Below are 139,946 nucleotides of genomic sequence, written 5' to 3' on the forward strand. Positions count from 1 at the left end.
ACGTAGCCGGCGTAACAGAAACCGTTCTAGAAGAATCCAACTGGGAGACGAGGCTGAAGGACAGAATCCCGGCAGCAGGTGGCAGCCAACGTGCAAAGCAGCCAGGGCACATCACGGACCAGGCCGCCGCAGGTTGTCCCCTCCTTCCTCGAGAATCTACTGATTATTATTTTGTGCCGGGGACTGGGGTGAGCCCCCGACCCCCGTGACCTTGCCCGTGAAGAGCTCAAGGGCTCATGCAGGATGTAAGTGCAAAAACACACGATGAAAATACTGTGTGACCAGCTGGATTTCAACGATCTCTGAACGAGAGAGGCGGAGAATGGGGCCCAGGACCCGGGCTTCTGCAGGGAGCCGTCCACACCTAGACGCACGCATCGCTCCCGGGTTAGTGGGACCGGGTGACTGGACATTCCTAGTCATGCGCGCTGGCGGCTCCCCTCTCCAGTTTACCTTCTCGGTAAGTCACACCTGGGTCTAGGCAGGGCAGCATTGCGGATGGACGCTGGAGCTCTGCCACAGCCCTAACGGCCATTCGCCTCCGCCTGGACCATCCCCTCACCCACGGCCGGATCACGCCGGCTCATTCCCTGGGCTCAAGTTCTTGTGCTCAGCCTCTGCTTATGCCCCAATGGGCATTACCCGTGACGCGGGGGTTTCCCCCTTCCCGATACGCTCTGCATGAGGACTACCACCCAGTCCTGGCCACCAGGGTCACCGCTTCTGGGCAGGAGACCCACAGCCCTCTGGCCTTCCAGAATCTCGTGAATCTCACAATTTTAAAACATTTTTTTAGTTCCACGCATAAATCACCAAATCGAATGCTATTATCCAAAGAACACGGACCCGTGGTTTAAATGCATTCCCTCGTTCCCACGCTCTCCAACACCAACTGCACGCGCAGGCGTCCACCACAGATGGGAAACGGCCAGCACCATCCCTCCTCTTCGGAGCTCACGGTCTGGGGAAGAGGCAGACGTGGCAGCCAACAGTCGATGTGCAGGACAGTGTGACAAGGAGGACATGACCGGGGCTGTCTACACGGGTGGAGGGACACTAACTCTGCCCGGGACCACGGAGGAAGACGCCACACAAGACGAGACGCCCGAGCTGAGTCGTGAAGCGTAGATGGGAGCGTCCAGGTGAGCGAAAGGAGACAGGGCATCGCGGCCCACGGGGCAAGCGTGCGACCGGGTGCGAATGGCAAGTGACACCTGTGCCGCTCGGGGAGGGGCACAGACACGCGCATCCGCGGAGGGGGCCTCCTGCAGGAGAAGGCAGCCGGCCGCTCCCCATTACCTGTAGGCCCTGAACGGCCAGACTCCCAGATTCATGCTTTGTAAGGTCACTTGGACTGGAGTTTGGGAAACAGAGGACAGTGCCAGACTGTGGGCAAAAGAGGCCAGAAGTGGGTCAGGATCCTGCAAAGGCTGCGAGCCTGGACCCCGGGAGTGAGCGGACAGGGACAGGAGAGGGGAGGGGACGGGCGACAGCGGCACTCCAGAGGTGAACGCCACAGGCCCCGGCACAGGCGGGGCACGGGGGTGAGAGCAGCGTCTAGAAGATGCCCGGTTTCCGGGCACGAGCAAACCTCCCGCACAGAATCCCGGCTCCCACGCTGGGAGGCCATCTGCCAGCCCGCAGCCCATGGCGCGGTTCATTTCCAAAGCAGACACCACAAGCAAACAAGGAATTTCTAACCCATAGGACATTAGACCTTAAATCTTAAGTGATTGACACACAGAGACACGGAGATGGAAGTAAAGCATTTAAATCCTAAAAGGTCTTGGTCTAGACTGTCAAGAGCTACACAGACACGGACTCACAGGGGTTGCAAATGAAGTCATGATGAAGTGCTAGAACATTCCGGGGGGAACTGCGCACACACGGACAGGTCGGTGAACAGTCGCCGAGCCTGCCCAGCCTGTCCAAGACTGAGCAGGCCCAGGACAGGACGCGCTGAGACCGTGTCCCCATGGGGCGAGATCCCCGGCCCTCACCCTCGGTTGGGACCACAGCGCCACCCCAAATGCTGCAGAGACTTCCTGACACGTCGCCAACCAGCAAGACAGGCTGCAGATCACACCGTCATCGCCTGCGTTTTTATTCACGTCCTGCCCGGTTTGGGAAGGTGGTTTAGCATCAGCGACACTGGAAAGCAGGTGGTCTGGGACACAGCCCGGGCCGCGGGCGTCAGGGTTTAGGGGGACGGCTCTCGTACAGGACTTCGTCCACCTTCATGTCATTCTCATCCACGGGGACCTGCAGGCAGATCTGCTCCCGGAAGGCCAAGGCCATGGTGTAGGGCTCCACGTCCTGCTCCCGCAGACAGCGCTTCAGGTACGCGTCATAGTAGCCCCTGCCTCTCCCCAGGCGGTTCCCGTGCTCGTCGAAGCCGAGACCCGGCACGAAGATGAGATCGAGGCCCCCTGCGGGAGAGAGGAGCACAGGTGAGAGGGTGAACGGTTTCTGGAAGAGACGGACCCCTCAGGGTCTGCGTTCCGCTGTGGGATGACATCTACCCTCTCCTCAACTGATGAAGAAACACTCGACCGCTCTAGAAAATCCGGTGAGCACAGGTCAGAGAATCCGGGACGGACACTCAGTGGCTCTGGGAGCCCATCCCCATCTCTCCAGGCGTTCTCCTGTGTACACCTCGGACAACGTGGGTTTGCACCGTGGAAGCCCACGGCGACGTGGATGTGTTTTACAATAGGGGATAGTGCTGTAAATGCACTTCCTCGTTCTTACAATTTTCTTGACAATGTTTGCCTTCCTCTGGCTTAGTGCACTGCGGGATACAGCACACCACAGAGAGCGCACGAAAGACGTGATCGCCAACTGTGTGTGTCAACGGCAAGTCCTCCAGGCGACAGGCCGCTACTAGCAGGTACGCTCTGGAGGAGAAGAGACCCATGTGGATCTGCGGCCACATGGGGAGGGTGGCACCCCCAACCCCTGAGTAGTTCAAAGGTCAACCATATGTAAAAAAACGCCAGATTCTCAGACCCCATCCACACCTACAGAGAGTTTCCTTGGATAGCGACTAAGAACATTTTTTCTTTCTTTTTTAAAGCATCTCTGCGATCCCACACACCGACCAGGTTGGGGAGCCAGTGTCCCAGCACCGTGACAACTGGAGGGGCGAGAGAGGGTCCGAGAGAAGCTGCAACGGACGGAGCTGTCCTCCACGTCAGCGATCAGGCAGATGAGGACAGCGGTGGCGGGCGCCAAGGCCTGCCTGGCTGTCAGCTTCCCCGGACTCACAGGGGAGCAGGCTTCAGCCCAGACAGGGACACTTTAAAGGTACAAAAGGGGGCCTCAACTGTCCTCTGGCTGGGATCCTGCCAGGGAACACGGGGACCAGGAGTGGACACACATGATCGAGACAAAGCAGGTGGCCGGGACTCGGGGTGCAAGGCAGGGTCTTGGAGGCAACAAAACGCTGGCGACTGTGAGGGGTGTGGGGAGGTCCGTGAAGGAGGCAGGACTGACCGCGACGTGAGAGCTGCTCGGATTTGGTCAGTCCCACTGGGGGCCCTGCTAGCGTCCGGCAGCAGGTACGTGGGACCAGCACAAATCAAGAGCCACCGCACAAGCCCGACTCGGGGCTGGGCCCAGCGGCCTCCCCTGCTGGCTGCCTGACGGCTGTGTGGGAGCCTCTGGGCGACCTCGAGCTTGGCACGGACACACTCCCCAGGCAGCCCGCTGCCAAGAATGTCCCAGCTTGGAAGCCGTGACTCCTCGGGAACAGGGTGTTCAGGGAGAGGTGCTCAGACTGCCGGCCAGGCTGGCCCCCCGTGGGCCGCAGCTGCTCTGACTATGCGCAGACGTGCGGGGTGAGCCCAGCGCACACCTGCCAAGCGGTGCCTGCCAGAAGCCCGCAGAGCCCGCCTCCGACCGCTGTCGTGACCTTCCGTGTAAACCGGCTTGTCTTTCCTGGCCAAACCTGCTCGCGGGCCCTGGTCCCCGACTTTCACTTTCTTCCCTGACCCCGGCCTGCTCCTCCTCCTCCCATGGGATGAACGGGGGGGTGCATGCACGGGGACCGGGCTCACTCCGGGTCCTCCCGTGTTGCCAGAGCACGCTGGGGCTGAAAGCTCGGCTCCGTCATCTACACACGCACACACGCGCGCAAACACACGTGCACACACGCACGCACACACACACGTGCGCACACACGCGCACACACATCGTTTCCCAGGCTCCTGCCGGAGATGGAGCTCAGCCAGGATAAAACGAGCGAGTGTGTGACCCCCATCCCCGCAGAAGCTCTGCCAACTGCCTGAAAGCAACAGGGACAGGGACAGGGCGCCCCCGAGGCCTCGCCAGTGGGACAGGCCGTGTGCCGGCTGGTCGGGGAAGGACATGTGGGAACCTTGGTGGGACCTGGGTGTTTAAGGATGTGCCAGAACTGGGTTCAGGTATGTTTCAGAAAGTAAGGGAAGGTCGCAGGAGCAGAGTAACGGGGGCGGGGGGTGGGGGACACAGATAGGGCAGAAGGACCCCGTTGAGGAGCAGGGGTCACGAGAGAGGAGTCTGCCAGGTTGGGGTATGAAGGTTCGGGAGGTAGAGGCAAAGCGACCCCCTCAGGTTGGCAGAAAAACAACAAACAACCCAACCCCACCACAGACAGAGGACCTGAGCGGACAGTTCTCCAGAGAAGACCAGAAAGGGCCGAAAGACACGTGATCTCCGTACATTAATTTTGTATCTGGGACCTTACTGTAACCGTTTATCAATCCCAGCAATTTTCAGCTGGAGTCTCTCGGATTTTTATATATGGTACCATGTCGTCTGCAGACAGTGGAGGCTTTACTTCTTCCACCCCCGTGTGGATTTCTTTCTTTTTCTTGTCGGACTGCTGTGGTTAAAACACTCAGTACTACGTTGAATAACGCTGGTGAGAAGGGACATCCTCATCTTGTCCCTGATCGTGGGGGACAAGCTCTCCGTTCTTTCCCAGGGACGGATGCTGGCCGCAGGATTCTCCTCCACGGCCTTCACTGTGTGGAGGTTTGTGCACGCAGATCCACTTTGTTTAGAGCGGCCATCAGGAATAGGTGTTGGATTTTGTCAGAGGCTTTTTCTGCAGCTATCAGGGTGGCCACGATTTGTATTCTTCATTTTGCTCACGTGAGGACCGTGTGCGCTGACTGGGGAGTATGGAGCCGTCCACCATACGCCCCGGGATAAATCCCACTTGATCTCTGGGAGTGATGCTGTTACTGTGTCACTGAATGTGGTTCACCAGTGTTTTGTTGAGGACTTTGGTTCCTGTTCATCAGGGATCTCTTCTGTGTCTATAGTGTCTTTATCTGGGTTTGGTAGGAAGGTAATGCTGGCCTCTCAGAACGAATCTGGAAGCATTCCTTCCTCTTTTTTTGGAACATTCAAGGACAGTAAGTAGTAACTCGTCCTTAAACGTTTCATAGACTTTCTTGTAACTCATCTGTCCCTGGACTCTTGTTTATTGGGAGTTTTTTGTTTTTTCTGTTTTGTTTTTTTGTTTGTTTGTTTCGTTTTTGTTTCTGAAGTAGGTTCCATGCCTAGAGTGGAGCCCAACACCGGGCCTGAACTCACAACCTGACCATGACTGAGCTGAAATCATGAGTTGGACGCTCAACCAACAGGGCCACCCAGGGGCCCCAGGGGGCAGCTTCTTGTTTACCAACTCAATTTCGTTACTAGTAACTGCGCTGTTGAGACTTCCTGTGTCTCTCTGATTCAGTTTTGGAGCTAAGAGGCACAGAAGGAGATGTTCAATGTCACTCGTTACCGGGGAAATGCAGATCAATACCTCAACGACATGTCACCTCACGCCTGCTGGGATGGCCGTTTAAAATGCCGCATATAATGAATGTTGCTGAGGCCCTGGGGAGACGGGAACTCTGTGCATCGTTGCCGGGAGCATAAGAAGGTGCAGCACCTATGGACGACGGTGCAAACCTTCCCTACAAAATCAGAAGTGGAACAACTAGGTGTACTAGCCACAGAGCGCCCGTGGAACGCGGGTCTTGAAGAGGGCTTTGGGACCCCTGCTCAGAGCAGCCTCCCTCACAACAGTCCAGAGGCAGAAACACCCAAACGTCCGCTGACAGCTGCAGGGACAAGCACAGGGAGACTCACGCACGGGGTGCTACCCAGCCATGGAAGAAAGGAGCCCGCACCTGCTATGGATGCGGAAGGCACCAGGTTAATGAAATAAACCAGGTGCAGAAGGACAAGTACCGCAGGAGTCCCGCGCAGGCAGCGTCTGGGGTGGCCGAACTCGGACGTGCTGTGGGGTCACGGGAGCCGGGGAGGAGAAGACACGGGGGGCTTCCCTGGGTGCCGGCCTTACCAGGCAGGACGAGAAGACATGGCGGATGCCTGCCGTCCCGCACTGTGCCCAGAGCCAACGTGGACGCCACTCTGAAAATTCTGTTGAGAGAGTGGCTCTCGGGGCACCTGGGTGGCTCAGAGGGTTAAAGCCTCTGCCTTCGGCTCAGGGTCCTGGGATCGAGCCCCACATCGGGCTCTCTGCCTACTTGTGATCTCTGTCAAATAAAAAAAAGAGAGAGAGAGAGAATGGCTCTCACGTTATGTGTTACTTACCACATTTTTTTAATGCAAAGATACCAAAAGGAAAGCCAGGAGGAAATCAAGATTGCCACCCGTCAATACGTGAGGAAGGGAAGCCAGAATTTCAGAGCACCCACCTCCAGGCCACTAGAAGAAGAGAAGGAAGACAGGAGGCAGCGAGACAAGAAACTACCTTTCTTAAGTCCCTTGCAGTCCAGGTGGTCTCGCTCCCCCTAGTGTCACAGCCCCCACGTGCACTATAGCTCTCACGGCGCTCCCCTGGGTCTGGACGGAGGAGGCAAAGGGCCGGGAAGACGGTGAGTGTTACCTCGCAAGGTCGCTAGAAGCGAGCTCTACAATGAGTAAGCACGGAGAACGGCTCCGGGACTCTCAGGTGACAAGAGGCCGCGAGGAGGCCCTTCTCGGGCAGGAGTCCGACAATCTGTGTGGGGTGTTGCTGCTGGATCCGTGGCCAACAGGATGGGTAGCACGACTCCCTTCAACCGTGGGGTCACCTGTGGTCCCGGCTCCACGTCCTCAGAAGCCCGCTCTGGCCTGCGTCTACGTGACGAACCCAAGTGTCTTCCTGAAACACGGAGACTCCTTGCTTGACTTCATCTGTCTGCTGTCGCTACAAGTTCTTCCTGGGTCCTCCCCATCATCCCATGCGTGCCCCCACCTCCCCCACGCACACCCTGGGCTGCGTCACGCTGTCACAGCACGGTCCTGGATGCTTTCCCTCCCCAGAGGCGAGGCCCTGACAAGGCCTGAAGGTCACGCACAGGTTTAACAAGCTCCCCTTGCACCCACCGGTCCGACCCTGGGCCGTCCCCACTAGTGTGGGACCCCAGACCCTCCCGAACGCCCTGCAAGGTCAAAACCCGGCAGGGACAGCAGGAAAAATGCTTGGTCTGTGCACAAGTCCTCCAAGCGCCTCTGGTGGCTCTGTTTTCACCGCAGGCTCCATGCGAGAGGGCAGTGACGTAGGGCTCCACGCGCACGGAGACCCCACCTGATCCTGCTCAGTCGTGCGTGCCTCACAGACAGCCCCGCCGCACCGAACTGCACCTGCCGCTCAGAACGTGCGCCCCATATGGCCCGAGACTGCCCCACACAGTCATGAAGGTGGTTCTGCGCTCCAGGGCCAAGGCTGAGCTTCAGACCCACAACCTGCGTCTGCTCAGACCTCAGACCGGGACTCTCCTCCGTCTGGGCGGGCTCTAGACCGCCAGTGCCCCCTGGAGGCAGTCCATGGCAGCGACTCTGAGGTTCCTTCTCCATAGCTCTGCCTCTGTGAGGCTTTCCTGCTTCAGTCCCGAGCGGGGAGAAGCAGCTGGAAACAGTGCCCGCCGCAGAAGGCTGGCCATGACCGTGAGACTAGGTGATGCCTGTAAATGCCTCCGCCCAGGGCCAGGCCAGGCTGCGTCTGATGAGAGGCTGTTGCCAAGAGCGCTCCTTTTCTCATTAAGAAATGTCAGACATTGTTGCTCGAGCCCGGTAGCTGGGGAAGGGGTGGGGGTCTGCAGTCTTCCGGGGGATGCTCCAGCCGGAGCCTTCCCACCTCCCCTTGGAAGGGGCTCGCACCCGCGCTCTCAGCTCCGGGCATGGAAGGAGACCGGGGAGGGCTCTGTGCAGAACATTCCCCGTACAGTCAGAGAATAAACAATCCAGGCTCATGGCCACAGGGTCCTTACAATGACTTAACTCTGCCCCGTGGTCCAAAAGCAACCACGGACAGTCCGTGCACTAACGCATGTGGCTGTGCTCCAGGAAGGCTTAACCGGGGCCAGTGGCAGGTCCGCTGTGGCCCGTGGGCTGCTGGCTGCTGACCCCGCCCTAGAACATAAGGGAGGAGTTTCAGGGAGAAGGGACCGGAACGCTGGCAGTCAGGACGAGTACGGTCAGGACAGGAAAATACGCATTAGATTTGGCCACGATGAAAGCACAGGGGCAAGGGTGCACCCAGCGGGGACACGAGGACAGACACAGGGACACACGGACAGACACGGAGCTGCAGACCTTCATGCACCGAAACAGAAAGAACAGGAACTAGGCCCAGAAAGAAAACAAAGACAGAGGGTTTCCTCGGTGCCTAGACGGGCCCGGAAGCACCGCGCTCGGCGCTGAGGACAGTCCAGCAGCGCACGGCGTCCTCGTTCTCCCTGGCCGTGGAGGCGGCAGCTGGCCGCGGACCCTCTTCGGGCACCCTGACCTCTGACTCCTGCCCTGGGTGGCCTGTCCTTGCCCAATCCTGCAGAGAAGGCTGGAAATGAGGAGCCTCAGAGCCTGGGAGCCACGCAGCGCTGCTTCTTGCCCCTCTTCTCACTAGCGCAGGGCCGGGCCCGAATCTGCGGGCCGCCCCCTCCAGGTGCCACTGCACCACCGGCAGGGTGCCCGCCTGCACCAGTCTGCCCCAGCGCACGGTCCTCCTGCAAGCCCAGCGGGCGCCCGCCTCCAGGCCCTGCCTGTCTCGATCCCCCCCCAAACTCAGCCTTCATCCTGACTCCCCTTACTCAAAGCCTTGAGTTAATCAGAGTCTCTCAAAGACAACATCCAAGTTCTCTGACTGGGTCAGGGGCGGGACCCACACACCTCAGCCCCATCACGGCTCCAGCACGGTCTGTCCTGAAACACAGGCATTCCTGTTACAACGAAGGGCCCACCGCCCCACAGCCCGGCCCCATGAGCTCCTGCGGGCCAGTCTCGACTCCTGCTATGCTGTTCTCCACGCTGGCAAGGTCCTCTAATCGCTGTGTTGACCTGTCTGGTCGCGACAGTCCCAATGTGCACAAACCTCAGTTAAACGTCCACACACGCCCCCTGCCCATGAACTGCAGTGTGGCCTGCCCTTATCCGACACGGCGAGGAGGGGGAGGAGTCCCTTCCTCGCCTTCTGGGGACAGTTGTCTCCTTTTCCCAGAACGATGCCAGGTCCGGTTCTATTTCCTAGGAGAGAAGCCAGAGTGAGGACAGAGCGACATCTGACTAGATCCAAGTGGTCTCTGTTCGCGCCTCCCATGCACGGACTCTTCCCCACAGTCCGGCTTCTAGAAGGGAAGAGAAGGAGCAGGGGCTCCGTGTCTTCCACGCCCATGACGGGGCAAGTGCCATGCCACACGCCAGGGGGAGGGGGTGACTAGATCAGCTGCTCAGTACATCCACAGGGTGAGGGAGGAGGCCAGGGCTCACGCGCCCAGTTCACGAACAGAGACCCGAGCTCCATGCTCAGAGAACCCAAACACCGCCTTAGCTCCAAAGAGAAACAACTGAGGGCTGCCACCCGGGGGGCACCGCTCCTGCTGCCAAGGGCACCAGCGGGGCCAGGCACAGGGATGGAGGAAGCACCAGGAGGGCCTGAGTCCCAGCGCCAGCTCGTAGTAGCCGGGAGACGTCCGTCAAACTGCATCGACCAGAAACCCGAGGTGGACAGCACGTGAGGACGTAAAGAGTTTCTCAGCTATTCAAGCCACATGTCAACTTAACCGGTGGCTGTGAGCAGAGTCCCTGGCCTGTAGCTCATGACAGACAAGGAGCCAAAATCCTGAAATAAAATCCAGAACCAGAAGTTCAGGAAGGCTCTTGCCGCAGAACTCTCAGAAATCGATACCAGATACCAGATGCTTTGAGCTCATCGGGGTGCCTCTGAAAAAACAGAGGGACACAGGAGCCCTCCCCCGGGTCCCCTGTCCTGGTGCACAGGGTCCCGCAGTCACGGGATCACAGTACAAACACGCACATCGGTTCCAAGCGTTTACCTCCCTGTAGGCGCGGGCTGCCCTAGAGGGACGCCGAGGAGACCACCTCGGTCGGGCAGAGAGCTGGCTGTACACTGTAAACGCAGCGCCGTTCACCCGCCCTGCTACGTCACAGGCCATTCTGGCCCTTTGGGACCCTCCATGCAGAATCAAATATACTGTAGTAAAAGCCATCTTTTTTATTATTGGAGCATCTGGGTGGCTCAGGAGGTTAAGTGTCTGCCTTTGGCTCGGGTCATGATCTCAGGGTCATGGGATTGAGTCCCGTGTGGGGCTCTCTGCTCTGTGGGGAGCCTGCTTCTCCCTCTACCGCTCCCCCTGCTTATGCTCTCTCTCCTCCTTTCTGTTGAATAAATAAATAAAATCTTTAAAAAAAAAAAAAAAGATTTTATTTATTCAGAGAGAGTCACAAGCAGAGGAAGGGGCAGAGAGAGAAACCCGAAGCTGACTTCCCGCTGAGTGCAGAGCCCAACACGGGACTCACTCTCATGCTTCTGAGATCGTGACCTGAGCCAAAATCAGGACTCAGATGCTCAACCGACTGAGCCCTCCCCAAGCACCCCAAAAATCATCTTTGAAAGACAATCATCTGTGATTGATCATTTCTGTGTTGTTACTCTAAAATCCACTCTTTGAACACAGGGCCTAACGCTTATGTCTAAATACAGGGACTGTCCTTGTCACGGGAGCATGGGAACCCACACCGGCCACAGGAGCCATTCCCTCCGTGCCCCCAGGCAGGCCACCGCTCATCTGCTAACGAGGTCTTTAGGATGTGAGACGGTCTCTGCATGCCTTTGAGTTAAACCTAAGTGTTGATGAGTTCGAGGCTTTCATTCAGCCCTGTGAACACGGACTACGTGTCCAAATGAACAAAGAGGAGATGACGGGAATCAGACTCTTCTAGAAGGGCCGAAAGCCAAGACAGAAGCAGCGTGGGTGGTATTTGGTGACGGAGCTGCTGAGAGTGTCACCAAAGGCACCCCCTCCCAGCCGACCCAGGGAGCCTAGAAAACCTCAGGGACAACAGCACGGAAGCTGAGCTAAGGTGAACTATGAAGGCCGATCAGCCCCTAGAATACGGCTGAGCCTCTTCAGGACAGCTCGGGAAGGGTCCAAAGAAAACCGGCGATAGGGACCGGCTCTGGAGAAGCAAATTGGGGGGGAGGAGGACCTCCCTCGTCTCAGTCCGTCCTTCTGCTGTTTGGATTTTTTACCACATTCGTAGGTAACCAAAAATTTTTAAAAGACTTATTTATTTGAGAGAGCGAGCGACAGAGAGCATGAGTGAGGAAAGGGACAACGGGAAAGGGAGAGAGAGAATCTCACACAGGCTCCCCACTGAGTGCAGAGCCCGGCCTGGGGCTCGATCCCAAGACTCCAAGATCACAACCTGAGCTGAAATCAAGAGTGAGATGCTTAACCAACTGAGCCACCCAAAAACCCTCCCCCCAGATATTTTTTTAAAAATCCTTTGGAAGTATCGACCCTCAAACATTTCCAGGACGAGGGCCTTGGAGGCCATCTGACGTGGCAGGCGAGCGTCCTTCCAGAGAGAACACCGCATGGGGACACTGACCTACCAGTGAATTGCCAAGGAAGATATTGCTCAAGTTGCCTGTCTCCCCCTAAAACTCGGTGTCCTCTCCCTAAGATAGAAACCATACCACCACCTGAGGCGGGGGTGTCCAAACGAGCAGAGGCGGCACGGGAAGGAGCTAGCAGGTACTCAGCAAACACATGGTTGGTAAACTCTGGGCACGAGTGTAACCCGTTCTCTTCACAGTGACTCCGAAAGTCACTTTTTCTCCAGGAATGCAAACATGTGTAACAGGAATGCTGGGCCAGGGGAGGAGGGGTGACTCTCTAGAGCCACCTGCTGTCACAGTGAGAACCGTGCAGGCCAGAGATGCCCCAGGTCAGCCAGCACAGAGCAGGGAGCCAGGGGGACTCACAAACATGCCATCCCCGAAACAGGTGTCCCAGAAAATATGTTCCCCATTCCACCGGGGCTCTCTCTTTGCCCAGGCCCCTAGAGGAGAATCTGCTTACAAATCCAGGAAATTAGAGTCACTCTTTGACAACCCCATTTAAAAACCACGTAAGTGCCAGATGCTGTGCCAGAACATGACTGGCCAGATGACCTCCCAGTGTCTCCCCAACAGCCCCGCGAGGGTGGGAATTACTATCCCGGCTCTTCAGATAGGAAAACCAAGGCTCAAAGAGAGCACGCATCTGCCCAAGGCCATACAGGCGGGAAATGCGAGGGCCGGAGTGTGGGCGCTGATTTCCCAGGGCTCACAAGGTGCAGAAGGTCTTTGTTCCCTGCCTGGAAGGATAAAGCAGACAAGGGATGTGCTCCTTACCAGCCCTGGTTGGGGGAGGGGAGTCAGTCCAGCGGACACAACCATGTCTCAGTCAGGTTAAGGTCATGGTGAGAGGCAGACAGCACAGTCGAACTGGGGAAATTCCAGCAGGGAGTGCGGGAGGGAGCGGTCGGAGGGCAGGCGGGGCAGGAGCCTTGGCCACCCCCAGGCCCGCAGGTAGAGAGGTGAGAGCGGGGAGGGCAAGGCTCTGGGTACTGAGAGCTGTAGCCAGAGGGGCTGCTGGCCGGGATGGGGGTCTGGGCAGGGGAAGCACCGAGGGCAGGGGCAGGAGGGAGCAAACACCCAGCTCTCCCTCCCACGGCCTATGGTTTCTGTCAGGGCCTCCCACAGGCTGAAGACCCAGAAGCCAGGACCAGGTGCCTCTGATGTGGTCCACGAAGGGGGACTTCCCCCGCACCAAGCAAGTGACAGAGACAGACAGCTGCTTGGGCGGGGAGGGGATTTGCACTGGGACCCAACAAACAATTTATATGCGCCTGTGATCCGTGCTTACTTCCGGGTTTGGGGAACTGGATGTGTTTATTATTTCTTTACATGCCTCGGCACTGCTTGAGTAAGTCTCATCTTTATCGTCAGAAGAAAGCTCTCTTCCTTTAGAACAAGAAATCCTTTCAGAGCCCTCAGAAAACCTCTGCGTCTCCCTCTGAAAATGCACTTCAAACACGTTTGCTTTTTTAGGTATATCCTTTACTGTATCGTAAAGCTGGCTAGCATGACGTACAAAAAATAAGCCAAAACTTAATAATAAACTTAATAAATGACTAAAAGTCCTTGGGAAATTATCCTTTCATTTGCATTTCTCAAATCATCAATAGGACCAACAGCAAGTGAGGCACTAAGGACCCGAGAGGTAGCAGTGACATCCCCCCACCAGAGGACGGGGCTCAGCCAACCACAGCCGGGGTCAGATCTGGCCCATCGCCTGCTGTTGTAAACTAAGTTTCATTCTTTCTTTTTTATTTTATTTTATTTTATTTTATTTTATTTTATTTTATTTATTTGAGAGAGAAAGTGAGAGAGACTAACAGGGAGAAGCAGACTCCCACTGAGCAGGGAGCCTGATACAGGCTCGATCCTAGGACCCTGAGATCGCGACCTGAGCAGAAGGCAGAGGCCTTAGCGACTGAGCCCCCCAGGTGCCCTGTAAATCAAGTTTCAATGGAACACAGCCACGCTCCGCATCCACACAGAAACAGCAAGCTGCATGGTCACAGCAGATAACGGAGGGCGCACGGAGCCCTAAATATTAACCACTGCGCCCTTTACAGAAACCATTTGCCATGCCTGCCCAACTTTAGAACATCCCCTGTAGGTTACAAAGGAAAAATGGTAACAATGTACCTCTACGAAGGAGAAAGGGCAACAATGTACCCTTACAAAGAAGAACCCATAAGGGCTACTGTTAGAAAGGAGAAAGGGCAACAATGAACCCCTACAAAGGAGAAACAGTAGCCCTGGGGCCGCTACAAAGTTGCAACAGTAACAGCACAGCGCAGCTCCTCCCCACCGAGCAGACGCAGACCACAATCAGTCCTACTGGAGAAAGAGAATTAAACTGAACCCCAGACGTGCAGAAGGCTGTGCGGGAGATGGAACTGCGGCAGCGGCCTCATCCAAATGGCTCTCAGGGTCACATTCATTCTGGCTCCAAGCCTGTGACACTGTCCCTGCTGCTGGTCACCACGGAGCCCCTCGGAAGGCCTCTCCCACTGAGAAGACGCTGCGGGACGTCCTGTGATCCCCGCTAACTTCCGGCAGCCTCCAGCCGTGCGCGGCCCCTCGGCCACCTGCAACACCAGTGGACGGAACAATTCCATTTCTCAGCTCGGTTTACGAGCAAAGCTTAGCGGTTTGGAGGACTTCAAGGACAATTCCTCATCCATCCGTGTGACACAATCAAGAAATAAAGGAAGCCAGCAATGGAAAAGCAAATGCCATATGACTGCAAAGAAACGGCATCTCGGAAACAGCTGATTCACCGAGACGGGGAGCAGGAGGCTGTCTGCCAGGGCCCGGGGCTGTGGAGCTCGGGCAGAGGCTCCGACGGGCAAGAGGGAAGGTAGCCGAGGTCTGTTCCGCAAGGCTGTGCACGCCTGGTATGTTCCCGAGCTCCACACGGAGAGGTGGCTGGCATGGAGAGCTGCGTACACTTTCACCACAGTCAGAAGCAGATGTAAGAGCTTGGCTGCTCAGGAAAATTCAAGCACGTGGGGCAGGCAGTTTGTCCCAGGCATGGGCCCTGCGAAGCCGGGCTCTGGGGACAGAGGAGCCTGGTGCACGGGAGAGCCATGAAGAACGGTCCCTCCTGACAGGCAAACCCACGTGGGTTTCCGGAGCTGCCTGTGTTGTTCCCACTTTTCTGGAGATCAGCCCTCGAAGTGATCAGCCTGAATAATGATGGCATCGTCCCTCTGCCTCACAAACTTATTAGCAAGATGGAAACTTCTCCTGATCCGCCAAGTCTCTCGCCAGCATGTGCATGAGCACTTCAAAGTCCTACAAACTCTGGCTCCCTACATTTTGCTAAAATAAACCACCCAGGACACGGTATCCCTTCGTGACCCCGGGAGGACTCGTGGCCTGGCTGCCATGAGCCGTGGATCGCGGCCGACCGATCCCGCGACTGCAGGCCCGACATAACGTAACCAGGGGCTTGGAAACAACAGTCGCTGGTGTTCACAGACACCGTCTTCCGAGGGTCCCAAGTGCCATTCACACTCCAGCCACCCTTGCGACCTGCTTCTGGAAGCCTTCTGGTCAGGGAGTAACCTGCCCTCGGAGCCCTTCACGTTCCCCAACAGCTGCTACAGCGGCTGGACGGGAACGTGGCTCACCGGATGGACACAGTAACTCTCCGGACTCCAGGATCCAACACACCGACACACAGTGTGCACGCGGACGAGTGCGCACGTCTCACACCCCCACGCTGGGGTGACCTAAGTGACGAGGGAGGAAGCGCAGAGGCAGGAGGAAGGCCAGCATCCGCGGAGAAGGGAGTTCACCCCGGCACACCGGCGCGTGGAGGGGCGTCGGCCCGACCAGCCATGGAAGGCTGAGGAGGAGCCCGGCACTCGGGATGGGGAGCCAGGGACGGAGGACCAGGAACGCACGCAAAGAGCAGGGGCCCGGAGTCGGAGCAGCAAGGAGTGTGTTCAGGGCCGGTGACCGGCTCTCTCTGGAAGGGCCCACCAGCAAGACGTCTGGAAGCGCACATTAGACCGCAGCGAGACACATCTCCGGTGACAAACCCACGTCATTCTGCGGGCTGAGCTGCTGACGCCCGGGCTCAGCTTCCAAGAGGAAGACCAGCTGCCCCAGAGCCCAAACGGACTGCGGCAGAATCTGAACTTGCGGGGCGCGTGGGAGAGTCACAGAGGGAGAGGACAGCATCCTCGAGACCTCAGGAAAGAACCTGACTTTGCTGCCGTCCTAAACAAATTCTACATGGAATACCCCTAGTGAAGGAGTGCTGGGCGGCTCTGTGGGCTGAGCGTCCGAGTCCTGATCTCAGGGTCACGAGATCGAGCCCTGCATCCGGCTCTGTGCTAGGTGTGGAGTCTGCTTTAAAAAAAAATTAAAAATGTTCCTAGTTAAGCGATTTCATTCCTTGTTAAGATTTGTCACAAATCTACCAGCTCCTCCCATGTGCCAACAGCACCATCTCAGCGGGGCTCCTGGGGGTGGCCTCCGCGGCCAGGCCTCCAGGCTACAAACCCATCCCTGGACTCCTTAGCCAACAGGAGAACTGGATTCCCCTCCAGCTCCCTGACACCTTTACAAGGAGGGACACTCCCGCATTCGGGTAGCGCCTGCACAAGCCTGCATGTGTGACAGAACCACACAGAAGCGCGTGTACGTGTCCCGCACACTGTGGCATGCGCATGTATACAGGTGACACGGAGTCAGCTGCAGTGGGACCCGTGTCCCGTGGTCACCACTCCACCACAGATCTGGGAGATGCCACCGCGGGGGCAGGCTGGGGGAACAGAACCCAGCACCCCCTCCCCGCGGCTGTTTCTGTAATTTATTATTTCAAAATAACAAGTTTCCAAAATGTTCAGAAAAAGCATCTCCTGCTGTGACCTCCAATGCCAAGAATCTCGAACCAAACCAGCTCCCGACTACCTTGGATCTCGCCTTCCTCCGACAGACCTCAAGCTCGAAGCACAACAGAGCATCCCCCTTGGCTGGGGTCTCCGTGTGGCCGACAGCGGGCTGTGAGCAGGTGACTCTCCCTGCAACACAGCCCCGGCCGGCCCGTCAGTCGGTGGGCCACGGACCATGTGCACCGTGCCCGCACCCTCCCCTCACTCGGCTCCTCCAGCAGGCCTGGATGAGCTCACAGCAGCGGCGAGTGTGGGACAACAGGTGTTCTGAGCGCGAGCGCCACTGCGCCCGGCCACCTTCCTCACAGTATGGTTCTAACTGTGCCATTGCATCATGAGTATCTGTCGTTCGCCTCCTACGGGGTCTTGTTTACTAACCTGACTTCACCGTAAGTACGCACAGTCTGGAAAAAACACTGAGTACTTCGGGTCCCGGACCTCCCTGGTTTCAGGCGTCCGCTGGGGGGCAGGAACACAGACCCTCGGCTAAGGGGGAGTGATCGTAACGTATTCACTACTCGCCCGGACCCACACGCTCTCCAGCCTGCCACACGCGTGTCCCGCCTGTCAAGTGTCTGTGCTCAGGTGACTCCCAACTTCCCTTCACGGCTCAGCCCACCATGACTTCCTTCAGCTGCACCCGATGCCCGGGGCTCTCACAGCCGCCGAGCCCAGGGAGTGCTGGGGCTCACCACGGGCGCCCACCGGAGTCCTGCCTCTGCCCTACAGATGACCCCCCTCCCCCCACCGCTTCCCACGAGCAGACATGAACAAGGCAGCCGGCGGAGTAAAGGGAGGTTAGAAACTTCCCGAAACTCGGCATCACCCGCTTTCTCACTTTGTCTAACGTGGCCAGTGAGTGCGCCTCTCACTTCCTGCACTGATCTCTCACGACACAGAACAAAAAACCTTTTTTCCCCTGCTTGGAGTCTTTGCCGGAAAAGATCATGGACTCCCCCGGCATGTGGAACCGAGTGGTTTCTAGGACATCCCCCCGACCTCACCAGCCAGGCCGTGCGGCGAGGGCGTAGTTCTGCTACTGCCCACACACACCTGCTAGTGTTCCATCCACAGAGCGAAGAAGAAGGGACACTGGAACATGGGTCGTCCTCGCACCCGGTAATGCTACATTCAGGCGACAAAAGTTAGCTGTTTTCGGTTTGTTTCACCCAATTATTATAACCCAAGAGCTGACGTCATTAAGAGGCTCTAGAGAGCTACCCGGAAAAACCAAACAGTGTTTCTGTCCCCGACAATGTGACTTCTAGGTGGGGCTACACATTTCTCTTCTCTGTGACTTTGGTGGCTGACTTTTACCGTCATCTGGGTTTTACAAGAACATCTGGGGTTTGGCCTCGCCCACATGCCTGTGTGACCTTGGATGGGTCGTTTCCTGTCTAGGTCTGTGCCTCCAGCTGCAGGACGGAAGGACTGAGTCAGAGGATCTCCGAAACCCCCTCCTGCCCAACAGCCCCCGGTGTGCTAGTTAAGTGAATAAAGGGGTGAGATGTGGGATACCGCAGATAAAACCACCTCGGACCCACGCTGACATCTGCAGGAAACTGGGGAACCCTCAGCACCCATAAGTCCAACAGCCCTTAAGGACCCAGCCTGGGACACCTCACTTTGAACACATGACAGCAGCAATGTAAGCTTCTCATTGTATTACATTTTCTGGGTGCCTGGGGGGCTCAGTCATTAAGCGTCTGCCTTCAGCTCAGGTCATGATCCAGGGTCCTGGGACTAAGTCTCGCATCAGGCTCCCTGCTCAGCAGAGTCTGCTTCTCCCTCTGCCACTCTCCCTGCTTGTGCTTTCTCTCTCTCTTTCTCAAATAAATGACATTTTTAAAAAAATAAAGATTTCTAATATTCGATTTTCTAGGACTTAAGAAAACATTGAAGAAAATAACTTTAACGTTGCTTCCAAGACTTCTGGTCCCATCTGGAAATCTGAGCCCATGCTCCTCAGCTTTCCTGCACAAGAACTTGACAACACAGTGGAAAAATATTCTACTCACAATAACAAAAAATACTAATTGACCAGGAATGCACTTCACAAGCAACAAGCAGAAACAGTATGACTCAAACCAAACACGTCTACAGAGGAACTCAGAACAGGCCTGGGACAACAGGGGAGACCGCACTCCTGCAGACACTTAAATGATGTAAAAAAAAATGTATTTCCCGGGGCACCTGGATGGCTCAGTGGGTTAAAGCCTCTGCCTTCGGCTCAGGTCATGATCCCGGAGTTCTGGGATTAAGCCCTAAGTCAGGCTCTCTGCTCAGCAGGGAGCCTGCTTCCTTCCTCCTCTCTTCGTCTGCCTGCCCCTCTGCCTACTTGTGATCTCTGTCAAATAAGTAAATAAAATCTTTAAAAAAAAATGTATTTCCCACAAACTAACCTCGAACTTTAACACAATTCCAACCAAGATCTCTAGAGGATGTGGGGAAGAAATGGACAAGATAATTTTAAAGTTAATCTCAAAAATGAAGGGTTCACAATAGTCTGCTACATTTTTAAAACTAAGAATTGTGGGGGCTGGACTCCCTCTAGCAGCATCACCATGCGCTGAGGGGTCACACCTGGCCACACTGATCACCCGTCAGGGTTGGGACATACCCGTGGAAGAGACCAACACATCCAGGAACAGACCCAAACACACAAGAATGTAGTCTCTGAAAACGGTGGCATTTCAAAGGAGTGGGGAAAGGGCACATTATTTATGAAATGTTGTTGGGACATCTGACTTTTTTTTTTTTAGTAAAAAATTAGGTTCCTCTCATATACATGAACACATGTTCAAAAAGAATTAATAATTTTTTTTAAGATTTTATTTATTTATTTGACAGACAGAGATCACAAGCAGGCAGAGAGGCAGGCAGAGAGAGAGGAAGGGAAACAGGCTCCCTGCTGAGCAGAGAGCCCGATACAGGGCTCGATCCCAAGACCCCGGGATCATGACCTGAGCTGAAGGCAGAGGCTTAACCCACTGAGCCACCCAGGTACCCCCCAAATTAATATTTTAACATTCAAAAATAAAGTACTAGGATAAAATAAAAATTTTTATATTCTCTAGAATGTAGAAAGACTCCCTAAAAATGAAGCCAAATGCAGAAATTGTAAAGGAAAAGACTGATCTCACTAATAAGGTTTTAATCCATCCGTACCCCTCAAAACAGAAAGACACACAAAGTTAAGAAGAAAACGATAAAAACATTTACAGCATATACACGGCCGACTCGTGGCTAAATTTAATAAAGAATTGTTACCAACTGGAAAGGAAATGATGAACACAAAAAAGTATTTACTCCCCAACATAAATGGGGCAAAGAATAGCACTTTACAAAAGACAAATTAGGTTAAACAACACAAAGCTTAGTACAGATTTTGACATTTGCCATAACGAACAAGTCACCCACTGCAGCTCTTCAGAGAGGGAGGAGGAGAGTAGGACGCGATTGCGGACTTCCTCTTGGTTAATTCTACGAAACAAAACCAGAAGCACTGGTGAGTCCACACCGTTACTTCTAGGCCTGAGAATCCACGCAGCACGGGTGGGCAGATGCCCAGGCGGGTTTCTCCGGAGCCTGCCGCCCACCTTCTTCAACGTGGGGCTGGCACCCTGTCTCCTCCCAGCAGCGCCCCCCGGGGAACCAACCCCACCTCACGCCGAAGGCCTGGCTCAGCCACGTCCTCCCAGACTCGTCAGACCGAGAGCGCCTCCACCCCGGACCCCCGGGCGGTCCGGGCACACCCCTGTGGCGCCCTCGTCACCAGGCCTGCGGCCAACGCCCCACAAGCGATGGGCATCACCACCATCGACAGCGCCTGCTACGTCACGAGCAGGGTAGAAGCCTCACCTAGAGTTTTTCATGCAGCCCTCGCGACGCCTCAGCGACACAGGCCTCGCCGTCTGCATCCCCAAATGAGGGGCCGAGACTCAGAGGGATGACGAGGTCTCCCGCGTCCCCTCGGCCAGTCCATGATGGAGCCAGGGACCAAACCCACTGCTCCCCCGCCCTCCACACAGCGGGCTCCGTCCTCCGCAGTCTGCGCCCCGAGGGCCCTGGACCCCGGACCTCGTGTGGCTTTTCCTTACAGGACATCGCTCGCCACCGGCATATGGTAAGGGCTCACGAGCTTGTGGACATTCATCGTCGCCGTGTTCGTCCATCCGTCCCAGGAAAGGAAACAGACCTGTTCCACGCCGGAGGTGGGTGTGCGAAGCCGCCAGACGTGGGTGTGGGAAGCCGCCAGAGGTGGGTGCACAAAGCTGATGGACGTGGGTTTGTGAAGACGCTCGGACGTGGGTGTGTGAAGCCGGCAGAGATGGTTGTGCAAAGCCACTGGACGTGGGTGTGCAAAGCCACCAAACGTGGATGTGCAAAGCTGCCGGGGGTGGGTGTGTAAAGCTGCTCGGACGTGGGTGTGCGAAGCCAGCAGAGGTGGGTGTGCAACACCGCTGGACGTGGGTGTGCGAAGCCGCCAGAGGTGGGTGCGCAAAGCTGACGGACGTGGGTGTGTAAAGCCGGCAGAGGTGGGTATGCGAAGTCGCCAGACGTGGGTGTGCAAAGCCGCCATAGGTGGGTGTGCAAAGCCGCCGGACGTGGGTGTGCGAAGCTGCTCGGATGTGGGTGTGCGAAGCCAGCATGGGTGGGTGTGCGAAGCCGCCAGACGTGGGTGTGAAGCCACACGGCCTCTCCTGGGAAGCACAAGGGATGCACCCACAGGACTTCCGCCCCGTCCCCACCGCACGGCTAAGCGGGCCCGACAGAGTGACTCGCGTGAATACACGGACACGTGTCGTGGTGCTCTCTAGGCTGCTGCTTATAACTTAGAAAACAGCAGCGGCCTGATTTGCATCAGCACAGGACCGCTGCAGACAGAGCTTGTCCACGCTTCGCGACCCCTGACAACACGGAGTCAATCGCTGTGTGCGGCCATGCAAGTCATTCTAAGTTTTCTTAACAAGTGAAAAAGAAAGCGCAGAGCGGAACGAAGAGCGTCGCGCTGCACCGACTTCTTAAGAAGAGCGCACACGACGGAGGGGTACCCTGCAGCGTTCGCGGCGCTCAGGTCTGGGGAATGGACGGGACAACTCTGACTGGTCATCGTGTCCCTTGCTCGACCTCCAAAATCACGGCCCCGCACGCGTGATCGCTTCCACGAAGAGCGAAGGAGCTGCTGCTCCGCCACATGGGCTCGTCATCCACATCCGTCCTGCACTCACAGAAACGCCACGCGGCGTGGACGGGCCCAGCCGCCGGCAGCCTGACGCCCTGGGCCTTCCCGCTCGCCCGCTCGCAAACCGTATCCTCACTGTGAGGCTGTGGTGGCTTCCATGCGGCCGGGCCTCCTCCCCGCTGAGGGACAGACAGTGTATGTAGGTCACGCCTGCCTTCAGCACTTTTCGCTTTACTGCCAAACCCAGAGAGGGTGCCCAAGAGGCCAGTCCTGCCGCTGGTGGCTCTTCCTTACGGCTTAGCGCTAGCGGACCTTGGAGCCACAAACGCGAAGTTCACGATCGCCCCTGGAGGGCCAGACGGCCCAGGCTGCTGGTCGAGCGCAGGCTGTGGTCGTATTTCTAATTTCCCGCTTCCCTGGACCGTACGAGCCCCAAGAAAAGAGTGTCTCGCCACAAGACACAGCCTCCCTTTCATCTGCTTTTTCTACGGCAGAAGCTGACGGACGGAGAACGACCTGACCAGCAGCCTCTGGAGTCGAGGAGGAGGCAGACGCCCATTTCTGTGGACTTAGAGGCTGTTTTCTCCTTCTAGCTGACCCTTTCCAAATTTATACTTATATTTTCTCCCTACTTTTTGCAAACGATACTGATCTAAGAAATAATTTCAAAAGCCCAGGACCTAAAAAAACCTCATGTAGATGAGGGAATGACCATCACTCTGGCCCATGTCTGTCAGTCTCATGGTCCACCCTTCGGCTCCGGCTTATAAAATCGGGGTTCACCCCAGCAGTGCAGAGTCCTACCCCACGACTCCCTAATCCACATCATCGTTTCCTGACCTCCAGATCTATGCACCCCACTAACTACCTACAGCCACCCCTGGGGGCCCCAGAACCCCCTCAACCTGGTTCGCTCCTGCTCCCCACCCCCCCCACGCCCCCAGCTCGGTGAACAGCACCACACCCCAAAGCCGGGCTGTGCTCCAGCGGCCTGACGTGGTCTGTCACCAAAACAAACCCTGCCTGTGTCAGGGCCCACATGTCCTCTCCGTCCGTCGAGTGGTGGCTACTTATCCTCCTATTCCAGCACATTCCCCGCTGATGCCGCTCCGTGTCTCGGTGGGCTTTGTCTCCCCAGCCCGCCCCCTCCTAGGGCTAGCAGCACGGTCTTTCCAAAACTGAGACTGTCCCCGTCACTCCCCTGATTACAGTATTTCGCCCCCCCCGCCAGCACCTGCAGGATGAAAGTCAAGCCCAGATGCAGGACGACTATGATCCTGCACGAGTCGGGGCTGCGGGTGTCCGCTGTGGAGGCAGCCCGAGGCCACAGCCAGTGCGGGCGGAGCGTGGCCGAGGCCGCTGCTTGTCCATCTGCACCCCATCCCCCTCTCACACCCACCTGCCCTCCCCCCCTCGTCACGGGACCAGCACCTCACTCAGGAGCCCACGAACCCCACACAGCAAGATTCCTGCCAAGCCTCTCATGTTTACCACACGGCCCCGACAGAGAATGTGTGTGGACGGGGACAATCACGGGTTCGCGCCCGTGGCTGAAAACACAGCGTGGACGCGGGGACCATCGCCAGGAGAGTGAAGCCAGTCCTCCGTGTTCTTACCATCATCACCAGCATCATAAAGACGGGGGAGGGAACTTCCGGGGTGAGAGCTTCCAGCACAGGATTTTCAAAAGCAAAACTGTGCTGCACTCGCGGTAAGGGCGTACGATGCCATCACCCGATATGCAGAGCACAAATGGCAGCGGGGGTGGGGGGGTGGAGCATGCAGCTGAGTTGCTGTATTTGGGGGGGTTAACATTTAAGCTGGGTCTTGAAAAGGGAGGATTCCGATCCCAGCATGCTGCCAAAGACGAGGGGCATTTCACGCGGAAGGCTCAGAGACCTTCTCAGGAAGAGGAAAACACAGACACCCACACGCTCACACCTCTCTGCTCGGTATTGCTACGGAGGCGGGACTTCTGTTCCAGGCATGGCTGGAGTCCAAGCCAGGTGAGTTTTCGGGTCCCTCTGGCAGCAGTGGGAGGTGAGGACGGCAAGTGACAGCAGGCCGGCTGGCTGACAGGTCCCACCACACCCTGGAGCGGAGAACTCAGCCCAGCACCAACCGGGCTCCACGGGCAAAGGGAGACTTCCTCTCATCGACCGGCTCAGCACCCCCGAGGTCGCCTCTGACCTTTGTGTTTCCATGCGGAAAATTCTCTAACCGTTTTTCTAGAAAGAACACGTCATAATGCATCATAAAGGAACATCCCAGTCTTGTGACCTTTCAAAATGCCATAGTGAAGAATTGTAAAGCGGTGTTTTGCTGCTGAAGACATTCGAACAGACGCTCCTGGCTCTTGCCACACAACAGAGGAACAAGATGGAGGACTCCAGGGTCCCGGGGTCTGCCCAGGACTGTTCATTAATCCTTGGAAGAGGGCTCTGCGGGGACGGAGGGACAGACGGACAGAGAATGAGGGACCCCTTGCTGGGCAAGACAAGGCACTGTCTCTGAGGCCACGGGAAGCCGTGGTGGGGCTTGTCCACACACAGCTCTCACCGTTAAGAATCACAATTTACTTTGTTCTAATTCAAACTCCTCCTAAAAATTCTGCCTCTTCTCTGAATTGAATATAGACAAAAATGTACATAAGCCTAATGGACACTTTAATGTTTCTATCAGAGGTAAAAAATAAATAAATAAATAAAAATTGAACAAGAAAAAGCGTTTAAAACTTGAGGTTCTGTACGTGGGGAGTTAAGTCACCTGGCTTAGTCCCTTGAATGACGTGTCTGTGGGCGGCACCGGGACCCTCGATGAATCGTTACCCGGGACCAGTGCACCGAGCCAGTTTGCCCGTCTTGGCTGGTGTGACAGGCCCTAACCTCCAAGGAAGAATCTCTTCATCTTACTGGGCTGGGAGGGAACAAGAAGTAAATCACACTCCGTGAAACAAGCACATGCTCCGAAGCTGCTCCCAGGAAGCCCGTCCCGAGGGCGCTCGTCCTTCCAGCAAAGGCCCGGGCTGTCCCTCCTGAACGTCTACTGGAATATAAAGTGGGAAAACGAGCAACTTGACGTCAGGACCAGTGTGCTTTCAGACACAGGGACTCAGTGCTCGCTCTTCCCTGGGAAACCAGGACAACGTTCCCACAAACTCGATCGCGCAGGGTACCAGCCCCGGGAATCACGTTCATGCTGAAGGCAGTTGGGACGGAGAAGCACGGCCCAGGGAGACCACGGTCTTCATGAGGGAGGCTTTGGGAAGGGAAATGGCCCCCCCACGGCCGCTGGAGGGGAGGCAGGAGAACAGGGGGACCCGCATCCCTAACTGCCCGTGAGTCCTCGGGCAGTCACTCGACCTCCCATCTGACAACCAGGCAGACGCGGTGAGGACTACAGGGCCTGTCCTGCCTCCCATAGTGCCTACGTCCGGGGACAGCCCCCCACCGCACAGAGGTCCCGGAAACTCCTGCACGGCCCCAGGGGACACGCTCCAAAGTTACAGGTGCTTTATTTTTAGTCGTGTTGATTTATTCTGAAAGTTCACGTAAAAGTAGTGGAGGGGATTTTTGTGAAGCAAAAGACACACGTCAAAGGTCTGGTAACCTCACTTCCAGTAAGAGCACGAGCTGTCACTATAAATCCCCCGAAGCATCCAACCACAGAAAATGTTAGGGCTGCTTATGTCTTGGCTTAGGAAATTCAGTGAAGAATGCCCAGTTGTTGTGGCGGCGTGGGAGGCCCCATGGGCCCGGCCGGGGAGGGCCCGCAGATGGGATTCTGCTCGGCGCTCTGACCCAGGAGACACAAGCTCCTCTCGGTCTGGTATCACCACCGGTACACGGCGTTCCAGAGCGGCCCCGTCCACAGCTCCTTTCTCCCCGTCGTGCACCCGGGGTGCACCAAGAGCTGTGTGCTGACCCCCACACCTCCCACGTCCCACCCGTCTTTCGCACGAACTGAGACACACAGACCCAAGGCCCGCACACAGACGCCCAGCGCCGCCATGGCGGCCGCAGCAGACAGCTAGGGAGCGCACGGCACCTTAACTTGAACTCGCAGTGTCCCCAAACCAGTGCTGGGACAAGAGCAAGTCCCAGGTTATTCCCTCCCAGGACTGGTGTCAGTCAACCCTTCACTCACAAACACCAAGTAAAAATGTCACAGCATCTTATGAAACAACAATTTCTATTGTTTTTTTTTTAAGATTTTATTTATTTATTTGACAGACAAAGAGCACCAGTAGGCAGAGAGACAGGCAGAGAGAGAGGAGGAAGCAGGCTCCCCGCTGAGCAGAGAGCCCGATGCGGGACTCGATCCCAGGACCCTGAGATCATGACCTGAGCCGAAGGCAGAGGCTTTAACCCACTGAGCCACCCAGGCGCCCCAATTTCTATTGTTTTAACAAAGATTTTTATTTACTAATTAGAGAGGAAGCAGGAGCAGGGAGGAGAGGAAGAAGCAGAATTCCGGCTGAGCAAGGAGCTCGATACAGGACTCAATCCCAGGACCCCAGATCCTGACCTGAGCAAAGGCAGATGCTCAACCAACTGAGCCCCCCAGATGCACCACCTTTATCACTAAGGAAATTACAAGGGTGTTAGGAACTCTGTGCCAGAAGCCAGCGCCAAAGACCGAATACATGTATTTTGTATAAATCACAGATCCATGAAGTCTATCAGTAATAAAGGAAATGCAGCCCCGAGGAGAAATAAAATGGGGGTTGCCCATGGGAAGCAGGTGAGTGGGAATTACAGAAGGAAGGAGTGAGGTTTGGGGGGAAGTTAGGAAGGTCTGGAAAAGGCAGCTGAGCTCAGGAGTAGCAACCACCGTTTACCGAGTGCTGAGCCCACGAGGGACCACTCAAGGGACGTCGCACAGATCCGAGCCCGTCTGTCCTCTCAACACAGACAGTGGGGACCAAGCTCATCCGCACTTGTCACATGAGAAACACGTGTACTTTGAGGCGGTAAGTAACTTGCCTGAATGGTAAGACCTAGACTAGCGCTCAGTCAGCCTGACTCAAAGGTGCTAGACTACAAGACACTGCCTGCGAGGGACACGTGAGACCTCCTAGCCCCCGAGAAACGGGGGGAGCAGAGTTCACAGTGGCGCCCACAGGATGCTCTGGGAAGGGAGCTCAATAGCGGCGCGCATGATACAGCCCAGCCAGGACCCTGAGCACCAGCAGAGCAATGACCGTGCCCTGAGCGCACGGCAGACATGGCCCCCCGCGAGCTCCCTGACGGCCGTCCGCGGGGGAGGGGACTGAGGCCCAGAGGCTGTACACGACCACCCCTGTCACACAGCAGAATGAGGTCAAATGAGGTTTATTTGCTTCCCATCTACCTTCTTGACGGCTGGGAACCTGTCGTCCGGCACACGCATCTGGCTGAAGCAGGAGTTGAGGAGGAAGCATAGGGAGGGCCCAGAGGGCGGCCTGGACGTTTCAGGGCTATCTGGTGTCCCTTCTTCTGGCAAGAATGAGCCAGCAGGAACCAGGGTCTGCCTGGGGATACAGATCTAGCCAGAGCCCAGGAAAAGTCTTCAAGAGCAGAGAGGACCTGCCCCAGAAGGTATTTTAGGATGGTCAGTATGTCCAGGAAGCCAGTCCAAAGTTTATTCCAATGGAACAGATCTGAAGAATCGAGACTGTAGACAAGATTCCCCCCAGGCTAGAATGAGAGACAGGCGGTAAAAACCGTGCAAAGAAAGATCCAGTGATATTGGAAAGCCGGATGGGTGGAAAGGAGACGAGGATGATCCTGTGTTCCAAACCATCGGTGCACAGGAACGGGGGAAACACACGGAGCGCGGTAAGGATGAACTCTGACGTCCTTGGGGACAGTGGGACATCTAAGTGGCAATGAAGTGCTGAGCAGGGCAGCACAGAGCCCTGGGACAGGCTCGCACAGACCTGTCTCAGCGAGGACCGCCAGCTCGTCCGCTCTGCGGCGATGGGACCCGTCCAGCCTGCTCCCCGCCCCGACCCTCCACGGCTCACACACACCGGGCACTCGGTAAATACTTTCTGAATGAATGTTATGATCCGATCTACTTTTATTCGGCTTATCTTCAAGGATATCATGACTCTGTCCAACACCTCGATGAAATTCACACCCACTCTCTTTATTCTAGTCTTTCCAAGGCCGTGCATCCTATTAGAGGAAGGAATGAGGTCCGTTTAACGGGAATTAGTTTCAGTGAACAGAGGCTCACCCACCCAGCAGCACGGACGGCAAACAGCGAGGAGACGCCGCACTGGTTACGCTCGTCACAAACGTCCCGCTCGATTACTCTAAAGGTCGAGGACGAGAAAGTCTCCCTTATGATCGTTCATTTAAGTTACATCTCTGGTGCCCACATAGGTATGACTCCCCAAAGAGCCTCCGGAAAGAGAAATAAAACAGCAGCACAGACAAAGTGACAGCAGACAGCTTGCAATATTCGACAGAATTTCAGAAAGGGGGCGTCTGGGGGGCTCAGCGGCTTCAGCATCTGACTCTCGGTTTCAGCTCAGGTCTCAATCTCAGGGTGGTGGGACCCAGCCCCACATCGGGCTCCACACTCAGCGGGGGTCTGCCTGAGACTCTCTCTCTCTCTCTCTCTCTGCTCCTCACTGCCCCCACCAAAACAATAAATAAATCTAAAACAACAACAAAAAAAGAATTTCAGAAATGTCCGAAATGAGCAGAAGCTGGTCACGACAGTACAAGCGAGTGCAGACTTGGGACTGTCCAGTGTCCATTCCGCACGTTCCAACGCAGAGCCTGTTTCTCCCATGCGAAGTCACCACAGGACACCGGGACCAGTGGTTGGAGCAGCGCAGCAGGAGCAAACATGCACCCTCCTTCCTGCTCCCAGTGAGCAGCCCAGGAGCTGGCTTCATCCACGTGCAGGGCTGCAGGGACCAATTTGGGGGATGGCCGCTTGACCCAATTTAGATCAGTGAGAAGAGCAGGATTTTACTGGTAGACCTGCTCCCTTCTGCCAGGAACACGAACGGCAAGGCTGCTGTGGAACCGGAAGCCGCCACGGGCCACCACGGGCCACCACGGGGCACCACGGATACCTGGAACGGAAGCCAACCCAGGTGAGGGCCGAGTCGGAGCAGATCCTGAGAGCCCTGACGGAGCCATATCAAAGCTAGCCCTTTTGGGGATTTTTCAGTCTCTAAGCCAAAAAAAATCCCATTTTCGATTACGTCAGGTTGAATCAGATAATGCACTTTCCCTGGAAAGACTCCTGGCTCACCTCATTGCCCGAGCAGCTCTCCCTCTGAGCGCAAGTTCGGGAAGGAGGCGGCCCCTCCCTTCCCCCTGGCCATCTCTTTGTGTTGCTGGACACAGGATGCAAGCAAACCCAATGGGACATTTTTAAGAACTTACGAGGGTAACGACAGACATGACAGCTCAGTCTTTCCAAGCCGTGATAACGCAGGCAAACCAGAAGGAAAAGGGCCATGAAAGCCATGCCAGGACGGATGGTCTGCGCACTAGTCAGCTCGTCCCAGACACCGTGAAGCGAGGTTCGCAGCTCGGCCCCAAAGCTGCCGCACGCTACGCCGCTGATGCCGAGGAAACCCACGTGCCTGCTCAAACATTTCTACCAACAGCGGCAAAGAGCCTCCCCCCTCAGACTGGAGGCCACGAAGCCAGATCGCAGCCTCTCTACCTTTACAACCCAGAGCACAAGCGTCTGCCGAGAAGAACACACGGGGAAGCAACCCGTCCCGTAACTACAGCGTGGATAAACGAGGCAGAGGAAGGCAGGAAACGAACCGCCTCCCAGGGGGATGTCTGTCTGCTCCGGGCCAAGCCCTGAACCTCCATGTTCTCAGCGCGCTCTCCCGTTTCCTGCGGTACCTGCATCCGACAGGCACTGCCGGCTGGGATACTTCTCCATTCGCGTATGTCTCCCCAGTTAGAGGGTGACCCCCCTAGAGCCCAGGACCTCATCCTTCCACACCTAACAGTGTCTAACACGATGAAGATCCTCCGGAAATGTCCCTTGGAAATTCTCAAAATATAATGCCCTTGGCTAGCAATGAACTGATAGTACGACGAGTAAGTCCGTCTTCCTCGCTCACAGTTAAGAGCAGTTACTACCTGGGACGCCCCAGTGGCTCGGTCAGGAGAGCCTCTGCCTTTGGCTCCGATCGTGATCTCCTGGGATCGAGTCCTGTGTCGGGCTCTGCACTGAGCGCGGAGCTGTTTGAGATTCTCTCTCACTCTCGCCTCCCCCTCCACCCCACGGCCACGCTGTGCACTTGTGTTCTCTCTTTCAAATAAAAAAAAAAAAAAAGTTGACTATTTACCAAATAGCTCTTCTGTGCCAAGTCATGTGCTCAAAACCACACGTAAATGATTTAGTCATTGACTTGGACTGAGTTCATCGTGACGGGAAATGCAACCAGATTGAGAGGGAAGATCACGTCTCCTCCTAACTCTTCCCACTGCCGAACCTGAACAGAAACAGAACACCGGCATACAGGTTCAGGGCGACACGCCTGGACTCAACCTAGGGAGGGCGCTCCAGAGTGGGCCAAGGGCTGGGCCCCGGGCAGACCCGGCAAAGGGCGTTTCAGCAGGGACACCTCCACGAGGCAGTGTGGGCACGGGAGGGGCGGCCACCATGGAGTAGACAGAGCTGGACGTCCGGGGTCCCCCGTCAGCCTGCGAGCGCACAGCAGCAGCTGCACTCAGTCTGAGCGACGTCCCAGGCTCAGCTCTGAGCCTGGCTCATTACCACCCCCTTATTGTCTCCTTGTCCTCAGTGTCTGTGGCCTCTCCCCGCGCAGACACATGGCCGTCCTGCGATGTCGGGGTTCCAAGCAGACGGCAGGGCTGGGTGATAGAGGGGGAGCTAAGGTCGCCAAGCAGATGACACCCCCACCACGATGAGCCCTGACTCAGTGCCCTCCCATCCCAACCTGATGCTTTGGTGGGTCATGGTGTTGGCCGGAAGGGAGCAGAACTAGGGAGGTGACCTCACAACGCTGCCCTGCAGTTCCTTGCAGCCGTGTAAGTCTTAATCAAACACACACTTTCAAGAAGGTCTGAGCCAGCATCCAACAAGCTAGTATTCCCGGCTTGTTCTGCTTTCAGCTCTCCAACTACTTGTTAGCCATTAAATCTCCTATGTGGCTGCTGGCGAGGGGAGAGCATGTGCAAAGGTCCAGCGGTAAGGAAAGCCGGCAGAGCTGGGAGACAGACTCAGAGTGGCCAGAACCTGGGTTACACAGAGCGGGGCTGGAAACAGGTGAAAACGGATGGACGCGCAGCGCCAAGTTGGGAAGAGCCTCATAAGGAGGGTTCGTGCCCTGCCCCCCCCACTGCCCCGGGATAGCAGGAGGTCACTGAGATGCTTAAATCAGGGCGGAGAAGCAATCAGATGTGTGTCTCGGAAATCTCGTCTCGTATACTGTGTGGATAGCAGACCGACAGGGAGGAGCGGTATGAGAAGAGACAGGAGCAGCCACGAGGAGGCTGTGTGCACAGCGCGGGCAGCTCAGACTGCCATCCCGAGGAGCGGACACCCTCAACAAACACTTATTAGGGACACCAGGAGAACTTGGCCACAGACCGCGTGAGGGACATGAGAGAGGCCGGCACGGGGGAGTCATGGCTGATCCTGAGACTCCTGGCACGGCCGGGCACGGGGCTGATGGCACCACGCACTAAGAGGGACACACGATGGGCCAAGGGGGACAGGAGTCAGCCTGGAGCAGCCTAAAGCCAGGTGACATCCAAGAGGAGATGTCGTCCAGAAGGCAACTGGTTGGTCTGAAGTTGCATCAGAAAAGCCCATTAGCATTAATGTTAATGTGCTCATTAACATACAGAATGTAAGGGAGGTCATGGGAAGTGATGACATTCTCCAGGGGAGATGTCCAGTCTGACCCCGGGTAAGGGCCAGAGTGGGTACACAGGCACCCGTACCCAGATGCCTTACTCTCAGCTTACCGGGGACATCTCGCCCTGAGCCGCATGATCAGGGCATCTCGAAACGGAAGTGCCACACCGTCTGTCCCCATAGGGAAAGCGGCCCCTACGACCCGCACATCACCATCGGGTCACTGTCTGCCAGCACCCTGGGATGCCGGTTCCAATACCGCAAGCACTCACCTGTCGACAAGGCTTCCTCCCGAACCTCGTCTTCTCTGGGCTGATGAATGTTCCAGGACGTTTTGGGAAGCGCGGAGATTTCCTCCAGCGAGGCCAACCTTACCATATCCATGTGATTGCTCTGGAACCGGTACCGCGGGATGAAGCAGGTTTTGCCTCGCCGGAAAATGTCCTTGATGATCTCCTCTGTCTCGATCTCGTCCGGCATGCTCAGGAAGATGGAGATTCTCTTGGACTTCTGATACTGACTGTGGGCCATCACCTAAATGGGAAACGGCAGTCACATTGATTCCCCAAGGTGACACTTCCAAACACCAGTGGCTACCCCTTTGCGGTTTTTACCCCTTCTCCCTTCTCCCTCCGCCTTCTCCAGCTTCTTGAAATACAAGTCACCAACGGAGAGCAGAGCGGCTGAGGGGGCTGGGAGGGCCTGCGTCCTGAAGCCCAGGGCTTGGTTCTGAGCCCAGCAATGACCTCTCTGACCTCTTGCCATCTTTCTCACACGCCTGCTCCAGCAGGAGTGACAACTCGTTAAAAAGTCACCGTCACCTTACAGAATCCCAAGCCTGCCGTCCAGCCACCTTCAGTCCAGCCACCTCCGGTCACCCTGCACACTGCCCTGAGCGTCCCCGCCTGGCTTCCACTCTGCACCTCGGCTCCCACGAGCTTCCTCACTCCCTGGATCGTCAGGCTCGCATCCCCTTAAATTCTGCCCGTTTTAGCCAACTCAGGCGCTCGCTTGAACACTTAAAACACTTAAGAGTGCGCGGAACACTTACTCATGTATTATCTGGCTGATCACTAACTGTCTCACAAGTCCCAACAGCAGTATTGTGACCAGGCGGTAAGCTCCCGGGAGCAGGGGACAAGCCTGTCCTTCTTTAGCTCTGACGACCTCTGTCCCCACCTCCTACAACTCTCCTGTCCAGATGTTACAGAGTCTGCGGAGACGGGAGGAGAGGCTCTTGGAGAGGTGCAGTCCTTCTAGAGACAAGTACCAGGTTGCGAGAAGGCCCCCAAGTGGGGAAACGCCATCATGCTCAGTTTCATCAGGCCTCAGAGCAGTTAATCTCTGAACTGCCCCAGACTCACGAGTTGGCTCTCAGCAACCCTTCCTTTCTTGTTCCTCTGAGCTAAGAAGACAGATACAGCAACCCTGGCCGAAAAACAGGTCTGGCAGAAAGACCGACACAGAGAGCCAGGTCAGTCCTAACGGAAAGGAGCACGAGCGTTCAGCAGCCGGAGCGCACCAGACTGCGGCCGGGGAAGCGAGCTCCATCCTCCCGGGAAGTCACATCACTGCTACGAGGCCTGATAAAAGGCGAAATGAAAAGAAATGTGACCCCCAGACCCTGGGAAGACCTGCGGCTCCTGGCACCCAGGTGCTTTCTGAGAAAGTTACGTGTCTGTCCTGTCTGTTCTCTTTAAAGAGAGTATGAAGCACCAGGAGCTGAATAAGCAGAAACAGAAATCAGTTAAAATTCAGTGCGAGACCGTGCATATGCATTTATCTTCCTTGTTCCTGACATCTCATTTATGTGACAATAAAGAAGCACAAAAAGAGAAAACCATTATGGCACCGAGAACAGGAGAACAGACACTTGACTAATTTCTGTGAGACGGAGAGGAGACGGGGCGGTATTTCCAGACCAGCAGCAGTAGACACAACAGGCAGACGACGTGGCTGTGGGGCTGGCAGAACCCCTCCCCCCAGAGTGACTGCAAAAGAGATCCCGGGAGCTGTCATACCTTCATTCATAAACACAAGTCCACAAGGAAGGTTCAGCAAACATTTTAGAACGTCAAAACACAAAAGAGAAGGAATAAAAGGGGGAAACGGAGATAATGGAGAGAAGGGGAAATTTTTAAATTCTAATTAGTTTTCTCAGACAAATTCAAGACAGTTGCATCTATAAGGTAACAACATGCTATGGAAAGAAAGCAATCCGAAAATTGAGAAATGATCATTGAAAATTAAAATTAGGGGTGCCTGGGTGGCTCAGTGGGTTGGGCTGCTGCCTTCAGCTCAGGTCATGATCTCAGGGTCCTGGGATCGAGCCCCGCATCGGGCTCTCTGCTCCGCGGGGAGCCTACTTCCCTCTCTCTCTCTATCTCTCTCTCTGCCTGCCTCTCTGCCTACTTGTGATTTCTGTCTGTCAAATAAATAAATAAAATCTTTAAAAAAAAAATTAAAATTAAGAATACCAACATTTTAAAGTTCAGGAGAAAGCCTTAAAGTAGGAGAAAAAGACAAAGAAATGGGGAAAGTAAAAAAAAAGAAAGAAAGAAAGACAGACTCTTAAAAGACACAGAAAGCCTGTAGGATTTTCACTAGCTGATTCATAGGAATTGCAGAAAGGCACAAAGGAAAAGAAGTAATCGAAGATAGAACAGATAAAGATACCAGTCTTCACATTGAACGGAGGTCATGGGTGCTAAGGGGAACAAGCAATATATTTTTAAACTTGAAATTCAAACCAGCAGTGAAATATGAGGGTAAAGACTTTTTCTAATATATAAAGTCTTAAAAAACTTACCCCCATAGATATTTCTAAGAACAAAAAAAATTCCTTGATAATATACTCTAGTAAGATGGAGAGAAAGAAATCCAACCAAGAAGACACTGGGTTCGGGCAGCCCAACGGAGAAGCGGGGTGGGAGGAAGTCCAGGCTGTGCACTGGGCCACAGCAGAGGGAGCAGGGGCCTGGAGTGCTCTCAGGAAGAAGACTGATTTATTTAAACAGACAAAATGAAAAAGAATCTACTGGTAAAATAAAGGCATATTCTTGTTTTGCCAAAAAGGAAAAATAAAAGTCATCAGAAACTCCTTGAAAACCATAGAGCTGCATTAGAAACGTAGACTCCAAACAGGAGCAGACTAAAGCCTGTTACGATTTTGAGCAATTTTAGAGTGTAACGAAAGAGAGTTCTCAGCAGTGACACTGGAAACATTCTCTGCCTAGCCACACACATCTAGTGACACAGAATCATACATCCTTTTCTGATAACCATACAACTTGGTTCTACAGTGAATACTATCTATGTAATCAATACACTGTAAATACTATTCCCTGAAACTCCAAATTTGGAAATCTGCTACTGAAAATGCTCCGTAGACTCATTCTAATTACAAAACAATAGAAATATTATAAAACTTGACAATTTAAGAATGATGATATAAGGGTCAGAAGCTGGCAGATGTAACAGAAGACAGGTATAGGGCACTAATGTCCTTATTTAGTTGGGGAGTCAAGATATGACACAAAGTTGAATTTCTTCACCATACATTGCTTTTCCGATAAATTTCTAAATTATAAAAAAAGGTGCTGTGTCATGAAGAATAAATGTGCATTGTGAAATACGTTATTGAGAGAATGGCATCACTTAACACCTTTGTTGACTGTGCACTATGGCAAAATAGTGTTCTAATCCCAGCACCTGGATGTCTCCAGCCATGACCCCCTGGTTGGTCATGAAATCAACAGTAGGTTACAAGCAGCTTTTTAAATAAAACAGAACATATTGAAGTTTACTGTATATAGTAAGAATTGTGAAACCCTGGACTGTGAAACATTTCTTCGGTATGTGTATCTGTAGGGGGGACAATGTACCGAGCACGGAGGGTCCTGGGTCTGCTTTTCAACGTTTCTCTCTACTCTGATGCCAGCTCTGACTTGTCCCCTGTTCTGTCACTGGTTCTGCATCGGCATAGCTACTACTTCCACACGGAACTTCCCAACTCTCATCTTCCGCAGACAGAGAAACAACTCATCCTCGTCTTCCCCGAGCCTTTCCCACGTCTGCTCCAGGCCTTGTGCGCCTCCTGCCTAGTGAGGTCAAACCCCCATTCTGCAAGCACAGGACTGCTCTCCTCTGCGGGACCCTCTGAGCTCCATCCCACCTGTTGCCAGGCTTGCACGGCTTCTCAACTGCGCAGACTCCCGTTTCCCAAAATGCTCGCACAGGCTTCTCCTAAAGGCTGCCTGGAAAGCGCGTGCAGGGCGCCCGACCGGCTCAGTCCGTGAAGCACCTGACTCCTGATCTCCGGGGTGTGAACTCAAGTACCACTTTGGGTGTGGAGATTAATTAAAAACAAAATCTTAAAAAAATTAAAAAAAAATGTGGGGGCGCCTGGGTGGCTCGGTGGGTTAAGCCGCTGCCTTCGGCTCAGGTCATGATCTCAGGGTCCTGGGATCGAGCCCCGCATCCGGCTCTCTGCTCCGCGGGGAGCCTGCCCCCCCCCCCGCCTGCTTGTGATCTCTGTCTGTCAAATGAATAAGTAAAATCTTTAAAAGTAAATAAATAAAATTAAACGCGTCGGAGCCAGGTTCGACGCGGACGGCGGCGCTGCGGAGGCCGCGTCCCCTGCACCTGGGCCAGACGGTCCCCGCGCCGCCCACGCCCCGCCCTCACCCACAGAACCCATCAGCTACGGGGCCCGGCGCGTCTCCCTGGGGTGCTCCCTCGCTCGGGGTGAGCACACGGGTGACCCCGCGTTCCCTCTCCCTGCGGGCGCCGGCGCGGGGACCCGCGGGGACCTCGCCCCCGGGAACCGGTCGGGGACGGGGCGCGAAGGCCGAGGCAGGGCGCCGGCGGCAGCTCCTGCAGGGACCGCGGGGAAGTCCGCGCCGGGGGCAGAGCTGGGAGGGCGCAGCCCCGCCCCCGGCCCCGCCCCCGGCCCCGCCCCCCGCGGGCTCCCCTCCCGGCGGCGCGCGAGCGCACAGGTGCACGCGCGCGCACGGCACCCCCGGGGCCGGCCGCGCGCTTCTCCGCCCGCGTCCCCGAGGGGACTGGACGCTGAGCCGCGCGTCCGCGCTGCCCGGGACTCGGGGGCCCCTCGGGGCTCAGGGCCCGCGCTCAGCGCGCCGGAGCTTCCTGCCCCCACCCCGCTCTCACTTCGGCCGGCTGTCATCCGTCTCCACCCTCCTCAGCCCTCCTCAGCCCAGGACCCCCTCGCCTCACGCTTCCCCCGGCGGAAGGACGTGCGCGCCCCCGAATCGCCCGCGGAGGAACGTGCGCGCGCCCGGAGGGTCCTCCCGGCGCCTGCGGAGGGACGTGCGCGCCCCCGAGGGGGTCCTCTCGCGTCTGCGGAGGGACGTGCGCGCGCCGGCCAGCTGCGCCTGCGCAGGCCGTCGACCCAGAGCCGCCCGGCGGTCCGGCGAGCGTGGCGGTCCGCTGCGGCGGTCGCCCTCGCGGTCTCGTACCTCCTGGGCCAGGAGGCGGGACTGGCGCAGCCGCTCCTCGGCGCTGATCGCCCGCAGACGCTGCTTCAGCTCGGCCCGCAGGCTCCGCTTGGCGCTGCTCACAGCCGCCGCCGCCGCCATCTCCCGGGCGCCCCGTGTTCGTTCCCGCTTCCGGGTCGCGGGCGCCCGCCCCCAGCACGCCTCCCGCCGGGGACTCCGCGCGGCCAGGGCAGGGTCTGAGGTCGGCCGGGTCCGGGGGAGGGTCCGGGGGAGGGTCCGGGGGAGGGTCCGGGGGAGGGGCGGCCCCGGGGAAGGGGGAGGGTCCGGGCGCAGTGAGGCCCCGGGTGGGGGGGGTCCGAGGTGGGCGGGGGACCCCCCCAGTGGGTGGGTCCGGGGAAGGTCCGGGGGCGGGTCCGGGGGAGGGGCGGGCCCGGGGGAGGGGGAGGGTCCGGGCGCAGTGAGGCCCCGGGGGAGGGCCCGAAGTGGGCGGGGGACCCCGGGAGAGAGTGAGGCCTCAGGGCCGCCCCGGGGAGGGTCTGGGCTCCGTGCGTCCCCAGGGAAGAGGGAGGGTCGGTGGAGGGGGGCTGTGTCCTGCGGGGGCAGAGAGCGAGCGACCGCCTGTGGCCGTCCTGGGTTCGGGGAGGGGGCGCGGCCGGCCCCCGCGCTGGCCTAGGTTGCTGTGAGTGAGCCCTGGGGCCTGACCAGCGCGCAGGGGCGGGCGAAGAGAAGTACACAGGGTGCCCAGACCTGCGGGTTAAAGGGAACATGATTGTTGTTGGGTTGTTTTTTTGGCAAAAACACTTTCCTCTCTTTCTCTTTCCCAGCGGGTGGGAGGGAGCCGGTTTGTAACTGAGTTTGTAACAGGACAGACCCTCGAAGCGGCCGGTGCCTTTTGTGCTCACCCCTGGAGAATTCAGGACTCGGAGTAAGTGCCCAGTGCGTGACAGGGTCAAGGTCCGGCGTGTGCTCGAGGTTGGGTGCCGGGCCCTGGGGCCTCCGGAGCAATGAGCAGATGGAGACCCCGAGTTTCCTCGTCTGCAGGTGTTTACCTGGACTGGGAGGAAGGAAGACTGTAATCGCAGGGACTCCGTTGGGGAAAGGCTCGTACACTCTAGATTGACCCCTCGCGTGTTGACAGCAGTGATCCCATGGAAAGGTGAGGGGGTTCATCATTGAGTAGATAATTAGAAGTTGAGAAAATTTAGTGAGTTTTGTGGTAATCAGTTTTACCCTTTACTGAAGTTCCTGTGGGAAAACAAGCATTCGGGCATAGCCAGCGAAACAGAAGATGAAAGGCCGCCCGGAACTGGCCCTTCCAGACCTGAAACATACGGTAAAACCCACATAACTGCAACAGTTGGGGATTGCCACCCAGTCAAACAATGGAATAGAGCAGAAGCTCAGAAATAGACCTGAAGCCATACGGCAGCATAGTATATGACAAAGATGGCATCTCAGATCACGGGGCCAGCACCATCTGTGTAATAAGTGGTCCTAGGAGAGCTGGACAGCCATTTCTTAAAATGTAAAATTATGTCCATATCTCTCACCATATATAAGAAATAACTCCAAACGGATGAAGGATGTCGTGTACAACCTAAGACTGGGGGAGAGAGGGCGCTTCCCCCACAACGGCAGTGTGGGAAGGGTGGTGAGAGAGAAGACTGGTAAGTTCGACTGCAGACGAGTGTCATGTAACTTTGCACGGCACATACACAAAAGACCACTGACAAACGGGAGGAGATACGCGCAGCATAAACCTCAGACAAAGGGTGAGTTTCTTTTAATAAAGAACTCTTTAAACGTTGGGTTCCAAGGCAGTTAGGCCAGAAAAATAATAATGGGCAACCAGCCTGCAAAGAAAGAAGTAAAACTTCTCTGCAGACGGCATGACCACATGTACAGGGAATCCGGAGGAACCCATCCGAAAGCTGTGAGGACTAGTACAGTGGGGCTCGGCGAGGTCACAGGATAGGAGACCGGCCTCCTAGCCTGGCGTGGTTCACACGGGATGCGTTGCTGGTTCTTCTGGTCCTGCAGCAGCTCCTGGCCTTTGGATTCAAATTAGGACCACGGCTCTGGAGATGTTGCTGGCTCCAACATCACATGCGCCCGTCCTTTATAAGTGTGGAACCAGCCCTACTGGTTCCTTCGAGCTACACACAGAGCTGACCCTCGGACAACATGGGCATTCGGAGCACTGACCCCTGCATAGTCACCTCTCCAAAAACTTAACTACTAATAGCCCACCAGTGAGGGAAGCCTTGCAGACCACATGCACAGTTGATGAACACCTAGTTTGTGTATGTGTTGCAGACTGTGCTGAGGATATAGTGAGTCAGGGAAGGGACTGTTGTTAAGTCGTGAGAGAAAATACTTTTATAGTACTGGACCGTATCAGAGAAAAATCTTAAGTGTAAGTGAACCCATGCAGTTCCTGCCTTTGTTGGATATTGATCAACTATATACTTGTATATAAAACAGGAGATAATGTAAGTAGGAGATTTATATGTATATCTCATGTTATCATATGCCTATAATAATAGGTGTATATAACAAGATGTAAGTTATACATAAAAAGACTATATGTACTGATTGATTCCCTTTCTCTAGAAAAGCCCAATACAGATTTTTGTAATAATCCAGAGGGTCTCAAATTTGAAAAATAATTCCATTTGCAATAGCATAAAAAAAATACTTAGAAATAAGTTTAACAAGTGTTAGAGTTCTGGAAACTACATGGCATTGTTGAGAGAAAGGAGGCCTCTATAAACTGAAGGACATCCCATATTCATGGGTTGGAAGACTTACTATTACCATAGCACTGCTCCCTAATCTGATCTGTAGAGTCAACGCAATACCTGTCAAGTATGGCTTTTTTGCAAAAAACAACAAATTTATTGTCATGGTAAAACAAGATACCCAGAATAACCAAAACAGTCTTGAGAAAAGAGAACGAAGTTGGAAAACTCCCAGAACTGAACTCGAGAAGTTAATACAAAGCTACAGTAATCAAGGCAGCGTAGTCCTGGGGTAAGGAAGAGCAGGACAGGTAAATAGCGTAGAATCGGGAGCCCAGAAATAAACATTCACACTCACGGTCACTTGATTTTCCTGAGAGAGAGCCAAGATGCTTCTATTGGGAAAGAATGGTTTTCTCCAACAAACAGTGACGGGATGTGGAAAACAAGGAACTGGGATCCTTGCCTAACACCACAGTCACAATTTAACTCAAAGTAGATCAAAGGCCTGAAGGTAAGTGCCGAAACAAAACTCTAAGAAGAAAACGTAGGCGTGCATGTTTATTTCCGTGGATTAGGTAGTGGTTCCTTAGTTGTAGCACCAGACCCAAGCAACAAAAGAAAAATAATCCGGACTTCATCAAAATTAAGCATGTTAGTACATTAAAGGACATCATCGCATATACGAGGGAATTAAATCGGGAGTATGTAAAGAACCCTTACAACTGAGCTTTAGAAGGTAATCTAAACAGGCCAGAGACTTCCGTACAGACAAGTCTCCGCCTAAGATGGCTACAAAGGACAGAGTAAGATAGCAGCATCCTTTGTCCTTAGAGAACTGCAAACCCAAACCACAAAGGGATGCTGTACACGCGTGCGCACACACGCACAAACACACACACACACTCACATACACACACACGGCCATAATCAGAAACACAGAGAGCGTCGGCGAGGGTGTAAAAGTGAGAGTCCTCCTGCTCCTGGGAACCTGGGACACTACAGCGGGCGTGGGCCCAGTGACAGAGGCCACATGCTGCACGGTCCCATTTGTATGAAATACCCAGGACAGGCAAATCCACGTAGACAGCAGGTGAGGGAGAGGTCGCCCGGGGCTGAGGCAGGAGTACGGGGCTTCTGTTTGGGGTGATGAGAATGTTCTAAAGTTACACAGAGAGGCTGCGAAGCACTGTGCGTAAACTAAAAACTGCTGACTTGTGCATTTTAAAAGGGTGATTTTAATGTCCATTACATTGCCATGAAATAAAGAACAGCAGAAAAAATCTACACGTATCCGCTCATTTCTGAAAGAAAAAGATGCAGTAAACATAAACTGTAAACAAACGTGGCATGGGTGAGGGCATGGGTGGGGCAGCAGTAAGGGAGTAGCCGAGTGACGGGGACAACGACATTTCTTCAATGACACCGGTCTGGGTAGCTCTGATCCTCAGAACCACGCCAACGTCTGCATGCACACGTGCACACGTCCGCACAGCCAGGAGCAGAGCAAGTGGGATGAGAAGGATGTGCACTGTGACAGTTGACATACCACGAACGGAGGAGGAGGAAAGAACTGACTTAAGTAACTGCCGGAAGCAGCGATCTGACCGTCCCCTGTAAGAGTGGGGGCCGAGGCAGCTGTACCCTGACGGCGCACTCCAGTTGAGACATTCATTTCTCATCAGGTAATAAATCAGTAATTGTGAAACTACTTTATCTGTGTTCCAGAACTAAGCAAATAAGGAAATGCATCATAGATCATGGGAGTGTCAGTGTCTCCCCGTCAGGAAAAACAAATACAAATAAGGAAGGAGTAAAGGTTGGAATGAGCCCTGTTATGTTGCCTTGGAATGGGAAGTGTTGGTATCAATTTGTGATTTTCCATAGATACACAAATGGACAGAGAAATAGAGATGTACATTGGATGCACGGACTTACGTTTTCTAGTTCTGTCCGTGAGAGCACGCAGAAGCAGCGACCCTCCAGAGCAATGGAATCTAGCGTCCAGATCTTGGTTTCCGAGTGTCGTTCTCCAACAAGGAGTAGGGCTTCCAGCGTTGAGGCAGGAGCAAGATGGGCCTGGAACAGCTCATGGCGCCACAAGGTAAGGAAGTGATCCCAGCAGAAGGGGGCGCATCAGAAGGGAGCCAGGACCCAAACTGGAGTTCCCAGCAGCCTAAGCTGGGACAATTTGAGCAACAAAATAATAATTTTACTCTATAACCCATGAAATAAAATAAATATCCATGGTCCATAGTGATTGATAAATAGATAATGATAAATAAAAATAATAAGTAGACATAGCTCCTTGTCCTATAATTCTAGTTAGGGCGCCTGGGTGGCTCAGTGGGTTAAAGCCTCTGCCTTCAGCTCAGGTCATGATCCCAGGGTCCTGGGATCGAGGCCCACATTGGGCTTTCTGCTCAGCAGGGAGCCTATTTCCTCCTCCCTCTCTGACTGCCTCTCTGCCTACTTGTGATCGCTCTGTCAAATAAATAAATAAATTAAAAAAAAATAATTATAGTTAATAAATGTCGAAGGAATGGTGGAAATCGAGAATCACCATTAAGCAAAATTTGCACTTAAAATCAATCAGTGCAGGCAAGAACGGGCGTGCACTGTGATAGGGGCTAAAATCAGCAAAAGAAAAAGAAAAGAAACAAAAAGATCATTTTTGTGGTCTCGAAGTATCCCCATAAGATACTTACTGGATGTTAACATGGGATAAGACACATGTGCCCCCTAATACGGCCCACTGAAAAGGACACAAATTCATTTATGTGGTATTCCTTCCGCCAGAAAAATCAGGAAAACCTCAATCACGAAAAAAATCAAACCCAAATTGAGAGACATTCTCCAAACACCTGACCAGCACTCTTTAGAAATCTCAAGGTCATGAAAGACCAAGAAACTTAGGGATCGGAGATGGAGACGGGACAGTTAAGGACATTGCGCCGTCCTTGGGCTTCTGGACCAGAGAAAGGGCGCTGGTGGGAAACCGGTGGGATTCAGGTAAGGTTTGCGTGTGGTTTGTACGTTACATAACGGTGTGGCATCGACATTAGTTTCTTTGGAAAGAAAGCCGTACCGTGACTACGAGGGATGCTGTTGGAAGTTCGATGAAGGATATACAGGAAGTCTGTTTTTGCAGATTTTTCTGTAAGATTAAAATTCGTTCAAAAAACCTGCTAGGTAAATAAACTTGGTGGACGCATGGGATGGGAGAGATGATCCTGTGAAAAACTAGTTTTCGTTGACCCGAGGGTACGTCAACACACGTTTCCTAACCACCCGTTACAGCAACTCCTAACTCCTCTCCCGGCGACCAGTCTCCTACAACCCGGCCCCCACACTTCCCTTCTTAGGAAGAAAACACTCTCGTCCTATCACTGTCTCTAGAACCTTCCTCTGGTGAAAGCCTGTCATCATCGGACCCTGCTCCCCGCAGTGACCCGTGTGGTCCTGTTGCCGTCTGCTCCCTGGCGCGGTGCGCTGTGCTGCCCGAGACCCCCAGGCCTGGCTGACCACAGAGCTGTCCCAGTGTGCTGAGGGAGAACGTTTATTCACCAGAAGGCCTCCTGGGAAAGCACCATCTATATGACCTTTCTTACTTTTTCTTTTTTCTTTTTTTGGAAGATTTATTTATTTATTTATTTGACAGACAGAGATCACAAGTAGGCAGAGAGGCAGGCAGAGGGGTGGGGGGAAGTGGGCTGTCTGCTGAGCAGGGAGCCGGATGCAGGGCTCGATCCCCGGACCCTGGGATCATGACCCGAGCCGAAGGCAGAGGCTTAACCCACTGAGCCACCCAGGCGCTCCATGACCTTTCTTTAAGAAGAAATACTTTGATAAAGCACTTGGGTCATGGACCGAAAGCCACAATCACAGAAAGATGGTCCCTAAACTGTGATGTGTAAGACGGGCAGAGGCGCATCCGTCGGTTCCCAGAGGGAAGGGGGGAGTCAAACAGAGCCCGTGGCGGAGCTAACACAATGGGTTCCCGCGCACTGGAGTGGAAACGTCCAGGAGGGACTTCCTCACTTGTGTGCTCTCGGGTGCTTGACGTGAAACCTTCCACCGACTCCCTGGCAGCATCACCCACTGTCCTTGTGGCAGGGCTGCGTGGGGAGACTGTCAGGGTGCGCGACGGCCTGCCCGGTCCGGGGCAGAGGAGAGCTGCTGTCGGAGCGACAGGAGCACATCGGCGACGGCCGGCGGGTCCAGAGGCTGCTCTGCTTCCTCCCGGGCGGAGTCCTGGACCTAGAAACTGTGACACTGGTGTTACTGTGATGTTTTCACGGAACAGGAAATAGGTTTGGATGTGCCACGTGGCTTGCCCAGGCTCACTAAGTGGGGGGCTGCTACGTGAAAGAAATCGAGACCTCCAAAACCCATGCTAACCCGCCTCCTCTGTCCCAGCCGTGTCCCAGACGCCGGGGGACTGTCAGCCTGAGGCCGTGGGTAGCAGTGGCTTGTATCCTTGGTGCTCAGCCCTGGGGCTGGGACACCGTGGGTGCTGGGGGGGTGCTGGGGGGATGCTGGGTCAGAGCAAACTGAGTGGGGGAGCAGCCGGCTGAATCTGGGAAAACCTCAAACTCTGCCAGAAGTCGGGGTCCGGAGGAAAGAGCCTGCGCACTCTGCACCGGTCAGACCACAGCTGAGTGCCGAGCGACTGGACACACTGGGGAATATTCAGAAAAGGGTGGCGCCCTCAGCTCTACATGGCAGGTAGCCATTCCAGAAATCTAACAAGAAAACCCACCGATTCGTGTCCGTGACACCGAGCTGGTCACACACGTTCCATCCGACAGGTTTTGTGGAAACTTGCAAGTGGGTGAGGACGGGCAGGTGCGAAGGAGGAGGAGCGGAAATGAATAGTTTCCACTGTCGGGAAGGAAACACACGGAAGTCACTTACACACGTGGCCTCGTTCTTCCGTGCACAGACCCAAGACTTAATTTCCATCAGCACACCAAAACGCCGTGCATCTACCCATGCCTGCTACTTCGAGCACGGTTCGTGAGCCAGCAACATCAGCACCACCGGAACCTCGTGTGGCACGCAGGGTCTTGGGCCTGAATCTATATTTTAATCTTAACAGATCCCCAAGTGATTTGTACTCATATTAAAGTTCAGGACACACTGCCACAGCCTTGTCTAAACCAAGCGGCAGTTTGCAGGAAGAGCTAGAACGAAGTGCAGACTGTTAGTACCATCAGCCTGCACACGTCATTCCCTCCGTCTAGACAGCTCAGGGGTCTGATGACCACGGCTCCTCCCCCACCACAAGCTCCGCCCCCCGCACCAGGAAGTGGCCGCCCCACTGACGCCCTGAGGTTGAGTAAGCACTAACCCCACAGCAGGGAGGTGAGAGAGTTTTCTAAGAAGAAACAATTCTGTGCAAAGGCCCTAGAGGAAACAACCATGGGGCGTTCCAGAGGAACCGAGAGCTGGCTGGAGAGCTTCATGGGCAGAGAGAGGCAGGAGATGAGGCCGAGGTGTGGGGTCTGGAGGATGGGGGGGGGGTGGTTTTCATTTATCTCTTTAAGTTTTTGTTTTGTTTTGTTTTAAAGATCTTATTTATTTATTTGATAGAGAGATCACAAGTAGGCAAGAGAGGCAGACGGGGGCGGGGAGGCAGGCTCCCCGCTGAGCAGGGAGCCCGATGCGGGGCTCGATCCCAGGACCCTGAGATCATGACCTGAGCTGAAGGCAGAGGCTTAACCCACTGAGCCCTCCAGGCGCCCCTTCTCCATGATTTCAATGCCAGTGGGACGCGTCTACCGCACTCTGGAGCGTGGTTCTCCTGGGCGTCCATGGCTTCTCCGGATGGCTCTGTGTGCTGCGTAGACGCTGTAACAAGAGAAGAGCCTCGTCTCCTTCAGTCGTGCGTTGCCTGTCTCAGGGAGGAGAGCCTTCCTGGTTTGGTCCCCGTCTTTGAGAACCAGTAACAGTGGGGCAGGCCTTCGCTGCCTCTTGCTCAAGGACTGTGCTTCTGGAAGCCTGAGCACCATCGCGCACACCTGCAGCAGTGGGGGGCTGCAGCTTAGATCTCTGAATCCCCAGAGAACTGTGGGCGTGGGATGTGGCCTCATGATCGCGTCACCGCCATCCGTGTCCCCCGAGTGTGTTATCCTCGGAAGCCGTGCGTCATCCCCAGCAGAAGTCGGGACCCGGGGTGGGGGCGGGGACACAGAGTGCACCGGGCATGGTGGGGGGGAGCTCAGGCTCGCAGGGGAACTGGGCCGGGGAACACCTTGTAAGAACAGCAGAGCAAGAATCCTGTGCGAATGCGCGACGTCTGGCTGTTCTGCAGAGTGAGGTGCACAGCCCCAGCTGTTCTGAGGAGGGAGATACCATACAGCGTCTTAGTTTGTTTCTTTTTCCTTTCGTCGGAGCCTGGCTGACGCACGGTGTCAGTCTTGGGGACACGGTGTAGTGACTCACCTGCTCTCTACGTTGCCCTGCGCTCCCCGTGGGCGTGGCTCCCATCTGTCACCTCTGTCACTGTCACGCTGTCACGGTGTCATGGACTATGTTCTCTCGCTGCTCCTCTCATCCCCCAGACGTCCTCAGGCACGTTTTCTCGCCTGTTCAAGGCTCCCACTCGCGGCTCGTCGGGCGCACACTGTGAGGGGCAGAAGCGAGGCCAGCGAGGGGCTTCCTGCAAAACCCGGGCAGGAGATGGTCGGCGGTGTGGCCAGGGTAGCGGTGCTGAGGGTGGTGACTGCTGACCCCCGGGCGGCTCGTGATGACGGAACCAGATGCACCTCCCACTGGGTTGCACTCGGGGTGTGAGCGGAGAGGGTCGAAGAGTGAAGGATTTGCCTGAGCGGACAGAGAGGGTGAAGTATGCGGGGCGCCGGGCTCGGGGAGCGGGTCAGGCCTTGGGATTTCCCATGACGGGGTCCGACAGGCTTGTGGAATACCCTGTAGGAAGATGTCAGGTCAGCACTGAGTGTCTGCGTCCGGAGCTCAGGGACGCCATCCTGGCTGCGGCGTGAGCTCGGGGCCCTGTCAGGCCGGCTCCCTGGATGCTCCCGGGAGTTAGAGGGTAGGTGTGGGAAGCAGGGAAGCCGAGGACCGGCCGGGGACACCTCAGTATTTGGGGGCGGGCAGTTGGCTCAGGGAGATCACGAAAGTCCGTCGAAGGAGATGGAGGAGCGGCCAGTGAGCCAGGAGGACCAGAGACCTGTGTCCCCCACGTCCCTAACAATGCAGAGACATCCGCTGTGTCCGAAGTCATCCTGCCAGGAAGTCTGAGGACAGGGAGGCCATCCTTGACCTTGCTCGTGGGGGTGAGAGTCCGACGGATACTAGGGTCCCAGAGACAGAGGAGAGTTTAGAGGCAAGTGTGGACTCTATTTTGAGGAGTTTTTCTCTGACTGAGAACGGAAAATCAGGGCAGTCCCTGAGAGCTTGTGTGTTGGGTTTTACTTAAGGGAAGCTAAAGGGATGTTTCTGCAGAGGCGGGGCTGGGGGGCTGACCCACACGTGGAGGGCTCGGCCCCCAGCACGTGGGCCCCTCCACGGCCGCAAGAGAATGGGAGAAAAGCGCCCGAGGCAGGTGCAGAGTGGGCGGCCGGAGGGAGGGGCTCGCGCGAGCCCCGGGTGAGACCAGCAAAGTCTGGGACTGAGATCATGTCAGAGCACTTGTGTTGCGCCCACGCTTCCTGCGTGTGCGTCCTTCCGTTGCCCTAACAGCAGAGTCGTCAGCCTTGAGCTGTAGGACAGCTTCTAGAAAACACGGGCCACGGGGTTGGTTCTCCTGGGGGCCGGTTAGATTTGCTCCGTTAAGGCGGGAAATCACCGCGCTGGGCTGTTGGCCATGGAGAATCCTGCCTTCAGGCCTGAGGCCGGTGAATCCCAGAAGACCCACCAGCACCAGCAGAAATGATGCAGCCGTGCCGCCGTGCCGGTCCTGCCACCGAGTCACTGCTGGTAAATAAAGACCTTATGCTCATGCTCCGTGGAGTCACCTGAAGCGACATTTCCCCGTCAACAGCTTTGTACCCTCGGCAGAAAGTTCAAGAGCCGAGATCGTGACGCCCAGTCGGGGCTAGGGCAGTTCTCCCCGGAGGAGACACATAACGGGGTGGGGGGCACAGATGCGGGAGAGGAGCTCATCCCCCCCCAGGCGGTGGGGATGACACTGGCCTCTGTGGGGGAACAGCTCACGCTCAGGCCTGGTGTGTGAGTTGGATGGGGTGTCGGCGTCTGGGCAGCCCCACGGGGCCAGGAGGGAGTGGAGCAGGAGGAGGGGCGGTCGGTGAACCCCACACTCAGCCCTGCCCTGGCCTTGCGGATGCACATTCCCAAACCAACTCAAGTCTGTTCAGGTGTATCTTTGACAAGAGCTCATTGAGCTTTTACCTGGCTCTGAACGAGACTCGGCCCGGGGTGGGGGGATGAGCACAGACAGCCACGGTTCCTGCCTGGCGGGCTTGCTGTCTGTCGGGAAACAGACACACTGATGTAAAAATCACACAAACAGAAAACTCTAATTGAGATGGCGCTGTTTGGGGAGGTGGCAGGAAAGCGGAGCCTCTTCGGGCAGGGCCATCCCTGAGACAGCGACCTCTGAGCTGGACTCGGAAGGGCAAGTAAGCCTGAACAAGAGGACCAGCTAGGGAAGCCGAGGGGACCACATGTGGGAAGGTCTGCAGGAGAAGCTGCTGGAAACAGTCCACTGAGGCTATCATGGGGTCCGTGGCCTTAATGCAGGGAGGGCCGCCCACGCAGAGGACCTGGCAGAGTGGCCACGGGCGTTAGGATGAAATCACAATGTCCTTGTTACATGACCAGGGCACGAGCAATAGTGCTTCATGATTTTATGTGAGCATTCATAGCATCTGCTTTGTTTTTTCTTTATGTTTTATTTATTTATTTTTTTAAGATTTTATTTTATTTTATTTTATTTATTTGACAGAGAGAAATCACAAGTAGATGAAGAGGCAGGCAGAGAGAAAGAGAGAGGGAAGCAGGCTCCCTGCTGAGCAGAGAGCCCGATGCGGGACTCGATCCCAGGACCCTGAGATCATGACCTGAGCTGAAGGCAGCAGCTTAACCCACTGAGCCACCCAGGCGCCCCACGTTTTATTTATTTTAGAAAGAGAGTGAGAGTGAGCTCCGGTGGGAGAAGCAGAGGGAGAGGGACAAACAGACAGACGTGCTGAGCGCAGAGCCCGATGGTGACTGTGACCCGAGCCTCACCACCTGAGCCCCCCAGGCATCCCGGTGGCATTCCACGTTAGTTGTATTTGAGGTGATCTTTTTTCTTTCCTTTTATACTTTCCCTTAGTGTGCATTATTTCTAGTGAGGGTCTATTTTCTTCTTCTTCTTCTTCTTTTTTTTTTTTTTTTGTAAAAAAAGGGCTTTTTAAAATCCAACTACACTGACATATGATTTATACTAAAATGTCCCTGTCCTAAGTGAGCGCCTCTGTGAGTTTTCTTTTCTTTTTTTTTTTTAAGATTTTATTTATGTATTTGACAGAGATCACAAGCAGGCAGAGAGGCAGGCAGAGAGAGAGGGAAGCAGGCTTCCTGGTGAGCAGAGAGCCCGATGCGGGGCTCGATCCCAGGACCCTGAGATCATGACCTGAGCCAAAGGCAGAGGCTTAACCCACTGAGCCCCCCAGGCGCCCCCCCTCTGTGAGTTCTGACAAGGTCACACACCTCCCTGAAGGTGTAGGACAGTCTCACCAGCCCAGGAAGACCTTCCCACCCGGCCCCAGCCCCAGCCCCAGCCCCGGCAGCCACTCATCCACTCTCCGCCACCGCCCATCCGACCTGCTCTGGTTTTCTGTGGACGACGCAGCCACGGGGGGCTCCTGCGTGACCAGTGGCTTTCTCTCACACGCGGTTGACTTGGTCCGCCCCTTGCACAGGCCAGCTCCCCACGGCCGGTGCTTGCCGAGTCACAGCCCCTAACAGAGACACACACACGTGTGCAGTGTGTAGAACGCTTGGGTTGTCTCCGGTCTTCCTGCCGTGTGAGTGATGCGGCGGGGGATAGCGTGGATGTGTTTTACTTCTGTCGAGTGGCCCTGGGGTCACTGTGTGTTTCCGGTGAGAAGAGTCTCTCGTGCTGTTTTCCAAAGTCGTACAGTTTTCCCCGTGCCCGTCGCGCACAAGAGACCCTCGGCTCCTTGTCTCCCTGGAGCCTGGTGCTGTCGGTCCTTCTTGCGGGAGCCGTTTGGGACCATACGCGTCTCATGGTGCGTCCAGCGTGAGTTCCGCCGCGACCAGTGGCCTCTGGCGTCTTTCCTGTGCGCACCTGGCCTCCTGCTTTCCCGAGCTGTGTGCTCCGGGCTGGCGTCCGTTTCTAAACTGGGTTGGCGGCTGTGTGTCGTCACTGAACTCTAAGTGTTACATATGCTCGGTGCAGGGCCTCCGCAGGCGCTGGTGCGACGTGTCACCTCCCAATCTGTGCCTTGCGATTTTGAGTTGAACACCTTTATTGGGATATCATTCTAGATTGTCTTTATAAGAGAATAGTTTTTAGGTTTTGGGGTTTTTTCCCTTTTCTGTTGCATTTTTTGTGTTGTGCCTCAAAACCTTTACCTGCTCCAAGGTTGTGAAGATTTTTTCCTGTGTTTCCTCTGGTGTTTTTATAGTTTTCCCTTATATTTAGGTCTGTATTTGTTTCACTTTGATCTTTCTGTGTGGCATTGGAGGAGAGATGAGGAGCAAAGCACCTGCCCCGCCCCCGCCCCACCCCCATATTTTTTCAGTAATAAAACACACGGTGGGGGGGGCGCCTGGGTGGCTCAGTGGGTTAAAGCCTCTGCCTCTGGCTCGGGTCACGATCTCAGGGTCCTGGGATCGAGCCCTGCAACGGGCTCTCTGCTCAGCAGGGAGCCTGCTTCCTCCTCTCTCTCTCTCTCTGCCTGCCTCTCCGACTACTTGTGATCTCTGTCTGTCAAATAAATAAATAAAATCTTAAACACACACACGCACAGGGAGCTGCAGTTTGAAAGACCAGGTCACAACCAACCAGAAGTTTCCTGCCTTCCCAGCAGTTTTTACTCTGTTAATGAGATCATCGTGGCATAAAAGCCTGGGCTTAGGGGCACGTGAGGGGCTCAGTTGGCGAAACGTCAGCTCTTGATTTCCGCTCAGGTCCTGGGATCATGGCGCGTGTTCGGGACTCTCTCTCTCTCCCTCCTCCTTGGCCCTACCCCCACTCGTGCTCTCAAGCTCTCTCTTAAAAGCAAACAAACAAAAACAGGCTTTGCGGTTTCTTGTGCAAATGTATTTGTTAGCCATACCCACACACACACTTCCCGTTCTGTCCATTCATGACTTGACGCTTAGTTCTGATTCACAGGAACATGACGGTAACTTCCCCCATGGAGCAGGGGGCCGGGTGCACGAAGGGAACCAGCAGGTAGAGATGCTCCCTGTTCCAGACAGACGCACGCCCCAGGGGCCCAGGTGCTTGGCTCTCCGGTGCGATTTGATAAATCAGCTAGAGTGACTTCTGCCAAAAATCTTTCCCTCCTGACTTGCCCCAGTGTCCTAACCCACATTGTTAAGGATCCCAGGGGGACTAGTAACGACAGAGAACACACTGATGGCCACCAGAGGAGAGGTGGAGCATGTTGGGGGTCACGGGGTGGGGATGAGGGAGTGCACTTGTCGTGATGAAATAAAATACAATAAAATAAAAACCTCTCTGGTTCTCTGGGTCTCTACTCCGCAGCGGCCGTGGGGAGCATGAGATTAGGGCTGAGAGCCTGCGTGTGAAGTCTCCGTGAGGGCTTGTGCAGTGGACCTCCACTACAGCATGAGTGGTTTCGGAAGGGCTCTCTTCAAATCAGCTTTAAAAAAAAAAAAAAAAAAAAAAATCACAGGGGAAGTGAAGCCTGAATCAGCTGACGTCCCCTGGGAAAAGGCCCAGAGCCTGAGAGCAAGGGGTCTCGATTCTGTATTAGATGGGCTACTCCCTAAGCAAGGTGATGGAAGCCTGGGGGAGGGGCAGGGGTGGGACAGAGACCTTCGGGGAGGTCGAGGAAGCATGGGGAGGTCTGGAACAAAGTGTGACGCTCCCGTCCTGCCGTCAAAGTTGCTGACCTGCCGTTGGAACTCAGGATGTAACGACACAATTTTCTCATTTATGAACTTTTTAAAAAATGTCTTTATTTGGGGGGGGGGGCGGTGCCTAGGGAGAGGGAGGGGAAGTCCTCAGCCTCCCCACCGAAGGCGGAGCCCAACATGGGGCTTGAGCTCACGATCCCAGGATCATGACCTGAGCTGAAACCAGCAGTTGGACGCTTCACCAACTGGGCCATCCAGGTGCCCCCTAATTTGTGAACTTTTTAAAGGGAAAGTTGAATAATGGCTCAAAAATGAGTCATTGTCCAAAGTGTCTTTGTCCTGACTACCCAAGTGCCCTGCGTCTGTCCCTGCCGTCTATCTGTCCCCTCTGAACGGTGGGCCACGGAGCAGGGTTGGTGGGGGCGGGCAGCAGAGGAAACCCTTCCGCACCCAGGGCCACAGGGGCCACAGGGGAGCAGGGCGCGGACTCGCCCCCACGTGGTCTCCACGAGTGACACGGAAAATGACTTCTGGGTAACGGGCGCAGCCTCCAGAAAGTCAGCCACGGGACAGGAAAGACGTCCCCTTCCTGCCCTCGTCCTCTCGATTCAGTACCTGCCTCTGTCTTGAGCTTCGCCCTTCCACTCGGACAAGGGCAGGACACAGATGACGCACTGAAGCAAATACACAATTTATTCACTAAAACGAGAACAAAATTTCCATCACATGGAAACATCAAGTTACATAACCAAATTTGTTTATTTAGAAATAGAAGTAAGTGTTGGCAACACTTTTTGTAGAAGTCAAGAAAACTGGGCGCGTTTCACAATGGGGAGTGTCCCTGTGGGCCGGTCAGTAGTATTGCTTCAGGAGAGAGAACATTTCACAGATCTTTCCTATAACTTCCAGAAAGGTCAGCCAGCCGGACTTGGGCTCGAACTTCTTTACAAAGCCATCCTCCTGTTGGGGAATAAATTTCACAGTTTAAAAATCACGATACAGGGGCACCTGGGTGGCTCAGTGGGTTAAAGCCTCTGCTTTCGGCTCAGGTCATGATCCCAGGGTCCTGGGATCGAGCCTAGCGTCCAGCTCTCTGCTCAGCGGGGAGCCTCCTTCCTCCTCTCTGCCTGCTTCTCTGCCTACTTGTGATCTCTGTCAAATGAATAGGTAAAAATCTTGTAAAAAAAAAGAAAAAAAATCATGAGACAGATTAGTGAGATGAAAAGCAAAGAAACTGCCACTTCACTAAAGCAGACAGTGGTCTCGTCGGCACCCGCACGGGTCTCCCCGCATCCATCCGCATCATCCCTGGGAGCAGTGCCCTCCAACAGAAACACAGCGCGGGCTAGAGAGGGAAGTTCAAGTTCGTAGCAGCCACATTTCTAAAGTAAGAGGAAACACGTAAAGTTGATTTAAAGAATATATTTATCTAAAATATTATGATTTCAAATAAATAAATAAAATATTATGATATCAATATGTAATCGATACGAAAGTTATTGAGCTGTTTTACATTCTTTGCCCAAACGCTTTGCAATACGCTGTGTGTTTTGCACTTAGAGCCCATCTGAAATCAGCCTAGCCACATCTCAAGGGTCCAAGGGCCGCATGATTCATTCCATCTCTGATCACAGTTTTAAAACAACAGTGTGAACTGCGCACTGTAATTCTGGACGGTGATTGTACAGCGTCCTGACTGCAGAGGACTTCTGAGATCACCCAGCCTAATACCTGCTCTTATTTTGACAAACGAGGAAACCGAGGCCCCAGAGAATGTGAGTGGCCTGAGGTCACCGACCTTCTGAGCTCCTGGGCCTGGAAGGGAAGGCTAACCTGTTCTTTTCATTCCATGAGCTTCCGAACAACCACCCAAAGAATCAGAAAACTGTTGCAATCATTCTTTAAGTGTTCCTCCAGTGTGCTGGTCAGCCTTCAGCTACGTCCGGATTCTGGGGTGACAGGCCTTCACGCCACTGCTGGCGTAGGTGACCACATGGGAAAGGACACGCAGCGTATCTTGGGCAGCTGGAAGAGGCCCGCTGGTCCGCGCCCGCCACTGCCTGCTTGAGCATAGCCAGAGCACAGACTGGCATGGTCTGGCTGGAGCACTTCCCAGGCAAAGGGTTGCCCAAGAAAGGCAGCTTCTGCTCACGCGTGTGTCAGGTGTGGTCCTGCTCTGAGACACGATGTCCCGGCCTAACCAGGGGTTCAGGCTGCTCCCTCTCTCCAGACTCACACACGTACACGCTTCTCGCTGGAGGTACGTGCGCCCCTCACTGCTTCCCTTCCCAGGATTCATGAAGCCCATGGGAACGGGGCAACGCCGCACGGCTGCTGCCACCATGACCGGGATCACTGTGTGGGACGACTGGGCAGTCAGCGTCTCACATAATGTTCCGCTTCTCCACCAAAGAGAGCCAACGCGGGGAAACCGACGAATTCGGCTCTAGGAAGATTAGAAAAGCTATGAAACGCTACAATTAAAAGGAGGGAATTCACAGTAGCTAAGCCTGCAAGCAACCGTCAGCGGCCGACGCGCGGGTCACCCAGACGCGCACGTCCCCTGGGTGGAACGCTGGTCAGCCTGAAGAAAGAGACACGCTCTGACCCCGGCCGCCCTGGGGACAGGCCTCAAGCACGTGATGCTCAGTGAGCCGAGTCCATCATGAGAAGACAAATACCGCACACCCCATGTACACGAAGAGCTCAGAACAGTCAGAATTGCAAAGTCAAAGCAGGACGGTGGCTGCCGCGATCTGGGGCACAGGAATGGGGAGCAAGTGTTCGGGCGCAGAGGCCTGCGGGCCAAGGCCAGTGATGTCCTCCTTCTGAGCAGGCAGCGCGACCGTCCGCACACAGACTCAGTCCACCCGTTGTCAGAGGTGGGTCCTGGGGCCAGTCGGGAAGTGTTTCTACAAAGGAAGGCAACCCAAGTGTCTACCAGCTGGGAGCCAGTTAAGGAATCAGGATGCGTGAAGTGCGGGGGTTGTTCTGCAGACGCTGCAGATGTCAGCCCGGGGCCGGGGAGGCAGGGCTGGACGTACTCGGGAAGGCACGTGCGAGACTGTCCCGTGCACCTTCGTTGGGATGACAGACGGTGGACGACGCGTGTGGACACGTTCAGTGGTGGGAGTGATCTTCCGTCACACATATATTTTCAATGATGCTATTTGTATCTTAGAACCATTCTGTGGGGCTCCTGGGTGGCTCAGTCAGTTGAGTGCCCGACTCTTGGTTCCCGCGCAGGTCATGATCTCGGGGTCCTGGGATCGAGCCCCGCGTCTGCTTCCACGCTGAGCTGGGAGCCTGCTTATGATTCTCTCTCCTGCGGTTCTGCTGCCCTGCCCCACCCTGGTCCCGTTCTCTCCGTCTCTCTCTTAAAAAAAAAATCACATGAAGATAGATCCAGAACTAGGGGTTCAATATCCTGTCAGTATTGCAGTAATAAGCAAGGGTGCCCAGATCTGGTTCTTCCGGGGAATACTTCCCGTTAAATTCAGCTACCTTGGCTTCAAGAAAGCCTCAAGCGTAAAATAATATCCTGCGTCTGTAATTCAAAGAAAACCAGACCCTCAGAATTGCTCAGAGCCAGCAAAGTACCACGTGGTGTCTGCACGCTTGTCAAATGACTCCTCATTATTCGCTCAACAGATACTTGCTGACCCTCGGCCACACGCCAGGCGCTGTTTCAGGCGCTGGGAACAGCCTGGTGAATGAACACGCAGAGTCCTGGGCTCACTAAGCTTGGGACGGGAACCTGCATCCTGGTGCAGGGCCCAGGGCCGAACAGTGGGGGTGCCGTCAGCTGTGGGCGGCTGAGGGAGACACCCCCAGGAGGGCCGCAGGGGCCACGCACACCTCTGAGGTGAAGTTGTTCGGGGCAGTGGCCAGAGCCAGTGCAAAGGCCCTGGGGGGGGGGGGGGGGGGGGGGGGGGGCGTTGCTTAGTTACCCAGGGAGGCTGGAGCCGAGAATGTGCAGGAGGGGCTCCTAGAAGGCGAGCCTGGATGGGATTTGAGTGCAGCAGTCAGTACTGGGTATGTGGCGCTTGCTCTCTGGGTGATCGGGGTGCTGGGGAGGGTTCAGACGAGGCCAGCACACGGCGGCTCCCAGTCTGGCTGCCACGTGGGGAGCAGGCCATGGCAGGGCGAGGACGGGAGTGGGAGTTCATCAGGGACAGGACTCCCTGATGAACGTGATGTAGGGTATGGGGAGTGGAGGGTCATGCCCAGGGTCAGAGAGTGTTCTGGAAGGACCCTCAGGGAGGCTCAAGTTCTGGCTCATGTCCCGTTTCGTGAAACGATTTTAAATCTCCAGCTAAAACCTCAGAGGACTGATCCGACCCCCAGATGGAATTCACGGGTGTGAGGGGTTCCTGGAGAGTCCGTCCCCTCACCACGAGCTCCTTGTGCCTGCGGAACACCAACTTGCTTGCGTGCACGTCTCTGCATGTCCTTTGGTCCAGACGGCTCTTCCCAGCAAGAGGCTCAAGGAACACCAGCGGCGGCCGCACCGGGGCCGCTCGTCTCCACCCCGCTCTGGAAAGTCCCAGCGGCGCCTGCACGTCCCAGTCTTGGACGGGGCTTTCTGTGCGTCCGCTTCTCAGGGCCGTGGGTTCAACCCTCTCGAAACGGCCCATGTACACTTAGTTGCATGAGATTTGGCATTCCACAAGGCGCTCTTCCAGAAGCATCCGCCGTCTTCGAACTCCCCTACTCAGGTAGCCGTTACTGTGCCCCTCATACGGTGTGGACACGACGCATCTCCGTTCTGTCACGGGATACGCATTCTGCAGGGGGCCTCACTCACTCGGGGTCACACCAGGAGCAAAGCCAGGATTCAGATCCCAGTTTCGATGCCCTCCCCGCTCCCCAGGAGAGGGCGGGGAGGGGTGCGCCCGGCGTTTCTTCCCAGCAGGTCCTCATGGATGTGAAGGCCCAGCCTTTCTGCACGACAGATGGCGGCAGCTTTCCCATCGGACCGGCGGGGGCCCCTGCACTCTCGGCCATCTGCACTGGCAGGGGGCCAGGAGGAGGGAACCACACGCGTGGGAGGGGAAGAGAAAGAGAGGTGACAGCACTGGACGGAAGGAGGGGAGAAGGGAGAGAAGCAGGGGGCAGGGAGGGAGGAGGGAGAGCAGTCACTCACACTGATGAGCACGAGAAAGAACGTGGGAGTTCACCACTCACACAACCACACAACCGACACACGGGTCCCCGTTTCCCCGTTCCCGTGGGGACTCCGGTCTAACCAGGGCCTGGAACTTAGGAAGACTCAGTGTGGCTGAGCAGGGACGTCGCAGTCCGAGCTCTGCAGACGACCACGACGGCCCTGTTCCCCCGTATTACAGACGAGGACACGCGGCCCTAAGGTTCCCTAACTCGCTGGCCTCCCGGGGCGCTGGGTGCCGGCACCTGGCCTCCAGCCCAGGTGCTCGGAGAATCTGTGCTGTGTCACCCCACGCGTACTCAGGCTTGGAACGCCATGGAGTTGCATGTGTTCTGTGGCCGTGTGCTGAGGGCTCTTCTCGCCGTGCCTCGTTGACATGCATTCTAGTCGAGCCACGGGCAAGCAGTCTGGGTGACAGCAGGCGGGACAGTGGACCCTGGGCTTCCGGCCGTCACTGCGGAGTGATCTCGCCCATCTGAAAATTCAGACTCTACCAGAGCAGGCATGTGACAAAGCCATCTGCCCCAAGACGAGCCCTTCCTGCATTCAGTTCACTCGCTCGGACCGTGTGTCAGCGTCTCGGGGAGTAAAGTCTCACATGGCCAAGCTCGTCCTGACTCAGGTGGCTCGGCCACTCCTTCGTGCGACCACAGAAGTGCCAAGCCCAAGACCTAAGCTCTTCGGGGCTCTAAGCCCTCCGAAACCGAGGAGCCCCGTGAACACTGAGGGTGCACGCGGGCACACGTGTGAGTCTGTGCGTCACTCCCACCTGGGCCACCCCTGGAAGACGAGTCCATTTCTGGAAATTCTCAGAGACAGTCCCCGCCCCCACTGAAGATGAGTTCCACGAGCTCACAGTCTGTGTTGTTGAGAAGATGCATTTTTAATAAACAGTCATCACTGTGTGGGTGACAAGTACCGGTGTGAGTCATGGGACACATGCAGACGGGCCCCTGTGCTAGATAAGCGTTGCCTTCGCGGAAACCTACGCGTCTGTGGCCAGCAGAGCTTCCCACAGCTGACTGGGGGGCAGCGGGACCCTCCACACCCAGGATCCATTCAGCTCCAAGCCCATGAGAGTCAGGGACAAGAAACACCTCATCACCACACAGGAAGGGACGGTGTGGGGGACGTCACATAAAATGTGACCCCACCAAGGGTCAGAACATTTATAATAATGGGTTGCCTGGCTGGCCCGGATGGAGGAGCGTGCAACTCTAGACCTCGGGGTCGTGAATTTGAGCCCCAAGTTGGGTATGGAGTTTACCTAGAATTAAAATCTTTAAAAAATAAATAAAAAATTCACAGAACATTTATAATAAAGGAAAGCAGCTATACTTTCAAAAGACAGTTAACATACCAGAAGATATCTGCCACATTTATAAGAATAATATATAAAAGTATATTTTACATAAAAATAGTATATAAAACATCTTTCATATATCAAAATATTTGAAAATAAAAGCATACAAGAAAGATTTGCTACAAATCAATGAGAAAAAGACAAAGTAGGAAAATGGGTGAAGAGTATAAATAGGCTATTCCCTAAGAATTGGGTGTGGTCAGTAAAGGTGTGGACCGTGCGCGGCCTCACGGGCAGGCAAGGAAGCAGGAACTAAAACAGGAAGTTGGATAGCGTCTCCTAACCCAACGGAGAGGGGAGATTAGGGCAGGTCAGCTGGGGTGGGGGCAACATCGCCGAGCCTCTCTGGACGGCAAGGACCTGATGCGTTGAGAAGTGGACGTGGCTATCCAAACCCCCCGGGGGGAGCATGAGTGGACGTGCCCGGGAACGCACTATTTGTGGGGCAAAGTGGAAATAACCGAGAACTCCTCCAGCCCGACCCGGCCAGACCCTCCACGGTATATACGGACAGCAGCGTGTGTAGAACTCTTTACAATATTATATTTTCTTTTTCTTTTTTTTTTTAAGAGCTGGAAAGAGAGAGAAAGAAACAGATGGGGGAAGGGGCCGAAGGAGGGGGAACCCTAAGCAGGCTCTGTGCTCATCGTGGAGCCCAGTGTGGGGCTCGATCCCACAAGCCTTAGATCATGACCTCAGCTGAAATCAAGAGTCAGACACTTAACTGACTCAGCCCTGAGCCTCCCCCCAAAAGCACTGTGTATATTTTCTATTCTCTGTAAATACATTCACTAGGCAAGATTTGCATGTAACGTAATTGTTAACAGCAGATCCGTCGTCACTAGGGGGAACAAAAGGCTAGCCTTGGGGGTTGGCGGGCTAGGGTCCTCGGAGACAGGAGTGCTTCGGGAAAGGGTGAAGTGGATCAGGTCTACCAACAAGCGTCCAGCTGTGAAAAGCCATTAATCAAAGCTTCTGACAAAGCCCTCTCCACCTCCCACTCTGGGCGTTTTGAGGTTTTGATAATAAAGTGAATTTTTGTTTGGAAATTCCCCAATAAAGTTTCTATAGCTGGTGGCACAGCACATTAGTTTTTTTATCAACAGGCTTTAACAGCTAGAGTTTGTTCTATTAGAAAACTGACCAAGAAAAGCAATTTCTAAACAATGAATTTGCAAAGTGTACCTGTGTTTTGCAACATAATAACTACCCAAATGTAACAGCATCTCCTACGGACTAAAGCTACGCTGTCACCACAGCCTGGCTGGACCCTGACTGGGCTCCGCTGCTGACGCGGACAGGGGAGATGCCGCGTGGCTCCCCGACTCAGCCACAACCCTTCACGCTGTTAGGAAGGAACATGGCAAGCACACGTATCTTCCAACCACAGAGCTCTAACTGCCTGGAAAGGAGCCAGAAATGTCTTCTTGTTTTAAAAACGAGAAACTTTTAAAAACAAGTCACCCAGAGAAAATAGTGGATTTTTAACAACTAGCAAGAAATCATGCATCCCTCGGTCATGGGTAAAAGCAGTGAACAAGGTTCCCACTGTACGTACCCAGCCTCCGTTCTGTCTTATCCACTCCCTCATGTTTGTCGTGATGAACTCTGCCACAAAGTAAGAAACCCTGGAAGCATCCACGTCCGGGGAAATTCGCTCCCGGAGGAGCTTCTTGGAGAGAATGCCTTCAAAGGCAAACACGGTCACAATCCTCCCCCAGTTAATGATGCCGTCTTCAAATTCCTTTTCCATGACTTGATTGAAGATGGTTCTGGCAGTGTCGATGGACCCCACATCAAAGCTGTCCAAGCATGGTCTCAAGTTCTGTTCCACCTCCCCCTGCACGGAGGAGGCCACGTCCCGCAGGACCCGGGACACTCTGCTGGCGGCCGGGCTGGGCTGCGGGATCTGCAGGACATGCCTCACGTAGTCCTGGGCCAGCGACAGCGTGTACCCGAACTCACTGTCTGTCATCTTCCGCCCGCCCCGCAGGCCCGTCTGCTGTGCGCTCTCCCGGGAGCGGCCAAGGCCAAATGAGGCCGGTCCCGGCCGGGCTGGGGATGTGACTCACGGCGATGCGTGGAAGCCTGTGGAATTTCTGTGTGCATCACCGGACGGCTCCTTCCTCCTCGTCACTCTCGGGCGTGGGCTGCGTGTGAAAGAGAAAGTTGAAACCGTGGAAGAGGGAAATGGTTCGGTGAGAGGCCACTTCCTCAAACTGTCAGTGATTAACTCGGAGACTTAAGGGCTGAAGGCAGGACGTAGAGAAACCAAAACTACCCCCCCACCCCCCACCCGCCGGCTGTCATCTCACCCTGTAATGCCACTTTTAAGAACTGAAAGCAGGTGTCACACACGCGCACCCGAACGGTCACGGCAGCGTTATTCATGGTCATCAGAAGGTAGGAACGGCCTGAAGGTTGGTCAGCAGAGACCCAGCGACTCCAGTCAGGGCCAGTTACTGGAAGGAAGCGCCGCTGCAGGGGGTGGGGGGCTGCCGAAGCCAGTGGGGGGTGGTCCCCCATGCTGGGGACACTCAGTAGGAGCTGTGCGCGTCGCCCTGAGCCAGCCGAGCGGGGACACCCGGCGCAGACCGCTGGGGCAGGCTCACTCTCACTGGGAACCAGCATCCACTGGGGATGAAAACATGTTGGAGGCGCCCAGAGGTGGTGTCACACACCCTGTCCCCACACCAGACTTCGCTAAATCGCTCCTGTCGAGATGGGGGGTTTATATTCTGCGAATGTCACCTGCAGAAAAGTGTCAAGACAGCCACCAGCTGAGCCAGGCTAGTGACAGCTGGGGACAGAGCTGAGTCAGCCGCGGCGGAGCAGCTGGGAAGCCCGGAGCCTGGCTCAGGGACACCATCCTGGACACTGCGGACTTGAGCCTGGGAGGGGTGGACGGGGGCGGGGGCCCATCTCCTCCTCTGGCCTTCACCTCTCGTGGACCCTGGAACTTCTGACCCACAGAAAACAAGCCCTTGCTTCTCGCTCTTGAGTCTTGTTGAAAATAGAAACGCCAGCACCCGAGTGGCTCAGACTCACGCGTACAAGTCCCCTTGTCCCTCGCTTGCCACGTGCCCGGCATCTGTGAGGGGACCACGTGGACGGCCTCACGGGCTCAGGCAGGTGAGCCCGGAGCCCTGGCTCCTCACCGTCCTCCCCTCGGGTGGCCGCTGAGCCACCGCCTGCCATCAGGGCGTCCCCTGGTGAGCACATGAGGTGAGGGCGAGGGTCTGGGGCACGGGGCACGGGCAGACTGGGCTCTGCAAAGGGCCGGTGAGAGGGAGCCAGGGCGGATGGCAGGTCTCCCAGCAGAGTGCTGGCGGCTGGGAGGGGAGGCCCACATCCCGGGCACGGCCACGGCCGCAGGGCCACCAGCGCTGTTCGCAGGTGGGATGGGCTGGGAGCCCTGCAGGACTGAAGCCACGCTCCCAGCCATGTCTGGAGCAACCTCGAGACTCCGTGTCCAGAATGACTATAGACAGGAGACATAGTTCACGTACAAGGTGCATTTCTGAACACGCACACGAGGCCTAGAGGGGAAGGGAGCGCCCTAGGGCTGCGGTGGCGGTGGAGGCAGCCCTGCCAGGGCTCCCACTTCAGGGACGCAATGGCAGAGGGCTCCACGGCTGCGTCCCAAGTGCCACCATCCTCCGCAGTGTCCCACAGGCCGCTGCCCGTCAAAACGGAGCAAGGCAGGGACTGCACGGAGACCTGTCCTTAATCTGTTCGACAAGTGGAGTGCGTCTCCCACTGCAGCCCGCTTTACTTTATTCCAGAGTTTCTAGTCACTTCTCTGAACAGATGGCAGAGAGAAAGACAAAGTCTTTGCTAAAAAGAATGATTTCTTTTTATGCAAAGTGTAATGACTTAAGGGGTGTGTGGGGGGAAATAGGGGCCAGGGGCACGCGGCCGGCCACAGACTGGGTGTGTGCACGGGGCGGGGGCACGTGGCCGGCCACAGCTCAGGCGTGAACACAAAGGAAGGTGTCCTTTCTCAGCATCACGACCACCTGTGTCTGCACTCACCTGGGCCCGGCCTGTGCACGCTTCCTCATCCCCCTGAGCTGCTCTGTGCACACGGGGAATTCTGGATGAAGTGCAGGCTCCGTGCTGATGCAGGCTGAGGGCGTCGCCCGGAGCGTGTGGGGTCTGGAACCTGTACTTGGCCTGTGTCAGGTGCTCAAGATACGAATGTCTGCCCCTGGAGAACTCTCTGTCTAGGAGACACCGTGCCTTCTTAGAGGCAAAGACCTGTGGGTAGAATGATGAGAGGCGGCTCCTGGGGCTTAACTTCCAATATGGGGGCCCCTCCTGGAGCCCCTTGGAGGCCATGGGCCGGGTTTGTGGGCCCACCACGATGCTGGGCAGCTGCAGGTACACCTGGCTCACACTCCTCTCCTCTGGGCCTGGGACTGATGGGTGGCGGCAGATGACAGGTGACTTCCTAACTGTGTCCTCACCGCACCAGCACCCGTGGCCTGACTGTCCCCTCTTGTCTAGAAGCTTCTACCAAAGAAGCAAGAGGCTTGGCCAGGGCTGAGGGAGGGATCAGCATTCGAGGAAAATGATGGGAACCGTGTGAGTCGTGTCGATGACCAACCGCCTTTCCCATCTGTATGGCGCACTAAGCTGCGTCATCGCCAGCACGATCACAGGCCTGCACGGGGACGACCCCACACTCGCTCGCCACGTTCACGTGGTCTGCACATCTGTCCACAGACATTCCGCTTCTCTACCGCTTCCCCCAGAGCAGCGCCCAGATCTGGACGGCGGGAGCAACATACTGGCGCCTGGCTGTGGAATGCGGGCAGGGCCGGGGCACGGGGACGACTCTCTGCTCCACGATGCCCACGTGGCAGGCTGGGGCTCGTCTGTACGGTGTCCCCAGCCCAGACGTTCCACCTGGCGGTTCCAGGTCCTGAGAGTGGGGGTTCCAGCGACAGATGCCGGCTACCAATGGCCTTTCCTAAGCCAGCTGGGAGCTCAGGGGGCTCCATTTCTATCCTCCAGTACCAGCAGGTGAAGCCACAAGCCTGCAGCTGTCCACGGAGGCAAACACCACTGTTATTAGGAGGAAGCGTGTCAGAGAAGCTGCTGCAGGGCTTTCAGACGGCCGCAGTGGGCCACGCACACGCCGGGTCACTTATGTGCACACTCATACCATCAGGTGATGCAGACAGGCAGCTCTGACGCTGGAGGGACCCGGCAGGTGCTGGGGCCACGCCGCCCCCCTGTGCTCCCGGGCGGCCGCCGCAAAGCTAAGAGCGCCCTGGGTCAGAGCCCTCTGGAGATGAGCCTCTGTTCTTCCCTCCGTCCCAACGGTGGGGAGCTCAGTCTGTCCTTGTCCCCTCCTGTGCCAGCAGAGCTCAGTGGGGAACAGGAGGCTCCCCTGGCTGCTGAGTGGCCGGGAGAATCCCAGCACCAGGACCCAGGTCCCAGGTGTGTGACCTCAGGGAGAGGCTGCGGAGGTCAACTTCTCTTTTCCCAAAAGGTGGAACTTGAGTGGGAAACTGCTGGGCTTTTCGCTGCCTCGCAGGCAGTTGTTCCGGGGAACCCCCGGTCCCCACTTGCTCTTTTGCTCTGGCTGCTTCCCCTTTCCAGGGCAATGGCCAGGGCAGACTGTCCACAGAGGGCGGTGGTCTAGAACAGGGACACCACCAGGACACAGAGGGGAGTGGGATGTGCGCCAGAGGACGCCTGCGCGGCCCCCGTCCTCTCCCACGGTCCGCTGGGGCCACGCCTCAGCTGTCAGGATGTGGGGGAGGCAAGCCCGCTCCCCTCAGGAAAAGCCAGTGGCCCAGTATGACACGGCTCCCAGCGGAAGCTTGGTTTCCCGCCCAGGAGACTGATATCTAGGAAATCCTAGGAGCAAGATAAGCCCATGGGATTTCCCCCAAGTCTCCTGCTGTACTTGGGAGCAAGGCCTAGTGGGTGCAGGAGGGGACCCGTAGGTCTGCAGCAAGAGAGTTGGGGGGGCAGGGAGGGGAGGAGAAGGGGGTGTAGACAGAGGCGGCTAGTGGGGTAGCATTTTTCAGTGAGGTCACAGAGACCACGGGGCGGGGGATGGAGGAGGAAAGAGAGGGGGTAAGCCCGGGAGGGTTAAAATGATGATCGGTGCCTCCGAGGACAGAATACCCAGCGTAGCCTGGAATGCCGTGCAAGTCTGTCCACGCCTGCGCGTACAGGGGTGCGCTCCCACCGGCCTCTCCTCACCCTCTCTGAATCTCTCCTGATACCCGCTGCCCATCCCACTCACCCACTCGGGGCCCGCTAAGGGCTTCCCGTGGCCCGAGAAGAGGGGCTCAAGCTCCTCAAAGGAACTTCTGCTCTGGTTTGACCTCCTTGGTCCACTGACTTTGCCACACTCCAGCCCCTGTCCTGGCTCCATGCCTGTGGCTCTGAGTCCCCGTCCGCAGGGCCCAGCCCTGCAAAGCCCCCCCACCCCGAGCCAGGATGCGTCTCCGCGTCTGTGCCCCCGCTGGCTTCCTGGCCATGCACACCTGTACTGGGTGCCGGGCAGGCAGCTCCCCGGGGAGAAGGGTTGTCCCGCTCACCCAGGATCCTTCCAGAGGGCCCTCGCGGTGCCCGGCACGTCCGGGCGCTCCACGAATGCCGGCTGGGTTCTCGTCTGTCTTTGCACCCACCGAGTGTTTGCAAACGGCCTGAATGGCCGCAGGTCTGAGCCGGGGCAGGAGCCACATCCCTTCTCCTGCGGAGCTTCGCTGGTGACACGAGGAAGCACAGGGCTTGTCTTTGTCCCGTGTCGGTCTGTGGGGAGAGCAAGAGAAAAGCCCACTTGAGTGATGGGGACGAAAGAGCTCGGATTTCCCTGCCCTCCGCGGAACAGCAGGACCCACAACACACGGTGAAGGAAGCACAGGTGTGTTTGGGGATTGAGAGTGAAACCGGGCCCCCTCCCCTGTAGGGCAGCTCCGTGTGGCGAGCGACGACTTGGAACACCCGAAGTACACAGCCCAGCCGGCCGCCGCAGCTCACTCAGCCCGCTGCCCCGCGGACCTCACCGCGCACCTGCCACGGCCACGCACCTGCCACGGCCGCGCACCGCACAGCGTCCAGGGGCCCGTGTCAGGAGCTCAGAGCTTGCCATGTCACAGACCCTCACAGACCGCCAGGAGCTTCCACTGTTGGACGCTCAGAGCCACCTCATGACAGGACGTGCCCTCAGGCCTGGCGGGCACGGGGAGCGGGGCTCAGAGGGGGAGGCCGGGCTGCGAGAGACTCCCACCGGCTCCTGCCGGCCCAGCACACCCACCACCAGCGAACACACCCCAGGCGCGGCACAGAGACGCTTTCTGACACAGCCGAGTCGCTGACTTGGTCACACGGAGAGAAGACACAGACCTGGGGTCACCGCAGCCAGGGAGCTCGAGTGTGCTGAGAAAGAAGGGGAGGCTGGGAGGGCTTAACTGGGAGAGGGGCTCGGTCAGAGCCGCACTGCGGGAAGGTGAGCCGGACAGGACCGGCTGCGGAGGACACAGGGACTTATCAGCGTTATTGAGACGCCGTTTACAAATATAAAAACCCACCTACGTAACGTGCCCACTTCAGGGCACTTGGGCAAGAGTCTGAACACCGATGTTAGTGTATGAACTGTTCTGAGCACCCAGAGCGTCTCTCCGTGCCCCTCTGCACTCTGTCCCATCGCCCTCCTGGGCCCAGGCAGCCACGGATCTCCTGAGACGTCCTGGAAGCTTCTCCATACACCTCTTCGTCAAAGTTAGAACTTGTCGCTCCTAAAGGGCTCCAAGCCTCCCCGGCATGGTGCCATCCGGAGAGCTCAGGCATTGGCTTCACTGCACCCGTCCTGCACGTGGGACCACGGCGGGTCTCACCGAGAGCATTGTCCTCGAGGTGCGTCCCGTGGCCCATCTCAGAATTTCCTTCCTTTTTAAAGTAAACGGGAACTCGCCGTGTGCACCGACCCCATTCCCCTTCTCCGCGCACTGGGCAGTGGACATCGACCTGGTCTCCGCCGGCCGGCTGCGGCAAACGGCGCTGCGGTGAACCTGGGTGTACAAGTAGCTGTCCAAGTCCCCGGCCACGTGCCCGTAAGCGACGCTGGGGGTCACAGCCGTCGGGTTCGGGAAGAACACGCTGGCAAAAGGGAGGACGTTCCGGAGAGCGGGGAGGAGCGCAGGGGAGCGGTGCCCAGGCCGGCAGGTGCGTTCTTTATCCCCTCACAGAACCGGAGCCGCGCTGGTGCTTTGCTGACCCCTCCCCTTCGGCTCACACACACGCGCGGTCCCATGCACACTCACACGCACACTCATGAGCTGTCACGTGTGCAGTCACACACGCGTACATACGCACACACAAGACACTCGTGCACACACACCCCCCCCCACACAGCTACCGTCAGCATCCTGGGCACCAGACCACGTGTCAACAGAGACAGGAAAACGCCCGGGACGGGCACCTCTTCAGTGGCCCCGAGCGCCTGGGCCGTGTGGGCTGCGAGGCGGACGCCGCACTGTCTGGAGGCTCCGGGAACGGAGGTGTTGGCCATGTTGGGTTTTCGTAGCTCGCTGGCTTTTGGACTCCTCTGTAGCTGCTGCGTCCACGACCTTGGCTGTGAGAGGGCAACCTGCGGCGCGTCTGACGGATCCTCACCCCGAGGAGATTCCCGATGACCGTGGGGCCCACAGAGCCATGCTGACTTGGAAGATGCCCACAGAGCCAGGCCAGGCTCTGCTGGCCTCCTTCATGCTGGGGTCGGAGCCTCCCGGCGCCCCCCATGCTGGCTCTGCTCATGTCCTAGGACCCCGGGAATGCCACACATGGGTTAGTAGTTCACAGGACGACGTGGGCAGGGCTGGCCTGGCTGTCTCAGTCCCCAGAAAGGGCTCTCACTTTAGCCAGCACCTCCCCAGCCCCTCGAGATGGTGGGGATGGCCACAGCGAGCTCCCAACCAGTCTGGAGGCCCTTCCTGCCCCGAGGCTTCCAGTCCGTATCACCTGCAGCCCCACCAGGAAGAGGTCCCCGCGTGGAGGGGATGTCCCTGTGCCCCGACCTGAGTCAGATGTCTCCTCTGGGTCGCAAGTGATCACATCCTTAAAGGACACCAGATTTCCGCCTTTCCCAAAGCCAATGTCTTTGTGCTTCTTCCTTTTCAGCATAGACGGCAAGTGACACTCGGGGACGAGGCTGGAGCGACCCCACCTTCCAGCAGGGACGCAGCACAGCAGGGGGAGAGGCCCCGGGCTGGAGAAGACATGCCGAGACTGGGTTGCTGGTCCTGACCCCCGCCCCCGGACTTAGAGCTCTCTGCCTCTGGGCACTTCCTGTAGGGGTCATCATAGTACCTGTCTTCTTGACGGCGGCTCAGCGCGCGGGGGGGGCTCAGCGCATGGGGGGCTCAGCGCGCGGGGGGCTCGCAAACCGGAAAGCTCCGTGTCAGTGCGCGCTGCTCCCCCACCCCCTGAGGGCTTCGGGGTCACTCCCCCTTCTCAGCAGACCCTGCGCCTGCGCTCAGTGGTGCCTCACTGCCCGCGACGGTAGGCTCCAGACCCCGGAGCTGCCATGCCAGGCTCAAACTCGGGCATCCTGGACCCACTTTCCCATCTGGGCCTCCATCTCTCCACCTATAACCTAAACAGAAAATGGACCAGGGGCACCTGGGTGGCTCAGTGGTTAAGCCTCTGCCTTCGGCTCAGGTCATGATCCCAGAGTCCTGGGATCGAGTCCCGCATCGGGCTTTCTCTCTCTCTCTCTCTCTCTCTCTCTCTCTCTGTGTCAAGTAAATGAATTTTTAAAAATCTTTAAAAAAAAATGGACCAGAATGTTTCTAAATTTTCTCCCAGTTCCCCACATTTTTTGCTTCATATCTAGATCTTTATAAGGGCTCATCAGGCTCCTGAGGTAAAGCAAAGCTGCTTCTAGTCTAGCAAGACAAGCACGCGGTGGGGGCAGGACCGCACGGATCAGCAAAGTCCTGAGATCTGTGAGGGTCGAGGGACCCTGGGGGACATCACACCACCTCTTCTTGTGGGTATTAAAATTCTTCTGTGGTAAAAATGTTTGTTTGCTTCTTTGTTTTAAGAATAGAATCTCGAGAAGCGCCTGGGTGGCTCAGCAGGTTAAAGCCTCTGCCTTCGGCTTGGGTCATGGTCTCAGGGTCCTGGGATGGAGCCCCCCATCGGGGTCTCTGCTCGGCGGGGAGCCTGCTTCCCCCTCTCCCTCTGCCTGCCACTACCCCTGCTTGTGTTCCCTCTCTATGTCTCAAATAAATAAATAAAATCTTCAAAAAAAGAAATAAAAATTAGAAACAAAAAGACTAGAAGGTCCCCTGACTGCGCTCACGACCTCATTTCTAGTGTGAAGGAGCAGCCGTTCTGATAAGGGTGACTTCTGAAGGAAAGTCCCCTCCTCTTGTCACCCCTGAAGCCCCCGCCTCCACCCGGGGCCGCAGACGGCTTCACCGGCCACACCACTCCGACATTAGAAAAGCTCGGAAGGATGGGGGTTTCCAGAATCTTCTATTCCCACTTCCCATTTCTCAGGTCATTTGAACTATCACATATGTGAAGAAAAATGTCACTGACGGGGGAAACCCTTGGGGCTTGGAGGAGGGAAAGCCCTGTTCCCGGAGCTGAGCCCCCGATTCAGGACTGTGGCCCAAGCATGGAAGGGTGAGTGGTCAGCGGTGCACCCGTTTCATGATGGCCTCGGGGTCCCGCGGCACTGTGGACGTCTGAGGAAATGCAGGGGTTTGGAGGCCTCACTCAGGAGCTGCTCGCAACAGAGGGTCACCTGCCCGGGAGCTCCCTCAGCCGGACAGAACTTGGGGACACCCAGATGGACATAGGAACAGCTCCTTGGAGGGGATGTGTGACCTCTTCTCCCAGGAGTAGAGGGTCTGGCAGACTTCCAGGGACTCACTGACCCCCAAACAGAGTGGGGGCCATCCCAATCCCTAGCCCTCTGGCCCTGTCCCTTCCCCCACCCACCGTCAGCCCAGCCGGATGGCAAGTCCCAGCCCTCAGGCACCTGCCCACGCCGATGACCATGTGTCTGCTCTGAGGGGCCTCCTCGGCCTTCCCTGCTGACCAGGGGGGCCTCTGGAGGGCCCGATTCCGGGCAGGCTGCCTGGCCCCCAGGTGCTGCAGATGGCGTGTGCTAGCACAGAGACCCTGGGGGCCGGGCAGCAGAGCTCCAGCTCAGGTTTTGCCGCATCCCCTACCTGTGCGTCTGAAGCAAGAAGAGCCAAGACCCGAGTCCGACCTGCGCGGTGCAGGCCATGAACATGCCGAGGAAGGGGCCCCTGTCCCCGGAGTGGGACCACACGCCTGCCACGCGAGCCACCAGCCACGCACAGAATACAGAGCTGGGCTCTGGGGAGCAGAGGAAAATCAGGCCATCCTGCCCCCGGGTGGCCCCGGCTGGAGTAAGTAGCCACAGGACAGACAGCAGGACGCATCAGGAGGAGCCCAGGGCGACGGGAGGGTGAAACCAGGTTCTGACGGAACGTCTGCTCTGTGACAGGGATTCCTGCTCCCCTTCCCCCACCCAAGACATCGTGTCCCGGAGGAGGAACTGGTTGCCCGGGACGCGACAGCCCACATGACCAGACCGTGCGGAGTCGGCATTAAACTCAGGATAGCCTCCTTCCCAAACACATGCTCGGATGCTGCTTGGACACCTTTAAAATTCCCACGTGCAAACGTGTTAGGTCCATTCCCGGTGACGCACAACGGGGGATCCGTGTCACTGATCCGGGGTCACCTCGTCCAGCAGGGCCTCTGGCCCGCCTCCCACCCCAGAAAACTCCGGGAGCCTCCATGGGGCGCCACCTAGTGCTCCCATGTGGGATGGCAGTCAAGGCAGGAAGCCTCTCCCAAGAGCGCGACCTTCTTCCCCAGGACCATGGTCAGGCAGCGGGTGGGGCAGTGGGCAGCAGCCCCCGCAGTGAGGGTGCGGCGGGGACCATCGCGTGGCCATGGGGGGCTCACTCTGCAAGCCGGAGCGCCGGCGTCTGCCATGTGTGTGGCCCACGACCTTCGCACCCGAGGAAATTCCTGGTCTGGGGCAGCCTCTCCCGAAGCACCGGCGTCCGGCAGGGGAGCCGCGGCCCTCGAGTCTCACATGGCAGTGCGGGGGGCAGTGAGGGGACAGTGAGGGGGACAGCCGTGATGCTGGGCGCTGCACTGACGGGGGAACACGCCGTTTGCTAGAGAGCCTCTGACCCTCCAGCCGGTGCAGGAGTTTGCCAGAACAGAGAGCAGGGCTGGGGAGGGAGCAGAACGGGAGCTGGGGGCTGCAGTACAGAGCGGAGCAGCCAGAGAAACCGAGGCAGGAGGCGGGCAGAGGCCAGATCCTGAAGGGTCTCACACCGTGCGTCAAGAGGAGACCTTATTCCGTGGGAGGGAGGCTTGAAGCAAGACGCCAGTGCCGTCAGATCTGCCTTCTGAAAGAACGTTCCAGAACAGAGGGGTCTGGGCGGGAGAACACCGGGAGGGATGGAAGCCGGTGGGGATGTTTCGTAGCCGGGAGGACATGCCCGGGACCCACGCCCAGGCAGAGATCACGGGCATGGAGGGCAGAAGGTGGACGAGAGGCAGTCGGGAAGCAGAACGACTTCTGCTGGGCCGTGGCCAGAGCCCGAGGACACTGGAGGGTCGCGTGGGTCAGGGACACGCACGCTGCAGCACGTGTGGTGGAGACAAGATCTGCCTGGGACACGGCGGGGGGGGGGGGGGTGTGGACTGGACGATCAGTGGGGTGCGGTCTAGCGGGTCTGCACTCGGGAGAGGTGTTGCAGCTGGACGTCTGGATGCGAGGATTTGGGGCCACTCACGTACTTACAGTTCCCGGAACCCGCCGCAGTCACCCGGGGAGAAGGGGTGTGTGGGACTAGACAAGAGGACGGGGCGGTACTTGCGGAAGCCCGAGCAGGCTGTGAGCTGGTCGGACTGGGGCCCAGGCACGAGACCGAGGAGGCGGGCCAAGCACGTATGCGTGACATACTCGTCCCCAAGGGCCCCCGAGGGCTTTCCAAAGGGCACTCACACACAGAGCTCCAGCAGAATCTTGGCTTCGTGAACTCTTTGGGGAGGTCTCCTTCCCCTCCGGGCGGCACCCCTGCCCCCCTCAGGTGCTGCATTTCCCCCAGGGGATGCAAACCTCCAGGTTTCGAAAGTTGAGCATTTCAGGACTTTTCCTGCCGACTTCGCAACTGGAGGGTCTCAGGCAGAAGCTGGGCCCGGAGCAGGCATGAGAGCCCCAACAGAGGTGCCCTGGGCGCTCCCACAGGGACAGGAGGAGCTAGGGATGGGGCCCTACGTTTCCCCCAACACTCCACCTCCTTCAGAGCACCTCTGCTCGTACGGGCCTGATGGGGTGGGTTCCACGAAAGACTTCACTGGAAAAACATGTTTTGTTGGCTTGAGGGGAAGACAAAGCCCACTGTGGAACAGGGTGACCTCTCAGGCTTCTCCTGTTCTGCGGCTTTATGTTCCTCTTGAAGGATTTGTTAACTGAGTTCACTAAACATTTGCTGCACATGAGCCACGTAGTTACAGTCTCTGCAAACATAGAGATCACCACAACGTGCCCCTCTCCTCGACGGGCTTAGAACCTGGCAAGGCAGGCAGTATGAGAAGGGACGGTTGTGCAGGCCATGAAGCAGGGAAGGATCCGCGAGAGGAAGGGGCATTTGAGCTGGGCTTTGCAGACCATATAGGAGTTGGAGCCCCACATCTGGTGATGATGCAGGAAGTGCCTTAGACTGGCTCTTCCGTCCGAAGGAACAGCAGCCCTGCTCCGCGGAGGCAGCAGAGAGGCAAGGAGGGGTGAGCACAACGGGGCTGGAGAGAGGATGGGGAGTCCAAGCCCTCGGGGCTGTTTCTCCAGCAGCGCTCACGGGTTCTGCACAGGACAGCGGACAGGTTCGGAGCGATGGTGACACACACGCATCTCGGGAACCTTCCTCCGGGAGTTAACGTCGGTTCTGTGTTCGTGAACTTCTTCAGGATATGTCTCTGGAAAGAGCGCAATCATGGCATCATGTCGATAAAAGTAGAAAAACGTTTTGATAAAATACGAGAACTGGACTTCCTGGACCTTGCTGGGAGGAATGGAAGACACTACAGCGGCTTCGGGAAACACTGGGCGTTTTCTTGTAAAGGAAAAGCACGAACGACTCCCATTCCCACTCCCAGGCGTGTCCCCAAGAGAAACAACAACAAGGTCTGCACGAAGCTCCCTGAAGAACGCTCTCGGTGGCTCTCGGTGGCTTTGGTTCGTAATGGCCCTAGGCTGGGAACCCGCAAGGACTGGCTGAGTCAGCAGCCTGGGGCACATCCACGACGGGAATACTAGTCGCGGTAAAGAAGAAGGAACAGCTGCGCCCGGCCACAGCGTGATGGACGTCAGAAACATTGCACAAAGCGAACAAAGCCGCCAGCTCAGACCGGAAGGTGTGTCTTCACGCGGGCACCCGGCCACGAGGCCCAAGGTGCACCCGGCACGTGCTGTCTCTACTGCAGGACGGGGCATCCTGTCTGCTCTGCACAAAGCTAGGGCCCCTGAAGGGGGCGGCAGCTCCCAAATTACTTTCTCCTGTAACTTTGAAGCTTTCAAAATTATTATTATTTTTTTTAATTATCACAAGGACCCCGGACTTGATTCTGGAGGCCATGCTGCCCACGGACGCAGGCCATGCGCTCTCTGAACAGCAGACTCAAGTCCGTGCAAGACCTCCCTCGCTGCCCCGGCCCGCCCTGGGCTTCTCGCCTGCCCCCAGCCAACCCCTCTCCCCTCCCCTGCATCCCAGCACCCCCACTCCCCATGCCACCCTGTGCCCAGAGAGCCAGAGAGCACACCATGCCCGCGCAGGGAGGGTTCCTCCAACACTGGCAGTGGCCTGGCCCTGCCGAGGATGGCAACAGAAAGAGGCCGCAGTGGTGATTTATAACAGGACGAGGCCATCTCATGGGTGCAGGTTCCATCTTCTCTGAAAACAGAATCCAAAGATTCTACGGAGGGGCCCGGGGCGGCGAGGTCAAGAGACCCATGTGAGGGGCCGGAGGCGGGGGGCGGTGCCGGGGGCTTCCTCCAGGTCCCCTCCCCAAGTGCCCTGCACCTCGGTCCCTCACACAGCCTTCCGGGCCCTCGGAACATCTTGGAAAACCTCCTCTCCCGTCTGATCGGCTGGAAGGTGAGCGCGCAGCTGGGCGCAGGAGGCCGTGTGGGGCTGCGCGCCGCGGGGAACACATTAGCGCCCGCCAGGCTCCCTGTTGCCTCCCTCCCCAGACCGGAAGACTTGGGGAGCCCAGGGGCATGGAGGGGCTTCAGAACAAGGCAGTGAAGCTGCTGATCCCCATCGCAGAGTCATGTCACAGGGGCTGGAATCTCGGCCTGGGCCCCAGCTCCCCAGAACCCGCTTCTTGCCTGGGTCTCAGGATCGTGCTGGCTCCCACCTTCTCTTCCTGGACTGAAGCCTGGGCACGTCCTCCCGCCAAGGTCCCCCAGGTCTCCTGGGGAGAGAATACCCTGAGCTTGCCTTGGCTTTGGTCTTCATCTCGATTGAATCAAAGAAACGTGGCACGTTCCCACCGTAGTAGAGTGACCCTGGTGCCCAGCAGCACGCCCAGTATACCCCATCTCGCGGGACGTCCAGTTACATTTCTGGACAGACCTTCCGTCCCAGCCCCCGGGAAGTCTGGGTACTGGTGTGGTATGAGTGAATTCAGTCGAAACGTCGGGAACTATGTGTCCCCACCCCATCAGCGCTAGACCTCTGTCCCAGGGGTTGACCAGTCGCCTGGAGCAACCTGGCATCATCCCGTCTGCTCCCGGAGCAGGTGCCGGTGGGGGCCTCCCGTTGCGGGCTCTTGCCGCTTTCCACGCGCTCCTTCCACGCGGAGGTCATTGTTCCAGACTCACTGGTGTCACCGGAAAACCCACGTGGGACCGGAAGTCCCCTTTCAAAGCCGGCCCTGCCTCACCTGATGAATGACATGGAAGAAAAAGAGGCATAAATGGCTCCAAGTGCACCCTGGCCGTGTATCGTCACCACGTAACGGACAGAATATAATCTGAAACTATTAAGTTTAAAAAATAAATGTCCACACGGAGAGGGCGAGATGCTCCACAAGGAGAGCTCCGCGATACGCGTGGGTCATTGCGGCCGGGGGTCTCGTGCGGACCTCACCGACGGACGGCGAGTCGAATGAAGCGTTCACCGTCGCTTCCGACTTCAGCAAACCGTGGAATCCACCAATATTTGCGATCGCTCACTCCTCTCCCTCTGAGACATTGGGCTCCATGACATCACAGCGTGGGGTGGCTTTGAACCTCCTGGAGGCTTTTTTTTTTTTTTTTTTTTTTTTTGAAACCTTAGATCGTTGGAGGGAACCGTATTTTATTCAGACTTAATAATTTCCTGGTTCCCATTTTCTAGCCTCTTCTCTGTTACATCAGCTACGGTGATGCCCAGACTCAGGTGTCCTTTCTAGGATGACAGTGTCTTTCTCCGCTCCGACGCTATCACACTCTGCAAATGTACAGGTGTTCCTCGTGACTGAACGAAGTTCAGTGGGAAAAAAGTTTTGCCTCTTCAAGCGATCTTTCCGAAATGCGTTGGCCTGGTACCGGGTTTCTGCATCTTTCCACAGAGCGGCCGGCCGCTCCGTCTACAGGAACGGAAGCTCAGACCCCGAGCCCCCCATCTCTCCTTCCCCCCCGGCCGCAGCTGGGGGCTTCTGGAGGACGTCCCTCGGAGCTGGGGACGAGTGCAGCCAGTGGACAGAGAGGCTGTGAGAAGGCTGGAGGGGGAGGCAGGCAGGAGGGGGGGGGGGGGGGGGCTGCCTGGGGCTGAGGGAGCCCCAGGAGGGATGGAGATGGGCCTGGGAACATGGCAGGCAGGAGGCCAAACCCTGTGGAAATGTTCTAGGGGCAGGTCCAGAGGCAAGATCGGAGGCTTCTGGCCTCCCTACCCCGTCTGTGGCACGCGGTCTGACTCTCGGGAAGCCGCAAAACTTTGTTTTGACTCTGGCAGAACCAGGGGTTAGAGCAGCCCCTTCCTGGGTGAGGCCGCGACAGCTCACTGGGACAAAGCCTCGGTCGTACTCCGGGGAGGGCAGCAACGGACACACGGTGCCCGCAGCAAGCCCTTCCCAGCCTGACCTTCGGCGGCCAGCGGTCCCACTGGACCGGACACAGCCACACGCGCTGGTTCAGAGCCAGGAGCCGGCATGCACGGGTTCAAATCCCAGCTCAGCCACTTCATGGCTGAGTGACCTGGGGAGAGTGACTTCATCACCCCGTGACTCGGTTTCCCCATGTGTAAAACAGGGATAGTAACAGTAATAACCCCCATTCCTTGGGGCTGCTGTGCAGACCTCAGGACGAGTGTGTGGAGAGCCAAGCACGGTAAGTATCAATGAACACGGGCAACCACTGTGGTTTCCATGGACTCGATCTCAGGGTCCAGGCATCTAGAACCTCCCTCCTCATTTTATCTCCCTCTCCAGGTTCCCCCAGTTCCTACCCACATTCTCTCTCTCCTCTTTTTTAATAAATATTTTATTCATTTATTTGACAGAGAGAGAGAGTGCAGTACAGGGAGAGGGAGGAGCAGACTCCCCGCTGAGCAGGGAGCCCGACGTGGGACTCGATCCAAGGACCCGAGCCAGACAGGCGCACCCTTACCCACATTTCTTTACCCCTGGAGACCAGAAGCCTCACTCTCTTACATTTTACCCCTAGAGTTTCTAGCAGGAAAACCTGATCACTTCACCAAAAAACCTAGAAGTTCTCCTACACCATTAAAAAAAAAAAAAAAAAAACACACACAACCAGAACCCTGATAAACTGGGGTTCATCAAAATTAAAATGTGCAAAGGAGGCCATTAAGAAAACACGAAGCCACAGACTAGGAGGGGAAAATCACAAGGCATGGTTTATCTGATGAAGGACTTGCGTCCAGAACATACATACAGAGAACTCTTACAACTCAAATACGAGACGCACAGCCCACTGCCTGGTACCCTGTAGACCCGCTGAGGAAAAACACGGCAAAGAAAAAAAAGACAGTGTGGGGACGGTGAGGACGCAGGAGGATCGAGACGCTCACAGCCAGACCAGGGGGTGGGGGGACAGAGTGGTCAAAAATGACATCCAGCGGTTTCTTATAAAGTTAAACGTGTCGGGGCGCCTGGGTGGCTCAGTGGGTTGGGCCGCTGCCTTCGGCTCAGGTCATGATCCCAGGGTCCTGGGATCGAGCCCCGCATCGGGCTCTCTGCTTAGCGGGGAGCCTGCTTCCTCCTCTCTCTCTGCCTGCCTCTCTGCCTACTTGTGATCTCTCTCTGCCAAATAAATAAATAAATGAAATCTTTAAAAAAAAAAAAAAAAGTTAAATGTGAACATCCTACGCAAACTCAAAATTCCACCGTTAGTATTTCGCTCAAATACAAACATGCCTGCCCCTGCCCCTGCCCCTGAAGTGTGCTCAGGTGTTCCCAGCAGCACCTGCTATGCTTTCCTCGCACCTGCCCGGAACTGGAGACAGCCCGAACACCCCCCCATCACGGAAACGGATGAGCAAACAGTATATCCGTGCCCTGGAAGCTGGTGGACATAACACAAAGCACATCACTAATACCCCTACCCGGGGGCGGGGGGTGTTCTTGTAAGACTCGATGCTGAGAAACAACACGCCGTCCGACTTGATGCACAGATATTCTCGCACAGGCAAAGCCAATCTTGCGACGGTACAGCACGCAAATCAGGGGTTTCCCGGGGCCGGGAATGGACAGCAAAGGGCTCGAGGCAACCTTCTCAGGTTAGAGGTGGTGGAAATTCTACCTTGAGCGTGCCGGCTGGCGGTTACGTGGGCGTCGACACTTGTAAAATCCCACTGGCCTGAAAAAACCCCACTTCAAATTGTGCACTTAAACTGGATGCTTTTTATTATATGTAAATTTTGCCTCCGTAGATTTGCTTTTTTAAGACTGGGTTGTCAGGGGTTGTGCATGGGTTGGCAGGGGTAGGGCAGCAGGGCGGTGAGTGGGGGGTCGGTTTTTAAAAACACCATTACCGGATTTGCACTCCCTGGAGGGGAGTGTCTCAGTATTTCAGGGAAGGCTGCTGTATCCTGCCTACCCTCCCCATCCCCCCAAAAAAGGTCCGTAAGTCTTTCAAGGAGCATTACAGATGGGAGGGAGATGATTCATACCCTCTCACCCTGCAGCTCCTTCCTCCCTCGGGAACCTTCTGTCTGGGGGGTCAGGGGAGCAGAAGGAAGCAGGGTCCCCGGTCTCCACCCTTCTGCAGTGGCTAAGGTCTGGGGGCAGAGAGGGAAGCAGGTGGAGAGATGATTTCACAGCCTCTGCCGACCCAGCGCTCAGACCCTGGGAGAGAGAAACTGGTGCAGGGGTCGTTCCCCAAGGGAGCAGAACCGGTTACACGGGGAGAAAGTCAGGCTGTCTGCACCCAGAGCCGTGCAGGGGCACAGAAGGACCTGCACGGTGGCTGACATCCCTCGTCCCTTTCCGTCACCCCCACATCCAGCCCAGAGCCAATGCTGTCGGTTCTAACTGCAGCTTCCCCCCTCTCCTGGACCTCTCTGCCCCCCAGCCCTCTCCACACTCTGCTGGGGTGCTCCCCCTTCTGTCCTCCCTGTAATCCATCCACAGCTGCCAAGTGTCTTTTAAAAAAGTAAACTAGACTAGACAACTCTCTGATTAAAACCCTTCAAAGGCATGTTACTTTTAGGAAGAATTCCAGAGTCCTTCCTGTGCTGAGGCTTCCTGCCAGGCTCTGAACCCTGCTCCTTCTTACCTGGGGTGCCCTGGCCACACCTTCTCTCACCTCTAACACACGCTCTCTCCTGCCCCAGGGCCTTGGCACGTGCTGCTCTCCCTCCTTGGATGTTTTTCTCTGCACTCTTCAGCTGGGCTTCAGTTTAGAAGCCACATCCTGCCCCCTTGTGCTCACACAGCACTCTATAATTTTTCTCTTCATAAAACGTGTCCTGTTCTTTGATTATACATGGAGCCGTGTGATGACTTGTCTCATGCTTGTTGCCCTGACTGTACTTCCTAACGACAGCAACAGGGATGTGCTCGTCCCTTGGTTCTTTTTTTTTTTTTTTTTTTGGTTCTTGATGCCTAGAATCATGTTGGATGCTTAAGAGGACCAAGTAGATAGTCCTTAATTGGGCAGACGAATGAACAGAGGGGTGTTTTAAAATGCAGGTTTTATGGTGTTGGGGGGCATGGCAGGGCCAACAGATCAGGAGTCAGGTGCCATTAAAAAAATAGTGTGTTATACTCACAGATCTCGAGAGAAGGGTACGCACGGGGGGACACCCAGGGAAGCACCAGGGTTGGTCAGCAGGCAAGGGGAGTTGGGGGGAAACTGGGGCAGGAATCCTTACTGTGGCTTGCATGGGAAGGAGCAGATGAGGCAGTGTAAGAAGGCTTAGGAGGGGCTTGTCTGAAAAATCTCAGCCGTCTCTGGGCATAATAGGGTCTGTCCTCAGCCGGCCAGTGCCGGGTCCTGGATAGTCAGGACTGGTGGGTAGTGGCTGCAACAGAGAGGGCTGTGGGGGCTCTGGATTCTGAACAGACGGGTTTGGTCTTGAATGGTACCTGTTTACTCTCTCCAGGAGGGGTCTGACCAGCCCTGGGAAGGACAGTCCCTGTGGGGTCCCAGGGCCTCAAGACCACACAGCACATGGACGTCACAATGGGCACAAGGGACAAGCCCAGTCTCTACTTTGAATCAGTTTCCCAGAGGACTGGCCCTTCCGTTATGATCACACTCACAAGTGTGCATCGACACACGTGTGTGCACACCCCCCCCCCCACCGACCATGGCGTAGTAGGATCAGAGACAGCAGCGGCCCCGGCTGCTCGAAGCAGGGCTCGCCGCCTCTTTCCAGAAGCAGAGTGGACCCTTCGTCCTTCTCGTTTGCTTCACGCCAGGATTGTCGGAGCAGGACCTGCCTCCCAGCAGGGCACTTCCAGACTCCCAGAGGTCACCGGCTTCTATTTTAGAGAAGGACAGGGGCTCAGCCGGAGCCAGAGTGGTGGCGTGATCCCAGGCCCCAGGGAGGGCGGCTGGCGAGCCCCAGGCTCAGCGGGGCTCCCCGATGGCCCGAGCTGCCGGCGAGAACCCCGCTGCTTGCCTCCCAGGCGCGGGGCGCTGCTCGGGTTCCGGGCTGCCGAGCACAGAATCTTCCCGGCGAGTCTGAACAGAACGGGATTTTTGAAGGGTTAAAAAGATGGATCATGGACCCACTGCAGGGTCTGAAGAAACAGACACAGGAACGCGCCTCCAGGAAGGAGTTCCCAAACCACAACACAGGAGTGCGTGGCCACAGGTCTGCGTGGACGTGATCAAGCAGCCTCGGGGCAGGGAGCTCCACTCCCACCCCCCGAGAAGCCACCCCTGAAACCAGGGAGCCACCAACAGCCACCAGCTTACGCGGCCTCTGCCCCAATCCCTGCCATGTTCTGGACGTCACATGCAGTCTGTCTGGGCGGTAGAAAGTAACGCAATACCCGTGGCCTATGGACGTCTGCAAAACGCCATCTTCAGCCTTAGCCTCTCAGGAAGGGCGCGCACGTTCATCAGGTGTCCACCACGCACGGCTTGGGGCCTTTTTCTGACAGGAGTCCCTAGAGGACCAGATGAATTTGCTTTTTTCTAAAAAACGTCAGTTGTTGGACAAAATTCTGTCCTTAAATTGCAGTGGCTGTGGCTTTACTCCCTGGGATGTGTCTGTCCAGATGCTCAAGGCGCATCTCTCCGGACATTTAATGTCACAGGTCTCGACCCCTTGTCGGCACACACCCGTGGATTTTTAGAACACAGAACCAAGCATTTGCCCAAACGCCAAGTAGACATGGGGAGGCCACGGCCGCTCGCCGGGTTCCTGCTCCCGTTTCCCCTTTGCCAACAAGCCAATATGACCTGCGGGGCCACGTCAAGGTTCTCAGCAGCTGGTCTTGACTTTGCGCCTCCTTTGAGATGCACTGAAAGGCCCTTGGAACCTATAAGACACACAGAGGAGGAATACTCCGTCGTATCCTTGCGATTCACACGGAGATCCTCGTGTTCAAATCCTGAGTCTCTTGTGACGTATGTGTACGATTCAGGGCAAGTCATGAGAACCTCAAGATGGCCATTTTGTCAACTATAAAACAGGCCTGGTACCAAGCACTTCACAGGCCGTTGAGAAAGGCAGATGAGACCATGTGCACCGAGACACAGGGAGGACAGGACACTGGGCGAACTGGAGGGGTAGCGGCCGGAGCAACAAGCAGCCCACGGTTCATGAGCCAACGTCCATAATGGATCGGGGCCAGGTGGGGAACCGCGTTGAGAAGGGCTCTGAGTGCTGCTATGAGGTGGGTGGCTGGCCCTGGGGGGGGGGGGCGTCACAGACGTCACACACTTGACAATATCACTCGACGTGAGCCGGTGCAGTAACTGTCATCACAATAACAGAAGTCTCCCAGGGCAGGCTTGGGATGATGGGACTCTGCCATTAAGGAAGGAAGAGGAAATCCTTTGAAAGCCACCACGGCTTGAAGACAAGGGGGATTTATTTTCTTGAACTAGGAGTTGATTTCCTACATAGCAAACCCCAGGCAGGAACAGGGCTGACCACGACACTCCTTCTCTGTCTGCATGGTGAGCTCCTTTTCCCCACTCCTGTGTCAAGTCTGCAGGCCAGGCCCTCTTCCTCTGCTGGGACACAGACTCCCAGAGCCATCCTGTCCCTTGCCGTGGCCGCAGACACCTCCATGGGAGGCTCTGGCCCCAGGCTCCCAGGCTCTCCCGCTGCTAATTCACCCACTATTGCACATTTATCCTTGGTCCCCTTGCAAGCCACAGAAAACACCTTTGGCAAATGTGAGCAGAAGACGATTTCATTTAAAAAGATATTAAGTAGGGGTGCCTGGGTGGCTCAGTGGGTTCAGCCTTTGCCTTCGGCTCAGGTCATGATCTCAGGGTCCTGGGATTGAGCCCCACGTTGGACTCTCCGCTCAGCAGGGAGCCTGCTTCCCTCCCTCTCTCCGCCTGCCTCTCTGCTACGTGTGATCTGTCAAATAAATAAAAATCTTATTTAAAAAAAAGATATTAAGTAGCTCACAGAAGCTCTGAAAGGACAAGCAGACAACAGCAAAGAAGAGCATTAAGGATCATGCCACAGACTGCCAGCAGAGGACCCAGGCACAGTCACGGACAGCGACTAGAGAGCGCACCTGGCAGCCTCCGACACTGGCCTCACGCACTGAGTGGGTCCACTTGGCTACAGGTCAGAGTCGTTATCTTTCAAACCAAAGTGTGAGGAAGATATGTCTGGATGTCAGAGACTCGGTCGTGTGTCCGTGCTTTGGACTCGAGTCTGAGAAAGCAAGTCTGGACAGTGAGCTGTATGGTGGCAGGTGGGCCCTGCCTCGTCAAGTTTGGAAGAGGGCTCGGATGCTTGGCGGTACTCTGGGGTCATGGTCGTTAAGAAGCAGTTTCCCTCCTGGTCAGCCCAAGGCCCAGGAGATGGTGGAGCCCCAAGATGGGAGGACCCTGGGCCCCTAAACACTGTGTTGGCGTGCCGTCCTGCTGACGAGAAACACCTGTATTGGACCATCATGGGGACCAAAAAAATTTTTTTAATAAAAACTTATTGTGTGAGGGGCGGCTCAGTGGTTCCGTGGATTAAGCCACTGCCTTCAGCTCAGGTCATGATCTCAGGGTCCTGGGATGGAGCCCCGCATCTGCCTCAGCATCCCTGCTGAGCGGGGGGCCTGTTTCCCCCTCTCTTCTCCACCTGACTCTCTGCCTCCTTGTGATCTGTCAAATAAATACATAAAATCTTTAAAAAAAAAAACAACTTATTGTGTGAGGCCACTGGCATTGTAGAACTTGTTTCTTAGAATGGCTAATATTATCCTAACTTTCACAGTTCACAGTCAAAGGAATCTAAAATTTCCACTTCGTTTCCTCAGCCTGTATCTCAAATTTGGCAGGTCATCCTCTTATCCCACACCTCCACACCTGCTCTCACTTCAATTATCCATCTCCCAGCTCTGAGTCAGAATTCTGGTCGTCACCTTGCATTCCTCCCTCTGCCTCAATCCTGACATTCCGCCAGAGGCCAACTCCTGCAGATTCTTTCCTGCCGATCTTCTACCCAGCTTTCCCACTTCTGCTGCTTTGGCTTATACACTGGTTCTCACCTCTTTCCTTCCCTGCCTCAGTCTCCTAATTGGAGATGGCCTTCACTATAACTCCAGCTCCAGTTCATCCATCCTTCCAACCATCCATTCATCCATCCATTGATCCATCCATTGAACCATCCATATATCCAACCATCCATCCGTCCAACGTCCATCCATCCAACCATCCATCCATCCATTGAACCATCCATCTATCCAACCATCCATCTGTCCAACGTCCATCCATCCAACCATCCATCCATCCATTGAACCATCCATCTATCCAACCACTGAACCATCCATCCATTGAACCATCCATCTATCCAACCATCCATCCGTCCAACGTCCATCCATCCAACTATCCATCTATCCATCCAACCATCCGTCCATCCATCCATCCATCCATCCAACCATCCAACCATCCATCCATCCATCCATCCATCCATCCATCCATTGAACCATCCATCTATCCAACCATTGAACCATCCATCCATCCAACCATCCATCCGTCCATCCATCCATCCACCCATTCATCCCATTTGTATTTATTAAACGCATTACCATGTGCTACACAGCGTAAACACTGTAATAAATGATCTGGGACACTGTGACTGGGAGGACCAACATTAATGAAGTAGTCCACTAATAAACACATAATTACAGGTGCTCTGAAAGAAAATGACGGGTTTTGAAGAGCGCATCATAATGGGGCCTTAAACTGGTCAAGGGGCCAGGGAACCTTTCCTGACGAGGGTTTAGAGCTAGGGTCTAAAGGATGGAGGTGGTAAACCAGTAAGGGGTTGGAGGGAGGGACTAGGGTCTTCCAGGCAGGGGGAGCAGTGGAGCCGGGAGGAGCAGGCCCCATTTGGGATCCTAGAAGTCCAGGGTCGCACGGGAACCTGTCTTCATCATCATTGCATTCCCGGGACCTGGCAGAGCATCTGGCCTCTAACAGGTGTTTCATGGTTTGTGCATGAGTCAAGGAATAAATGAGGAAGAGGAAAGCCGGGTGATGGGGCCAGATGGACATGAAGCTAGAATGCACGGCATAGTCTATGACCAAGATGCGGCTGTAGCCTCTGGGTTCGCTGCTCCACCGCGCCCCCGCTCCCCACCATGGCCACAGGGGCTTTTGCCCAGCCTGGCGCGCGGCGCACTGTGTGCAATCGGCTCGTTCTCGTCTTGCTCCTTGTGCCGTTTACCAGTGCAGCCCAGCACCCCGCCCACCGCCCGTACACGGAGCCCAGCATATAAACACTGAGTGGGTGGTAGGCACAGCAGGCAAACACCAAGCATGAGAGCCAGCGGGGCAGGAGAGGGTGGAGCTGGGGGCGAGGAAAACATTGAGTCAGGGGCCGGCGTTGGCACGGAAGGGTGGAGACCCGGCCGGGCACATACATGCCCCTGGCATTTGAGTCATGTCGGAAGCCAGGCCAGAGCTGGTGGAGGTGAGCAAGGACACGGGCGTGGGGGCCTCAAGGAGGAGCCACAGGGCAGGCCCGGGGCACATGGACGACACCCTGGCTGTCAAAGCTTCGGGCTTACACCTTTCAGGTCACACCACAGCCTGACCCTTCACTGCCTCTTTCCTGCATCATGGCTCTGTGTGAGCGTGTGCATGCGTGTGTGTGCCCGTGTGCAGTGAGTTCCCCAGGGACACCAGCCCCCCTGGCGTGGGGAGCTCCCTTCTACTTCCCTCTGCACCCTGCCGGGGCCCCACCAATGCCTGCGGGAGCCCGGGGCTCCCTGACTGGGGTGCACCCAGTGTGTGTGTGGGGGGTGTGTGAACGGCCAGCAAGTGTACGAGCACAGGACCTGGCGGTCAGACCAGCTGGTGGGGAGGCCCCTCGGCAAACAGGACGTTACCGGGAAGCCCCATGGAAGCCGGCGAGCTGCCGCCTGAGTGCTTCCTGTTTGCTCGCCTGAAACCAGACTCCGTACCGGGTCTGTCCTCTTCTGGTTCTGACTCCGCATCCTCAGAATGATCAGCTTCTCCATTGCCTTCTGCCCTCTGGCTCCTAGTTTCTGCAACGGGTACGCTGTGTATCTGGGCGGTGACCCCATAAACACTCATGGAGTGCCTGGTGGGGCTGGAGGCAGTCGCCGGACACCGGGTCCCGCAGGAGAATCTGGTGGCAGGACGTGCGTGACCCCGGAGAAGAGAGCAAAGCCCCCGGGGGACTCGGGATCAGATACCCAGAGCAGAATCCCAGATTACTCCAGCCCCCAGGGGACTCGCGATCAGACACCCAGAGTAGAATCCCAGATTACTCCAGCCTCCAGGGGACTCGGGATCAGACACCCAGAGCAGAATCCCAGATTACTCCAGCCCAGTGTTTTTCTGACTCCACTTCCTCATATGCAAGAGTGACTAACGAACCAGACTTGGAGGAATTTGGGTCAGAGATGCTGCTAATTACTACTTGTTTCCCGAACAGCCAGCTGTGTGGTCCTTCGGAGCAGCTGGGAAAAAGACAGAGCCCGCGGCGTTCAGACTCCAGGGATCCGGCCTGGGGGCTTGGCCGTGGGACCAGCAGTGACTCACGGGGCACGTGGCCTCTCTCGATACCCGGCCACTTCTCACGCCCAGCTGCCCCAGGTCCTCAATCCTGGACCTCCTCACTCTTCCCAGAGTGGCCAATGGCTCCAGTGAGCCCAGAACCAGTTCTGCTGTAGGTAACCCGGGATGGCTGGTCAGTCACCTGCGGTGCGAGCCCTCTGCTGTACTGGCCAGGTCCACAGGCAATCGTGGACAGCAGCGGGGCTCGGTCGGGGCTGACCGAGGGAGAGGGGTTTACCGAGGCTCGGGAAGATCCTGGGGTCAGCACCTGCCTCTCTAGGATTGGCAGCCTGCCAGCCCCAGCTCCCTGCATCTAGGCCACCACACCTGCTCCCTGCCGACTCAGCCACCTCTGGCCTGCTGAGTCAGGCCTCACGGAGGCAGGAACTGCAGCCTGAGCTCCCGCCGGAGGTGGACCCCGCTGCTCCCGGGCGCCACCCCGCCCTGAGCAGCCTGTGCCAGGCTTCATGGGGAAGCAGAGCCAGGAGCAGGGAGCGAGTAGCCATCTGGTCTCCCCACTTGGTGGGATGTGGAGTGAGCCCCGACACAGGCCACACGCCTCCCTTCTCTAGTCTCGTCTGCTGTCATTTGGACACAGGACCCCCGGTCCCTCCCTGGGACCTGCTGGGCACTGGAACCCATGTGCCTGGAACCTAGCCCTCTCTGATCGTCCCACCCCATGGGGCTCTTCGAGCTGCCCAGGCCCCTCGGCCCGTATCTGACAGCAGCAGGCTGCCCTCACACTGAGGGGACCTTGCCTTGTCCTTGCCAGATGCCCATGGTCTGGGACGGGCATCTACCTCCAGGCAGACATCCAGCGGCCTGCTGTCCGAAGTCGGGTGGCCAAGGACCCTGTTTCACCTGCGTCTTCTCTGGAACACCTGCACGCTGACTCTCCTGACCTCTGAGTAGCAGCTCCGGGGGGTGCTGTCACCATCTGCACCCAGCTGTCCCTCCAGGGTCACAAGCACCCAGAAAAGTGCCGATCTCTCCCCTTCTCCTTCCCAATCAGCACGTGAGCCACCTGCGTGCCCCGTACCCCGTCGCCCCAGCGAGGGCTATTTGCAGACTCCCAGCCTCAGAGCTGTAAGGAACCCTCTGGGTCACTGAGCCTGGCCTCCCACCTGGGCTGCACGCCTTCTGCATACACCTGGGCCGTTAGCCTTTGCTGAAATCGGCCCTGATGGGATGTTCACTCTCTTTCCAGGGTCTGGCTGGGTCAGGCCTGCCTACCTAGGACGTTTGCCCCCATGTTCATCTCCTAGAAGGAAGTGAACCCCTTGTCATGCCGCACTCCCATGTTGGATGCCTGGATGCCTGGATGCCGGTGAGCTTAGCTGGCCTCACTAGGGTTGGGGTGACAGTCACTCCCAACTATACCCAGCAGGGCCCTAACAGCGGGCTCACTCAAACCAGGCTGACAGGAAGATGTGTTTAGGAAGGGACTGTTTGCCACGCTATGGGCGGGGCACAGGGGACCTCGGGGATGGTGCAGTGATCTGCCTTAAGGAGCAGGGGAGAGCTTGCAGGGCAGGGTGGGGAGCCCTGAAAGAGGCGTCAGGTAGAGGTGTGTCTATCAGGACTGCCCAGAAGACACGCTCCACACCCAGACTCCCAGTGCTGGGGTGGTACTCGGCGGCGGGGGCAGGATCCTGGAGGGAGCCCTGTGCTACAGGTGACCCGCCCCATGCACAGGGCACGGTTACCTGCCCCTGCACTGGAGTCCCCCTGCCGGGGCCCCAGGAAGGTTGGCTCCCATCAGAGTGGCTGTAAGCCGCCCACCCCACAGACCCAGCTGGAGTGGAACGCGGTGTCCCCTCCCCTTAACCTGGAGCATGACCGGAACATCTTCCTCTGGAGACTTAAATGACCATAGAGTTCCTGCCAACCAGAGCTTCGAGGGAGTGTAATGTGCCCAGTGCTTAGCTGTGAACCCTTCTGTGGCAGCCTTGGTGGTCCCCTAGGGTGGTCCCCCCACAGGGGCCTGCTGCCGCCTCCCCTTGCCTCCTGTGCCTGGCCTGTCCACTTCCATGCCATCAGGGAGGAGACAGCAGGCCAACAAGCCCGAGAAATAGTTACTTTCCCCATGGACCAAGCTCATCTGCTTGGGCAGCCAACTGGAGGTGGTCCGCAGAGGTTCAGAAGCTGCTCCGTGCCGATGGACAGCTGTGGGAATGGCGGGAGAGGGCAGCCATGAGGGCGGCCCGGGGACCGGGGGGTGGGGGAGCACCCCTGCAGCCCAGCGGTGATGCACTCAGAGCAGCAGCTGCTGTCCGGCCTGCCCCTCAGCATAGCAAGGGCAACGTCCAGACCGGAGCATCCCACCCATCTGACCACCCCGACCTGAGGCGCGGCCAGGCTCCGCAGCCTGGACTTGGCTGTGTGCAGAGCCCTGGACGGGACGGGTCTCCAGCTGCAACCCCTCGCTCTCTAGCCACGCAGCCTCTTCTGCAAAGCTCTGGGTCTCCACCAGCGAAGGCTGTCCCCATGCCCTTGAGAAGGGTTGGCAGACTACAGCCCGCGGGCCAAGCCCAGCTCACCGCGTATTTCGTAACTAGTTTCTCTGGAATGCAGCCAGGCCCGTTCACGTACACAGTGGAGCTCAGTGGGGGCGGCGGTACATTCCCCTCCCTGAGGCCCTGGCACGGGCTGGGGTGTCACAACCAAGGGCTATTAGTGGCCTCTAGAAGGGGGAGGCCAGGGAGGCTGCTAAGCCTCCTACGGTGCCCAGGATGGTCCCCACAACCAAGAAGTATCCGGTAAAGTGTCCATAGTGCCCAGGGTGAGATGCCTTTACCAACTGTCTGTGGCTGCTTCTGAGCCACCGGGAGATGGACGGGGACATGTGACAGAGACTGTATGACCCACAGAGTCTAAAATGTTTTCTATCTGGGTTCTCCAGAGAAACAGGGCCAGTAAGGTGTGGGTGTGGGTGTGTGCAAGAGACAAAAGTACTTGTTGAAGGAATGGGTCTGTGTGATTATGGAGGCCAGTAAAGCTCAATGTGCAGAGCAGGCTGGCAAGCTGGGGATCGGGGAGAGCCGGTGTCGCAGGTCAGGTCCCAAGGCCCTCTGCTGCAGAGCTCCTTCCTGCTTGTGGGGGGAGGGGGGATTGGTCTTTGCTCTATTCAGGCCTTCAACTGATTAGATGGGGCCCACCCACATTGCTGAGGGCAATTTACTTTACTCAAAGCATTTAAAGGTCTCAATCCAAATATTCAAAGCAATATAAATGCTACTCTCATGCAGAAACTCCTCCGCAGAGTAATGTTTGACCAAGTATCTGAGCTCCACAGCCAGCCAAGTGGACAGGTCATATCAACCATCCTGGGTTTTTCTAGAAAGTCTGTAGCACCCTGCACTAGAGCAGCCCATGGTCCCACGCTCTCCAGAGCAGGTGTGTGGGCTTGGCCTGTAAGTAATTTTGCAGAAGTCATCTCCATGCCTCTCTCAAGGTGGGCACTCATGGGGGGGGCAAGGCAGAAAACAGAGAGCCACTGTGATGGGAAAGCTGGGGCATCCCTCCATGAGCCCCGCGGACCTTCGCGGGGGAGAGTCTGCCCTGACCATTCTGAGCCCTGCGCGGACACAGCCTCGGTGTAGAACATAATTCCACAGATGCTGTTGTCCTTTGTCCCCAAAAATGACCTTTTCAGGCAGTGTCAGAGCAGGCACACTGGGGCCCAGACAGCTGAGCTGACTCACTGGCCCGCGAGTCGGAGGCAGGAGGTGGCATCTTGCACTTCCCAGCTTGGTGTCCTTGGAGTCACAGCGCACTGTACAGTAATCAGCGGCCAGTCCTTCTGGGGCTGCAGGTTTCCCCGGGAGGCAGGACTTTAGGTGTCAAAGCCGGGGAAGTCCCTGGCCGACGGGGACAACAGGACAACTGTCCTCCTGCTTCATCACCTCAGGGATTCGGACCTGGGTCACCCTAGCACCAAACAGAATAGGACAGCCGGCCCCTGAGGCCGCAGGGGGGCCTTCCCAAGGGGAGGGACCTGTGCTCTGTCCACGTGGCTCAGAGGAGGTGGGGAGGAGTCCTGGGTCCCAGCTGGGGTGGGGGCGGCTGGCCCCTGCTGGCGCTTCCTGAGTGCCAGATCCTTCCTGAGGCGAGAATCCTTGCAGGACTGCAAAAGGACCGACTTTGAGCACGGCACACCTCGCTGTGCTACGAAGAACATGGAGGGGCGTCCGGGTGGCTCAGTCCGATGGGCGTCGACTCTGGGTTTCAGCTCAGGTCATGATGTCTGGGTCACAGAATCGAGCCCGCGTCGGGCCCCACACTCAGCGGGGAATCAGCTTCCCTCCCTCAGCCCCCCTCCCTTGCTCGCAGGAGCTGTCGCTCTCTTTAAAATAAATGAATACATCTTTAAAGAACTCTGAAATGATTATACTTTCTTCTAGCACCAGAATAACACTCATTCATAATGGTAAACATGGAAAATTCATTTTTTAAAAGATTTTATTTATTTATTTGAGAGAGAGAGCATGAAAGGGGAGGTCAGAGGGAGAAGCAGACTCCCCGTGGAGCTTGGAGCCCGATGCCGGACTCGATCCCAGGACTCCAGGATCATGACCTGAGCCGAAAGCAGTCGCCCACCAACTGACCCACCCAGGCGTCCCTAAACATGGAAAATTCAGAAGAGGAAGAAAAATATTTCACATCCAGGTTCCACGAAATTCCAGTTTTCCCCAGATTTTTTTTTTCGTGTATAAAGTTATCCCTCACTTTCACCAACAAGTGATCACACTACAGACTTTTATTAGGCTTTTCTTGGTTTGACGTTCTGGTTTTTTTTTTTTTTTTAAGATTTTATTTATTTATTTGACAGACAGAGATCACAAACAGGCAGAGAGGCAGGCAGAGAGAGAGGAGGAAGCAGGCTCCCCGCTGAGCAGAGAGCCTGATGCGGGGCTCCATCCCAGGACCCTGGGATCATGACCTGAGCCGAAGGCAGAGGCTTAACCCACTGAGCCACCCAGGCGCCCCTAACGTTCTGGTTTTTTAAAAAGTTCTTTTCAGATTTTAAAATATAAAGTCATTGCCTAAAATAGGAAAAATACATTAAAAAAAGGCACTAGTAATAATTATCCCTAATCCCTCAACTCAGAGACAAGTACTAAATATGTGGTCCACGACATTTCCATCGATTTTCCTAGGCATGTAGATACATATGTACTATGAACACACATAACTTATCTGTTTATATACAATTCAGTTTTTAATACAACATTAATAACTATTCATTAGGAAAAACTTGAACATTGCAAAGTAAGCTTTCTCATACCCCTCAGAGACGATAAACACTAGGTTATCGTTTGGTATCTATCTTTTCAGGCATTTATTATATGCAAACGGATATGTGTCTGTATTTTTAACACAGATGTGACATTAAGAGACTGCTGTTCTGAGACGCGCCTTTTTCATTGAATGTATTCCTGACACGTGTTCATAGTCCCAGAACTTTCTCTTCTGTCTTCTTCACGGAGCTTTGTAGGTGGGCTTGCAGACTCTGTAAACTGCCGTAACCTGGGGAGCGGCCCAGCTGTGGAAACTCAAACTGGCATTTCTTTGTTGTCATCGTTCCTGAACTTTTTGAAGAAGATTTATTTATTCAGGAGCGAGAGCACGAGCCAGCATGAGGACGGGCAGAGGGAGAGGAAGACACAGACAACCCCGTGTGCGGAGCTGGACGCGGGGCTGGATCTCAGGACCCTGAGTTATGACCTGAGCCGACACCAAGAGTCGGTGGCCCAACCGACTGAGCCACCCAGCCGCCCTGTCATTCCTGATTTTAATTTACCTTTCTATCTATGCAGGCAGTTAGGTGAGTACATTCACGCTGCAAAGTGCTGAAAATACAATGAAGAGAAAAGAGCACCGTCTCAGAATCGGCTTTCCCAGCTCCCCCAGCCGGCAGTGGCACCCCCGTCCCGCATGCACACATGGGTACCGAACTGCAGCCGCGCTGGGCCTCACCTCCCGCCACCTGCTTTCACCGCACACGCACATGTCAGCGGGGCCTCTGCCGGCCTGGCCAGTGCCTTTACCCTCCCACAGGTTTTTAGGAAGGCGCTCCCGCCTCAAATACGGTATTGGTGCTAATGCGTTCTGCCCGGTTCCATCCACTCCGCCAGGGCGCATTCTGGTGCATGGAAGGAAGCAGCCACACTGTCCCCCCATACACCCCAAACTCCCCAGAGGCCTGGGGCTTGCCCCAGAGGGCCTGCTCCATCCCCAGAACGGCAGTTTGGTTTAGATTCACGGTTGGGCAGGAACTGGGGCAGTAGGTGAGCAAAAAGAGGAGGCTCCCAGGGTATACGTGAGCACAGCTTTAAGTACACACACACACACACGTGTGTACCATGGAGTGTGTGCATGGCCGTGTGTGACAGCTCTTGTTCAGTGCATCTTCTGTAAAGACTTGGCTCACTTATTTGATAGAGGGCACTGGCAGGGGGAGCAGCAGAGGCAGAAAGAGAAGCAGATTCCCACTGAGCAGGGACCTGATGCAGGGCTCGATCCCAGGACTCTGAGATCATGACCCAAACCGAAGGGAGATGTTTAACCCGCTCACCCACCCACATGCCCCTCACTTTTTTTTTTTTTTTAAGGATTTTCTTTTAGAAAGAGAGAGAGAACACCAGTGCAAGCAGGGAGAAGAGCAGAGGGAGAGGGACAAGACTCCATGCAGATCACAGAGCTTGGTGTGGGGCTCAATCTCATGACTTAATCAGAGATCATGACTTGAGCTGAAACCAAGACGCAGAGGCCCAGTCCACTGAGCCACCTGGGCGCCCGTGCCACTGCTCACTTAGGACAACCCACAAGCTCTCATTTCTCAGGCTGTGTCTAAGATGTCAATGAAGCACCTTTAGCTGTGGCTCCCTTGTGCAGTGCACAACCTGAACCCCAGTATGCCACAACCCTGGAGACGGACCTGATTGGACTCAGCAGCCATGTAGCAATCCACAGAATGGCTAGATCCTAATTTAGTTAGGTTTTTCCTATTGATGGCTATTTAGGTGGCTTTCTACCTATTTCTCTGTGTCTGTCTATCATCTGCCTAACCTGGTGGCTGCCCGTCTGTCATGATTACAAGCAACGGTCTCGGAAACTACTTTAGTCAGACATTTTTCTGTATTTCTATGATCTCGACTACTAAATACAGTTACTGGGGCAGAAGTAGGTCCATTCTAAATCTGAAACTATTCCAGGGGCATGTGGATGCCTCCGCCGGGGTGAGCGTCCAACTTTTGGTTTCAGCTCAAGGCCTGATCTCAAGGTCACAGAATGGAGCCCCGTGTGGGGCTCAGCAGGGAGTCTGCTTAAGATTCTCTCTCCTTCAGAGCCTAGGGCTCTCTCTGAAATAAAATCTTACAAAACAAAAACAAAAAACAACTGCGACCTGGTACTTTTGAGCCCCAAACTGAGTGACTGCGAGTCCCTGATTCACTGTGTCCTTTCCGGTATTGAGATAACTTAATCATGACTAAAGCAATTTTCTCATTTTGGAGGCAAGACATGGTGTCTCCTTATTGTTTTACTTAGGGTTCCTCGGGGCACTTGTAGGGCAGGACGTGTTCACTGCTCAGCTTGCCAAGTACGCCGAGCTGGTTCCTTCCTGGTTGGTCTGTTGCACAAAGCCATGGGATCTCAGCCACGGCCGGGTGAGACAGCATGCAGAACTACTGTTTACGGAGTGCTTATCTTTGTGCCACACACTGTGCTAAAGCACTCTGCTTAAATTGTTTTTCATGTAATCAACTTAATGAAGAAAATAGGATGATCTCCACTTTACTTGTTTTTTAAGATTTTATGTATCTATTTGCCAGACAGAGAGGAAGAGCACAGGCAGGGGGAGTAGCAGAGGGAGAGGGAGAAGCAAGCTCCCCACTGAGCAGGGAGCCTGATGAGGGACTCGATCCCAGGACCCTGAGATCATGATGCTTCACCGACAGAGCCCCCCGGCACCCCCGATCTCCACTTTCAAGAGAAGGAATGGAAGCTTGGACAACCTGCACAGCTCATCCCAGGTTGCGCGTCCGGTTAAGTCAAAGAGCCATCAGTCGAGCCCGGAGCGCCCACCTCCCTGTGTTCTAACCACGGGGCTGTTGGGTCCCATGTGCCAAGGGTCTCTGGTAACTGTGCCAGTCTGTGATTCACTGGCTGGTTCACTGATCTGACGAACACTTATCGAGGGCGAGCACGTATCCGTGCGGTACCCGGGGCCTGGGGGCTCGCCAGGTGTTCCTGATACGCCAACACCCGTGGTGCTAAGTGAGGGTTGTGCTTCAGGCTGATAAGTGCAAGAGGGGATGCTGTTTCCAGACCTGGGGCGAGGAGCTGAAAGCGAGAGGCCACAGTGACGGCGCCGGGCCTTTGACAGAAGAGATCGCTCCCCTCTGGGACCCAGAAGGACCCCTGCCCCGGGTTTCTTCTCCCTCAACCTCCTTCCCATTTCCCATGAACAACCACAACTGGAGGCCGAAGGACGAGGAGGCCCGCGGCAGCCGTCCGTGTGGGGCAGCCGCGCGGGGCGCAACGCTGGGAAAACAGGGTCCACCCAGCACCCACCTCCTGGCAATGGGTGGGCATCCAGCATCCTGCTCACTAAGTGGCTGAGAGTGAGGTCTCTTGGCCCCGGGCCCAGCCAAAGCCTGTCCCTGCCGCACAGGAGCCCTTCGCAGACAGGTTCTGATGGGTGTCTCAGGGGCTAGGGAGGTTTGGTTTTTCAATAAAAATTTCATTTTAGATTTATAGAGAAGGCACGAAGACAGTACGGAGAGGTCCTACATGCCACACACCCACTCCCCCACCCCAACCCCGGTGACATCTTACGGTCCACGTGTCCCAATCAGTGAACCAAACACAGACACACACGTTACCCCTATCTGTGGCTCGTGCCTGGTTCAGTCTTCCTCAGCTCATGCCCTCCATCTGTTCCCCAAGCCCATCCCAGGTACCACGTCGCATTTGGCTATCACGTGTCCTCTTCTGCACAGCTCCTCAGCCCGAGACGGGCTTAAAGTAAATTCTGAGGGGCGCCTGGGAGGCTCCGTCAGTGAAGCCTCTGCCTTCAGCTCAGGTGGGATCCCAGGGCCTGGGATCGCATCCTGTGTCGGGCTCCCCGTTCAGCAGGGAGCCTGCTTCTCCCTCTCCGCCTTGCTAGTGCTCTCTCTCTCTCTCTCACTCTCTCTTAGATAAATACATAAAACCTTAAAAAAAAAAAAAGTAGTAAAATTCTGAAAATACAAATGAAAGGAGCCTCGTGGAAGAGAGACAAAGCCAATATGGAAATCAGTGTGAGACCTGCACGGGAAAAGCTCGGTGGTGAGTTCACTGTCCTCAAAGCTTAAGTATCAGACAGATGACAAGAAGACAGATATCCACTGGATGGTTTCAGGAGAAGGGGAGAAATGTCCTCATGAGACTATTAGGAAAACATTAGTTAAGGAAAAGTATTTAAATCAATTGGAAGCTACAAAAAAAGAGTAGAAATGATAAATACAAAAACGTATGTTTTAAAAATGATAATAAAAACAGATGACCCTTTGAACTTGAGTTAGGAGCCTAGCCTAGCAATGACCAGTAGAATGAAGAAAAGCGATACAGGGTTGGGTTTAGGAGAGTGCTAGGTGCCGAGTGGCCATCTTTGCCATCACGGGTGTTGTTAGGACCTCCTGCCTGGATGAGGCCAGTGGGGTGTCCCCCGAGGCTTCACGGGAGCAGCACTTCCCATCCTGAAGCGGTAACCACCTTGCAGCTCCAAAGGCTACCTTTGTCATCAGGTTCATTTCTCACAGGCAGACTCACATTAGCCAAGGAACCAAGACGGATGTAGAAATCCAGGAACCAATTTATGAATTAAAACTGAGCACTATAACCGAGGCCGGGAAAACAGCCCAGTTGTATTAAGTCATAACAAAGAAAGTCAGGTAAGTTGAGCGCTGAATAATCAGGATGGCCTCATAAAGAATCGTAGTAAAGTGGATAAACACTGCGTCCTCTGATAAGCAGGGCCTTGCCAGCCAGGGCAGCAGGAAGGGCATGCAGCGGCTGGCCCTGGGCGGTGTGAGTGTGGGCACGGCCAGTGGTTCTGACTGTGACTCTTCCTGGTCTCTGCCCCCGTGGGGCCCAACCCTCCCCGACTTGAGAGTGATACATGCTTGTCTCAAGATGTCAGCGTGCTAGAGAAGGCTCTACACACTGATCACAGAAGGCCACTAGCCATCTGTGTCCTTCTGACTGTGGAGTTCCTGGACACACGTCCGTGGGCCACAGGCAGTGTGGAGAAGGTACGGGAATTTTCTCCCCTGGACCGAAAACCTGACACCTGACATACGGTCAGCGCAGTTTTCTGAGGAGAGAGTCTGCGGCCCCCATCAGGCCCACAAAGCAGCATCAGCGACCGCAGGCTGTCCACAGGCCCGCCAGGGCCCTCAGGACTGCGGTTTGCGATCTGAGTCTCGGCAGGCAATGTCGCGTCCTAGTGTGGGGAGGCAGTGGGACTTGAGGGGCAGGTGGACACCCACACGCTCGCAGATCCTGATGCAATAGACCATTTTCAATAAGCAAAACTTATTGAAAATCAATGAAACAGGGAGCAAAACACCTGAGCGGACCCATGAGTCATGCAGAGACTGAGAAAGCTACCAAGAATCCTGCTGGACAGCCCAGCTCCCACTGGGAAACGTGTGTTTAGGATTTAGGAGATCGTGAGCGTCATGGAGAGGACTGGCAGCCTCAAGCAGGCTGGCCTTCAGGACTGCCCAGGGGTGCAGGGCGTTCCTGTACCTGATCATCCCACAGCAGGTGGACCCTGGCCCCGGGGAGGAGAGGAGGGATGGCTGCTTCTGTCCCCTACCCCCAGGCTGCTGCTGATGGAGGGTATCTGAACGGCATCCCTTCCTGTCTGCACAGGGGGAGAAGAGAGCACGGGTGGGGAAGGCCGGACCGCCGTGGATGCCGGGACGCCAACAGCCAGACGCCTGGCAGGTCCTCTGCTCATACGCTGCACGTTCTGCTTTTCCCCATTTCTCTCTCTAGGGTAAGTATCTCTCACTCTAGGGTAAGTATCCTTTGGGGGGAGAAAGTCTCCCGGAGCTAGTGCAGAAGGGAGCATATAGGAGAAGAACATTTACCCTGGGTAGGACAGGAGTTCAGAACCATTGAATGGAAAACAAATTTGATACCATGGATGGATTGGGCTAAATCACCCAGATAAAGATGAAAATAGAAAGTGTAAGGAAAAAATCAGCTTAAGTGTCAATCTGTTACTCTGTGACTACAGACCAAATACGAAAATGATCTGCGCAATGGTCTTCACAGATGGGGAAAATCCATACAGTTCAACAGCCATTTCTAAGACACAAAACTACTTCCTTAGCATCATTTTTTTTAAAATGGTGTTTGTTCCAGGGCGCCTGGGTGGCTCAGTGTGTTAAGACGCTGGCTTCGGCTCAGGTCATGATCTCAGGGTCCTGGGATCGAGTCTAGCATCGGGCTCTCTGCTCATCAGGGAGCCTGCTTCCCTTCCTCTCTCTCTGCCCACTTGTGATCTCTGTCAAATAAATAAATAAAATCTTAAAAAAAAAAAAAAAAGGTGTTTGTTCCCAAAAAATCAGCATTTGTCAGAAATTAGTTCGTAGTATCATCTATTGTCAATATTAATTAGTTTGGTGTGGACAATTCTGGTTGCAAGCAGTAAGACATAAAACAAAAAGTACATAGATTTTTTTTTAAAGATTTTATTTATTCGACAGACAGAGATCACAAGTAGGCAGAGAGGCAGGCAGAGAGAGAGGAGGAAGCAGGCTCCCTGCTGAGCAGAGAGCCCAATGCGGGACTGGATCCCAGGACCCTGAGATCATGACCTGAGCCGAAGGCAGAGGCTTTAAACCCCTGAGCTACCCAGGCGCCCCAAAAAGTATATAGATTTTAAAGTAACAGGGAAAACACTATTTTGATAAAAACAAAGCAATCAACTGAAAAATTTTTAAAGACTTAGAAGATCAGTTAAATGGTTAGGTATAAAACAGATACACAGAATTAAGTAGTGATTATAATATATTATAAATGACCAGTTTGAAAATATAAGAAAAATGAAATTTTATCTACAGTATCAACAAAACATAATATACCTAAATGAATTATTAGTGAGAAATACTATGGGATTATGTATATTCCTCTCTAATATTTTACTCGGTTACATAAAACTAAGGACAAAATATGTTGAGTGCCTTTTTTAAGCTAAATAAATGAAAAAGGAAAACCCCTGAGACCTCTTGATGGGACACCCAAATTCTGTGAAGACACACATTTCTCTCCCTGCTCCCCCAAATTGTTTTAGGTATGTGGAATCCCACTTAAAATCCTGGCAGGATATCTCTAGGAAACTGACAAAATGATTCCAAAGTTAACCTGGAACATGAACAGATCAGAATTCCCAGTCAAGTCCAGAAAAAAAAGAAAGAGCAATGGTAGATGGAGGGACAGATTCCACTGGACACCAAAACTTCCCCTGAGGTCATGGGGGTCACACACCATGGGTCTTCCTTAAAACCAGACATATGACTGAGGCAGAGTAAGAGGGGAAGTGGAGAAGCCCAGATATAAAATCTGCTGTGTACAGAACGTCACTGTTTGATAAAGGAGGCCTCAAGCGAAACCAGGCGGAAGGGGAGGTTGAAACATTCGTCAGGGTTCTTGGTTGGTGGTTTGGGAAAGGATCGATTTACAACCCTCATCTCATTCCAATATGGAAAACAACAACAAAAACAAAGTTCAGAACAACAAGTTTCCGGTCGGATCAGAGAGGAGGCAAACACAGATTGGTTAAGTTCCAGTCTCACACGGTCAGTTCTACTGCAGAAGGAGGGTAAGGCGTGTGCTGACATATAAAAGAGGCATCCTAACTTTGCCCCTTTGGGGGGATACATTTCAGAGATATTTCTAAGGCAGAATCGGTTAAATCTGTGACTAATTGGATGCTGGGGAGGGCAGGACTTAAGAAAAGGATAAGGCAAACTTAAAAACTTCTAGGCTTCAAATGGTATCAGTCACCCAGGGAAGAGACGACCAGAAGTGAGAGAAAGCATTTGCCAATTATGTATCCGATAGGAGACTCAGAATACGGAAAGAGTTCTACAGCCCCAAATTAAAAAGACAAATAACCCAATTTAAAAATGAGCAGAGGCTCTCTACAGACATTTTTCTAAAGAAGATCCACAAAGGGCCAATAAGCACAAGAAAAGATGTGCTTCAGGGAAATGCAAATCCCAGCCAGGAGCTTCCACTTCCTTCTTGCCAGGGCGGCTCTCATCAGGAGGACCGCCCTTCACAGGGGTCGCCAGGGGCTGGAGGGACCCTCCCTCCCTCCCTCCCTGCCAGGGGGACTGTAAAACAGCGCACCCCTTTTGGGAGAACAGTCTAGCAGTTCCCAGGATAGCTAGAAGCCACACATGGCCCAGTGGCTCCACGCCTAGCACCCACCTAAGAGAACTGACATGTAGGCACCCACAAACTCTTGTGGACACAGCGGGCCTGCCTCCAGCCCCCACCTAACGGATCTCAGGCTGGAAAGCTCTTGTCCCAGTTCCTCAGACTGACTAGACCCTCACCTCTCACAACTGTTCAGACCTTACCTTCCCGGCCACGCCGATACCGATCGCTGTGTTTAACACGGCAACCTGACCCCGTCCTCGACCCGGCCTACGTTTTCTTGTCTACACCGCTCACCGTCTCCTAACCCACAACACAAACGCTTATTCCATGTTTTGCCCATTAGAATGAGACGTGGATGAGGGCAGGCCTCTTTGTTTTACTCACCGACGCTTCCTGCATGAATAGAAAACTGAGACCTAGGGAGAGCATGGGTATGGCTCACTGCCCCGGAGCCAGAACCGCGTCTCAGTAGGGAGGCTAGCCGGGGCCCAAATCCTAAAATCCTTCCATACAGTTCTACTACCCAGTGAGACACGGCAGTGCACAGTTGAGAGGACCTCAGGCTGCGAAATTATTCCTGGTACCAGCGGAGCCCACCGCCACCTTATAATCCACGGTTTCCTTCCCTCCCCAGTGGCTTCCCATTTCCCGCCAAGTACTCAATTTGGCTTTCAAGACTCGGAATACTTGGTCCTGAAACGTTCTCTAGTCTCCAGTATCACCTGGTCTCCACGATCAGAGATGAGACCCTTGGGCAACAAGCCCCTTCTCTTGGGTCAACCCATCACTGGCGGGTCTGTGTTTAAAATCAAATCTGAATGACTGTTAACGACACCCTTCCAGCACCTTTGCCTCCTTCAAGCTCCGCTTAGGACTGTCCCCGTCCTCCTGCCGAGGCCAGGCTCAGCTCCACACTGGACACGTGTCACCCCGCCACACATCGGACTTCTTCAAACCCCGGATCCCAGCTGCCTGCCTCTGCAGGACAGCGGGACACTGCTGCTCTCGGTTCCCGGCACGGCCAGGCCTTACGCTCTCTGCTGCCAAACCCCAAGGCCGCTCCTCCATGAAGACCCCCACCCCCGCGGCCGGTACGTTCGCCGCGGTTCGCCGCTTCTATCCCCGAGGGCGGTCTGCAGAGACCCGCTCTTCGCGCTGCCGGCCCCACCGAAATCGCTCCCCAAAGCAGGCCCGGCGCGGGGAGGGCGGGGAGATGCTCCCTCCAAGCACCGAAGGAAGGGCTCGACTCGGCAGCCGAGGTACGATGGTCCCGATTCGGTAGTTTCCCAACATCACGCTGAACGCAAACAATTCACCGCGAATGAAACGTCAGATCGAAATCGGGCCAGACCCGGCCGGCTCCTACCTGCCCGCCCGCCACCGCTCTGGGCGCGACCTCGGCCTCCCGCTGGGGCGCCGCCCGCACGGCTCGGCGGGCCCGGGTCTCCCGAGGGCGCGGGGCACCGTGCGTCCGGTGCGCGCGCGCTCCCCTCCGCACGCCGAAGCCCCGGACCGGGTGGCGCGGCGCCCCTGGAGCTCGGACCCTGCGCTCGCCGGCCGGGGACCGGGGTCGCACGTGCGGCCGGGCGGCTGCCTGGGGCCGGGCCGGCGGGCGGAACGCACGCTTTCCCGCGCGGCAGTCCGGGGCCGGAGCTCGCCGGGCCCCGCGAGGAAGCACAGGGACCCTCAACCGCGGCCACACAACGCGACGCCCTCAAGCGCCTCCGGCCCACGCGCCTGTGCCCGGTCGACCCCGGCGGCGAGGGTTGGGAAGCGGCTCCCAGCGCTCCGCCCCCCCGCCCCCCGCACGGGGCTCCGGCCAATCGCCGCGCGCCGCGGATCCAGGCCCCGCCCCCAGCCCGCGCACCGCCCTGCGACCCCGCCCCCAGCCCGCGCGCCGCCCCGCGGCCCCGCCCGGCCGGTAATAATTAGGCGGCGGGCGGGGCGCCGCGTCAGCGCCGGGCGCCGGCCAATCGCAGAGCTCGGCCCGCGGTCGCGTCACAGGCCGAACCACCAAACAGAAAAGTTTAATAAACAGCGGACGGAGGCCCGCGGCGGCGGCGGCGGGGCCGGAGCGAGCAGGGGTTCGGCGGCCTCACCTGTCCCCACTCTCCGGCGGCGACCGGCGGCGGCGGGCAGCGCGGCGGGCGGGGAGGGCCGCCGCCAGGTGAGCAGCGCGGCGGGGGCCGGGGGCCGGGGGGCGCGGGGGCCGGAGCCGCTCCCTTCCCCCACCGGCTGAGGCGCGGCCGCGGCGCTCCCCCGCGGGCGGACGGAAGCCAGGGCGGCGGGCGGGGGGCAGGGCGGGCCGGGGGCTGCGCTCGCGGACCCCCGCCCCTGCTCCGAGCAGTTGACAGGCGGGGGGTGGGGTGGCGGGAGCCGGCCTCCACCTGCTGCGCCCGCGGCCCGGGAGGGGCGGTCCCTCCTGTCACGGCGCGTCCCGGCGGCGCGGGTGTGGGCGGGCGGGGGTCCCGTAGGCCCCCAACCCCGCGGCAGCCGCCCCTCCCGGGGTGTGGGCGGGCGAGGGTCCCGAGCGCCCCCACCCCCTTCCGCGGCAGCCGCCCCTCCCGGGGTGTGGGGGTCGGGGGTCCCCAGCGCCCCCACCCCCGTCCCCGACAGCCGCCCTTCCTGGGGTGTGGGCGGTTGGGGTGCCGGGCGGGGTCTCCCTGGGACCCGGTGCGCGCTGGAAGTTGGGGGCCGTGGGCGCCCGCCCTGCGTCCGGCGCTGGGGCCCGGAGCGAGGGTTCGGCGGGGTTCGCTTGCCCGACAGAGCTGCGGCGGCCTGCGAGGTTAGCCCGGGGTCCATTGCCTGCCTGCGACGCACGGGCCAGCGCTCCAGGGGAAAAACGCTCTTTTCCTGCAAAGGGTGCCCTTTGCGTTTCTGCAACAGGTCGCCTCTACACTCTGCTCCCTGCGCGTCTTCCAGTGCCCGCGGGCGGCGGCGGAGGGGGAGCCCGAGGGGCAGGGGGCGTCCCGGGGGGCGGGTCCTCTCCGAACGCGCAGGGGAGCTGACGCGCGTCGGAGACCGGGTGGCGAGAAGAGCCGCGACGGCGGCCCCCGCCGCGAGGACGGCACCAGCCCGCCGCCGGCATCCGCTCGCCGGGGCCTCCCCTTCTCCGTGCCCCGGCCTCCTCGCCCGGCACCTCGGTGTGTCCGGTGCCCGGTGTTTATCACGGCCTCGCGTGGGAGGGGAGACACGGGTTCGCCGGTACGTGCGCCCGGACTGCGGACCAGGAGTGCTGTCCGCTCGGGCCGGGCCGGGGGCTTCGTTGCGGCCCGGCGCTCTGTTCCCCACCCCCCGCCCCCGTGACTAATGCTCTGGGCGCTCACAGCTCTCGGCGACCGGGCCCGGTGCGCGCTGCTGGGCTCCAGCCCCGGGCGCAGGCCTGCTAGGGCTCCCGCCGGCGCGGAGCCGAGCACGCCAGGCCAGGTGTGGGGCGTCCAGGGGGTGCGGGCCACCGCGGCTGGTTCACAGTGTGCGAGCGCCGGCACCAACGCGGATTCCCGTAGCATGACTCTTTCCTTGGAGGTCACAGCGGGAGCAGTCGGGCGCTCCTTGCCCTCTACTTCAGTGCCAGCCTAAGTGTGAGTGCAGAAAGCACTGGGTTGGGTAGGCTAAGTCGTCGTCGTGCGCGGCCCCTCGGTCGTGTTGGCGGGTTCCCTCCAACTTCTCTTGTTCCTTAGCACGGGTCAGAGAACGCGCCCTCCGTCTGTCCTTACAGCTTTGCACACTTTGGTTAGGGGACGCCCCCATCGACCGGCAGAGCCTTCAGGGAAGAGCAGTAGGACGGAGGTGCTCTTTGTGCAGTGACTTGGAGGGTGACCTGCACACTTCTGGAGGAGGACGTGTGGTGGGCTTTAGGATACGCTCTGCACGCTTCTGAGAGCTTTGTCGTTCCCCAGCCTAGACTTGGGAGTGCGACACCGGTGTGCTCCTAGAGCCGCGTTACTGACCGGGCCTGCAGCAGGCGCTGACCACGCTGGGGCAGCGTTAATTTCGGGAAGCGGTGCATAAGTCATGGGAGTTTATAGACGGCTTCAAACATCTTGTTTGGAAGGTGCAGGAGTACAGAAGCTTTGTTGCTGTAACTAGCATGGGTAGCTCGCACGCACATTTAGCAGGCTGCTTGGTTTTGGTCGGGCTGTTTTATTATCCTGCTTAGAAGCTTTAAAAAAAGCCTCAGTTTTGTTTTAAGGGCAATGTGTTTTTGGTGTGGCATCCCCCCCCCCCCACTTTTACAAGGAATAGAAGGTTACAGAGAATAAATAACTGTTGTTAAAGTTTTAGCAGGTACACCCCGAGTCTTTCAGTTTGTGTACATTCTAAGAAATTGGGGGTGGGATTCTGAACGATTCTGGGTTGCCTCTGCCTTCAAAGCTTATCCGGAATATGATCTGTCTCAACACCTTGCTGTACCCTGGATGGTAAGAGCTGTCATCTAACCCGTCTCCCTGCCTCCCTGCCTCGGCTGTCGTGCTGCAGTCTGCGCTGTTCCTGTGGGGGAGCGACCGTTCAGTGGGTGAATTCGAGGCTCAGTACCCAACGGTGACTTCACAACACATGAAATGAAATGAGAGCTTCTTACTCTGCCAGCTTTACCCTAGACCTGCAGTGGCCAGTGGAAATGTAATGGGAGCCACATAAGTAACAAGATCTTCTGATAGTCAGGGGCACCTGGGTGGCTCAGTCCGGCATCTCACTCTTGACTCTGGCTCAGGTCATGATGTCACAGTTGTCAGATTGAGCCCCGCGGAGCGCTGGACACTCAGCAGGAAGTCTGCTTGCGATTCTCTCTCCCCACCGCCTCCCCGCCAGCTCCCACGTACATAAATCCTTAAAACCTTCTTATAGCCACATTAAAAAGAAAAGAGAGAAACAGGGGATAATATTTTATCCTGATAATAAATAGCAATAAAAATTTAAAAAAATAATGTTTTATCCCAAGATATTATTATTTCAATAAGTAATTAGCATAGGAAATTATTAATGGGCTATTACACTTAACTTTTTTCAAACTGTCTTCAAAATCCAATATATATTGTCCACTGACAGTGCGCCGGGACTGGCCCTGTTTGAGGTGCCGAATAGGCAGCCACACAGGACTCGTGGCTGTCGGGTGCATGGAGCCGCTCTCACCTGTCCAGCCTTGCCGGCTTTCCCCTGACTCAGCACCTCCAGCTCTACTGGTCTTTTTGGAATTCTTGAGCATGCCACGCTTATTTCCTTAAAATTGTGCTTTTCTGCCTGTCACATTCAATTGTATGTCTGCTCAGATGTCACGGCTTCAGAGAGGCCTTGACCAAGTTCCCTGACCCTGGGACTCTGCTTCATTTCCTTATGGAACCTGTCATCCAAAGTGGTTTATTGGGTTATTATCTCTCACTTCAGGGCAGAAGTTACATGCACATACGTAGGATTCTGTAAGGATGCACAGCATTTTGCCTTCCTGTCATGTGTCACTTGTTGCTTCATCCTCCTGTCACTGTTCAAGTGTGGGGAAGAGCTAACTAAGTCTTTCTACGTATTTCTCATTTCTTTGGGATTCAGACTGTCTTACAGTAACTGAGTCAAAGCACATGAACATTTTTTTGTCTTTTTATAAATATTGTCAGATCTTTTTAAAAAAATTTAACTAACATAAAGTTGACCAAATCTGTATGAAGTTTGACAAAAAATGTGAGGAGAGAATACACATTTCTCCCTATCTTTGCCAACACTTGAATACTGTCTTTCCTTTCAGAAGACTGATTATACATTTCTTAGCTTAATTATGATGATGAATGGGGAGATGGGTGTTGTATCTTCTAATTTGGCTTTTGTTCACTTGGGTCGGTGTTCTATATTTGCAGTACCCTTTTTATTCTTTTAAATATTTAGGATAGCAGCCCTTTGTCACATCCCGCAGATTTCTCCCTTGGCTCTTTGCCTTTTACGTGCTTAGGGTATTTTTTTTTTTTTTAACTTGAGTTTTTTACCTTTTAAGAAATTTAAGTTAATACCACCTTTCTATGCCCCCTCCTTTGCTTTCATATTTCATGGGTTCTCCTTGCCCAGATAACCGTTTTTTCTAGTTCTTTTATGCTTTCGTTTTTCACATCTATCTCTTTCTGTTCTTCTGGGACTTGTTTTGACATGATACATGAAGTGAAATAACTTCCTTTACATTTCCTTAATAATTAATCAGTTATTTTAGCCCCATTAACAAAAATCTTATTCTTGGTGCCTTGAAATAAAGCTACCTTTCTTATATACTAAAAACATATTTTTATACTTGATTCCTAGCTTTTATTCAGTCAGTATTCATGATTTGATACTAGTGCACATTGTTTTAGTAATTGGGAGTAATAATGTGTTTTCATTTTGTTACTCTATGTCTCCCTCCCTTTTCCTCCCCAAATTTTTGGCTGTTGCTTTGTTCTCAAGTTTTTTAGTTGATTCCTTAGGGTCCGGTGTTTTTGAATTTTTAAATTTAGAAACTTTTTTTTAAGATTTTATTTATTTATTTGATAGAGAGAGAGGGAACACAAGCAGCGGGAGTGGGATAGAGAGAAGCAGGCTTCCCACTGAGCAGGGAGCCTGATGTGGGGCTCGATCCCGGGACCCTGAGATCATGACCTGAGCCCAAGGCAGATGCTTAATGACTGAGCCACCCAGGTGCCCCTAAAAAATTCTTATATCTACAGCTAATGTTTTATATATAATAAAAATATTTAGTGTCATTAAATTCTTTTTTTGCATGTAGTTTCAGCTATGTTCCTTAAATGTTGACATGTATAAATATCTGTATTTATTTACTTGTCCCTCATAGCTGCTGTTGCTCTTTGCTGCCTGGACTTTGTGCCCAGTGCTGAGGCCTCCTCGGTGAACACACAGGGCCTTTGCTTTCACTGAGTTCAGAGTCTCTGGGAAAGCTAACTGAAGAACAAAGGGTTTTCAAATGTTGACAAGTGCTAAAAAGGAAAGAAATATGATGTGCCAGTAGAGATTGGAACGTGCTAATTGGATGTTCTGAGAAGGTTTCTGTGAGGATGTAATATTTAAGCTTAATGGTGGAACCAAGTTTGTTTGGGGAGTTTCTTTTAGCAAATCCTGGACCTGCCAGAACATTCAAAACAAACAAAACAATGGCACACTGAATTTCTTTTGCAAATTTTTTTTTGGTGAAAATTGCCTTGTAAACAGTTTCAAGCCTAAAGCTTCTCCTATGGAAAATTCGGCACTGTGATTTTGAGTTCTGAGATCAAGAAAGAGCCGGAGGAAGTTTTTCAAGCGAAGGGTACTGCTAGCACAAACGGGACAGAAGAGCTTGGCTTGATTTAGGATTTGCCAGCGGCGTAGAATGACCAGGGTTCATCCATTGAGTAGTGTGGGTCCAGCAAGATTCCTTGGGGGGACTGACATTATTTCCTGGAGAACCGGCTGCTTCGACTTCTCTGCCTTCCTACCCTATTTGGATTCTGTGACCCAAATCAGTCTCCTACAAATAATTTAAGATGATTTAACCCCTTAGTACTTCCCTTCATTATTTCTACTGTATTTTCCAGTTTTTCTCCACTCAAGACCTTTGCATATGCTGTGCCCTTTTGCTTAATTGTGATTTCCTTGAAGAATCCTTCCCTAATGCTGGCAAAAGAGGTTAAACCCTCTGTTGGCTATATTTACTCATTTTATATTGGACGATTCTTGTGTAAACACTTGTAATAACTGCAGTTCATTAAATGTAAGTGATTTGTTTCTGGGTTTCTTCCGCTAGAGCTGTTACTTCCAAGCTGGCAGATAGCCATTTGTCGCTATTTAAATCCATCAAAATTAAGTAATATAAAAAATTCGGTTCCTCAGTCATGCTCGTACATACCAGTTGCCCAGTAGCCACATGTGGCTGGTGGTGGTTGTCCCGGACAGCGGAGATGTAAATTTAAGCAGCCACTGGCTGTTGAAATATCCCAAGTCTGAATGGTCCTGTAAGCATAATATGAACTGACTGGATTTCTACTACCAAAAACAGAGTAAAATCTCAATTTAAAAATGATTACGTATTGAAGTAATGCTATTTTATATGTTTTGTGTTAAGTAAAATATATTATGACAATTAATTTAACTAACGTTGTGATGTGGTCATGAGAACATGCAAATCACTCATGGTTCCCATGACATTGCTGTGGGACAACAGTGGTCTGACCCTAAATCTCCACAGTGGGCAGGACAGTGCACCATGATGTCCACAGCAGGTAGCAGTACCAGCATCTGAACGTGCCATCTGAATGTTTGGTGGGTTCATAAACTCTTCTGTTAAGTTTGAACATTACTGTGTGGTCGTTAGAGGGTGTTACCTGTTCAGCTTGTTCTTTTCAAAATTGCTCATTTTCTGTGACTGATTTTTCATGACTGTTGAAAAAAGCAGCTTTTCTTTTGATAGGTATATAAAAATAAATTTTATTAAATAGAGTGGATCATTTATTTTTTCATCTTTTATTTCTTTCTAGCTTTGGCTGCTAAGAAAGAGGAGGGAACTTAGAGTCTGCCAGTCTGTTTTCTTCCATCACCTCTCTCTGTCTCGAAGTTGACTTAGATTGGCGGGGTATGTTACTTGCCACAGGAAAATTTATGGCTACTAAGTCTTAATAATTGAGTATTGGGAATGCTTTTTCCTTATACTTTGGTCTCGATATTTGTCTCTACATTTGTCTGTGACCTTGTTTATCCCTGTGGACTTAAAGCAATTGTCTTATAGAAAGGTACCTCCCCTTGGTTTATGCTTTATCTGTTTGTTTCCTTTGTGCTCAGAATTTTGCTGAATGGGCCCTTACCCTTTGCTCTTGCCCCCAGTGCTCCCCTACTCCCCTTGTGGTGTTCTCCCTTAATGGATTGGCAGGCACAGGGCAGGAGTTGCAAACTCAAATACATGCCTCACTTTTGTAAGCAATGTGTATTTGTCAGGGAAATATTTTTCTAAATTTTTTTTCTCCATTAGATAGTGGTTTGGGGACCATATCTTTAGTGACCTGGTCATGCTTTGTTGAATGTCAGGCTGGGCCTTTTATCAATTACTGCATAAACCCACCTGTTAGCACCCAGGGATGATGCCAAAGATTAATTTCTGTTGTGTGGAGAGTAATGTGAGCTGTTCTCAGTCCTTTACAGTTCTGAGGACGCCTTCACCCTGTTCTGTACCTACAAAAGTTAATCCTAATAGTCTAGGTACTTATTCCTTGTAGAGGGTCTTTTTAAAGTGAGATGAGACCTAGTTAGTTGTTCTGGCTTGTTATCTTCCTCATGGTTAGTTGATGGGTTTGGGAAGGCTTCTGAGCTCATCCCCCTCCAAGAATACACACTGCAGCCTTGGAACTTTTGCAGGCTTCCTGTTCCTATGAAGCAGTATTGTGTTCAAATAATCTCGGTCGTGGCGTTGCTTTCATTTGTTGTTGCTGTTTTCTTCTGCTACTGATTTAGAAGTAGAATAAAATCCCCTTATTTTTATCCTGTGAGCCGCCTAAAATGATATTTATCACAGTGAAGTTCTTTCATACAGGTCCTAGAGATCTGTGAACAATCTGGTATAACCACATCTATATTTGTTACAGATTGAGAGTGGGCCTGGTGTTATTTTCCTGTATGTAATGTGATCTGTTTTATACCAATAATTAACTCTGAAGTGAAACATTGATATCGGAGCAAAGGTTTTTTGGTTCCTGTAACTGTCTCGTAATCTTGTGTTTGCCAAAGTTTAATATATAAATGCTTGCCATCTCTTTTGCTGGGCCCTGTCAAATTTTGGCCATCTTAAACCCTTTCCCTCCGAGTTCTGTGCTGTAGCTCAAATTATGTGTTCTGTTATTTGCTCCGTCCCTCTTCGGCCTCCAGTGTTGTTTGGGGAGAGTGTCCTCACAGTGGGAAGAAAACCCGAACTTGACTCGTGGAGAGCCGCGAATCCTTGCAAAGCATCTTGGTTGGGGCAAAGCATCTTGGGGCCGGGCCTCAGTGAACTGGCCGTTTCCGTGTGTCCTCTGGAAGCGCCGAGCAGATGCGCGGCCACTTGGGTGTCCCCTTGGGTGTCCACTTGCAGTTACGTGCATTTCAGTCTCCTACAGACTTCGCTTTGTGTTCAAGGCAAGTTTGTTGGCTTTGTGTTGTTCTAATACACAGATTTTCTTTCCGGGAAAATGCTTGCAAGGTTTTGAACTTTGAAAACTATACATTCAATTTTAGAAATTTTTATGTAAACGTATTGAAAGTATTTTGAGAAGCACTGCGTTTTGGGTTTGTGTTCATAAGCCGGCTGAAATGTTGGTAGAGGCGACAGCTGGACTGTGCGGAGCGAGCTCCGCGCCAGGCCGGCTGGTGGTCAGCGTCGGAGGACTAGACGGCCGGCCGCGGGGGCACGAGCAGGGCTCGCGCGAGGAGCGCGGTGGACTGCAGCGCACCCGGCCGGCCTGCAGCCGGAGCGCCCGTGCGGCGGCCTCTCCGATCTCTGCGGGCGGCACCTCCTGTCGCCCGGTGTTGGCCGAGGGTCTCCCCGCCCGTGTGCGCGCGCCCCCTAAGTCCGCGGACGCCCGAGGAGGCTGCGAAGCCGTGCCTACCCTCAAGGAAGCGCCGCCGGAATTAAAGGAGAGAACGGACGAGCAGGGCCTCCGGAGCCTCACCGACGGCGCGCGGCCGGCCGGCGGCCTTTCCTCGGTGGCGGGCAGGCCGGTCGGCGGTGGCTGTGCGCCCCCGGGGCGGACGCGTCAGACCGGGGCGTGGGTGCCCTCGGAGCGGGAGGGTCGGCGTCGGAGGACCGGGTGTTCGCCCCGCGGCGACGCTGGGGATGGAGCGGCCGCGGGGCCATGGCGCGAGCAGGAGCGAGCCGGGGCTGTTCGCCGTGGCGGAGGCGGCGCCGGTTTCCCGTGTCGGAGGAGGCCGCGCTTCCGTTCCGTCGGCGGGACTTCGGGGGCGCCCGCGGAGAAGCGCGCACTCTGCTGAAGCAGTGTGTCCTCCCCGACTCCCCGGTGCCCTCCCGGCTGGGCAGCGCCTGCAGGGCCCGCGGAGGAGCGCCGTGGGGGCCGGCGGGGCCGGCGGGCCGGGGCCGGCGCCTCCCGTGCGCGCGCTCCCGCAGACAAAAGAGCGAGCCGGCGCGCCGCCCTGGGAAAGCGAAACCGCGCCGCCTGTCGCTTTAAGAGACCAGCTTCCCCGGCTCGCGGCCGCCGCCGCCTAACCTGCTAGCCAGGAAAAGTTCTTTAAAGTGACGGACGTCGGCCGCGTCCAACCGCAGCGGCCGGCCGCCGGCGCGGGGCGGGGCGTGTCCTCGGCGGCCAGTAGGCGCGCAGGGGGCGGGGCTGGCCGGCCAAGCTCGGTTGCCGCGGAGCACAGCTTCCAGTGAAGTTCATCTGAGGGGAAGCGAACAGAAAATTGTGGAGGTTTCGGTGGTAGGATTTTTGTTCCGATCTCCTAATTCTCCTTTTTCTTGCACGTCTGCTCCTCTGTGCTTCTGTGTCGCCGGGTTCTGTCACCGTGCTCTTTCTGCGCAAGGCGCCACTAACGGCGAGCAGGGAGCAGAACAAAAGGGCTGTTTGGACAGGAAATAGGTGTCGGGGGCATCAACTTGACTTTGTGGCCCGGGTCTCCGCGCGGCCCCGCCGTGCTCCTCCGGCCCGGCCTCCTCGCCGCCGGCCCTGGACGGGGCGTGCCCCTGAGCTCGGGTCACTGAGCCCACGCGAGGGCGGGCGGTCAGGGCCGCCGGGCTCTCCCCGCGACTCCGACGACCCCCCCAGGACCCCGGCTCCCCACTGCTGTGCTGGGGACTCAGCCCGGTGTCCCCACTACAGTGTGCCCCGGGCTCACCCCAGCCCCTCCCATGACGGTGCGCCCGGGCTCCCCCAGCCGCCCCCTGCGGTGCGCCCCGGGCTCCCCCTGCGCCCCTCACCCGCGGCGTGCTCGGGGCGGGCCAGCGGGGATCCCGGGGCCAGGGGCTCGCTGACTTCTTCCGAGCCGCACACGGGGACGCGCCGGCTGCTGCCTGCAGACCCGTCCGTTGCAGACGTGGGCCCGGGAGTCCGGGTGCGGGGCTGCGGGTGGGCCGGAAACTTCGCCAGGACCGGCTCTGAGTCCGCCGACTCTCCCGACGCGCCAGACCGTCGCGGCGGGTCCCGCGGCCCGCCCCGTCCCCGGAGACCGCTGTCCGCGCGCTGCTGCGCTTCCGTCCACAGAGGAAGGTGCTCGGAGCTCACGGGGTCGCCAGCCTCGAGCCCCCGAGCCGGCGCAGCCGTCGAGCCCGCAGCTGCGTGTGCTGGGCCTCGGCTGCCGGCTGCTGCGCGGGTTTCCGTGCGCGCTTCTCCGCTCCGGCTTCGACGCCGCCGCCGTGACAGCAGTGATGCGGACTTAGGACAAGTCGCCGCGCGCGCAGCTCTTGTGCTTTTCCCTCCTCTTACCTCGCCAGACTCTTGTACTTTTCCCGTAATTGGAAATCAGTGCGGTTTTATATTAGATTGTTCTTTCACTAAACTATGCCGTCTGTTAAAACTGGTTTTCTTGTGGTTGTACAGTTCTCCCAAGTCAGCAGGACCTTAATCGGTCTAGTCTTCTGCCTGAATTACATTGACATTGTTCCTCTTTTTTCACTCTTGTAAATAGCATTGTGTGAAACAGACTTCTGTGTGTACTTAAAAAATATTTCCTCCTTTTTCCCAGATTTTTCTTCTTCTGGAAAAATTGTTGCAGTGGGCTGACCTAGATGAAAGGATATGAACCCGTCAGTAGCCAAATTGCCTTTTAGGAAGGTTAGACCAGTTCATTTTGCCACCAACAGGATGTGCTTCAAGATTTGTCCAAGGGGTAGCCCCTTCAGTGTGCTATTAAAGTGTGCCTCTGAAGCTCTCCGATTGGGTGATTCCTTTTTGCCTAAACTAATAACCTATTTTAAGTCCCATTTTCCAAGATGTAAATGAATATAAAGTCATTTTCTGGTCATTAAAACCAGCTGAAGGAAATTGGAAAAATTTTTACCTGCTTAAGTGAGGGATTATATCTTGGTTGGATATTTTATTTATTATTATGCTGTCAGTAAGGACGGGGCTTCCTGTTTCACATCCGCCTTGCTGTTTATGTTTAGCCCAGGTTTTCTGGTATGCGCTGCTTCTAGTAAGCACGTATTGGGAGAAGTATTTTCTTACGGTTTCTATCAGAAACATTTTTAGAGAAGGGCTGCAGTAGGACCACTTAAGGTTACCTGCCTTTGAACAGGTGTGGACAGCCTTTGTCACTGTGCATCTCAGGGGCTTTTTATATGGTAGAGAAAGAGAATTAGTATTTGTAGACCTACATTTTAAAATGGTACATCAACACCTTTCCAGTATTTCATGGGTTTTCTGTGACCGAGCGCTCACACAGCAGTGTAGACCGTGTTGTTCTTGTCTTTGAGAGCGCTCTTTTTGGCGGTGACAGCTGGTCATGTGCACTTGACAGCTAGTGTGTTCCGTGGGCTCCGCGGTACCTGCTCAGCTTATGAACTTGTTAACTGATGTTCCATAATAAACTTGAAAAGTTGCTTTAAAGCAAAATTCAAGACAAATGCTAGTTTAACTGGTGAAAGGGAGGCAGTGATAAATGGTGGGGAAGCTCTCACTGATGCAGAGGGGCTGAGCACAGCTGCAGTTCTGTTTATTTTCTGTGAAGTTTTTCTTCAATTACTGATAACATCGTGTCTCCAACTTGCAGAGCTAATGTTGTTGGTCATTGTGTTGTTTCAGGGGAATGCTGTTTTGTTTGCCAACAGGTGAACAGTTTGAGTTTTCTAGACCCTTGGGTTTTTCTTCATATTTGGAGTGGCAGAGAAGGGCTTGAAACTCATCTGTTGTAATTAGTGAAATAGTTACCTTGAAACACATTTTCCATGCATTTAAATTTTGTGGCTATATCAGAACTTACATGGGTAAATTCTTCATTCATGAGTAGAACAACTGTTTGGGTTTCACTTGAATATTTACAATTTATGTTGGTGCTTAAGTATTTATATCACAAATGTTTCCTTTGTTCTGAATTTGAGAAAATGTATTTAGTTTTTTTTCAATCTTAACAGATGGATCTTGTTGCTACAATAGAAAAGAAGATAATTGTAAATATAAAGATTGTAGCTAAAGTCTTTGCAGGTTTAGCTGTGGGTCACATTTGAAGGCCCCCTGTTCCCCTGGGGCTCTCAGGGAATTGCACATCTGCCCTGTGAAGGCTGGATGCTCTCTGATTGACAGTTAGGGAGTAGCAACATTTCAGTGTGTAGGTTTCATTCAGCGTAGAAGCCAGTTTTCTAGTGGGAGAAGAAAATGCTTTAAATGAGCTAATATGGAGGCCTAAGAATAGTGATAGCTCTATTTTATTCATTAAGGATTAGGGGAAAAGTGATCTAAGAGGGAATATTAAATGCATTCAGAGTGTCTGTTGTTAGTCTCCATTCAAGGGGAATACAGGGATCTTTTGGTCTAATAACATGAGGTAAAATTATAATGGGCGTTCAGTTGGTGAAGCTGGAGAGAACCTAGAACTAGCATCTTCATATTGACCAGGTCTCTCTGTTCTGTGCAGTAGAGGGGCTGTACGGCTTTGCGGTGTTCTTCGTGTGTGGCTTCTTTATAAAAAGGAGGTCAATGTTTTAGAAAGTATTTTTTATTGACAACTTCTAGGAATTGGCTCATTTACTAACTCCTGTCTGGGAACCTGTTTGACTTCGTGTTTGGATGTCATTAGAAAAAAATGAACTTGAAACTTTTTTTTCTTTTCTTCTTCTTCTTCTTCTTGACAGAAAGATCTTTCTTTATACTTTTACATTTTCTCCCCAGAATAAGCACCGTGTTCCCCCACCAGCGGATTTTTGTTGAGTGTGTACTTGGTGTCTTAGTGAAATTTAGCACTGTTAACTACTTTTTTCTTCTTGAAGCTCTTCCCATGAGTTAGTGATACTGCTCTGGCTTCTTTTTGTGATGTCTGTCCTTTGAACGTGTTTCCTCTTTATAACCATTAAGTATTGAAATTTCGTAGGATTCTGACCTAACATTCTTCTCAGGCTGTCCTTGGGTGACCTCCAGCACCACACCTTCAGTTAACTGCCTGTGCATAGTAATGGTTCTAAGATCTGTATCTTAAATCCAGATTGCTTTGTAATCTTGAAACGCGTGTCCATCCAGCTCACAAAGGTCTCTCTTCCATACGGACGTGAAACTCAGCAAGGCTAAATTTTAGCCACCGCTTTCACCCTCCCCGCGGCATCCTGCCGTCCTTTCTTCTCTCCTGGCCCAGAGAGGGGGAGGCGCGCAGAAGCCGGGTCCGCCTCTGGTTCTAACTCCTTCTTCGTGCCTGGTGAGCCTCCACCTTCTAATGATTCTATTCAATTATTTTAAAAGATTTTACCTTTTAAAAAACATATTTATTTATTTATTGGAGAGAGAGACAGAGATAGTGAGAGAGGCAGGGGCAGGGAGGAGAGGGAGAAACGCAGGACCAGCTGAGCGGGGGCCCGACGTGGGACTCGGTCCTGGAAATCTGGGATCATGACCTGAGCTGAGGGCAGTTGCTTAACCAGCTAAGCCCCCCGGATGCCCAAGTTTTTACCTTTAAGTCCCTGCACCCAACGTGGGGTTCAGACTCAGAACCCTGAGATCAAGAGTTGCACACCCCACGGCCTGAGCCCGCCGTCTCTCCCTCCTGTCCGTTTTAAATCCATAGGCTCTAGAGTCCATGGCTTCTCATTTCGGTTACTAAAACGGCCTTGGCTCCTCTTCCCTTCCGGTTTCGGCTTTCTACAATCCACTCCTCACTGCGAGGTTGTGTCTGTTTTTCTCTGCTTACAGTTCTTCAGTGCCTTGTTGCCACTTGAACTTTCTCAGTTTCCTAGGATGAGTAACACTACTGGCTAATTCTGTGCTAAGCGTTCTCTTACGGCCGGAGTAGGTAAGCACTGTTCCCTCCACTTCACAAGTGGGACACTTTGGAAAGGCTAACTAGTGTGATTTGTGCAGGGCAGACTTCCCCGGGTGAGCGGCAGCGCACTTTGAACTCAGGTGCGCTGGGCCAAAGTCCTTCCAATCCTGACCGCCGAGCCGGGAGCCTTCCTGAGCCTGAGCCGGCCCTTGCTTCTCCGCCCTCTTCCCCCCACACCACTTCCTTTCATCCTCTCACCAGCCATGTGCAGTTCCTTCTTCCAGGGCGTGCTCAAAACTTGTTGCCCGAGTCTAAAACTGCTTTAAGGGTTCTCAAAAAACCATTTTTGACAGTTTTTTGGAACACTGCAAATGTGTGAGACACTTTAGCATGTCCAGAATAGAAGATCAGAGAATGAGACGTAGGAAAGGTAGAGGTAGTTTTCCATACATAGTTGGTTTTGAATTTCAAAGCTGTTGCATTCTTCACATTTAATAAAAGCTCAATACCTGCCTGTGTGAGAGGAAGATTAGACAAAGTGCAAACCCCGCTTTATCAGAGCCTTTTGAAATCCTAATGGCCTTCACGTGGCTGTTCCTGGAGGCCCCTGTGTGCATGTTCTCAGCCGGGGTAGGAGGCTCGACCCTGTGAACACAGGGGACGTAAGCCGCGGAGGATGGGCTGTGTGTGTTCTCTTGCACCCGACGTTATAGTATCACAACAGGCTAAATACCGCAGCAGATTTTTTGTAGAAAGAATACTGAGGTAAATGGAGTCATAGTTGATTTGGAATCACTTTCATTTCAAATTATGTCACTCCATTTCTCCTCGTCTCTCTCCATCACCCCTTCCAACATGTTTTAAGGCAAAATGACCTTTATTCAATTAAAAATAAAAAAGCCTTTCCTCCATAGTTTGGAAAGGATGTGGTATTAAAAGAAAAAGATCATATGGATAGAACTTTCAAAAATATAGGTAAATATTTGGTTTTGGAAATGGTTGAATCTATAACTGGACTTGGAAGCTAATGTAATTATACACTTTTAATTAAAATTCATAGTTTTCTGTTAAAAAAGCAGGAGTTTTTGTGGGTTGTTTTGTTTTGTGTTGTTTTTACCATTCATGTATTTTAGAGGTAGGACATTCCATTCTGCTCTCAAAAGTTTTAATTTGCCATATCATCCAAAATAATCTTTTGCTATTTTCTTGAATAATAAAAATGCAAACTAATAGTTGATTTAATGAATTTTGTGTTATATATTACAGTAATCAAACAATGTATGATTTGAAAAGAATGTATAACTTAGTGTCGATGAATAGAATACATAATAATTTTCCTTAATTTTTTAGGTAATTGCTTAAAAGTATATAGTGTATCTCTTTTCAAATCCCAGTAGCTATAGAACTTTATAAAATAAAATCAGTTTTAGTGGGAAAAATTATTCTTGACAGATTATTTAAAATGAAAACCTACACTGAAAAGGTCTCATTAATTGCTTAAAATAATAGTTTCAATAAGCAAATTCTTCTTGGACTGACCCAGTCACCTAGTCAGGTGACTTTGCTAAAGTGCTGAAAGACCCATCCTTTTCAGTTCCTGTACTATTGGAAGAAATCGGGGGATATGAATATTCTGTGTCCTGTAGGTCAGTATTACGGATTCCTGAGTGCCAGACTGTGGTTTGTTTTAAATGATTGCGGTAGAAACTCAACAGGGAGACCGGCCACTGTGAGCGAGGATAATCAGGAAACTCTAAGAAAGTAAAATCTGAAGCACGTCTTGAAAGTTAGATATGTTTGAGACTATAGCAGTGACAGCCTTCTTTTCTTGTTTCTTCTTCTATTTTTTCTTTTTCTTTTTTTTAAATTTCAGATAGCAAAACTTTTATTCTTTTCTCCTGGAAAGGGGTAACTCTGAAATGGTGAAGTAGAGAGTAATGAAAGCAGAGACTCTTAGCTGGCTTCTGCAGACGTTTTCCTGGTTTGGGGAGTGCCACATGATTTCCCACTTACCTAGTAAGTTCCGGCTACCTGGGATTCGTGAGGTGCTAAAGAGGCACGGAGGGTGCTATGGTTGTGGGAATGGTGTGACTCTGAGCTGTGTGAGGTGTCAGAGGCTTCTATGCAGAGAAACGGTGACAGCAGTATTAGGAGGACTAACGCAGTGATCACAACTCACATGGACACTGTATCAGACACGTTAACTTTTTAAAAAGGGTTTAATTTTTTTGGAGGAGCTTTCAGTTCACAGCAACATTACTAGAAAGTTACAGAAATTTCCTGCGTACCCCCAGGGTCTTCATACATGCATATCCTCCCCCCTTACCAACATCCGCCACCAGAGTGGTACACTTGTTACAGCAATGAGCCTCCGTTGACGTGTCATAGTCACTCAGAGTCCACTGGCGTTCACTCTTAGTAGTGTAGATTCTGTAGGTTTGGGCCAACATGAGATGTATCATCATTATAGTATTGCACAGAGTATCCACTGCAGTGAAAATCCCCTGTAGTCCTTCTGTTCATCCATTCTCTCATCCTCAGCCCCTGACAACACTGATCTTTTTGTGGTCTCCATAGTTTCACCTTTTTTACGATGTCATACAGTTGGAGTCACACCGCATATAGTGTTTTCCGATTGCCTTTTTTTCACTTAGTAATAATAAGCGTTTAAGTTTCCTCTGTGTCTTTTCATGGCTTGATAGCGCCTTTCTATTTAGGACGGACTAATATTCCATTGTGTGGATGGGTCATAGTTCATTGATCCATCCACCCTGAAAGACATCTTGGTTGCTTCAGAGTTATTATCAGTTGGAATAAAGCTGCTGCAAACCTCCAGGTTTACCTTTGCTTACGTACAAAGACTGTTATGCTGGATTATAAAGTAGTTGGTACTGAAGAATCCACCATATAAGTCTTCTTCCAAAGTGGGTGTATCATTTTGCATTCCCATAAGTAAAGCTTGAGCATTCCTGTTGCTCCACATCTTTGCCAGCATTTCATGCCATCAGTGGTCCAGATTTCTGCCATTCTCATAGGTGTGTAGTGTTGTCTCTCTGTTTTCATTTGTATTTCCCTGATGTATGATGTGGAAGCTATCTCTGTATCTTTACTATGGTATCTGTAAGGCCTTTGGCCCAGTGTTTTAGAGTTCTTTGTATATTTTGGATCAGTCCTTTATCAGACGTGTCTTTTGTAAGTATTTTCTTACAGTCTATGGCTTGTCTACTCCTTCTCCTGAGATTGCCTCTCACACAGTGGAAGTTCAGCTTATCAGCTGTTCTTCCGTGGATCATGCACTTGGTGTTGCATCTAAAAAGTAATTGCCAATTTCCCAAGGTCAGTGAGATTATCTCCTTTGTTATCCTCTAGGAGGGCTGTAGTTTTGTGTTTTACATTTACGTCCATGATACATTTTGTGTTCATTTTTGTGAAGGGTGTAAGGTGTGTGTCTAGATTCATTTTTTTGGCATATGGGTGTCTGATTGCTCCAGCACCATTTGTTGAAAAGACTGTCTTTGCTTTTGCTCAGTCATATGAGCAAATCGTTTGGCTATGTTGGCTATATTTATATGGGTCTTTTGCTGGGTTCTCTTTTATTCTGATGATCTGTTTGTTTGTCTTTACCCAATACCATATGGCTTGACTATTGTAACTTCATACTAAATCGAAGTTGGGCAGTGTCAGCCCTCCAACTTTGTTCTCCTCCAAGCATTTATTGGCAATTCTGAATCTTTTGCCTCTCCATATAAACTTGAGAATCAGTTTGTTGATATCCACAATATAACTTGCTGGAATTTTGATTGGGATTTCATTGCATATGTAGATTAATTGTGGAAGAACTGACATCTGGACAATATTGAGTCTTCCTACCCATAAACATGGAATATCTCTCCATTTATTTAGTTCTTCTTTGATTTTGCTCATCAGAGTTTTGTAGTTTTCTTCATATGGGTTGTATGCGTGTTTTGTTAGATTTACACTGCCTGTGTATTTCATTTTTGGATCCTAATATAAATGGTATTGTGTTTTTAATTTTAAATTTACTGCTGATGTATGAGATAGCAATTGACTTTTATATATTATATATTAGCCTTATATCCTGCAACTTTGCTATAACCACTTAGTTTCATGAGGGTTTTTTGTAGTTGATTCAAATTTTCCGCACAGGCGTGTCATCTGTGAACAAAGACCATTTAATTTCCGCCTGTGTAATCTGTATACTTTCTATTTCTTTTTCTTATCTTACTGCATTAGCTAGTACTTTCAGCACCATGTTGAAAAGAGGGTACGTATTTGCCTGTTCCTGATCTTTGTGGGGAAACTTCAAGTTTCTCACCATCAAGTATGATGCCACCCATAGGAAGTTTGTAGATACTCTATCAACTTGAGGAAGTTTCCCTTTGTTCCCATACTAACTTTTCGAGTCCTCACAGCAGTTATTATGAGCCGGGTGTTACTGTCTGTGTTTCACAGATAATGATACTGACGCATAGAGAGGCAACTTAAAAAGTCACACAGCTGGAGAGGTGACAGAGCCTCTGTTTAATTTCTCAAGTCTGACACCAGTGCGTGATCTTGCCGTTCAGATTTGCTTGGAGAAGAGAAGATATTCAAGGTGGGGAAACTGCCAGGATTGTTTGGGAAGCTCCGTGGTAAATCTGAGTTATTTTCCTGATCTTCCTGAACTTTAGGGTTGTGATCTCAAGGCCGCTTTCAGATAACTTCCTGGGAGAGGTAAGACGGAGTACTCCTTACCCCTGTGAGTTTCAGATGATGGAATTGGTGGAGTTCCAGTGCTCTAGGGTCCTTGTGAGGATGAGACCATGCCTTCTCCCCATCTTCCGCTGAGTTCATGTCCTCTGGTTCTTTGATTTCCTGTGAGCTCAAAATCAGAATTTTTTTGGGGGGGGGTGTAGAGATTTATTAATCAGTTACTCTATCTTTACCTTTTTAAATTTTCTTATACAGAAATTTCTGATGTGGATATGGTACAGATAAAAATGGTGGTGTACCGAACACTGTGCTTTCTTTTTATGTTTGTTATTTTTAACCTTCTAGCCCTGCGAGCGGTTGGTGGTGGTAGCCACACTGACAAATAGTCTACAGATTTCCTTAGCACCTGCAAGGTGCTATGGCAGTAATTTATGATACCCTGGGGAAACAGACTCAGGATTAAAATATTTAGTGATACAAGGGAAGAAGACATGAAGTTCTGACAGGTGCAGAGGATGAGAGAAGACCATAGAGGAAGAAGGACTTCCTTTTCTTCCTTTCCTTCTTTTCTGGCTCCCTTTGTTGTTTGCAGACTGTTACTCTTCCTGAGAAACCTGTGATCTTTCTGCCATAGTTCCTTTCCTTTTCGTCATCTTCTCCACATCATTCTCAGGTTTATTGAGGATCTGGCAGCGGACTTTCCACTTCTGTGAATGTGGGGATTTCGGTTTGTTTTATCTGTTCCTCAGAGCCTAGTACAGTGGCTGACTCACAGGAAGGGCTGAATTCTTACTGAAAAAGTACATTTTTAAAACTCCCTTGACTTATGTACCCGTAGAACTTGAGCAGCCCATTCCAAAGACCAAGCCTTCCACCTTACTGCTTGAGGCAGCTCCAACGCTGAAACTGTTTTTCAGCTGTGGACGTATAATACATGTTGATTATTAGAAATTTAGAAAATGGATAGACCAAAAAAAAATTTTTTTCACTCAGAATCTAGCTACCTGGAGGTGAAAGTGGGTCTTTTCCATTTATATCTTTCTCGGCTTTTTTTCCTATGCACATGCAAATGTATTTTTAATTTTTGGAGGAATCACAGTTTCATTTTGTGAAATCTTTCCGTGCAATTATTTATTCACTTAAAATACGAATGCCTGCTGTGTGCGTTGGAAATGGGCCCTGCAGCCGGAGCGCTGCTTGAGAGAGGCTGGCGGGCGAGGGCGTCGGGGCTGATGGCCACGCGCTGCTGCCCCAGGAAGCTCCGGAGTCTGTACCACCAGCCCGTGTTTTTACTTTGGAACTGATCTTTTTATTGTCAGAACAGTGTGCCGTGATGATGTTCTTAGGGTAGATTCAAAGAAGAGGAATTCTGGGTCGAAGACTATATTTTAGTCTTTTAAACTTGTTCTAGAGAACAGTTGAACCACTCTATATTCTCACCAGAAGGGTGAGCTAGTTTGTGTAAACACTAGTTTATCTGGATCCACACAAGAAAGTATGGTAGTTTTTTTTTTAATGATTCTAATTTATATACCATAAAATTCACCCATTGAGTAAGTGTTCAATTCAGTAATTTTAAATAAATTCACAAAGTTGTGTAATTACTACCAGACTCCACTTAGAACATTTCCTTTAGCCCGGAAAGATCCCTCAAGTCTCTTTGTAAACATATCCCATTCCCGGTGCCAGTCCTCAGCAACCAGTAGACCTGTTGTCTTTCCCGTAGATTTGTTCTTTCTCCACATGTGAATGGAATCACGGATTCTGATGTGGTCTTTCCAGTTTGCCTACTGTCACCAGCATCCCTGTTGCAACATCTGTCATTAGCTTGGTCCATTTTTCTTTTTTTCTTTTATCTCTTATTTATTTTTTATTGTGGTAAAATACACATAAAAATATACCATTTACGGACGCCTGGGTGGCTCATTTGGTCAAGCCGCTGCCTTCGGCTCCGGTCATGATTCCAGGGTCCTGGGATCGAGTCCCACGGCAGGCTCTCTGCTTGGTGGGGAATCTGCGTCTCCTACCTGCCACGCCCCCTGCTTGTGCTTGCCCTCTTTCTCTCTGATGAATGAATAGATAAATAAAATCTTTAAAATGTGTGTGTGTGTGTGTGTGTGTGTGTCATACACATATGTGTGTGTGTGTATATATATATATATGCCATTAAAATTATTTTCAAGTGTAGAGTTGGTTGGTATTAAATGCATGTACACTGATTGGCAGCCATCACTGCTGTCCATCTCTAGAACTTTTCTCATCATCTTGAAGCTCTGTGCCCGTTAAACCATAACTCCCCACCCCTGCTGCTCAGGAATTACTATTCTGCTTTGTGTCTGTGTGAATTTCACTATTTGAAGTTCTCTCTTTTTGGTGGTTCTTTTTTTAAAATAAGCTTTTTAAAATAAGCAGAAAGCCCAATTCGGGGTTCGATCCCAGGACCCTGAGATCATGACCTGAGCCAAAGGCAGAGGCTTAACCCACTGAGCCACCCAGGCGCCCCTCCTTTGTCTTTTTGAAGATAGCTGTCCGGATGGTGTGGAGTGGTATCTCACTGCGGTTGTGATTTATATTTTCTAATGATTAGTGATGTGGAGTATCTTTTTGTGTATTTATTGGTTGTGCACTGGTATGTCTTCACTGGGGATACGTCTGTGCAAGTTCTTTGCCGGTTACTGGGCTGGATTTTTTGTTGTTGCGTTGTAGGAGTGCTTTATGTTTTCTGCATATTAATTCCTTACCCAGTAGTAGCACTTGCACATAGTTTTTCGTCCCTCTCTGTGGGCTGGCATTCTACTCTGTTGATTGTGTCCTTTGATGGATAAATTTTTTTATTTTGATAATACCCAAATTATCTATTGTTACGTGTGTTTTTGGTGTCATATCTAAGAAATCATTGCCAAATCCAGTGTCCGATCTTTAGCCCTATGTTTTCTTATAGGAGTTTTTTACTTTATATGCTTAGGTCTTTGATCCATCTTAAGTTAATGTCTGTACGTGGTATAAAGTAAGGGTGGAACTTCATTCCCTGGCATGTGGAGATCCAGTTTTCCTACCACTGGGGCTTGAAAAGACTGCCCCGCCCCCCATTAAATGGTCTTGACTTGTCCCTTTTTGTTGCCAGTCTGCGTTCATCGTGTACATGTATATACTGCAGTTACTGCTCCACCTGCCGGGGGCGCGCACGGTGGGTTGTTTGCAGCTTTAGGCTTGTCCTTGTGCTGCTGTGAACATGTATGTGTGAGCTTTTGGGTGGCGTCCGTTTTTGTTTCTCTTGCGTAGACCCCCAGAAGTGGAATTACTCGATCATTGGTAACTGCGAGTGCAACTCTGTAGGAGATGGCAGAGTGTTTTCCTAAGCTCCCACAATCATTCTGTCCCCAGCAGCAGTGCACAGGACTTCCTTTTCTCTTTAGTCTCACCAGCACTTGGTGCGGTCAGTGCCTGTAAGATACTGAGTGGTAGCTCCCTGTGGGGGACTCCTACTTCTCAGAGGACGGCAGACCCCTCCCCCGCAACACATGGGATGCGAGTGTCGGTCTTCTGGCTGGAGCCTCCTGTCCCTTCCGGCTCTCCTTTTTTCCCACCACTCAGTCCGAAGCTTTATAAGCGCCGCCCCCCCCCCCGTCTCTTGTTTCTTCCTTCCTTCCGGCTGCGGGTCCGTCTTCAGCCACTTTCTTACGTTGCTAATCTTGGACGGGGGCAGCCGTGTGTACCCACTGCTTGTGAACCTGAGCAGTTGCTCCCACCAGAGCAGGTCACATACAGTTATGGTTTGATACTGCTGTGAGTTTTTCTGTAACTTTTTGTTTTGATTGAATTTCAAATTTAGCATAGAAGTTGCATGAATCGTACAAGGAGCTCCTGTTTCTTTTTCCCAGATTCTCAGTCTTTATGCTTTGTCATATTTGTTTATCATAGTCCTTTCTCGGTCTCTTTTTCTTTCTGTCTGCATTTTTGTATGTATAAATATACGCACACTCTTTCCTGACTCACTGGTGTAAGCTGCAAACTTTCTCAGGTTGCAAAGCTAATAAGGGGTCAAGCAGGGATTTGAATCCAGATACTTGTGTGTGTGTGTGTGTGTGTGTGTGTGTGTGTGTGAGAGAGAGAGAGAGAGAGAGAGAGAGAGTGTGTGTGTGTGAGAGAGAGAGAGAGAGAATATGTGTGTGTGTGTGTGCGCGTGCACACACGCACACGCAGTGTCTGGCCCGTACTTCCGGTGTCAGGAGATGCCTTTTGAATGGACCAGAGAGCACAGTTCCCCTGGCAGAGGCTGCGTCCCTTCTCTTCTTGGGGTTTTGGCATGTGCAGGTGCTTGGGATTTGGAGCCCGGCTCCCTGGGTTGGGGTCCTTGCTTTCCTGCCTGCTGGCGGTTTGCCCCAGCCGCTTCCCTGGTCTCCCTCAGGCTCTGTTTCCTCATCTCTGCAATGGTGGAGTGAGAGCTCCTGCCTGGGAGGGATCTTGTGAGGGTTAGAGGGGACAGTACAGGGAAGCCACTTATCACGGACCCTCTCACTTCTGTTTGTGGCCTGTCCTGGTCTTCTGACATGGCTCCCCGCTTCTCTTCGTCCACCCTGCCCCACGGGTGCCCCGCGATGGTTTTCCTGGCAGAGCTGATAAGACGTCCAGCGTTTGGTTAGCGAACAGAGAGCTCTGGAGAAGGGTCTGGGCCAGAGTCCTCTTTAGACTTGCTCCGAGCTCCTAGTTAGAGCTGTGAGACCGAAGCCTCGCACGAAGAGGCAGGTGACAGGTGCGGGATTTGGCAATCCAGTTCCCGGAGCCATGGCACTGTTCAAGCACATGAAACTGGCATCCCAGTTTGTGAAGATTTTTGATTGCCCTTCTAAGTCTCCGGAATATTTCAGAAACAGCAGCTCTTTAAGGCCCCACAGAATCCAGGGTCACGCATGTGGAAGCAGCACAGAAATTTGAGGCATCCTGACATGTCTGCCCCTGTCCTGCACGCCTCTCAGAGGTACATGTTTTCCAGCAAAGTCTTGTGTCTTGTTGTTGGATCACACAATCTAGGTTTTTCTTCAGAGGAGAAGTCTCTGCAACAGGCGTGACCCCGTTTGGCAAGTAGAAGGAACAGAAAGTCATCAAAGCAAATAATTCCAAAGTAAGATTTCGCTGGTCTTGTCTTTTTAGTCAGTAGACTGTGTAGAGTAAACCTGTGGGGGGCGATTGGGGGTTTTTAACAGTGACGTAAGGGGGTGCATGGGAAACTAGAGGCTGCGTGGAGGGTGGGGGAGCGGCACCGGCACCTCTGAGGAATCTGCCCGTCATTTGCTGGTCTGTGTGTGCTTGAACCCTAAGCCATCCTCACTCTTCTGTAACTTACTTTTCTCGGAATAATTAAATACCTCTTTGAAGGAGATGGTTATGAGCACCTCTTGTCTGATTGTTTTCACCCCATGAGTTTCATTTAGGTAAAATTTTTAATGTTAATGTTTTGTAATGCTGTCTTAATTTCTTAAGAGAATCAAGAGTGAAATATTTTAGAGAAAAATAGCACCGAGGGCTGCTGATTGGTCATCAGTACCCTTGATCTGTTTGTCAGCGTCTGCTGAGAAACGGGTCCCAGCTTTCCGTGTGGTATTCTCTGATGCTGTCATCCGTGTATTTGAGAAGCACGGATGGAAAGGTTTTATAGGGAAATCGTATTTGGAGATCAGTTCAGGAGAACTCTTCAAACCTGCTTTTCTCTTGAAATTGTGAATCCTACTCTCCTTGGGTCTTTGCTTTGGGCTGACTTAAAGCCAGGTCCTGGAGACTCTAACTTCCTCGCGGTGTATTGAGGCCTGCGCTGAAGTCAGTTGGACTTTTTAAGATTGAAGACCAAGGAGCTGTTACAGGACCCATCGTTGACAAAGTATAAACAGTTCTTGGCTGAATGCTCGATGGCTTCAGATTTTGGTGGCAAGCAGTTTATTTTGTGTTTTATAACTACACCAGAAACCGGAAAGTCTGGCCTTGGGATGATGGATTCAGGCCTGCCTAACATTTCCAAGTCGGTATTACGAACATAGGAGCTTCAGTTATCAAGACGATCTCTGCGTGATGCGGAGATCCCAGTCGACGCGTGTTCTGGGGTCGATCACTCCAAAGTAGCTCTAAAGCTAATACGCTCTGCTTTTGTTCTACTTTTGTTCCTAGTTGAGGAAGATCTGAAAGTCAGTCAAGTCACCGGTACTTCCTTTGGCAGCCGAGGTGGTGCGGGTATACGTGCGGGTATTTTAGTGATGTGGGGTAGAGACTGGTCCGCGGACCGTGCTTGTGTACAGTGAGCCCTGGGCGCCGTCCGTGTCCCGAAGAGAAGGGAGAGAAGGGAGGAAGCCTTACCCACAGACTCCTCATCTGATGGGCTCTTGTAGGTTGCTGTGGATTAATCTGCTGACTGTTTAATGGCCTCGAAGGAAAAAAAGTTGCTAATTCAGATCGGTTTAGTGTGTTCTACACTGTTCAGTCGTTCTCTGATTGATCCCGAGCATTAAGATGAAAAAGACTGGTAATTTGGTTTTTACCTGGAGATTGAGTTTCCTCTGATGGGTGTGTAAGAGGCTCGGGGTTGGTTCTTGTGTGGGTAAGTGCAAGTCACACGTTGATGCATTATGTGAACATTTGAGGGCCTGAATACCTGTTTAATGCAGCTGTGTCAGGTGTTAGAAATAAAGTGGAAAGACAGATGGCTTCTAACATTTAGTGTTATCAAATTGTTATGGGCCAAATTAATAACTGGGTTTAACTTTGAGAGGAAAGGTGACTTATGTATTAACATGTGCTGTGTTTCTTAGCAGTGCTGTTTTGGTATTTACTTTTCTCCATATAGTTTATCCCACTTGCAAGAGATAGTATTTATATGCAAGATAATTGTTAACTGGGATTAATGAAAGGCTTTGTAGAAAAAAAGATTTCATGATTGCTGGAAATTAAAATTCCATCCTGTATTCTCTGTGAACAATATAATAAACTAAAAATAGTATTTAAAACATCAGTCATTCAGGGGCACCTGGGTGGCTCAGTCAGTTGAGCGTCTGCCTTTGGCCCAGGTCATGATCCCGAGGTCCTGGGATTGAGCCCCCGAGGGAGGGGCCCCCCCTCCTTGCTCAGCGGGGAGCCTGCTCCTCCCCTCCACTGCTGCTCTCCCTGCTTGTGCTCGCTCACTCTCTCTGTCAAAGAAATAAATACAGACTTTAAAAATAAATAAAATAAAACATCAGTTATTCAGTAGTAACATTTTTTATTAGATGGGTAGTAACAATTTATTCAGACTTGTTAAGTGGTGAGAATTAGGGGAGAAAGCAGCCCACCTAACTCACTCAGGCTGGGTTTGTGTCTTCCATGGTCTCATCCCCACAGCTCTGCAGAGCAGCGGGCGGATGAATGGGTTCACAAAAGGTGTGTGCCTGGGAGTGCTGTATCTTGGTAATGTTGGTCTGACCATTACACTAAGAGAATGGAGAAAAATTGTTTAAGTGGAAAGGCTACTCAAAAATAGCTATTATTTTGGGCATTTGAACTTCGTGGTAAACAAGTTAAAATGTTTGAAATGAATTACAGTTGTTTTTTTTTTTTAAGATTTTATTTATTTATTTGACAGAGAGATCACAAGTAGGCAGAGGTAGGCAGAGAGAGAGAGAGAGAGAAGAGGAAGCAGGCTCCCTGCCGAGCAGAGAGCCCGATGCGGGACTCGATCCCAGGACCCTGAGATCATGACCTGAGCCGAAGGCAGTGGCTTAACCCACTGAGCCACCCAGGCGCCCCAAATTACAGTTTTTCTTAAAAATACTTTTAAATTCCTTTTAAGTTCCTGAAGAAGTCTCTTGGCTCAAATTACCTAGTTTACTATAAGTTTATCTTTAGGTTTTATATTTGAATACTGGTCATTGATCTTTTTCAAGAGAAAAATCTTTTTTTTTTTTTTTTAATGGAAGCTTTGATTTGAGAAAACTCTTTAGGGACATGAATTATTTTGTAACATAACTGTAATGACTGAGCAAGGCAGTGTGAGCAAACTGCTTTCCCTATAGTTTCTGAAGAATCAGTAGACATTCTGAAGCAATTCCTGATGAAAGGAAGGAGCTGTATTGCCTTTATTTGGGAGGCAGCTTTTGTTGAAATGCAGTAAATTCATGTCAGTTGTACTTGAAAATCTAGGACCAGGAAATGTTTAGTAGAATTTGTTAGAATTGTAAGCTCCCTCCCCCAACTTTGAAAATTGATGGTGAATTTGTTCAAGCTCCTATTCATGCCTTATGCTTGTTGTAAAATAATAACACGTGTTATTTATAAAGCAATCCCAGGGGTGCCTGGCCGGCTCCGTCAATGGAGCATGTGACTCTCGATCTCAGGGTGGTGAGTTCATGCTTGTTGGGCATAGAGCTTACTTTATTTTTCTATTTTTATTTTTATTTTTTAAAGTAGGCTCCATGCCCAGCGTAGAGCCCAACACAGGGCATGAACTCATGTCCTGAGCTGAGATCAAGAATCAGATGCTCAACCAACTGAGCCGGCCAGGCACCCTGTGCAGAGCTTACTTTAAAATAAAAATAAAAAATAAATGAAAAGCAGCCCAGGTTGATCTTATTCAAGATACCAAATCGTTTTCAAGGCAGTGATAAGATAAAAGAAGTGGATAGAGAAGGTAAGAAAGGAAAGTTTGTTTCTCTGTCACATCTAAATGAGGATGATTAGTTAGAAAGTTTTTTTCAAGATATTAAAAAATAAAATAATGACTTAATAGTACACAGATACTTTCAGGACCTTGAACTCATCAGTTATGTGGCACCTCTTCATGTAACTTCAACTTGTAATATTTATCTTGTACCCCACATAGCTATAACTCACTCACATCTTAAATCCGAATGGCTGTTTCTTTTGTCCTGTTTCATGAAATCAGCTCTACTGATGTATGTTTGCATGCAGTGCCATTTACTAATTTTTAGCATGCAGCTTTAGTTATGACAGATGAATGTATTTATGCCACCGCTGTAGCGGTCATGTTGTGGGGCATTTGTTACCCAGAGCATGTCCTCATGTCCCTTTGGAGCTAACCTCCTCTCCCACCCCTGGCCCCTGGGCCTCCATTTTATCTGGCGGCTATTTCTAGCATTTCCTCTGATGTGGATCACACGCCAGGTGATCACACACCATCATGCCCTGGAGACGTAGCCGCGTGGCCCCCTCGTCGGGGCTTCACTTCTTTCCTTGCTCAGTAGCGTTCCGTGGCGCGCACGTGTCACAGTTTGTCTGCTCACCAGTGGACGCCGTCCGGATCGTGCCACCGCCTACTGGCATAAATAAGGCCGTCGTGAATGTTTGAACGCAAGCCTGTGTGTGCACATGCGTGCAGAAACCTAGTGGTTGGGGCTTCGCTCAGATGTCAGTCTTCGTCTCATAGTTTTGGGAGGGAAGACAGAAAAACCTTATACAGACCAAAAGATAAAATTTGTCCTGGAGAAAAAGCTGAATTGTCAGCTGTTATTCTCTTATTCTTTATACCTTTGTTATAGTCCTTGTCTTTTCCCTTTCCCCGAGAAAAGCTACTACCTTTGATCTCTATAAAACCTCTTCTTAAAATGGTATTCCTTATTTAAAACTCTTGGAAGAATAAGCTGAATTTTAGATGGGCTTGTTGAACTGTGGCTATTTTACAGTACTTGTGTCCCCTACCCCTTTGTATCTCTACCTCATACTAAGTTTTATTTTTTGGAGCCTTTTTTATTTCTTTCTACAGCACCTCCTCTCTGAGAGTTGGGAGTTACATAGTGTGGTCTGAGAAGGGTCTACATAAGAAGCTATAGGTAAAGGCTTATGACATTTTATGTATATATGCATATATATATATATGATAGGAGTTTGCTGGAAATTCAGCTGCAGGCTCTGTTGGTCTGACTTAATGACTAATGAAGCGTAATATTTACTAACAAATGTATGCTATAATCTCCTTGGCGCTGTGGCTCAGAGTCAGTTTAGAATCAAGGGATGCCTGAAAACTCGCTTCATGCCCTCCCAGATGTGTATGTATATATACAAATGTCCACAGACACATTCTATGCTACCTTTTTTTTTCTTTAAAGATTTATTTATTTGGGAGTGGGCAGAGAAGGAGAATCTCAAGCAGACTTTACACTGAGCACTCATGACCCCAACATCATGACCCAGGCCAAAACCAGGAGTCAGATGCTCAATGGACTGAGCCACCCACCTTCCCCTCACATCCCGTATTTCTTAAATTGGGGGTTTGGGCTTCAAAATTGATTTAAATTTTAGATTTGAGTTATCATCTTTCACAAGGTGGATTATTCTGATTCTTTTATTAAAAGGGCATCAACCTGCAGCATTCAGAGGCTAGAGTTTGAATTGAGATCAGAGGAAGGTTTAGAAAGCTATGCATACATCGGTGGACAGAGGATTTCCAAACGTGCTGCGTGAGAAAATGGTGTCAAACACAGGGAAGAGGTTGGCATAAAGTACCTTTGCCTGTTTTGACATTAGGCATCTGTAAGGGCCTGTTAAGTGCCTTCTTTAAACAAGGTGGTGTTTGCTGTTAGGTTACAGGGATTAATCTGATAGGGAGCCTGCCCCAGAGGAGGCCACGCTCTGTAACAGAGCTGATCTGGAATTAGCTAAAGAACAGTAAATACTGTGCACGGGGCGCTTCGGCCTGATGGGAAGTATACTGACTGTGAGAGACTAAAATTCATCCCTTCTTCCCTGGTCATCTTTGCTCCGCCTTGACTTTCTAAATTTGCTGGTTTCTACCCCTCCACTTCCTGCCTTCTCTGTTAGACTGTGAGCTAGTGGTGCTGCTATCATTCCACTCCTTTCCCAAGCCAACTATTGTACGACCTCTCCCAACAGAGAGACTGCTCTTCTGTGCCTCTTGACAAGCAGGGGGAAGGGAGTATGGGTACAAGATGCGGATTGTCCTGCTGTAGTCATCCGTGCCCACAGCTGTGAGTCTCACGAAGACCCTGCAGTAGGCGAGCTAGAGGACGGAGGAGGCCTAAACCAAAGGGGAACGTGGAGGGAGAAATAGGCCAGACACCCGGGAGGAAGGCGAGCGGGGTGTTAGCAGTGGGCGCGCGTGGGGCCGTTCTCACTTTTCATGTTCCCTCTCGCTGTTTTCTTTACTCCTTCCTCTTTATTTTATGGCTTCACGCCACTACAGTGTGTGCGTATTACCCATTTGGGGGCTGGCTGGCTTCTCTGTGATTGACGTCTGTTAGCTTGTCTTTCCAGGTGCTCTGTAGTGAATGTGTGCTTTGTCAGCGTTTTATTGGCATTATCGAGTTTTATTTGTTTGGGGAGGGACATTTATTCTACTGTTTTCTTGCATGTTGTTGGTCGCTCATCTCCTCCATTTGTAAGCAGAAGTTAACTGATTGTGGAGTTTTCAGCGAGGGGGCATCCCCTCTGCTGTGTTCCCCGTTGAAGAGCAGTCGCTCGGTGGGAGAGGTCTGTTTCCCTCACCGTGCTGTGGTCTGGGGAAGGCTGTGGCAGGCTGATATGGTCGGGAGGAGGCGGACATGCACAGGGCTTAGATCCATGGAGTCAAACCTGTCATCAGTGTGGATGGCACGTGTCACACAGCACCCAGCATTGGATGTCATAAACCCGAGCACTATGACAAGTCACTACCTAGGTGGTCAGATGACTTTGGATTGCTGTCGGATTGGACTTCGAGTATGTAGAGATCAGATTGGGACAATGACCCACTTGATAGGTATTCAGAATCTTTAGAACATCAGCTTCAAATATTTATTTTTCTTACGTTTTACTTTCACATTTATAGAAAGTTACATTGATAATACAGATAATTCCCATATACTCCTTGGCAAGATTTGACCACTGCTAACCCTTTGCCACATTCACTCTTACGCTTTATCATAATATTTTTTTCCGAACTGTGGGACCATAGGTAGTGTGCATCCTGTCCCTTTACCACATCATATTTACATATTCTGACAAGGCCAGTCTTGGATTTTCAGCGGTAGTTCAGTTACCAAGTAAAGGAAATTTAATACTGATCCAATAGAATTCTCAACTCCAGTCCACTTTTGGATTTCTCCCTTTCTCCCGACATGTCCTTCCTTCATTGATTTTTCTCCAGTCCAGCATCCAGCCCAGAATCCCTTACTGCGTTTACTTATCATGCTTCTCTGTTCTCCCTGAGTCAGGAGTATTTCTTTCCCCTTTCCTTGTCTCTTAGGATGTTGGCATTGTGTGAAGAGTGACCATTTACTGACAGAGTCCCCTCAAGCTGGGCATGTCCGGCGTATCCTTGTGACTCAGTTTAGGGGCTGTGGCGTTGGCAGGGTTGTGTCACTGGCGATGTGTGCTCCTCCGTGCGTCGTGTCAGCGGCAGCATGTCCACCTGTCCCGTTAGCGGTGATGCTCACTTTTGATCTTTCGGTTGAGGTGGTATCTGCCAGGTTCTTCCACTTAAAGCATTATTATTTTTCCTTTCACAATAAGCAGTGTGTGGGGAAGTAACTTCGAGACTCGGCGCACACGATTCCCTGTGAGACCTGCACCCACAGTGAGTTTGACCTTGCCACGGTCATTGTGTTTGACCTGGTCACTGCGGCGGCGGTTGAGGTTCAAGTACGGAACGGCGCAGACTCCGTGGTCTGGAGGGCGTCTGCTCCAGCCGTTGGGTTCCTTCGCTTCCGAGAGGGTCTCATGTTGAGCTGGAACCCATCTTCCAAGACTTGCACGTGCGGCTGCAGATTCTGTGCTTTGTACCATGTGAGATAAGCCCGCTCTGTTTCCCTCTTGAACGGTCCTTCAGAACACGTTCCTTTGTGACTTTTCTCTAGGTTTCTCACAGTCACGTCTTGTGACAAAAGATCTTCCTGAACTTGTAGCCATCCCGTTGGTTGCACGGTGGCATTCATTCATTAGCACCACCCTTCCCGCGGGGAGCCACGTCCGGGTTCCCGTTCTCGGTGTGGCTCATCAGGACACGGGACTGCTGTTGCTGTGATCTTAGCTGATTCCTGAAGCCCCAGGCTTTGGAGGCCAGTACGTCTGGATGCAAGGCCTGTCTCTGCCTCTTAGCTCTGTGATCTTCAACAAGTTCCTAGCGTCTCGAGACTGTTCATGTTGCATAATCTATGCCGAGTTGGTCATCACCGCGCCCACCTCGTAGGGCGGGATGAGAAGTAAGCGGGCGCGTAAACCCGCCAGGACGGGCCGCCTGCACTGGGCTCAGCCAGAAAGCAGACTCCGGTGGTGCAGCCCGAGATTTGTTCCGTCCTCGTTAGCGGCTGTGTTTGATGGTAGACTCCCTCAGGAAGCTTAAGTTCTGCCGCAGCAGGGGGACACTCTGGAACACATGGTTCAGCTCGTGTGAAAGGTACTCTGTAAAGTTACAGCTTTCATGAGGCTTGAATTACTTCCTAAGTCATTTCTTTGCACAGTATAAGGAGAGTATAAGCATGCCTCTTTTACAGCAAAACACATGTATAGTACCTTATTTCAGTGTTAATACTTTAAACGTTAGTGAGATTTAAGAATTGGGATGTACTTCTCATGATATTTCTAAATCATGTGGCTATTATAAATAGTAAGTTTACTCTGTGACGTGCTAAAGCATTTCCTAAAACTTTTTGTAGAAATTTGATGCCAAAGCATTTCCTAAAACTTTTTGTAGAAATTTGATGCCCATGTGACACATGTAGGGGAAGTAGTTACGTGTGTATCCCAGGACATTTTGATCGGATGCAGTTCTGTTTTCCAGACAAGCCTTCTGACACTTGATCAATCTGTATCAGTAATGGTACTAGAGCAATGTGAATCTGTGGGTAAATGTGCTGTAAACGTTCATAGTAAATGTCTGAAAACCTGGCTCTTACTTCGGTCGGAACAGGACCAAGGATCTCATTCTCCCTACCCAAGAGGGTCCCAGGGGATGTTGTTGGGGCCATTGGAGTCATTCCCATTGACTGTCTGGTTGTAACGGTCGTTCTTTAGTTCTGGCTGTTCATGCTAAATGAATTAAACTTTAGAGAAGTGGAAAAAGACCTAGTTTTGCTTATTTGGGGTATGGATGGCTATATAAAAAATAATTCTTGCTCACCTCGCCTGGGGCCAGGTGAAGAAGAATCTCTGGTAAAGTTACATATTGCTGTATTTTATGTTGGTGTCAAATAGCAAGTGAAATGTTTTTATTTCTTAATTTTATCTCAATAGCCCTCTTTATGTAGCTATAATAGTGAAAGCACTCCTTAAAATTTTAGACAATTAAAATGTACACAGTCAATTTTAACTGTCTCAACTCTGTTTCATGTTAAATGTGTTACAGGAATGAATCTGAAGTCTGCTGCGGTAAAACACTGAAGGCTTTACAATGTTTTCTTGCATAAAACTCAGACTTTAAGTAGCTGCTTATGAGGCTAGGGAAGGCAGGAGGCTAATGTGTGTCTCGAGATACAGGACAGCTGTTTGCCCATCAACCTCAACTGTGTGAGTAGACTTAATGCATAGACCTAGGTCGCTGGGGGTAGTTAAATCTAAGTGAAGAAACACTTAAGTCAGCATGATGACACATTTCATAGGGTGTTTTTTTCTGGTGGGTAGGAAACGGAGGGTGGAGTGGGTGGTAGATTTTTATAAAATATTTTTGAGAAAAACCGTAGCTAAGTATCATTAGTGACCATGCATCTTTTTTTTTTTCCAGAATTATTTTAAGCATTGGAATTTGCATTACTAATCTTACAGTGAAGCAAAAGGTTATAATTCTTAAGATTGCAGTTTGTTTTGTAGTTGGTTTCAGACATTTTATATTACTATATTTACCAGATAACCATAAAAATGTATTTTGGGAATATGATGTTACATATTAATGTAGGAAATTGCTCTTGGGAATAATTTCATAATTTAAATTACAGTTAAATTTCATAATTTTTAAATAGTTCTTTTGAACCAGAGAGAGCATATACTTCCAAATAAATAAACTCCTGTTCCCTAGATGCAGTTTGGAAGTCTTTTAAACTTGCCAGCTTTTTATGTTTTAAAAGTGCTTTGGTAATCTTACGTACCTGTTGAAGAAAAAAATTCTTCTCCTTTTCTTTTAGTAAAAGTTACTGCCTTAGTAATCAACTTGAGGCCAGCAAGGGTGGGAGCTGATTTTCCCCCCTCATCTCCCCTGGTTGTGTTTTTATTTTTGTTTTGTTTATTTTTTTGTTTGTTTTTGTTTTGTATTGGGGTGTTTTTTTCCTACATGGATTTAGGAATAAGACTTTTGAATGGCTTCTCCCCTTAGAATAACACATGGTACATATAGATGAGGTGATTAAAATACAAGACATTGATGTGAGCAAAGCGATGGGCATATAGATGAAACTTGACAAAATCTTACTAATTGTTCAGGGACACATGGAATGGAATGAATGGTATTTTCATGAAGATGAATTTACTTTCTCTTTCACATCGCAAATGTCTTAGTGGAAGGAAAGTCGGGGTTGACAGTCTTTAGGATCGGCGAATGAGAAGGCATTCAGGAAGCCTGTGAGGACTGCACCCCGAGCGTGGCTGTTCTCGTGAAAGTGATCAGGGGGCACAGAGCCGAGATAAAGGGTATGTGGCCGCCTCTCAGAGCAGTGGAAAAGTCAAGGTTCCAGTGTGCGACTATCCAGGGGTTGTCTCGTTCCTGGTCCTTCAGCAGCTCTAAAGAAAAACTCTTAGAATCTACTCCTGTCGTGGTGTCCAAGGCCTGCAGTGTGAGCGTGAACTCTGCAGTTGGAGCCACGTGGCACCTCACGGGCAGAACCGGGTGCTGCTGCTCTGTTCACGGCACCCCCGGCATGCTTCCCTCCCCTCTCTCCAGATAGTGCCAAAAGTGAAACTCGAGGTGCAGGGAGCCTGCAGAACCTATTGACGAAGCGTTGATTTTGAAGATGAGATCGGGCAGAAAGGACACACAGCCGGGAAGAGAAGCTTCTGCGGCCGTGGAGGGTTGAGAAGGGAAGTTGTGCGGTGGTCGATTGGTCCCGGGCTCTGGTGCTCCTTGCACGTCTCTGAGCCCCCCTTTCCGCGTTCTGTGTTCGTCTGGTGCCGCGCAGGTAGAGGATGGTGCTACGAAATGAGTGAACCGTGCTGGTCAGGAAGTGCCTGCTGGTGGCACATGCACGCGGCCCTGTAGAGCCTCGCCTCTGTCCTGTTCACCCTGCCCCCGCGCTGTCACCCTGTCACTGATCTGCTTGCACATCTGTGACTGAGTGTCGCCCAGGTCACTGTATCCTGACTTGTGCTGCTGTCCTTTGCAGTGCGCCTTAAACTTGAGCTGCTGGGCTGTGGAAGGCCATGTGACGTGGCGAGGACTGAGGCCTTGCGGGGTCGGGTCCCAACTCTGTCCCTTGTCATGGCGTGTTTTTTTTTGAGCAAGTGATTTAAAACTTTTCTGTGCCTTAGTGCCTGTAATCTGGAAGGCAGACATTATCATTTGGTGTGGGATCTTGAGTGAGCGAGTCATTAATACCAGGAAAATATTGTTACTACTGAACTTCTGTTTCTTCTTCAAGAAGAGGAACACTGAGTAGTATATTCATCCTCAGAGGAGTACATTTTAAAGGCTTCAGGACTAAGTTTGGAGACCATGAAGTAAGGTATCTTTGGGCTGGTCTGGCAGGAGCCATTGCCCTGGTGGCAGAAAATCCTCAGCTGGCCTGCGTGCCGCTCCTGCTGGCTGTGCGCACCCGCCCCGCTTCCGAGTCTCGGCGGCCGCAGGTGCCGCTGGATTTTCTAGGGCTTTGCATTGAAGGTATGTAGTGAAGCTACATTAAATATGACATTTCTCGGTGACACAACACTCTTGCTTGTCTGGAGCACAAAAATGGGCTCTTGCATCAGACTTAAGTCCACGAAGGAAGAGGAAAGGAGGCGAAAATGTTTTTGGAAAAATCTTGGTGAAGGGTAGGTATATTTCCTCCGGTGTTAGGTGAAGTGATTTTTAGGCAATTTATAAAAGTCCTTACAACATTTTTACAAACACAGAGGAGCAGTGAGTGGGCCAAGCAGTGTTCCGAGTGTTGAGTTCTGTCCGTAGTGACCGCTGCGTGGTGAAGTGGGCCATCTCTGATGTTCAGGGGCCGTGGAGCGCTTTGCGATCTCGGGGCACCTTGAAGGGCGCTGGCGTGGTGGTACGTGAGTCTCAAGTGTCTCAGGAAGGACTGGCTGGCAGTTTTGTTGGGGATGTTTCTCTCTGTGGGACGATCCTCCTGACGGCTCAGAGTGGTCTGGATTTCAGCCTGATGCTCCCTCTTTATGTTTAGAAATAGTGCAGGAGCTCGGGGGTGTACCAGGAAGTAGAGACACGGTTCTGGGTGGTAGAGGAACACACTGTTCACTAGCTTCTCTTCAAGGAGCAGAACGCAGTTGGACAGATACCTGTTCTAACTAAAGACAGTCTAAAAGAATGAAAAAACCGTATGGAATTGCAAGAAGTTTATGGCCTTGGTGTCTTTTTTATGCTGCAGTGTTCTGCCTCTTCCCCATCCCCACAGCTGACGTAGGGTTGGTTCATGGAGTCGGGATCAGCCAGGTCTAGTTGGCTCGTCCGGAGGTGTTCCCGTCGCACAAGCAGGACAGGAGCTCGGAGCTGTGGGCAGTGCAGAGTGTATGAAAGGGGGGCGTCCACAGGGAGGCAGTGACTGGCCTATCTAACTTCAGTTTCCTTAACTGATTGAAAAGCAGAGCTTGGGGGTGTGATCCTGTAACCTCCCTCGTATGGATACAGCGGGAACTGAAGGAGATACCTCCTGTGAGGCCATAGCACAGGGCCTCGTGTGTGGCGACAAGAGCTGGCATCTTCAGTGAGGGCTTACGCGTACACATCTGAAGTGAGTAGCCTTCTGATCTGGTTTTTTAATTTAGGGAACAACTTTGGAGAATTTAAGACGGAATGGCCACATCTGGAAACCTAGGCCACATATCTTAAGCCAGAGGGGGAGTGGCCTCCGAGCTGGGCTGGTGGTCTGGTGGCCTGGTCACCTCTAGAGTGTGGGTGACGGCCTCTCAACCCCGCGCCCCACTGGCTCGCCGTCTGGCATCGCGCGCTCGACCCGGGGACTTGGAGCGGATCACCCGGATTTGTTCCTTTCAGGTATCTTACCTGTTCGCAGGCCACTGCCTTCTCTGTACTAGCTGCTCGGCAGAGGAGTCCGGCGGATGGCTTCTCATTGACATGTGTGCTTTGACGGGCACGGGTTTTGCTTCTTGATAGCATACCTGACCGCTCCTTGTTTCTCCTGCCATTTTTCCCTGAAACGGACCATTTTGCTTCCCATGTCATACAGCACGAACGTTTAAAGTTGCCCGAAATCCTTTTCAGAGCAACGGGAGGTCCACAAGCAATGGTGGTGACGTTCGTGACCTGCTGGCGGTGCCCTCCCTCCCATCCCAGGCTTCGGGATTCCCTGTGGTCTGCAAGTCCGCACGCAGAGCCGCTCTCACCTCCAGAGCTCTGTCCTGGGCCCGGGGGAGTCGCCACCCCGGTGAGACACGGCCTGCCGTTACCCTTCCCGCACACTCGGGACACTAAGGATGAGCCCTCGGTGACTTCTTCGCTGGCAGTTGTCCGGAATAGCGTGTGTCCTTTCAGGAGCCTCTGAGAAGAGTCTCAGAAACTGCGCGCTCTCCCTTGTGGTCCGGAAGTCGGGCGGCCCCCGGGCTCAGCGGGCGGCGGCGAGGGGTGTTCGGGGCTCTGCTGGCAGGTGGTCACGGTGTGTGGGGAGGGTGTCCCTTGTGTGCCAGCCCGCCGCTATCTGCGGCCAGTGTGGGGTCTCAGCGCGATGACGGCCACTGCCCCCAGCACATGTCACACTTCACGGGGCACAAAGGGTTCTGCAGTCATGGTCTCTCGTGCTGTCCCCGAGTCCTGCAAGTTAAAAACGACGGGTCATCACTAAACGTTAACACCAGGAACCGGAGCCCTGATCTGACCTGAAGGCGGCAGGGTCAGAGCCAGCTCCGAGATCGACCGTTCCGTCGCTTCCACTGTGCCGCGGTCCAGGGCAGGCCGCCCTGCGCGGGTGCCGCTGTCTGGCGATGACTCATTGTTCGGCCTGTCTCCCCGTGTATTTGTTAACACCACTCCACCTCCCACTCCCCTGTGTAGTGCATTCTAGCAGAAGACGGAGAATCTGCGTCGGGAGTTGCTGGCAGTCATTGGAGCATCTGTGTCTTGTTTAAAGCCCCGTGAAGGAGAGCACCAAATGTGGTTTTGGTCTGCTGCTTAGCGTTGAGTTTTTGCGGCTGATGGGGCCCATCGTCACTGTCGTTTGGTATGTCGTTGTGACACCTGTGCAGGTACCACACAGGAGGATTCCTGTCCTTACGCATGTGTTGATCACTGAGAGCAGAGCTGGCTCCTAACTTCTGGCTGACCAGGTCCTGACGGATCAGGAGGCACCACAATAACCGTATCAAGCAGGACAGCCTTGTCCAAAGAGCTGTGGCAAAAGGAAGTAAAAAGGACTCAGTGTTGGATAATTTTGCTCTCTTTCCTGATAATGTTCTAAAGCATTTTGGAAATCATTCACTTGTTCATCCAGCGTCTGTCTGAGAATTCCCCGTGTGCCTGGCGCTTGATCTAGAACTGGGACTGGCACACTATGGCCTGCAAGCCAGACACACCCTATTGGCAACCTCTTTTTGAAAACAAAAGTTCTGTTAAAACACAGCTAGGCCCATCCGTTTTTATAACGTCGGCAGCTGCTTTCTCACTACAAACGTGGAACTGAGTGGTCGTGACAGACTGTCGTAGGGTACAGCCCAAGTCATTGTCTTTAGAAAGAATGTGTAGCAACCCCTTATCGGCACTGCTGGGGATACAACCCTGAACACGCTAAGTAATTGGCATGTGTATGTAATATGTTTTTTCTTTTCTACGTCACACTCAGTCCTTACTGACCACGTTATGCACTCATTGTTGGTATTTCAGTTCATATTATAGAATGGCATTGATTCCTGTACGACACTGTCCGCTCTTTTCCTGGAGTCGGTGTGGATGTGTTTCCTTACAAGGCTTTGCCCTGAGATGAGACCCGGAGTGCTGGGCCGTGTGCCGACTGGGACCGTGGCGTGTGGCAGGGAAACGGGCATGCGGAAGACCTTGCTCTGCGGTGCGGAGTGTCAGCGACAGAGAACACGAGGAAGCGTCACCGGTAATAAGACTGAATAACGTCCATAGTTTTATGGCCTCATCCAGAAGACTCGTAAGTGAACGTGGCGTTTTCTTATTGTGAGACTCTGCAGATGAAGACCGTGGCGGTGAGCAGGACACGGGGACGCGTGCTGTCATACGGAGGCTCCGGCTGTGTGGCCCCCGCTGCTCTTGCATGGCTTGTCGGCATCGTAGCACAAACAAATAGCAAGTCCATGTCTGACCTCCGCCACAGGACCTCCAGGGTCCCCCACGGGTCTGAAGAGAAGCCCTGGGAACCTCTGACAGAGAGCACGGGCTCCAGCCCGACAGCCCGGGGCGGCTCAGCTCCGTCCCTTAACCCACTATGTGGC

General features: G+C 53.4%; 4 protein-coding genes and 3 long non-coding RNA genes across 18 annotated transcripts in view; 2 read left to right on the forward strand and 5 right to left on the reverse strand.

Annotated features, from left to right (window-relative positions):
* Window positions 1–2,080: 2,080 nt before the first annotated feature.
* Window positions 2,081–37,623, reverse strand: MTHFS (methenyltetrahydrofolate synthetase). Of its 2 annotated transcripts, none has more exons than XM_059371410.1 (3): window positions 37,333–37,623; window positions 32,128–32,389; window positions 2,081–2,429 (listed from the first exon to the last, which is right to left on the reverse strand). In XM_059371410.1, exons 1-3 carry the CDS (start codon window positions 37,450–37,452, stop codon window positions 2,194–2,196), a joined length of 618 nt encoding a protein of 205 aa, XP_059227393.1. In that variant the 5' UTR covers window positions 37,453–37,623; the 3' UTR covers window positions 2,081–2,193. The 2 variants fall into 2 exon arrangements, with proteins under 2 accessions (XP_059227393.1, XP_059227395.1); XM_059371412.1 differs by lacking the exon at window positions 37,333–37,623 and adding an exon at window positions 37,025–37,045.
* LOC132029051 (uncharacterized) lies at window positions 28,425–30,917 on the reverse strand. The gene is made up of 2 exons (XR_009407672.1): window positions 30,318–30,917; window positions 28,425–29,072 (listed from the first exon to the last, which is right to left on the reverse strand). It is a non-coding gene; the product is annotated as an uncharacterized LOC132029051 (long non-coding RNA).
* LOC131998972 (uncharacterized) lies at window positions 37,469–68,282 on the forward strand. 3 transcript variants are annotated; one of them, XR_009398964.1, is made up of 6 exons: window positions 37,469–37,552; window positions 38,136–38,236; window positions 38,353–38,467; window positions 41,491–41,737; window positions 41,940–42,156; window positions 67,769–68,282. It is a non-coding gene; the product is annotated as an uncharacterized LOC131998972 (long non-coding RNA). The 3 variants fall into 3 exon arrangements; XR_009398963.1 differs by lacking the exon at window positions 67,769–68,282 and adding an exon at window positions 42,852–43,394; XR_009398962.1 differs by lacking the exons at window positions 41,491–41,737; window positions 41,940–42,156; window positions 67,769–68,282 and adding an exon at window positions 38,554–41,431.
* Window positions 52,830–60,814, reverse strand: BCL2A1 (BCL2 related protein A1). Its single transcript, XM_059371413.1, has 2 exons — window positions 60,183–60,814; window positions 52,830–53,054 (listed from the first exon to the last, which is right to left on the reverse strand). Exons 1-2 carry the CDS (start codon window positions 60,597–60,599, stop codon window positions 52,947–52,949), a joined length of 525 nt encoding a protein of 174 aa, XP_059227396.1. The 5' UTR covers window positions 60,600–60,814; the 3' UTR covers window positions 52,830–52,946.
* On the reverse strand, window positions 60,690–70,081 carry LOC131998968 (uncharacterized). Of its 2 annotated transcripts, none has more exons than XR_009398961.1 (4): window positions 69,835–70,081; window positions 65,188–65,401; window positions 62,660–63,672; window positions 60,690–60,774 (listed from the first exon to the last, which is right to left on the reverse strand). XR_009398961.1 is itself a non-coding variant. In XM_059371409.1 (4 exons), the coding sequence occupies exons 1-4, from the start codon at window positions 69,897–69,899 to the stop codon at window positions 60,733–60,735; spliced, it is 546 nt and encodes a 181-aa protein (XP_059227392.1). In that variant the 5' UTR covers window positions 69,900–70,037; the 3' UTR covers window positions 60,690–60,732. The 2 variants fall into 2 exon arrangements, 1 of the variants encoding a protein (XP_059227392.1); XM_059371409.1 differs by having other exon boundaries at window positions 62,660–62,884; window positions 69,835–70,037.
* Window positions 70,082–89,825: 19,744 nt separating this feature from the next.
* Window positions 89,826–100,270, reverse strand: LOC131998973 (uncharacterized). Its single transcript, XR_009398965.1, has 3 exons — window positions 100,195–100,270; window positions 91,186–91,234; window positions 89,826–90,973 (listed from the first exon to the last, which is right to left on the reverse strand). It is a non-coding gene; the product is annotated as an uncharacterized LOC131998973 (long non-coding RNA).
* A 592-nt stretch (window positions 100,271–100,862) lies between these two features.
* ZFAND6 (zinc finger AN1-type containing 6) overlaps window positions 100,863–139,946 on the forward strand; it is a 64,198-nt gene continuing 25,114 nt past the window's right edge. For 3 of the 8 annotated variants that reach the window (XM_059371414.1, XM_059371421.1, XM_059371420.1), the window contains exon 1: window positions 110,121–110,227. The gene's annotated coding sequence lies outside the window, so the exon portion shown is untranslated. Of the gene's footprint in view, window positions 100,996–110,120; window positions 110,228–133,734; window positions 133,896–139,622; window positions 139,646–139,946 lie in introns of those variants that run through there. The other 5 variants (XM_059371417.1, XM_059371416.1, XM_059371415.1 and 2 more) reach the window with 5 other exon arrangements.

This window comes from Mustela nigripes, chromosome 13 (assembly GCF_022355385.1).
Source record: "Mustela nigripes isolate SB6536 chromosome 13, MUSNIG.SB6536, whole genome shotgun sequence".
In the NCBI taxonomy this organism is placed as follows: Eukaryota; Metazoa; Chordata; class Mammalia; order Carnivora; family Mustelidae; genus Mustela; species Mustela nigripes.

Coding starts and splice junctions, on each gene's coding strand:
- LOC131998968 (XM_059371409.1), bottom strand. CDS start 69,899: ATGTTCATGGCCTGCACCGCGCAGGTCGGACTCGGGTCTTGGCTCTTC. Junction 62,885..65,187: donor GCCCTCTGGAAGGATCCTGG/GTGAGCGGGACA, acceptor TTCTACCCACAG/GTCTTTGCCTCTAAGAAGGC. Junction 60,775..62,659: donor CGTGCACAGGCCGGGCCCAG/GTGAGTGCAGAC, acceptor TTTCACACGCAG/CCCACGCCCGAGAGTGACGA.
- MTHFS (XM_059371410.1), bottom strand. CDS start 37,452: ATGGCGGCGGCGGCGGCTGTGAGCAGCGCCAAGCGGAGCCTGCGGGCC. Junction 32,390..37,332: donor CCCGCCTCCTGGCCCAGGAG/GTACGAGACCGC, acceptor TTTCCCATTTAG/GTGATGGCCCACAGTCAGTA. Junction 2,430..32,127: donor GGAGGAAGCCTTGTCGACAG/GTGAGTGCTTGC, acceptor TCTCTCCCGCAG/GGGGCCTCGATCTCATCTTC.
- BCL2A1 (XM_059371413.1), bottom strand. CDS start 60,599: ATGACAGACAGTGAGTTCGGGTACACGCTGTCGCTGGCCCAGGACTAC. Junction 53,055..60,182: donor TAAGACAGAACGGAGGCTGG/GTACGTACAGTG, acceptor ATTCCCCAACAG/GAGGATGGCTTTGTAAAGAA.